The 128,851-nt window shown below is 39.5% G+C and overlaps 2 protein-coding genes across 3 annotated transcripts; one reads left to right on the plus strand and one right to left on the minus strand.

Moving 5' to 3' along the window:
- Nucleotides 1–3,405: 3,405 nt before the first annotated feature.
- On the minus strand, nucleotides 3,406–25,205 carry gabrd (gamma-aminobutyric acid type A receptor subunit delta). Of its 2 annotated transcripts, none has more exons than XM_079826378.1 (9): nucleotides 24,926–25,205; nucleotides 16,364–16,479; nucleotides 11,980–12,047; nucleotides 9,679–9,899; nucleotides 9,190–9,272; nucleotides 7,897–8,034; nucleotides 7,580–7,735; nucleotides 6,820–7,028; nucleotides 3,406–4,962 (listed from the first exon to the last, which is right to left on the minus strand). In XM_079826378.1, exons 1-9 carry the CDS (start codon nucleotides 24,991–24,993, stop codon nucleotides 4,651–4,653), a joined length of 1,371 nt encoding a protein of 456 aa, XP_079682504.1. In that variant the 5' UTR covers nucleotides 24,994–25,205; the 3' UTR covers nucleotides 3,406–4,650. The 2 variants fall into 2 exon arrangements, with proteins under 2 accessions (XP_079682504.1, XP_079682503.1); XM_079826377.1 differs by having other exon boundaries at nucleotides 11,950–12,047; nucleotides 24,926–25,192.
- A 3,615-nt stretch (nucleotides 25,206–28,820) lies between these two features.
- On the plus strand, nucleotides 28,821–109,359 carry cfap74 (cilia and flagella associated protein 74; the record flags this gene model as incomplete). Its single annotated transcript, XM_079827412.1, has 38 exons — nucleotides 28,821–28,893; nucleotides 29,053–29,131; nucleotides 31,753–31,906; nucleotides 35,330–35,424; nucleotides 35,507–35,611; nucleotides 36,388–36,561; nucleotides 38,906–39,016; nucleotides 39,164–39,266; nucleotides 42,473–42,630; nucleotides 43,248–43,419; nucleotides 43,672–43,872; nucleotides 44,256–44,414; nucleotides 45,121–45,239; nucleotides 48,615–48,681; nucleotides 51,693–51,782; nucleotides 51,889–52,047; nucleotides 53,549–53,651; nucleotides 54,130–54,245; nucleotides 55,924–56,046; nucleotides 56,145–56,266; nucleotides 60,039–60,167; nucleotides 69,747–69,834; nucleotides 74,812–74,985; nucleotides 77,373–77,506; nucleotides 81,596–81,827; nucleotides 84,488–84,604; nucleotides 84,682–84,788; nucleotides 84,874–84,993; nucleotides 87,757–87,860; nucleotides 87,939–87,994; nucleotides 90,113–90,232; nucleotides 90,618–90,770; nucleotides 97,364–97,475; nucleotides 101,544–101,698; nucleotides 104,661–104,790; nucleotides 106,239–106,381; nucleotides 106,485–106,619; nucleotides 109,252–109,359. 38 exons carry the CDS (start codon nucleotides 28,821–28,823, stop codon nucleotides 109,357–109,359), a joined length of 4,800 nt encoding a protein of 1,599 aa, XP_079683538.1.
- Between the last annotated feature and the right edge of the window lie 19,492 nt (nucleotides 109,360–128,851).

A 128,851-nucleotide genomic window follows, 5' to 3' on the forward strand; every position in this document is an offset into this window, starting at 1 on the left:
TGGTGGGTCAATGTCCAGAGTTTAGCTACGACCTGCTTAAACACACTTGCATGAAAGTTTCTAGTTATCTTAACACTGATTAGCTTGTTCGGATGTGTTTAATTAGGATTAGATAACCTCTTCAGGTGTGTTCACACCCGTCATAATTAACGTAAATACTAGACTTATACAAAACATTCAAGATCCTCGTAGAACTCGTAAAGCTCCAATTTGTACGACCTGATCGCTGCAGATTCGTTTTGAAATTTATATTGTTGCCATAGAAATGCATAATTCAGAGTTCAAGGATGTGAGTACTGAGTATGTGTTTAGGACGTCTTATGCCGAGTTCAGACTGCACGATTTTCAAACTCGTCGGATCACTGCTCTTTTCACACTGCATGACTATCTGGGCCAGCATTCAGTCGCTGCTGTTTTAACATTACACGATGGATCAGCGATAGGAGGTTTCACACTTCATGACTGTACAAGAAGAAGAGTCGCCGACAGCTCTGTCCCATCCGCAAACTGCGTTTCACATCTTACCACACACACGAGAGGTGAGAAGGAAACAACGCAAGATCACACGTGCGTCAGACTGGAGTTCACGCGCGAGACTGGAATTGTTATTTGCAGTAAAAAGGAGAAAAAGAAAAAAGATTATGGCGGAGGAAATGGTTGGGGATACACAAGGCGCAAGGGTTGTGTTCTGCAAAGAGAGTTTGAAGTAAATAAATACTTTTGCACCATGCAGCCGTTGCGGCTGGTCAAGCAAATGTTTGTACTTTGTTTCTGTTTGATATAATTGTAAATATATCTATTAAAATACTGATATTGTGGTCTATAACTCCTCCCCGAACTTCCCGCTGCCCTGTATCTTGCTCTCTCATTGGCTATCTCTCTATAGGTTTCCGGGTAGTTGGTCACATGTGTGTAGGTGGGTATTTACCTGTTTCCTGTTTTGTATAGACCGTGTATAGAGGGGGTGAGTAGCCAGGAATGCTCACTTTTGTTGATCATTTGTAACGTTTATATAGTTCTAGTGTTTTCTATCTGCATATGGACTATATATTACATAATGACAATAAACGTTCATGTTTTAAATGCACGGAAATGCGTCACGGATCTTTCCTGCTGCTTAGCCTCTCAGCGGCTGTAGGCTGCCACTATTTTAGTAATTCATCATTGTCATTAGGATATGTACGTTTAAGCTGGCTGATATTAAACCTCTCATTAAAAGACCACAACTTGATCCCAGAGAATTAGCTTATTACAGACCGCTCTTGAATCTCCCTTTTCTGTCAGAAGTACTAGAAAAGGCAATACCCTCACAACTATGTTCCTTCATAGAAAGAAATGGTTTTTGCAAGGATTTCCAGTCAGGGTAAAGACTGCATCATAGTACTGAGACTGCTCTCATTAGAGTTAAACAGTTTTTGCTATTATCATCCAATCGTGGTTGTACCTCTCTATCAGATCTTAGCTCTGCATTTGATACTATCGACCACAACATTCTTTTGAATAGACTCGAAAATTATGTAGGCATTAGCGGAGTTGCATTGGCATGGTTTAAATCATACCTATCTGACTGTTATCAGTTTGTAGCAGTAAATGAAGAGATGTCACACCGATCACAAGTTCAGTATGGAGTACCGCAGGGCTCAGTGCTAGGACCGTTGCTTTTCACCCTGTACATGCTACCACTGGGAGATATCATTATGAAGCATGGCGTTAGTTTTCATTGTTATGCTGACAATACTCAGCTCTATATTTCTTCACGCCCTGAAGAAACTTACCAATTCACAAGATTAACGGAATGCATAGCTGATATAAAAAATTGGATGACCAGTAATTTCCTGCAACTCAATTCAGAAAAATTATTGAACAAAAAAGCTACACAAGTAGTAACCTCGAATACTGTCTAACACTTGATGGCTGCTCTGTCAAGAGAAACCTGGGTGTGTTCTTTGATACCAATCTTTCGTTTGAAAGCCACTTTCTAGCATCTGTAAAACTGCATTCTACCATATGCCCTCAATGCAAAATGCTGAACAGTTAGTTCATGCGTTCATGACCTCAAGGCTAGATTATTGTAATGCTCTACTTGGTGGTTGCCCTGCTCGCTTAATAAACAAACTCTAAACTGTTCCAAAACGCAGCAGCTCGAGTTCTTACAAGAACCAGGAAGTATGACCATATTAGCCCAGTTCTGTCAACACTGCACTGGCTCCCTATTAAACATTGCATACATTTTAAAATCTTGCTTATTACTTACAAAGCACTAAATGGTTTAGCTCCCCAGTACTTGATCGAGCTCTTAACACATTATACTCCATCATGTCTACAGCGGTCTCAAAATTCTGGCCAGAATATCAAAATCAACTGCAGGCGGTCGATCCTTTTCCTATTTAGCACCTAAACTCTGGAACAGTCTTCCTAGCATTGTTCGGGAAGCAGACACACTCTGTCAGTGTAAATATAGACTAAAAACACATCTCTTTACTATGGCATACACATAAAACACTTTTTCAATTAAATGATTGCTAGGCTGCATTAACTAGGTCAGCCGGAACCGGGAACACTTCCCATAACACCTGATGTACTCGTTACATCATAAAAAAGGATGGCATCTACGCTAATGTAAGTCTCTCTGTTTTATCTCGAGGTTTACTGCAGCCAACGGTATCCAGGCCGTATCCAGATCAGACATGACCAACGCATGACCCTAAAGTGTCTGCAGAGACCGTGTCAATTAGACTCCCCCTGAAATGACCTCATCGACACGGCATCCTCAATAAACCCGTCTCCGGCGTGATGACTCCGATTGTTCGAATATTCCTATTTAATAATTGTTAAACCGATATGTCATCCGCAATAAACCCGTCTCCGGCCTGACGGCTCCAATCTTTCGAATATTGCACTTTAATAATTATTTAATCGACACATCATCCTCAATAAACCCGTCTCCGGCGTGTTGCCTCCGATCTTTCGAATATTCCGATCTATTATGACCTATGACTTGTTAAGTTGCCAGAATAATAATCATACGCTGTTTGTTAATTGGCCAGAGGAGAACTGGCACCCCGACTGAGCCTGGTTTCTCTCAAGGTTTATTTTTCTCCATTAGGTCACCTGATGGGGTTTTGGTTTCCTTGCCACTGTCGCCTTTGGCTTGGCTTGCTCAGTTGGGGACAATACATTTTTCAACTAAATATCCAAATAAATCTAATTATTAAACTAAATTAACCATATAAACTAAATTACTGATCTAATTACTCCTCCACAACTAACTGAAAAACAAAGACTTTATACTCAAAGATGGTGCACTTGTATACATTTTTTTGAGTCCTACATTTGTCTCATTCCAGAAGCCGTTTCACTCGGATATACATACCGTAACAATAGGGAAGAAAAGACGTTTCATGCAGACTTGAAGCGTTTTAGAATGCCCCACTGTTTTTATTGGTTGAAATACTGCGGCAGTAAATATTCATGGCTTGAAACATATGAAAAATTGACAGGCCTGTGCTGCAGATGTTTTGCCCTACAGGTCCTGGCGGTTTCGCCAGTCATGTGACTGAAAACTATAAATACTGCACTCTATGTTACTGGCAGTCCCAGGCAGGAAATTTGTAAAATATTGTTGAATTTTCATTTAAAACCTATCATATATGCATATCTTTATACAATCTCAAGACATTTGGTGGCAAGAACAGTTTTATTTATCAGCTTTGTCCCTGAGGACATTAATCATGTCATTACCCTACGGTACAGAGGCCTTAGTAATACCACAGTAGTGGAATTTATTTACAAAGAAATCAAAATGTCAAGAAACAAAAACTCACATGCTCTAATGATGTGTTTGTTTTCATGCACAAAAACAATGTGCTGATTGTCATGACAATGGAATATTTTGTAGCGGCGTAATTTCAGAAGAAAAACAGCTTTAGCGCTGCCCCTGACAAAAGAAAAGGCAAAATAAAGAGAAATGTTTCAAAAGAGGGATATATTGCCAGAATAACATCACTACCTTCATCAGCGATACTGATACAAACTCTCATGCATAACATTACTTGTGGGTTCCCATGAATCAAGTAATATTTTTTTTAACAACACATAGTATTTGCTCATATTTAAACCCCTATGCTGGGAGAATGATAAACACTTTATTTGCAAACCGAAAGATTACTGTTCATTTAGACTGCTCGGTCTACATCAGTCATTTTAACAGTAATGTCTGTCACTGCAACAACAACAACATTAAAAACCTTTTCAGCCAGGAAAGATTTAAAGATGGAGAAGGTATAGATTGAAGACAATAACAGAGTCATTCAATAAAGTTGTGCTTTAGTTCCTTCATACCAGAAGGCTATTCTGGTGCAAACATTATGAGAAAGCAAATAATGCAATGAGGAAATGTCATTGTAAAGCATCAAAGACTAATTGTAAAAACGCAGAGGTATGTATCAGTCTTCTCCTTCCATAGAATTGAATTCAACATAATGCATTTAACATATTCTAAAAGCCTACCCTATATCAATATATTGATACGCATTTAATAATTCAATAAATGATTCTTATTTTAATAATCCAGATTTTCTAATAATCTTATAATTATGTTGATCAGTTTATTGATTTATGTACATGCAGAACTCCAACTTTATGAATCATTTACATTGTGTATGCCACCCAGTAGATGACATTGACCACAGCGAAGGTGAAAGGGAAGACTGCGCGAGCGTAGATGTCGATGGTGTCAGCGTCAATGGGTTTGCACTTGCAGCATTTCTTCTCTTCACTGCTTTCCTTCTGTGCCCGACGGGATTGAGTGCCACGGACCTCGGTCTCTTCGTGCGGGTCTCCAGGAGCGTCAGTGGTCCGCTGGGTCCTGCTTTGCCTGTTCGAGATGAGGAGGCCCTGGTTCATGCCGGCCACAGAGAGTGAAAAGAGAACCATGGCCTGCTTTCCATTTTTCACCATGGACTACAAAAGAAGAAGAGGGGGAAAAGACATGTTTTGCACAATTTAGTCATAGATGGGAATAAGTTCTGAACTCTATTCGACTCTAAACTTGTAAAGTTGAATACGACTTTAGTCAATATTGTGGCTTTGGAATCTATTAAAATTAGGGCTGTCAATTTGAAGGGGACCTATTATGCAAAATTCACTTTTACATGGTGTTTGAACATAAATGTGTGTCAGCAGTGTGTGTACACAACCACCCTATAATGGTAAAAATCCACCCACTCCTTTATTTAATCCCCAAGAATCAAAAGCAGTGTCTCAGAAATAAGCCATTTGCAGTGTGATGTCACATTGCACATGCCCCGCCCGCGCTTGCTGACAGACTCCGCCCTATTAGCATAGACCCCGCCCTCCTTGAGATGTACACAGTCTGCCACGTTTATCTCCTCGCCAGAGCATTCAAGTCAGAAATGTGCTCTTAAAGCTTCTAAAGTTATTCAGTCAAGAGAAGTGAATGATTTTCTGTCTTTCTTCGTGTGTTTGATTCACATTAACAGCAGATATAGCAGTAGGTACTGTATATTGCACTGTTGTCGTTTTAATACACACATCCAATACACACATGTGATTTCTTTACGTTCACAGACATAAACGACTGTGTTTATGTGAACTGTATGTGCTTTTGACATAACCTTGTGTGCATTTGACAGTTTAGGCGCAATAAGACGTGAAAGAGAACTTGACAGCCCTAAATAAAATACTTGAGATTTAGAATAAATAAAATGCTCGAGACTTGGGGCCAGATTTACTAAACAAGGCAAATTAGCATGAGACTGCAATCCCATAAAAGCTCAGATGGGAATGGAAGGGGTTTTGTGAGTTAAAACAAGCTTTTTTGAGCATTAAATAAACACACCGACCTTTTGGGACTTTAGCTTATTCACCGTATCCCCAGAGTTAGATAAGTCCATACATACCATTCTCATCTCCGTGCGTGCCTTAACTCTGTTAGCCTAGCTTAGCACAAAGACTGGAGGTAAACGGCTCCAGCTAGCCTACTGCTCAATAAGTGACAAAATAACGCCAACATTTTCCTATTTACATGTTGTGATGTGTATAATTACATTGTGTACTAAGGCCGACGGAAAATGAAAAGTTTCGATTTTCTAGACTGATATGGCTAGGAACTACTCTCTCATTCTCACCTGAAAATAGCCCCCAGCACGCTCTCTGTGCAAGCAGGTTGTCACGTTGGTTATGTTGACGAAATGTAGCCTATTTTCAGGCGCTGCGTAATATCATTGCGCCGCTGCACCCAGGGTACGGCAGCAAAGTTCCTTGATTATTATGCAGGAATGAGAGTATAGTTATAAGTTGCCGTTATTTTGTCACTTATTTAGCAGTAGCCAGGCTAGCTGGAGCCATTTACCTCCAGTCTTTGTGCTAAGCTAGGCTAGCGGTGGGTGCTTCAGACAGAGTTATGGCACACACGGAGATGAGAATGGTATGTATGGACTTATCTAACTCTGGGGGATACGGTGAATAAGCTAAAGTCCCAAAAAAGTCGGCATGTTCCTTTTAATAATGCTGCGTATACCAGTAAATAAAACGCAAACCTTAGTAAATACGGTCCTTGCATAACTTTTGCATCTTAAAGGGAAACTCTTACAACTGCAATTGTGATATGGTCAGCCGAAAAAATGTCCACTTCTTTTCATCGCTAATTGTTCACTTCGTATCTTTGGTAATAGTTTTTTAACGGCAAAAGAGGGTTTTTGGTCAATCTGGCCCTTGTTGTTCTGAGATGGCTCAATTATAGCACACAGTTTGTACACAGTTTCACCCTTCTACACAAAATGAATCTTCTTATCGTACCTCTGAGCTCTTATGCGTCTTGACTTTGGCTTTCTCCTTCTTGCTGTAGTCTGCATTATAGTGAGCAAAAGCGTATTCGATCAAGGCAGCGAAGACAAAGACGTAGCAGATCCAGAAATACACATCCAGAGCTTTAATGGCAGAAGCGCGGGGCAATGATGAACGAGCACTGACCATCAACGTTGTCATGGTGAGCACTGTAGTGATTCCTAAATTGAATGGACACACAATATTCATTAAACTCGTCAGGTTAATTTCTGTGTGTGATTGTGTTAAATGTTCTCATTTAAGCTCTCTTTTAAAAATACTTTAGATGTGGAGAATATTTTTAAAATATATAGTGAAGTTACATTTTATAAACTGTAAATGTTATAAAATTAGCACTATTCCCGGCTAACAAAAAATACATTCTAAGAACATTTGGCTAATGTTCCCATTAAGTTCTGAAAATGTTATTTCTGCATGTTCTCTGAATGTTTAAACGTCCAGTTTTTTTAAATGTTAAGGGAACATTCCATTAGATCATTCTTCAAACATTATCACAACGTTACTTTAAACCCAAGTAGTAATGTTAGAGGAACACAACTTAGATGTTAAAAAAATGTGCCAATGTTTTGAGAACATTATTAAAGATCAGATATCGTCATTGAATGAACATTTTATTAATGTTATTGGAAGAATGTTTTTTTAACATTAAGAGAACCTTGCCAAAACATTATGAGAATGTTCCCGTTAGCTGGGTTAAAACTGAAACACAGACCTAATGACACTCTTGCTGGCACAGCTGATTGGCTGATCCAGAATGAAACCCATGACATGGCAACCAGTAGGATGGAGGGCATGTAGGACTGGATGATGTAAACTCCTCGGTTTCGCCTTAGTTCGAATCGTAAGCTGAGCCGTGGAAATCTCCCCGCTGTTTCAAAAATGACAAGATACTTGGCTTTAAAATATATGATATAGCTTTTGAGTTAATGACATTCAAAATGACAGCAGTTGCCACAGCATAAGCAATTCATGTTTTGGTAGCATTTAGTTAAATCAGATATATCAGACAATGTTGATGAAAAGCCTCACCGGATTTAAAGTTCAACAGCTCCGTGACAAAGCGATAATCTGTGATGGTGAACTGGGACAGCTCCAGTTTGTCCAGCCCGTGGATTTGTGTTTGACTCTCACACCAGTGATACACAATATCTTCTGAAGAGTAGCCGTCTGCAAACCCAACAACAGAAAAAAAAAACATCTCAGTTTGCCTACAGCTGCACATGACATTTCTATTTGTCTCTCAAACATGCTGTTCTTATAAGGTCATGTCAATTAATATGTAAGAAATCACAAATCACAAGCATCATTATCAAGGTTTGCTTTCTGTGCAGGGATGTTTTGCTGTTGTGGACACTTGCATGATCATTTTAAATGTAACTCATGTTTCATGAAGTTAAAATGTAACGTGTGGGAGAAGATAAGGCAAGTGGCGATGAGGATCTAAGTGCAGTTAAAGGGGCACTTCAGCGCTGGGAAGATGAATGTGTATTTAAACTGGGTCATTTATGAGAGAGAAGAGCTGAGGTAAGCGCAGCCGTCATTCACGACGCGTGTCCAGTTTGGCGCGTTTTCAGATCGCATATGGAAGCAAAAATTTCATAGGAATTCATTGAAAAGTTGAAACACTCACTTTGCTCTGCACCGCTCCGTTATGAATGCCTGAGCCGAGCCGAGCGGCAGCGGCCGTGCGCATTTACATTCTGTGAGTGAGATCCCTCCCCTGTGGGCGGGTTGAATACATGCGGAACTAGCTCCTGTAGTCTCTAGCCTCTGGCCAAAAATCCTCCGATGACGCAAAATGACGATATTTGCGTCATCTGAGGATTTTTTCCAGAAATAATCGCCGGATCTGCGTCATATTCTCGCGCATGCGTCGTGGAGGCACACACGGAAGACAATAACAAGTTGGATAAAGGTGGTATTTTGATTTTTTCTTGCGCACAAAAACTATTGTCGTCGCATCGTAAAATTATTGTAGAGTCACTGTGGTGAGATGGACTTTGTAACGACGTTTTAAGTGCCTTTTATGGGTCTTGGGAGTGTAAATGTACTGAATGCCAATGGAGGCCTATCTGAAGCCTTTCTCAGCCATCAGCTTTCAACTAAAATATCTTCATTTGTGTTCCGAAGATGAACGGAGGTCTTACGGGTGTCGAACGACATGAGGGTGAGTAATTAATGACAGAATTTTCATTTTTGGGTGAACTAACCCTTTAATATAGTAGCAGTGTTTATTCATTTTGCCACTGATCATAAACAAACATAAATAAACACTATAAATTAAGACAAGAGATGCCAGATACAAGTCTTCCCCTTACTCACAGCTTTCCAAGTCTAGCATGCATTCCTGTTCATCCATGGGGTATTTGGTGAGGTCCATGTCACATGCAACTGTAGATGTGATTCTGAAAGGGAAAACATCATGATAAACATTTCGAACATGGAGCATTCAAACACTGGAAAGATTGTAAAATATATGATCCTTTTAAGGTCTCTCTTCAAAGGAATACATTCGATTTGTTATCAATGTATTTTTACATATTTTGGAATTCTGTTGTTTGTAATTAGTTTCAGAAATACCTGATTGTGATTGGTCAGTGGTGGCCTTTATTTAAAATATTTATTTATTTGTTAATAAAACAGACCACTTTACACATGATGGCTGTAATTATAAACATTAGTCATGTGATTAGATTTTTTTACTTACATTTTCTTCCGCTTTACAGTAAACTGTCAACATGCTTTACTGTTCTGCCCATGATTGCCAAAGCACAAACTAATCTGAAACCCATTTAAAGCATGGCCACATACCGACTGCTGTAGAGAATGACTCCATCAGGCTGCAGACGTATGAGTTTGTTCTCCACAGTAACATCATGAAACCAGGCTGATTTGGCGTTCACAATGAATGTGTCTGGTACCCAGAGTTTGTCCACGAAGCGGCTGTCCAGGCCCAGAGTTTTGTTTGTGTGGTTGTAGGACAGGCGGTCATCTTTCCAACTCTGCCGCAGAAATATCGTCATGGTGTATTCCTGTCAACACAAATGCACACAAACTAAACATCTACGGTTTTATGTTTTTGTTAAGGCATTATGTGTGTATTATAATGCATTAAGAATACCCTTATGATGCATTATGAATGCATGCTTCATCTGGAGTTATAATGCATTGCACTCTTAAAAATTATAACTACAAATAGATAATAATTATTACTGTTGTTATGATTATTCATGAGATGATCCAACATATTATAAGGTTGTTTATAAGGCATAATACATATATTCTAATGCATTAAAGGAACACTTTTTTTTGAAAATAGGCTAATTTTCCAACTGTCCTAGAGTTAAGCAGTTGAGTTTTACCGTTTTCGACTCCATTCAGCCGATCTCTGGGTCTGGTGGTAGCACTTTTAGCATAGCTTAGCATAGATCATTGAATCTGATTAGACCGTTAGCATCTCGCTCAAAAATTACCAAAGAGTTTCGATATTTTTCCCATTTAAAACTTGACTCTTCTGTAGTTACATCGTGTACTAAGACCGACGGAAAATGAAAAGGTAAATAATCAAGGAACTTTGCTGCCATACCATGAGTGCAGCGGCGCAATGATATTACGCAGCGCCTAAAAATAGTCCCCAGCACTCTTCCTGTGCAAGCAGGTTGTCACGTTGGTTATGTTTACGGAAGTTAGAATATTTTAAGGCGCTGTGTAATATCATTGCGCCGCTCCACCCATGGTACGGCAGCAAAGTTCCTTGATTATTACACAGGAATGAGAGTATAGTTCCTAGTCATATCTAGTGATGCACCGATCATGATTTTACATGGCCGATTCCGATACCGATTTTTTTCAAGAAAACTGACCGATTCCGATACAGATTTCCAATTTTTTGTTACACAATAAAAGAATGAAAGTATACATGAACAAGATGTTTATTTGGTATTTAACAGGCTAAATTGGCTTTTGGCTAATGAAAACAAGTCCGCAATCTGAAATTAGCAGAAAATTGAATTGGAAATTAAAAGGCTGAAAGGTGAAATTAAAGGCAACAACTGCATATTGTGCAATCCAAAGATGTTACTTAAATCAGCATTTGTTTTTAAATTCAGTGTAAAGAAAAAAAGCCTTTACCAGTGAAATTAAATAAAACCAAAGTATATAATTGTTCCATGATGTTAAATCAAATATATTCAATGTATAAGTCAATGTAATTTTAAGGTAAAATAAAAAGGATCATCCTATAGGCTACAGAACTGATTTCATTTCAAAAGTGCATGCATGTTCTTCTTTAGGCTACAAAAAGAAGTATTTCGGCTTTGTCACAAGTTAGTCTGTTTCGTTCTCATCCGATCCAACACGTGAGAAGCTGAGCTAAACAAACGCTCATCTGCTCGTGCAGGGCGTGGAGAGGTAAGCTCGCGCAGGAAAGCGGCTCTTCATTCCCTTCAGCGTATCTCGTCTCTTCCCTCAGTTCTCCAGTTTCCGTTTGTAACACACAAGTGACATGTTCGCGAATGATTGCAATATAGGCGTATGTGCACGCGGGCGCACTTCCGGAAAAATCGGCAGAAAAATACAAAAGGAAACCTAGGAAAAACTAGGGATGCACCGGTTGACCGGCCAAATAACGGAACTATAAGCGCTATAAGCAAAAAACGGCCGGTTCCGATTTTTGGCCGGTCAACCGGTGCATCCCTAGTCATATCGGCCTAGAAAATCACAACTTTTCATTTTCCGTCAGTCTTAGTACACAATGTAACTACAGAAGAGTCAAGTTAACAGGAAAAATATAGAGATGCTAACGGTCTAATCAGATTCAATGATTTATGCTAAGCTATGCTAAAAGTGCTAACGCCAGACCCGGAGATCGGCTGAAAGGATTCGAAAACGGTAAAACTCAACTGTTTAACTAAAGGGGAGTTGGAAAATGAGCCTATTTTCAGTGTTCCTTTAAGAGTACCCTTATAATGCATTATAAATACAGGCTTCATAGAAAGTGTTACCGTTTTAGCAAATGCAAAACTTGAGATTAGTTACATAAATGCCAAAAATAAAATTGTTTTCCAATACAATAAAACATACATGCGAAATGAGGTGATATTCAATCATTACCATGTTGGCTTCTGAGATATGGTCAATACTGGCTACTTCAATAGCCATGGCGACATTCACTGGGGGTCCTGTGAAGAGACGTGTGAGAAAATAAAATAAATTATCTATCTTTAAACCTTCTTTAAAAAAAGCTCTCCTCTTCACCGTGTGTCTACCTGACGCGAGCGGAGCAAGAATAAATACAATAGAGGCCATTACCCATTATAAATATCAGTTATTCTGTTTACATTGGATGCAGTGTGACAGGACACAACAAATCCCCGACAGTAAACTCATTCCCAGATCTATTAATGGCATACTGCCTTTCTGACAAATGGACCTGCTACAATCGCTTTGTCGCGTCCAGTATAGACAGCTTATACAGTCAAACCAAAAATGATTCAGACAGCAGATATAATGTTTCACTAGTGTGTGCAGGACACTATAGTTCATTTATGTGAGTGAGGATAGTAAAATCAAGTAAACTGTGACATATTATACCCAAACATTCTTCATACAGTGACTACCGGTAAAATCTATGCAAATTTGGGACCAAAATTCAGACACTTTGACCAGACCATGTTTTGCTAAAGTGTTTTTTCTTTAATAGCTAATGCGACCTTTGACACCACAGACTGAACAAAATGAAGCGTTGCTTGGTCATTGGTTGGCCTAAATTGGTATTATTTAATTGTGTAGTTAAAGTTAACAGCTGATTGCTTGATTGTAATTCATTACATCCCTTTCTATCAAAGTTATCTGACATTATCAAGATGAATTTGTTCTGACATTCTGAGTTCTTGTCATATTTTATTACGCTTTTCTAAACTATAGTGAATTTAACTCTGATAATGTGAGAAAATGTTGACGGTGTATTAGTCGTTCCCTTGTCCCTGGACGAAACTGTGTGAGAGAAGAGAAGATGCACGAGGCGAACAGGGTCAGGACTCAAACTCAGATCACCTGAAGCGACATGGCTCTGCCTCGATGTAGAAATTGTAAAGTAGCTCCTAAAGCAACCTGAGGACCTTTAATGCCTGGTTTATGCTTGATACACATGGACATTTAACTACATGTTAATATTTCACATTTATTTCACATGTTCAATTTGAATGATATTACATAGGCAATATTAAGTGCATTGTTAGATGCTAATTCTAATCACAAATTCGTTCTAACAGCTATTAGGGGTGTAACGATACACTCATGTCATGATTCAATACATATCATACTGAACTACCAATACGATATTATTGTGATACTCCAAGACATATGGTAATAGATTAACCAAAAATGTACTGTTGATTAAAATGCTAAATTTGGTATTACATTGGGGGTGGAAATGAAAAGCCTTGGACGTGGTGCTGGTAACCCAATGCACTGGACAATGGTGACATATTCATGATTCTGAAGCTGAAACTATAAATTATTTCAGATGAATATGCTTGCAGATATTACTAGATATATTTAAAATAATGTAGGCCACTTTTTACTGATATTTTCAGTACCCACAAATATTCCCCCATTGCATTATTATACATTATCAAAAAATAGAAGAATTTCCAAGGCACTCGGGTAATGTAGAAAGAATTAAAAAGCATTTAATATATCATGGCAGTATTAATTTAAAAACAGGTGACAAATACACCTACGCGTTATGGCGTCAAGCCTTCATGTCTATAACATAACCCATGGAGAAGCTTGTTGTAGTCCCTACCAGCTGTTTGTTGTAGTCCTTAAAAAGTGATTTCTGTAAAATAAAAGATCCCCCTTTGCTTATGAAACTTGAGCATCGTAACTTTGCAGATGTTGTTCATGCTCAAACAGCAACATTACACACTAACTAAAGTTAAACAAGTCATAATCAACCACCTCTTTAATGAGCAGCAAGTAGGCAGTATTAGTCTGTGGATGAAGCACCATATGCCTCACACCAAACACGTCACATTCTCAAGTTCAAGGTGGCAATGCAAAACAGTCAATCTCATCAACATACAGGCAAAAAGTTTGAGAATGGAAAAAAGAGGCGTCGATGTGCGTTTTGCTGGGAAACCGGCACAAATGGAAACCGAAAGGACAATCTATATATTACATCTCTCCATAAGCACATAATTTAAAACTGTCACAATCACAAGTGAGAGTGCCCCTGATTACCACCTGAGGGCACTCCACCCTGGACTTTCTCTCCGTCACAAACTACATTACCCATAATCCTTTGCCCGGCCTCATCATCACTCATTGTTTGCACCTGTGTCACATTACCTCATTACCCCATTACCCCAGCCTATATAAACCATGTTCACTCTATCATTAACTGCGAAGAATTGTTTGTTGTAAACTACATTTCTGAGTGTTTCCCTGGTTTCATGTCTCTGGTTTTGGATTTCTTGCCTGTTCCGTGGATTACCCGTTTGCCTGTCTCTCCTGCCTTGTTTGCCTGTTTGGACTGCTTGCCTGTGTATGACCTGTTGCCTGTTTTTGACTACAATTGTGGATTACCCCTTACAAATAAAGCTGCATTTGGATTCTCAACCTCTGTCTCGGAGCAGTACGTTACAAAAACACACAGAAAGAAAAACATTGAAAAATGTCTACACTTTTCCAGCTAAGGGGGAAGTCATAATGTAGATACATTAACAACTAGGGGTGTAACAATTTATCGCAATATATAAAGGCAACAATATGTATGGTGGATTGTGACAATCTGTATTGTGTATAGTTCACCCAAAATGAAAACTTCTAGTTTTTAGTGTTAGTACTACATTAAACTACTATATAATGTTGACTATAATGTATAATAATGCAATGGGGGAATATATTTGTGGGTCCTGATAATGCCAAATGTCTTATGTTACCAGTAAAAAGTGGCCTACATATTTTATATAGACTATATCTAGTCAGTGTGTAACAGAGTCCACTGAAGAAGCAAGTTGAAGTTTATTTCAAATTATAAAACATAAAACAAGGACTTGGCAAAACAAACAATAAACGTGGCTTGATTAAACTTTACATGATACTTGACTTGACTACAGAAACTCACCATCAGTGGTTACACGATCATTATCAGACAAGGACACATGGCAAACATGAGGGTTTAAATACACATGGACTAATGACTGGACGAGGGACACCTGTGAACACTGAGGAGACAATGAACCAATGACATGACAAACGCATGAGGGCATGGAAATCACATGACAAGACCAGGAAACAAGACAGTGAACATGATAAACTAAAAACATGAAACATGAACCAATACCAAAACACCCTGTGACACAGTGACAGAGTGCAAGCACATTTGTCGAAAATAATTCTGTATTTTCAGCTTCATGAATATTTTTTTTCTGGTGTCACCATTGATCCTGTGCATTGGGTTTCCAGCACCAGTCCAAGTCCAAGCCTATTCATTTCCACCCCCAATGTAATGCCAGATTCAGCATTTTGATCAACAGTACATTATTTGTTAATCTTTTACCATAAGTCTTTTTGTATCGCAATAATATTGTATCGTGAGTTCAGTATCATGATATGTAAGGAATCGTGACATGAGTGTATCGTTACACCCCTATTAACAATGATTTGAGATTAATTATGTCATTTAATGGAAAATAATGTGAGTGGCGTTCTGTGGCACAGCAGGATTTTGAAGAGCTCTGCACTTGTGCGACTTATTCTTAATCGTATGTGTTTTGCAACTAACGCCAATATTCTCAGTTCAGTTCAAGGATCTCTCTTCCAGAGAGCTGATGATCTAAATCAGGTGTGAAGAGCGACGGGACACCAGGACTGCAGCTGAGAGACACTGATCTATTTAATATCACCGGTACGCCTTCTCACTAAAAATAGACTGTAGGAATTAGGGCGCTGTTTTGGCAGGAATGCTTAGCGTGAGGTGTTAGTTCACCCAAAAATGTAAATTCTGTCATTAATTCCTCACCCTCATGTGACTCCAGTGGTTCAACCTTAATGATATGAAGCCGTGAGAATACTTTTGTGTGCAAAAACAAACAAAAAGAACGACTTTATTTAACAATCTCTTCCGGGTCGCTCTCCTACGGGATTCACGCAAGCACCACAACGCATGCATGTGATCATGTGATCGTGCTCGGCCAATAGTGAGCTTAAATTAAGGTTGAACCACTGGACTATTTTAACAAGTTTTTACTTAATTTCTGGACCTTGAAAGTGTTAATTAAATTGCTGTCTATGGAGGGTCAGAGAGCTCTCGGATTTCATCAGAAATATCTTCATTTGTGTTCTGAAGATGAACGAAGGTCTTACAGGTTTGGAACGATGTGAGGGTGAGGAATTAATGACAGAATTTCATTTTGGGGTGAACTAACCCTTTAATATTGATGCTAAGAATGGGTTGAGCAGTGCAGTGATCTGTAGTTGTCAAACTCACCTCCGATCCCCGGACGAAAGTTTCGGGCATAACCTTTCATTAAATCATCCAGATTAGGCAACCAGGATATTTCAATGTCTGTGCCGACATAGTCACCAATATCACTTAGCATGGCCCTAAGGGGACAAAACATAAACATGTGTTCTTCACTTTCTCTTCAAAACAGATTCTTTGATGAATAGAAAGTTCAAAAGAACAGCATTTATCTGAAGTATTGTAGAAAGACATTATAAATAACGTGAAACCCTGTGAAGTGAAATAAAAAAGGCAATTACTCTTGTTGTATCTGTAAGCCTTCAGTTATTCATAGGGAAGCATTAACTTTATTGAATATTTAATTCATCCCCATTATTGGTGTATTTTATGGTATTTTTTTGAGTCACAGCATACTGACAAAATGCCTTTGTTTCCCATTGCAAATAAAATTGAAAAGGAAAAATGTATTCCTATTTTTACATACACTCACCTAAAGGATTATTAGGAACACCTGTTCAATTTCTCATTAATGCAATTATCTAATCAACCAATCACATGGCAGTTGCTTCAAAGCATTTAGGGGTGTGGTCCTGGTCAAGACAATCTCCTGAACTCCAAACTAAATGTCAGAATTGGAAAGAAAGGTGATTTAAGCAATTTTGAGCGTGGCATGGTTGTTGGTGCCAGACGGGCCGGTCTGAGTATTTCACAATCTGCTCAGTTACTGGGATTTTCACGCACAACCATTTCTAGGGTTTACAAAGAATGGTGTGAAAAGGGAAAAACATCCAGTATGCGGCAGTCCTGTGGGCGAAAATGCCTTGTTGATGCTAGAGGTCAGAGGAGAATGGGCCGACTGATTCATGCTGATAGAAGAGCAACTTTGACTGAAATAACCACTCGTTACAACCGAGGTATGCGGCAAAGCATTTGTGAAGCCACAACACGCACAACCTTGAGGCGGATGGGCTACAACAGCAGAAGACCCCACCGGGTACCACTCATCTCCACTACAAATAGGAAAAAGAGGCTACAATTTGCACAAGCTCACCAAAATTGGACAGTTGAAGACTGGATGCAAAGCATCTTTGGGATGTGGTGGAACGGGAGCTTCGTGCCCTGGATGTGCATCCCACAAATCTCCATCAACTGCAAGATGCTATCCTATCAATATGGGCCAACATTTCTAAAGAATGCTTTCAGCACCTTGTTGAATCAATGCCACGTAGAATTAAGGCAGTTCTGATGACGAAAGGGGGTCAAACACAGTATTAGTATGGTGTTCCTAATAATCCTTTAGGTGAGTGTATTAAGGCAAATCCCACGGGCTCAAAAACTCTACCAGGATGAACATGTTTCAATTAGTGCTGTCAAAATTAGCGTTAATGCATGCAATACATTGTTTTCAGTTTAACGCATTAAAAATAATTAATGCAACTAACGAGGCATTCGTTTTTTCAGTCATAATTTGGTTGGCGTTACAATATATGATCAAGCTCTTATTCAAAATGCTTTTAAACCATTCAAGCACAACAAGACAAAAGAGAACACGCTGTCTGTGAATATCCTGTCTAGGACACACACATGACGATCAGAAAGACAGTAGAGAACGCGCTGTCTATGAATATCCTGACTATGACACACATGACGATCAGAAAGACAGAAGAGAACGCGCTGTCTGTGAATATCCTGTCTAGGACACACACACGACGATCAGAAAGACAGAAGAGAACACGCTGTCTGTGAATGTCCTGACTATGACACACACATGACGATCAGAAAGACAGAAGAGAACGCGCTGTCTATGAATATCCTGACTATGACACACACACACGATGGTCAGAAAGACAGAAGAGAACACGCTGTCTATGAATATCCTGACTATGACACACACACAACGATCAGAAAGACAGAAGAGAACACGCTGTCTGTGAATGTCCTGACTATGACACACACACAACGATCAGAAAGACAGAAGAGAACGTGCTGTCTGTGAATGTCCTGACTATGACACACACACGATGCTCAGAAAGACAGTAGAGAACGCGCTGTCTGTGAATATCCTGACTATGACACACACACAACGATCAGAAAGACAGAAGAGAATGCGCTGTCTGTGAATATCCTGACTATGACACACACACAACGATCAGAAAGACAGAAGAGAACACGCTGTCTGTGAATGTCCTGACTATGACACTCACACAACGGTCAGAAAGACAGTAGAGAACACGCTGTCTGTGAATGTCCTGACTATGACACACACACAACGGTCAGAAAGACAGAAGAGAACACGCTGTCTGTGAATGTCCTGACTATGACACACACACAACGATCAGAAAGACAGAAGAGAACGCGCTGTCTGTGAATGTCCTGACTATGACACACACACAACGGTCAGAAAGACAGAAGAGAACGCGCTGTCTGTGAATGTCCTGACTATGACACACACACGACGATCAGAAAGACAATAGAGAATGCGCTGTCTGTGAATATCCTGACTATGACACACACACTACGATCAGAAAAACAGAAGAGAACGCGCTGTCTGTGAATGTCCTGACTATGACACACACACGACGATCAGAAAGACAGAAGAGAATGCGCTGTCTATGAATGTCCTGACTATGACACACACACGACGATCAGAAAGACAGTAGAGAATGCGCTGTCTATGAATGTCCTGACTATGACACACACACGACGATCAGAAAGACAGAAGAGAATGCGCTGTCTATGAATGTCCTGACTATGACACACACACGACGATCAGAAAGACAGTAGAGAACGCGCTGTCTGTGAATGTCCTGACTATGACACACACACGACGATCAGAAAGACAGTAGAGAACACGCTGTCTGTGAATGTCCTGACTATGACACACACAATGATCAGAAAGACAAAAGAGAACGCGCTGTCTGTGAATAGCCTGACTATGACACACACACGACGATCAGAAAGACAGAAGAGAATGCGCTGTCTATGAATGTCCTGACTATGACACACACACGACGATCAGAAAGACAGTAGAGAACGCGCTGTCTGTGAATGTCCTGACTATGACACACACAATGATCAGAAAGACAGAAGAGAACGCGCTGTCTGTGAATAGCCTGACTATGACACACACACTACGATCAGAAAGACAGAAGAGAACGCGCTGTCTGTGAATAGCCTGACTATGACACACACACTACGATCAGAAAGACAGAAGAGAACGCGCTGTCTGTGAATGTCCTGACTATGACACACACACTACGATCAGAAAGACAGAAGAGAACGCGCTGTCTGTGAATAGCCTGACTATGACACACACACAACGATCAGAAAGACAGAAGAGAATGCGCTGTCTGTGAATATCCTGACTATGACACACACACAACGATCAGAAAGACAGAAGAGAACACGCTGTCTGTGAATGTCCTGACTATGACACTCACACAACGGTCAGAAAGACAGTAGAGAACACGCTGTCTGTGAATGTCCTGACTATGACACACACACAACGGTCAGAAAGACAGAAGAGAACACGCTGTCTGTGAATGTCCTGACTATGACACACACACAACGATCAGAAAGACAGAAGAGAACGCGCTGTCTGTGAATGTCCTGACTATGACACACACACAACGGTCAGAAAGACAGAAGAGAACGCGCTGTCTGTGAATGTCCTGACTATGACACATACACTACGATCAGAAAGACAGAAGAGAACGCGCTGTCTATGAATGTCCTGACTATGACACACACACGACGATCAGAAAGACAGAAGAGAATGCGCTGTCTATGAATGTCCTGACTATGACACACACACGACGATCAGAAAGACAGTAGAGAACGCGCTGTCTGTGAATGTCCTGACTATGACACACACACGACGATCAGAAAGACAGTAGAGAACGCGCTGTCTGTGAATGTCCTGACTATGACACACACAATGATCAGAAAGACAAAAGAGAACGCGCTGTCTGTGAATAGCCTGACTATGACACACACACGACGATCAGAAAGACAGAAGAGAATGCGCTGTCTATGAATGTCCTGACTATGACACACACACGACGATCAGAAAGACAGTAGAGAACGCGCTGTCTGTGAATGTCCTGACTATGACACACACAATGATCAGAAAGACAGAAGAGAACGCGCTGTCTGTGAATAGCCTGACTATGACACACACACTACGATCAGAAAGACAGAAGAGAACGCGCTGTCTGTGAATGTCCTGACTATGACACACACACTACGATCAGAAAGACAGAAGAGAACGCGCTGTCTGTGAATAGCCTGACTATGACACACACACTACGATCAGAAAGACAGAAGAGAACGCGCTGTCTGTGAATGTCCTGACTATGACACACACACTACGATCAGAAAGACAGAAGAGAACGCGCTGTCTGTGAATAGCCTGACTATGACACACACACAACGATCAGAAAGACAGTAGAGAACGCGCTGTCTGTGAATATCCTGACTATGACACACACACTACGATCAGAAAGACAGAAGAGAATGCGCTGTCTATGAATGTCCTGACTATGACACACACACGATGCTCAGAAAGACAGAAGAGAACGCGCTGTCTGTGAATGTCCTGACTATGACACACACACGATGCTCAGAAAGACAGAAGAGAATGCGCTGTCTGTGAATATCCTGACTATGACACACACACGGCGATCAGAAAGACAGTAGAGAACGCGCTGTCTATGAATGTCCTGACTATGACACACACAATGATCAGAAAGACAGAAGAGAATGCGCTGTCTATGAATGTCCTGACTATGACACACACAATGATCAGAAAGACAGAAGAGAATGCGCTGTCTGTGAATATCCTGACTATGACACACACACTACGATCAGAAAGACAGAAGAGAATGCGCTGTCTATGAATGTCCTGACTATGACACATACACTACGATCAGAAAGACAGAAGAGAATGCGCTGTCTATGAATGTCCTGACTATGACACATACACGACGATCAGAAAGACAGTAGAGAACGCGCTGTCTGTGAATGTCCTGACTATGACACACACACGATGCTCAGAAAGACAGAAGAGAATGCGCTGTCTATGAATGTCCTGACTATGACACACACACGATGCTCAGAAAGACAGAAGAGAACGCGCTGTCTGTGAATGTCCTGACTATGACACACACTGGACGATCAGAAAGACAGAAGAGAACGCGCTGTCTGTGAATGTCCTGACTATGACACATACACGACGATCAGAAAGACAGAAGAGAACGCGCTGTCTGTGAATGTCCTGACTATGACACACACTGGACGATCAGAAAGACAGAAGAGAATGCGCTGTCTGTGAATGTCCTGACTATGACACACACACGATGCTCAGAAAGACAGAAGAGAACACGCTGTCTGTGAATGTCCTGACTATGACACATACACGACGATCAGAAAGACAGAAGAGAACGCGCTGTCTGTGAATGTCCTGACTATGACACACACACGATGCTCAGAAAGACAGAAGAGAACGCGCTGTCTGTGAATGTCCTGACTATGACACGCACTGGACGATCAGAAAGACAGAAGAGAACGCGCTGTCTGTGAATGTCCTGACTATGACACACACAACGATCAGAAAGACAGAAGAGAACACGCTGTCTGTGAATGTCCTGACTATGACACACACAACGATCAGAAAGACAGAAGAGAACACGCTTTCTGTGAATGTCCTGACTATGACACACACAACGATCAGAAAGACAGAAGAGAACACGCTGTCTGTGAATGTCCTGACTATGACACACACAACGATCAGAAAGACAGAAGAGAACGCGCTGTCTGTGAATGTCCTGACTATGACACACACACGATGCTCAGAAAGACAGAAGAGAATGCGCTGTCTATGAATGTCCTGACTATGACACACACACGATGCTCAGAAAGACAGAAGAGAACGCGCTGTCTGTGAATAGCCTGACTATGACACACACTGGACGATCAGAAAGACAGAAGAGAATGCGCTGTCTGTGAATGTCCTGACTATGACACACACACGATGCTCAGAAAGACAGAAGAGAACACGCTGTCTGTGAATGTCCTGACTATGACACATACACGACGATCAGAAAGACAGAAGAGAACGCGCTTTCTGTGAATGTCCTGACTATGACACACACACTATGCTCAGAAAGACAGAAGAGAACGCGCTGTCTGTGAATGTCCTGACTATGACACACACACGATGCTCAGAAAGACAGAAAAGAACGCGCTGTCTGTGAATGTCCTGACTATGACACGCACTGGACGATCAGAAAGACAGAAGAGAACGCGCTGTCTGTGAATGTCCTGACTATGACACACACAACGATCAGAAAGACAGAAGAGAACACGCTGTCTGTGAATGTCCTGACTATGACACACACAACGATCAGAAAGACAGAAGAGAACGCGCTGTCTGTGAATGTCCTGACTATGACACACACAACGATCAGAAAGACAGAAGAGAACACGCTGTCTGTGAATGTCCTGACTATGACACACACACGACAATCAGAAAGACAGAAGAGAACACGCTGTCTGTGAATGTCCTGACTATGACACACACACGACAATCAGAAAGACAGAAGAGAACACGCTGTCTGTGAATGTCCTGATTATCACACACACACGACAATCAGAAAGACAGAAGAGAACACGCTGTCTGTGAATGTCCTGATTATCACACACACACGACAATCAGAAAGACAGAAGAGAACACGCTGTCTGTGAATGTCCTGATTATCACACACACACGACAATCAGAAAGACAGAAGAGAACGAGCTGTCTGTGAATATCCTGACTATGACACACACACTATGGGAATTTGGAGGCCAAGTCGACACCTCAAACTCGTTGTTTTGCTCCTCAAACCATTCCAGAACCATTTCTGCTTTGTGTCAGGCGCATTATCTGCTGAAAGAGCCACAGCCACCAGGGAATACCGTTTCCAAGAAAGGGTGTACATGGTCTACAACAATGCTTAGGTAGGTGGTACGTGTCAAAGTAACATCCACATGGATGGCAGGACCCAAGGTTTCCCAGCAGAACATTGCCCAAAGCATCACACTGCCTCCGCCGGCTTGCCTTCTTCCCATAGTGCATCCTGGTGTCATGTGTTCCCCAGGTAAGCGACACACACGCACCCGGCCATGTAAAAGAAAATGTGATTCATCAGACCAGGCCACCTTCCTCCATTGCTCCGTGGTCCAGTTCTGATGCTCACAATCCCACTGTTGGTGCTTTCGGCGGTGGACAGGGGTCAGCATGGGCACCCTGACTGGTCTACGGCTATGCAGCCCCATACGCAATAAACTGTGATGCGCTGTGTATTCTGACACCTTTCTATCAGAACCAGCATTAACTTCTTGAGCAATTTGAGCTGCAGTGGCTCGTCGGTTTGATTGGACCACACGGGCCAGCCTTCGCTCCCCACGTGCATCAATGAGCCTTGGCCGCCCATGACCCTGTCCCGGGTCACCACTGTTCCTTCCTTGAAGCACTTTTGATAGATACTGACCACTGTAGACCGGGAACACCCCACAAGAGCTGCAGTTTTGGAAATGCTCTGACCCAGTCATCTAGCCTTCACAATTTGGCCCTTGTCAAACTCGCTCAAATCCTTACTCTTGCCCATTTTTCCTGCTTCTAACACATCAACTTTGAGAACAAAATGTTCACTTGCTGCCTAATATATCCCACCCACTAACAGGTGCCGTGATGAAGAGATAATCAGTGTTATTCACTTCACCTGTCAGTGCTCATAATGTTATGCCTGATCTGTGCATAAAATTATGCCTGTGTATTATTTTGGATTTTAAGACGTGAACTACAGTCATGACACCCCCCCCCCCCCCCCCCCCCCAAAAAAAAAAACAGAACAGCTCATAAGTAATAAGTGAACTGTACACAAGGGGGCAAAAGACCTATAATGTGTTGACTTGCATCCACAAGTGAGATAAACTGTGAACTGCACAACAGAGGCGAGTGCATGTGCATACAAATAAATGCATGCACATTTTAATCTCTAAGAAAAGTAGCAATATTTATGATAGCATGTTATTTATATCTCACAACCAGCGATACATAACAACAATCTATTAATAAAACAAAGACACGCACGTGAAAAACTGCCCCCATTTCCATGCAACAACGAGAATATGAGATATAGTTGGTTCTGTATGTGAATTCATATTAATATATAATGATAAGCATGCGCTTCACATATACAATATTTGAATTGATAAACCTATTACTCAATATTTAAAGATGTGCACGAGAATGAAGACTTTTGGCTAAAATTATCGGCTGATCTACATGTTTAACATTTAGCTTGTCATATAAGAAATGATGCTCAATTCTGTTTCATGTTGGAGGCATAATAAGATGCAGCTTAAAGCCTCACTGAAAATGTCAACTTAAGCCATTACTGAAAAGACGGATGTTCACAGATCACAGATTTATTCACTGCTTAAAATATGTTACTAAATGAGCTCAAATAAATTACTCAGTACTCAGATGTGTATGGAATGTCTCCATCCTCATCCTGAGGTGAAGGGCACGCGCATCCTCACCTGCTCATTCTGTTCTCACCGATGAGCACAAACCAGAAGATCGTCACGGCGAAACTCAACGCATCCATTATGCGTAAAAACGATTCGGGCTGAAAGACTGATAGATTCAAATATTCCGGCTTTCACAGCCTCTGTGAGGAATCGCAGAGAAATTGGCATAATGATCCATATTTTATCATGTGCCTTATCCCGACTGCGGAGAAAACGGCACACAAATCTAGCCCTCTGAAGTCTGAACCATCGCGAGGACCGTTTCTCCAACGAATCGTTCTTATGAGTCGGTTCGTTTGAGTGATTCTGTCGAATTGACCAATCGTACTACTTAATACTGAATGCTGTAGCTACTGGCTATGGAATTCCAAAGGTGGCATAATTATAAATAAATACATACATAAATAAATATACAAAAATAAAAATACAGTATTTACAGTATACTAGTGAGTATTTTTACTTTAATTTCCTTATATAGGCCTATGTATAATTGTATTTTTTCCCAAATTATTTATTTTCAATTTATTTATTTCCACTTTTATTTATTTCAACATTTGTTTATGTATATTTGAGTTTATGTCTACATTTATTTATTTCCACATAAATGTTTTTCTACATCTAGGCCTATTTATTGCATTTAAATGTGGGAAAAAATACAATCATACATACATGAGGAAATAAAAGTATAAATACTCTAATTTATTTATATATATATATATATATATATATATATATATATATATATATATATATATATATATAATTTTTTTTTTTTTTACATTTATTTGTATATTTATTTATTTATGATAATGTCAGCTTTGGAATTCCATAACTGGCTACTGTATAAAACATACTTTGGTAGACTGATCCAAGGAGTAAAAACAACATTTTATTGAAGAAATCCCATCATCTTTAATCAAAATAATTCCCTTACACATCGCAATGATCATCAAACGTTATTTCAAATACAATCAATACGATAGGTAGGCTATATCAAAAAATATTGTAGGTTTACATAAAATACAGGACAAAGACAAATGTCAATGTACCAGCAAAAAACAAAAAAAACAAAGTGGGAACAGAATCGGTTCAGCAAAACTAGCCGTTCGAACGAACCGATTCGTTGGAATGATTCGGATCCCTCCTCTTCGTTCACATCAGATTAGAATCCTCCGCTCGTGGAGGACACAAGCACTCGCACGATAAAACAATGTTCTTATGTAACATCAGCCCTGCTTTACTGTCATCTGTATTAATGCTTCTTATGAAGAGGTTTGTAAGGCATCAAACAAGCACACATTCTACCCACAGATTGGTCTTTGTTCACGCACTCTTACTCTAGTTTACTGTCTGATGTTTTTGTGATGTTGGCTGACATATATAATGGCCATGAGTTTATATGATGTAATGCTGCGTTCAGTGACATTGATTGCATAAGCTCTTGTTCTAGTAAATGACTTGCAGGACTAGCTGAATATTTAGTCGCATAAGAAAATGTGACTATTGAAATATTGAAAGGTATTTAATAATAAACACTGTTTGTGCTGTTGTTCTGGGAGTCTGTGGCTGCCGAAGGAGGAAATACAGAGAAGAAGAGAATATGAGAATATGTAGGCTATTCATTTCATCACAATAGAATATTACAGGACAGAAATGCTGAGCTCAATTATTCAGTTGTTATAACTTGTACAAAACACACACGCACACACACTCTCACACAGGTTTGTTTAGCTATCTAAGTAAGGACATTGCATAGACATAATGGTTTTTATACTGTACAAACTGTACACTGTAAAATCGAATTAGTTAGACTTGAAAAAAGCATGCAAACCGATTGCCTTAAAAAAACCAAGTAAAGTGAAATAGGAATATTATGTTGTGCTAACAAATGCTTAATTAGTATAGTTCACTTACACAAGAGTTCTAGTGGCTAAAAAAGAACTGTAGAGAGTACTTGATCTTTTAATTTAGGTTTACTCTTGACTTAGTTTAGCTACCATAGATGTTACCATTGTTGTGTTTTGCATGCTGAATGTTGAAGTCTGTGTGTGACTCAAGCATGATCAGCTGCAAGGTATTTTGTTACAAATATAGAGGGATTATATCAACTCATTTAAAAGTTCCACAGGTGTTTATGACGTAAGTGTTAGCAATACAATTGTAAATGATCATTATATGACAAAGGAAAATATTACATAGGTTAATTTTAAAAGATGATCTTAATTTCTGACTCATTAACTATAGTTAATTATTCAGTCAGAAGCTAGGTCAACTTTTAAAAGCAACCTATTTATTACTTCTCTTCCTTTGAAACCAAATAACTGTGATTTCTTGTTGCATCGCTGCATCAGAAAGAGAGTTTTAATAATATAAATGTTCCAAGTGCTCAACCAAAGTGAACACTTATCACCATAATGGTAATTTTTTTTTTTTTTTTTGCTTAACAAAATGGCACTCAAACCAATCAATTAATCTTAACTTGTTTTTTCTGAGTAAACAAGGAATAGTATGTGAATAGTACAGATTACTAGATTTTTTCAATTGAGTTAAGACACTAAGTAAAGTTAACTAAAAAGTGTTAGTTAGAATCACTGTTGGATTTTACAGTGTACATTCTATCCCCCATAGCCCTACCCCTAAACCTCCCCTTCACAGGAAACATTCTGCATTTTTACATTTTTAATAAAACATCGTTTAGTGTGTTTTTAAAGCTATTTTAAACATGAGGACATCTGCAATGTCCTCATATTTCATGTTTACGTCGTAATACCTGTCATTATACAAATTGCGTTCTCATAAATCACAAAACACACACACACACACACAGAGAGAGAGAGAGAGAGAGAGACTACACACATACACTCTCTCTCTCTCTCTCTCTCACACTCTCTCTCTCTCACACACACACACACACACACACACACACACACACACACACACACACACACACACACACACACATAAACTCACACGCGCACACTCTCTAGAAGAAGAGAAGATTTCTAATACTGCAATAGTCCTTAAAAAAAACAAGAATTGTCCATTTCGATTTCATATGATCAGCTCTTTGACTCACAAGACAACACACGCATGTTGTTTACTTACAGCCACTACATTTCCCAAGATACAGCTCGGCGCCAATCTGTTGCCATGGAAAACACAACAACAAAAGGCTTGCTCCCTCACGCTGTGACTCAAGACGCCAGAAGCTGACAGGGAAAAGTAGGTAATGTATGCAAATTCTGTCAAACGAATAGCTTTTAAAGTCTGTGGATATCACGCGTGTGCATGCGTTCCCTTTTTATAAGAGAACTAAGTTAGCCAGATAAATAATCGAGGATCTTTAGGCTGCTAAACACGACTTCATGGGAAAGTAACTAACGTTAGTATCAAATATGACGGCTAACGTTAATCCTGATACAGCCTGGCTGTTTTATATATTTATTACATTTTAGTTTAACCACGCGAGTGCCTTGGAATATTTAGTTTCATCATCAGATAAAACAGCTAGTACAAAGTACTTTTCCATTTAAAAAAAAATGTTGTTTGTTTTGTTTTTGTTATACTTGTTACTTTTGAATATTCTTCAAATATTCTGAAACGTTCCCATGATGTTGCATGATTCGCATAACCAAGAAAAAACTTTTTAAAACATTTAATAAACTGGATTTTCAGAGAACATTTAAAAAATAGTGTTGTTGTTTTTTTTACTTAAAGGGACAGTTCACCCCAAAATTAAAACTGTCATCATTAATTCACCCTCACGTTGTTCCAAACCTGTGTGAGTTTCTTTCTTCTGTTGAACACAAAAGACAATTTTTTTTGAAGAATGTTGGTAACCAGACAGTTGACGGCACCCATTGACTTCCATAGTAGGACAAAAAGGTCACGTGGAGACGAGGGTATGGCGAACAGTGCTGATCTCTCAACACCTACAACTGAACATGAGCCTCAGAGTATTGGCACACACACTGAAGGTAAAGACATGTAGGCTACACACTCACTCACACACACACTCACACACACACACACACACACACACACACACACACACACACACACACACACACACACACACACACACTCACTACACACACTCACTCACTTTTGTATGCCTCATGTTCTATTTCCTTTAGAGGAAGGCACTGAGGATGACATCTTCAGGTTTGAGGATGACTTCCCTGATTGGTCCACAGGGTTTGACAGCTCTGAGTGGTAGGTGTTACAGTTTTTTCCAATTATATAACCCATATAAACCAATTAATCAAACACAGCCATCAGGTGTGTAGACACTTAGGTGCTTAATTGTAAACTCAACAATCAGGAAGGCAATGTTGCAGCAAGAGGAAGAGTGAGGATGAGAGGGGGAGCCCATGGAGGAAGAGGGGTAGAGAGGGGAAGAGAGGGGAAGGGGGGGAGGAAGAGGTAGACTGGAGTAGGACGTGGACAAAGAAGATGGCATCAAATTTATCAGATGCGATTCGCTCAACCTTGGTTGACCATGAGTACTGTACCCATGGGTTGACATTGAGAGAGACTGGACAGAGAGTTCAGCCCAACATCAGCAGATATAAAAAAACAAACCTTTGAAAATGCATGAATGAATCGAATGATTTTACAATGTGGAAAGAAATAAATATTTTCTTCAATATGCAGTACTGGTCTTGTGTGTAGTGTTTGGTCAATATATTCATATACTTCACTCTAACAATATCTCTGAAAAAAAAATCGAACCCAGGTTATATCGTTAGAAAAGTAGACATTTTACAAGTGTTTAAGATTGAGAACAGCAGTGTGTAAATGAATCAAACAGAATCAGATTGTATGAACCATGTGTGCGCCATACAGTGTCAAAATTGGGTTTTGTTAAATTATTGTAAAATTTTGAAAGTGTTTCATTTTGCAAAAGAACTGAGGTGTTCAGCTACTTGTGTGTGTGGATGTGAGAATTGTGTGTAGTGTTTTGACCAAATGAGCCTTGTTTTTTATATTGTGCTTAAGCAATCTTAAAAAACTGTAATGCATGTTAATGATTCATTTTGATTTATTTTTCATCACAGAAGCTACAAACTGAGACTGGTGTCTTTATGGATGTGGAGAAATAAAAGAATGAATTGTTAAAAGATATCTGATGCATTCATCAACTTATTATTTATAAACATATTTGATTAAATTTTTTTACTTATTTGATTAATATTGATTTTTAAAAACATATTTTATCACGTTAATTTTCACCACAAAGTTGAATGACAATAATTGAACAAATAATGTTCAATAAAGTTCAAAGTATTGCAATATCAGGTTAAAGGGATAGTTCACCCAAAATGAAAATGACTCCATGATTTACTCCCCTTCAAGTCATCTTAGGTGTGTATGACTTTCTTCTTTCAGACGAATACAATCAGAGTTATATTAAAAAATGTTTTGGCTCCTCCAAGCTTCCAAGTCATATTCACCTAGGATGGCTTGAGGGGGAGTAAATCACTGTATTTGGTAAAAAAAAAAAATATATATATAATGTGAGATATTACCTCAATTTATAAAAACTGTTTTCTATGTATATTAATATACTGTAAGATGTAATTTATTCCTGTGATCAAAGCTGAATTTTCAGCATCAGTACTCCAGTCTTCAGTGTCACATGATCCTTCACACTGGAAAAAATGCTTTTCTTACTTAGTATTTTTGTCTTGTTTTCAGTCCAAATATCTAAAAAATCTTACATTAAGAAGCATTTACTAGACAAGCAAAAGTTTTTGTCTTGTTTTGGGGGGAAATAACTCAAAATTAAGGGAGTTTTTGCTTAAAATTAGCAAAATAATCTGCCAATGGGGTAAGAAAAATAATCTTAATTCAAACAGAAAACATTTGCTTACCCCATTGGCAGATTATTTTGCTTATTTTAAGCAAAAACTCCTTAAATTTGAGTTATTTTCCCCCAAAACAAGACAACAACTTTTGCTTGTCTAGTAAATGCTTCTTAATGTAAGATTTTTTAGATATTTGGACTGAAAACAAGACAAAAATACTAAGTAAGAAAAGCATTTTTGCAGTGCAGAAATCATTCTAATATGATGATTTGACGCTCAACAAACATTTATGATTATTATCAATGTTGAAAACGGTTGTAGTGCTTCAGATTTTTTGTGGAAACATTGTTTTATTCTTTGATAAATAGAAAGTTCAAAAGAACAGCATTTATTTAAAATTTACATTTACAAAAAAATGTAACAATGTAAAATTCTTTTTATTATGCTCTTTCAAAGTCTTGATGTTGTGTTTGTGCTCTGCTAGAGCAGGTTTTCCTGCTTTAATGTTGATAATGTCCTCATATTCTCCATTGTTGCGGCTCCTCTCTTCCCAGTCTGTCAGTAACGCTCTGTTTAGTTCCTGTCTCTATGAAGCCTCTCCTTCTGAAAAGCACACTGTGCTCTGATTGGTCGGCTGGAGCAGTATGTTTTGATTGGTGTTTGGGAAATGTCCCGGCCCTTATCATAACCGCCAGTTTCAACACACTACTAACTAACTCAACCAGGCCCCGCCCCTTTATTCTGTGTATGAATTATTATAATGAGGAATATTGTGATGTGTTGGTTCCTGGAAGAAAACTCAAGACTACAATGGAGGCGTTTCAGGGAGTTCAGAAACACTGACACTGATAGAGAAAATAACTCTTGTTCAAACAGCAACATCACACACTGAAGACAGATGGGAAAAAGCATCATAGGACCCTTTTAATGCTAATTTTGATCAATTGAATACATATTTCCTGAATGAATTTCTTTCTTACACTACATGTTTAAATGTTTGTAAATCTATTACTGGCTCTTGTCTAGGGAAGGGGAAGTGAGTGATGGTGAAGATGGAGCTGACACAGGTGGGGAGAAGCAATACACTGACAAGAACCGCATTTTCAAGCTGAAAAAGTTTCTGGCGCAACTGGACACCTTTTACCAGCAGAAGAAACTGAATTTGCTACAAGCCAGGTCTGTATCCTCATTTAATGTTATAACGTGACCCTTCCCATAAGATAAATCTGCCTCAACCTCTCAGGGTGGAAAGGTTTTCATACTCTGTGAATCTCTGCCTCCCACTATGTTTTCAACTGTACATCATGGTGTGTGAGCACATGCTGTAGAAAAGCTGTTAGGTAGGTGGACTGAGCAGTTCAGAGCATTCAAGCTGTAAACACACGCTGAACGCCTTCATTTAAAACTGTGCATGCACAGCATTTGGGTAAAGCAGAGAAAAACTGAATGAAACGTTGAGGTCATATTTCAGCTAAAACATAAGAAATCAATCTGTAATTCTATTTTGTATATAAAGAATGTTTGAGAGTTTGATGAAAGGATTAGTTCACTTCAAAATGAAAATGTCCTGATATTTTACTCACCCCCCATCTCATGTTCATGTCTTTCTTTCTTCAGTCGAAAATAAATTACGTTTTTAGAGGAAAACATTCCAGGATTTTTCTCCACACCATTGACTTCCATGGCAACCAAATTGTTGAAGGTCCAAATCAATGCAGTTTCAATGGAAGGGCAAAAAAAACTAATATTTGTATGCATTTAAATCTACCTTTTTTATTGGTAAAACTTTTTCCTCCTGCGTCCTATTCTTCCATTATCTAGAATGGCTGCACAGCTGAAAGGTTTGTTTGAGCTGCGCCCTCTACTGTACATGCGTGAATTTGCATTTTTACCTCAGTCTGAGGCTTATTATTTCAATTTTGGTATGAAGAGGTCTTTACATTTGCACAAAAATATAACTTTTTTGTTATAAAAAACAAAACAAAAAAACAAGCCCAGCCCAGCTGAGAAAAAGTAGCGCAAAAGTAACGTAATGCATTACTTTTCATAAAAAGTAACTAAGTAACGCAATTATAAATATAAAAAATTTCTATACTTTTTAACCTAAATTGCTCATCTTGCTCGCCAGTGATTGCGTAATCACATCAGAAAGGTCACGTTATACGTAGGCAGAAGTACCGCCCCCGTGTTTACAAAGCGCACATGTGAAGACTAATTAGCAAAAATGCAGTTTAGCAAAAAAAAGGTAAAAGAACGATGTTGGATGATTTTGAAGTTAAAGAACACGCCACTTTTTTGAAAATAGGCTCATTTTCCAACTCCCCTAAAGTTAAACAGTTGAGTTTTACCATTTTCGAATCCATTCAGCCGGTCTCCGGGTCTGGCGGTAGCTCTTTTAGCATAGCTTAGCATAGATCATTGAATCTGATTAGACCGTTAGCATCTCGTTAAAAAATGACCAAAGAGTTTCGATATTTAAAACTGGACTCTTCTGCAGTTACATCGTGTACTAAGACCGACGGAAAATCAATCGATATGGCTAGGAACTATATCTCATTCCTGCGTAATAATCAAGGAACTTTGCTGCCGTACCATGAGTGCAGCATACGCAATGATATTACGCAGTGCTGAAAATAGTCCCCAGCACGCTCCCTGTGCAAGCAGGTTGTCACGTTGGTTATGTTGACGGAAGTTAGCCTATTTTCAGGGCTGCGTAATATCATTGCACCGCTGCACTCATGGTACGGCAGCAAAGTTCCTTGATTATTACGCAGGAATGAGAGTATAGTTCCTAGCCATATCTGTCTAGAAAATCACAACTTTTCATGTTCCGTCGGTCTTAGTACACGATGTAACTACAGAAGAGTCAAGTTTTAAATAGGAAAAATATTGAAACTCTTTGTCATTTTTGAGTGAGATGCTAACGGTCTAATCAGATTCAATGATCTATGCTAAGCTATGCTAAAAGTGCTACCGCCAGACCCGGAGATCGGCTGAATGGATTCGAAAACAGTAATGTTGCGTTCACACCAAACGCGAATAGAGCGTCAAAATCGTGTCTACCGCGTCTAGTTGGATGCTTGAACATTTTGAATCCATTCAATAAATCGAGTGTTTGAAGCGAAATAGACGCGCGCTCAAGGTGCTCCAGGAGAAATATGTCATAAAAACACCACTCTGCCTCTTTTCATTTTCGTTAAAAATATATATTAAACATTAATAGCCACACAAATGTGGTCCAGGCAACGCACTACATTATCTTCACTGCATGTATATTTAAATATCCTTAAAATATAAAGTTATGAAACTTCTCTTTACCCTCAGTTAAAACGATTTGGCAGACAACAAATGATAGATTCATGAGACCAAAGATCGCCCGTTAGATCTACACAAGATGCACCACTACAGGACATCAGAGCCTGGCCCGAGGAAAGGCTGCTCTCGCCGGGGTTAATGAGCGCTGAGTGTCCGATGATCGCCTGGATCTCACAACTCCAAAAACGCAAGATAATTTTTTTAAATAGGCGCTCTCTTTATAAATAAACCACAGATTTGAGCTTTAAACAACTACATTAAAACTACATTTTGTGACACAATAGTAGTATTTTTAAAATATGCGGGGTTTCTCATCACGTCACTTTACCACGTGACAACAGCAAACAGGCTCCTGATTGGTTAACGCGCCGCGAATTGACGGCAAAGTTAAAAAAATTTCAACTCGAGTGTCAGACGCGAATTCGCTTCAAACGTGTGAATGCACAAAAAACGTCATTCGCGCAAATAAGGCGGAATCGCGTCCATCGCGCCGCACTAAAAACGTCTATCTATAGTGGAGTGTTATTTAAAGATGGAGTGTTTTTGGTAAAGGGTGTTTTGTATTAGTCCTCGTACGTTCGCTTGGGGCGGTACTTCCGCCTACGTATAGCGTGACCTTTACAACGAGATTGCGCAATCACTGGCGAGCCGCAGAGCAGCGCAAGATGAGCAATTAAAGTTAAAAAGTATATACATTTTTTATTTTATTTTAAAATGACCGATGGTTTGGCTAGATAAGACCCTATTCCTCGTCTGGGATCGTGCTGAGCCTCTGAAGCCCTTCCTTTGAAACTGCATTGATTTGGACCTTCAATATTTTGGTTGTCGTGGAAGTCTATGATGGGGAGAAAAATCCTGGAATGTTTTCCTCAAAAAAAGTATTTTCTTTTCGACCGAAGAAAGAAAGACACAAACATCTTGGATGAGACGGGGGTAAAATACCAGGAAATGTTCATTTTGAAGTGAACTAATCCTTTAAGCACCGCATCTTTCTGAAAAAGAAAAAATAGATTAAAACTCAAAATATAATCATGTATTGTTTAGATATTGTCCCTGAAAAACAAGACAATAAAAAACAATCAATGCTTATTAAGAAAATGTTTAGTCATTTTCAAATGAGAGTTTGAAATCAGTTGGCCGCAAGATCAAATACAACATTTTCAGTGACTTGTTAAATGAAGATCGCAATTATTTTTTAGCTTCTGAATAAATGTATTTGGAAATCTGAGTTTGTACGAAATGTATTTGGAAATCTGAGTTTGTACAAAATGTATTTTCATCAAGGGAGGAACTAAAAGCATTTCACCTTCATGTGGCTGAGCTGGAGGAAAACAGAGACCAGATTGAGCTGGATATAGAAAGAGAGAAACAAGCTGAGAACAGGTAAAAAAAACAATTACAATTTTGAGAAGGAATGTCCCTGAAGAAGAGATAGAAGTCTGTAATTCAGCTTTATTTTGTGTAGTGTGGCCGTGCTCCGGTTACGAGCTCAGCACAAGCGTATGTGTGCCGAGCTGACGGCGGAAGAAGATCTGGGTGCTCATTTAGTCATGATCCTGAGAGAGCATGAGTGAGTTTCATATCTACAATAATGCTACACTTAATACTTGTTGATTTTATTGTATTTAATTGATACTTGATATATGTTTTTATTGTGATTATTTCTTTTATTTTTATCTCAGCTTTAAACTTCTGGAATTATAATGGTTGTTTTGCTCGTCAGCAAGCAATGGAGGAAATTCTCCTGTTCATTTATTTAAAATGTTACATTCTCTTAAAGCTCCTTTTTATTATGCTATTTTAAAATTTCCTCGTTTTGTTTTGGAGTCTCCTACAAAAGGTTTACATGCATCCAATGTCAAAAAACACTTTCATTTTCTAGTCAAGTGGCTCTTTGAAAATTCACTTAATTCAAAAGTTACTCCAGCAACACTTTCAAAAAGTACTAGTGATGTGTAAAAATGTAGTGAAGTCAACAGAAAAAGTCATTACTCAAGTAAGGTAAAGATATTGCAAAACTCTACTAAAGTACCTCTGCCAGTATGGTGGTTCATGTTGTTCACCCTGACATCGAATATTGAATATTTGAGGTCATGGGTTTGATGTCATAAATGTTCTATTCTTTGCTGTTTTGTTTTTAGTAAATATTCTGTGGATTGGGCAGGAAGCCTTGAGTTGTGTATTTTTACAGTATTTCTACATAGTTCATCAAACTCTTATTTCATTCAAACCAGTAAAATCCAATTTGACATGGCATGATATAATCTACAAATCATGGTTGCCTAACAGAAAGCCTTTAATAAGTTGTTGTTGGGGATGTAGAGTTTAACTGGCCCTTCTTCTCAGGCTGGAGCTGTGTCAGGTGGAGGTCGAACTGGGGCACTTCTTGGCTCTGCGTCAGGAGCTTGAGCTGGAGGAGAAGAACGTCCAATCTCAGGACAAGAAGAAAGAGAAGCTCAGACTCCAGCGAGAGAAGAGCGTTATCAAACAACGTAGACACAAAGCACAACATGACAAAATGTAAGAGTTTCATATAAAATGCTTTTATCACATCCACTGCAGTTTTCTTGGAGCAAAGACAAATAACCCCCTATTTTTTTACGACCACTTAGACTTTTCAAATCCTGTCCCCAATTTTTTGGGGTGTTCATATACCAAGTACCAATAAAGTCACTAAGTTTCGGACCATTCCAAGGAAGCTACGATTTTTAACATTTAAAAAAAAATACATTTGGGTCAGAAATGATCGAAGAACCCCAGAGGGTTAAAGATGCAGTAAGCGATTTCTGAGAAATGCTGTTGAAAATTTAAATCAACATCCAAAATTTAAATTTTGGGAATATTTGTTAGATGTCTGTTTTGTGTGTGTGTGCTGGAAAAAATATTGTGTTTGCACATAGTCCTGGCTATCTACGGAAATAAGAGAAAAAACGAAGTGGATTGGTCCATTCTACCGAGCACCATAACACTCTTGTAGCCAATCAGTAACCTCTCATTATAGGGAGGAGAGAGAGTGAGCAAGCGGAACATTTACAGAAAGAGATGGCTGAGATAATATTAAGTTAATGGTCACATGAATATAATTGCGAGTCTGGGGGGTTAATAAAGGCCACCTTCTGTATTCAGCTTACATAAAAAGCGTAACTGGCGCGTCAATGACGTCGGACGTAGCGTATGCGTTTTGAACTGCGAGAGGCGTTACACTTTGTTCATAAGTTGAATACGGAAGGCGGTCTACCAGAAGCTAGATATTTTACTTAATAACATGTTAAATATGGATATTTTTCTTACACAAACGATTCGACCATCAATATGCTTCAGAAGGCCTTTATTAACCCCCGGAGCTGTGTGGAGTAATTTTATAATAGATGGATGCACTTTTTTGGGCTGCCATTTACTGCCATTATAAAGCTTGGAAGAGCCAGGACATTTTTTTAATATAATTCTGATTGTATTCGTCTGAAAGGAGAAAGTCATATACACCTAGGATGGCTTGAGGGGGAGTAAATCATAGGGTCATTTTCATTTTGGGAGAATTATCCCTTTAATACTGGAACAGCTTTCCAGCGCTGGAGAGACGTTAAAGAGCGGGAAGGCCTGCTCGATACGTGAGTAACATTGGTATTTGCTATATAACAAATATGCTGTTGTTGAATCACCGCTGATTCATCCATATTTGCACTATAGCTGTTTGTTAGTGTAGTGATTGCTTATGTTGCATAGCTTGTTCTTTATATTGGGGACGGGGCAATGAAAACAGGGGGGTGTTTGTTTGTGTATCGATTTCAACTATCAACATTATTTCTCAGGAATTAACTCTTTCCCCTCCAAACACTGAATTTTCCGTTATTTTTGAGAAAACGCTTCCCCACCAAACATGGATTTTCTATGTTTTCATTGTGCTATGACACATCTACTGAAAGAGTACAGAATCTCCTGATCAAAACGCAGGTGAAGAAAAGGCAGAAACAAGCGATCTCATATGTAATCATATGCATATGTAAAATAATGCGATCACCAACATTAAACAGCATATAAATCAAATGTCGACCCAGGACGAGCTCTAGGACTGTGCAAGCATTAGGGGTGTTGATGGACTCGATCTACTCCATCTGTGTTTGATCATCGTTCTGAATCAGATGTGGATGAAGTGTTTGACAAAAGCACGTTTTCTCAGCTTTTTGTAGAAAATGTTGTTTTTTTCTGAAACTTACATTAAAGTGTTGATAAAAAGAATGCATGAAGCTAGAATAAAACTTTTTTTGTTTAAAAGCAGAGGGTCTGTTCTTTCTATTAATATATTGCATGTTCAGATATTCATACAACAAAATATTCTGGGGGCCATGACATTTTTGTGAAAATTATCAAAAACGCTGGAGGTGGCTGGCAACTTTTAAAATAAAACGCTGGAGGGGAAAGAGTTAACACTCTAAATCATGTCACAATTAGACTTATTGCTGATTTTTCACCTGATGGATGGTAAAAATAGGCGGGGGGGAAAAATCACAGATATTCCAAAGGAGGCAATGCAACACATTTGAACATATTTAAATTTATTTGAAGGTTTATCCAAAGTGAGGAGTTTATTACAATGGAGTAGAAGCTATTTATTATTTTTCCTTGCCAAAAGAACAATTTAAGTAATTGTCTCATCATATCTGACTCTCCTGCCTCAAAATTATCTTAATAACTTGACACAAAGTAATGAGTATTTAACCTATTACCAGCACGAAGAATGGAAAAAGCTAGAACCCCAATAGTACAGCTGCGAGTTGTACGTGGGCGAGTACCGCTTGAAAATCTCTTAATGTTTGTTCAAATCTTTCAGGCAACAGTGTTATTTATGTAATCTTCTATTTGACAGTGAACGTGACAAGGTTTTACAAGAGCAGGCAGAAGTTCACAGGAAACAACAGGAACAGGCTCTCGCTAGCCATCTCAAAGCAGCTGTCTACCTCAAACAGACTCTACACAGGTCATACATGCTCATGCACATTTTGTAAAACTTTTTAGTTGAATTACAACTTTCAATTTTCTGCTTCCATGTTAGTTCCTAGTCTAATAAAGTGTATATTTAAAAGAAGATAATATAAAACTGATTCTTAGAGCACTTGTGTTGTAGGATGAAACAGAAAGAGGCTGAGGCTGAAGAGAGGAGGAAGGAGCTAATAAAGAAGAGGCAGACAGCAGCATTGACACTTAAAGCCAGTTTCGCTGCCAATCAGGTACAGTCAATCAGTCGTAAGCAGGCCCGGTTATAGGCACCTATAGAAAGGTGGGCTGGCAGATGTCCTAGCTGGGCTTTTTTTTTTTTTTTTTTTGGGTGTGTGTGTGGGGTGGGGGTTGGTTGGGTGGGTGGGAGGATACACTAGATAGATAGATAGATAGATAGATAGATAGATAGATAGATAGATAGATAGATAGATAGATAGATAGATAGATAGATAGATAGATAGATAGATAGATAGATAGATAGATAGATAGATAGATAGATAGATAGATAGATAGATAGATAGATAGATAGATAGATAGATAGATAGATAGATAGATAGATAGATAGATAGATAGATAGATAGATAGATAGATAGATAGATAGATAGATTTTAATGTAAACAGAACCCTAGACGTGTTTAACTGTAGCGCTCCCATCTCACGGCCATAGTTTTGCAGAGTATCGTGCATGACGTGGCTTTATAAACGGGGCGATCAAATTCGCGTTTTAACCGCAATAACACGTCCTGTGTGGCCCTAACCTGATTAAAAGTGAAATAGCGCATTGTTATTTAAGTGCTGTTATTTAAGTTTGCCACTTTCAGTTTAACAGCACAGCAAGCCAAAGAAGGCAAATGAAGTACTGAACTAAACACATACATTACGTTCTAGCTCTGTCCATGCAATAAATGCACGTTCTTAAATGAGCGTGTTTTAGTTTTTTTTAGCTAATTTCAACTTGGCATGAATTGAAAATCAATTCAGAGCTGTACATTTACATTTACAAGATACAAGATACATTTTCACGAATACAACTTATTACAATACAGAAACAAATATTTCTGCTTCAGACTGAAGCGTGCAAATAATGCGCCGTGCCGTTACTTTCTGTTGATATAGGAAAAAATACTGCAAATGTCTTATTTTTGTGATTGAGACATTTTACAGCCCTTTATCAAAACTATGAACACAGAGTCCACCTCAGATTGTTTTTAATCAATGCACAAATCGTAAAAACAGATTAACACTACCTGTTCCTAAATTCTGATTGGGTGGGCAAGGCAGACATTTGGGTGGACTCAGAAAATAGCCTATTCAGGGCTCCAGACTAACTTTTTTCACTAGGAGCTCAGTGGCCCCAAACTGAAAATTTTAGGGGCACAACCAGAAAATGTAGGGGCGCACACCGTAAATCAACATGCTAACCAAATCTACTAATTTCCACTGTATTACAAATAAATATTTTATTTAATACAGGGCTCCAGACTAATACAGGGCTCCAGACTGACATTTGAGAGCAGTGGCACCAGCGGAGGAAAATGTATCATTAGGTTAATTTAATCTTAAAATTACTATTGTTTTGCATTGTTTTGTTAATAAGTGCAGTTACTAATGATAGTACATGTTTGTTTATTGGAAATGTAACTGTGAAGCGCTGAGCTTGAATTGTTATGCAGAAAAAAAGAACTTTTATTAACAACAGTAATGTGCAAAAAACAAATTATTATAAGGAAAATTGTAATATTCCATTCTTATTAAATGTACTATTGTTCTTCTATAGTATCATACTGAACTAAAAGGAACACTCTTTACTTGTTTTCTGTGTAATCCAGTCACAATTTGAAGAAAAGTTTTGGTTTTTCATGAGACTTTGTGACTTCCTACTTTTTTCCATATATTAAGGAGTGGAAATGTCTAATAAGTCAAATAAGTGTTCCTATGCCACCACCTACTGGTTATAGTGGTTTCTTTTTTTTCAGCACCTTTACACTTTCAGTTTTAAAAATCATCACATTAAAAATAATATTAAAATTGGATAATATTTAGAGCTTTGAAGTGCTGGAAAAAGTGTGAAACACTTGAAAAGTAATTGACTTTCACTCTCAAAAGGTTGTACGAACCCTGAGATGAATAATGTAAAAAAAAAAACATTTGACCATTTCTTCCACAATACCATGGGGGTGTTACTACATTAAATCCATGGTGAATGTTTATGATTTGTGGACTGAAACCCCTGAATGTTTCAAAATGTTTCTCCTTTATAACAGAGAATTCTGCACCAAACGCTTCCCACTAGGTCTCACAGTAGCAATGTTATTAATACTGAGGTCAATTCAAGCGCTTTCTCACTGGATCTCCAGCACTGTTTAGTAACGGTGTTGCGTGATCGAGATTGGCCCATGTATGAGCATCGCGCTGCAATGTCTATTATTGCTCTGAGGTGATAAACGGTCCGCGCAGCACAGCTCAAACGTGTAGTGCGGTTCCGTTCCGCTTTCGTTTAGTTTGCCGTCCGATGTCTCTCATATGTAACCGAAATGGCAGCTCTTATCAGTTGGGCACCGTGGTTGTCACACCAGTGCGACCTCCAATCAAATTCAGTCGCACCAGCAGGAAAAAAGGTCGCAAAATGCGACCATTTAGTCGCAGTCTAGAGCCCTGCTATTACTTATTCATTACGTTTTTGAACCTCAGTCAACAACAGTATACATTTTTTTAAAAAGCCAGTTCATGACCCCTTTAAAAAGAATACATTTCTGACTTGAATGCTCTGGTGAGGAGATAAACATGGCGGACTGTGTAGAGCTCTCTGAGGGCGGGGTCTATGCTAATTGGGCGGAGTCTGTCAGCAAGCATGGGAGGGGCCTGTGCAATGTGACATCACTGCTATAAACTACAAACAGCTTATTCTGAGACAGTGCTTTTGATTTATGGGGATTAAAAAAAAGAAGAGTGGACTTGTACCATTATAGAGTGGTTGTGTACACACACTGCCGACACACACACATATATGCTCAAACACCATGTAAAAGTGAATTTTGCCTGATAGGTCTCTTTTAAATGAATTTACTTAGCCTCATATCATTGACAATTCAAATGATTTCTTTCTTCTGAAGAACAAAAAAAATATATAAATGATGTTTCAGCTGCTTGTGTTGTTCTCCAGAATATTTTCTTTTATGAAAGGAGAATAAGATGTAAATATTACTGTAGTGAAATAATGTTGATGGATCAAACTGATTCAGGTAAGTGTAAATATGTACAGAATAGAGGCAAAAGAATATTGATGGTGATAAATTGTATGTCTCAGACAGGGCAAACGTTTTAATGATATATGTATCCGCAGCAGCACTGGACAAGTGACCTGAAGAACTTTGCTGGGTGAATATTTGTGTCTGCATAGATCCATGATTGATAGATCTTCTCTCCATGTACTTAGGAAACTATGTATGCTAGAAAACAACGACAGAAAGCCTATGAACAGAAACAGAGAGAGCAAGAGCAACAGATGAAAGAGGCACTGGAGGCCAAAGGATTGAACAGCATTGAACACATCCAACGACTGAGACTGCAGGAGCGCGTCAACAAGAAACATGCGTGAGAATTTCCCATAAACATTTGATGTGAATGCTCAAAAGGTTTGAGGACAGATATTTTATATTTTTCATTAGCCTGACAAGCCAGACCCACTTCAAGATGTTGGGTCTGGGAACACGCCATTGGCAGGCCGGGATAAATGGTTGTCTTTCAAATTCCCTCTGCACGCAATAGGATAGCGCTACAACCAACCAGAGCAACGAAGAAGGTGAAGCAGAGCTAGATGATAGATTAAACTTTCGCCGTTTCCGGTCGGCAAAACTCCGAACACATCTTCCTTTTTTAAAGAATGATTTCAGTGCTGTTCTTTGTTCTTTTCTCAAAGAAAAGCTTAACTCCAAGTCTTCCTGAGTCGCGGCCAAAGCCGATTCGAAAGACCGCTGTTCGCCAGCTTCTTTGTTTTCAAGTAGCCCGCGGAACCACCGCAACTCTCCCGTCATTATGTTAAGCCCGCCCACCGACTCTATACACGATGTGATTGGCCTGACCAGAGTTTGGTTTTTCCAGCTCACAAGCCAACGGAGAGTTGCTAGACGCCCTGGCTGCAAATTATATTTGCTGCCGCTAGGGTGCATCTAGAATTCTAGTCTAATTTTTCATATCTTTTTTCATTGAAGGGAATTTGAAGATACACGGAGATTGGCGCAAATGGAGATTGTGGCTAAATTGCTCTCGGAAAGAAACATGAAGGAGAGGCGTAGAAAATCTCCTGTACTGAGCCATGAGAAAAAACGTGACGAGAAACTCTTGCAGAACATACTGCCTCCATCTGCACACACCAGGAGAGAGGTACCAGCGATTGCTTAGCGTGACGCTCACCATATATGTTTATCATTAGAACAATGAATGAAATGATTGTATGTTCTGCGCACAACACAAAGAGAAATAAGTCGAGATCACATTGCGTGTGCATAACATGGAATCATCCTGTGCGACAGTCATAGAGCCGTATTTTGTATAACTAAATATACAACTGACCCCAAATCAAAAGAGGTTGATGGAAGCAACTGGTTAACTAACAATCACTTGTGTTTAATTCAGGAAAAGCATTTAATGTCAAATCCCAGAGCACCTTGCGTCAGGTCCTACAGTGACAGCAACAGTGATGTCAGTTCCTCTCCAGAATCTGCAGAGCTGAAGTTTGGAGAGTGTGTAGAAATGGAGGATAAAGATAAAAGAGAGATGAGCCTGGCCCAGCCCGAGTTCACTGGCCTTTGGGAACACAGACACAAAGATGATATGGTAACAATTTCAATACATGAATACATAAGCATGTGCTTGGAAGAGCCAGGACATTTTTTAATATAACTCTGATTTTATGTCATATACACCTAGGATGACCTAATTTTCATTTTTGGGTGAACTAACCCTTTAAGAGGCTATTCACACAGAGCACCTTCCATTGCACTGCTTTTCCATTGTTTTTCCATTGCTTGAGTCTTTGATGTACTTAGCATAGTGGCTATGATTATGCAACTGGCCCCGAGTTTTACTATGCACAGTAATCAGTCATTTTTATATTACTCTTCCCTCAATGCTGCTTTTATTACACTATAATAAAATAAATATTATTCTTTCATTTGCAACTACAAAATCATTGTTTTTTGTCATATCTGTACCCCTAGGTCACATCAGATGAAAACATTCATCTTGAAACATCTTACACCACCATGAAGACGGACATTAACAAAGGTTTACTTTCAAAAGCAGCAAAAAAGTCTATAAAGGGACGAGAATCAAAAGGACCACCATTCATCAGCAAACCAGAGATTATTCTGTTTAAGGTACCGAATGCAGACTTTTTCATCAAAACTTAGTGTGCTGCCGACCTAGACATGACTCTCGGGAATTAAAGGTCCTCTCTCAATGAACGGAATTTGTCAAATTATAGGAACCAAAGTCATGATACCTGTTAAAATAATTCTTTGCATATTCTTTATTGATATATCATACAGTATCATAATGCATTGCAATGAGGGCGGCAGAGAATTTCCATTTAAGGTGGACTAAAATCCTATGGGAAATATTTATCATATTGTATATTAAATATGCAGTTTGCAGTTTGCATAGGGCATTTGCTCTCAATTCAGTCGTTTAAAGTATGGAGCCCCTAAAGGGATATTGTGGTGGAAAAAATATGAGATTATTTTTTTCAACTTTTGCGTTCGTTTGCAAAACTTTTGCATTTCCAGAGAAACTTTGTGTTCACTCACAGAGCTCAAAAGTTTTGCAGGCAAATGCAAAGTTTCACAGGGAACGCAAAACATTTGCTCTGTACTTAAAGTATTAAGATCTTTATTATATAGCAGCCTACCTAGGCTGTGCACACCATCAACTCACTAAACTAAGATACAGGCATCATCTGAGACCTCAGTGCATTTAAATCCACTCCTCTAAAGTACAAAACTTTGATACATTATATCACATTTAATATATTTACATCAGAAGAACTATAAAAATGAATAAATTGCATCTGAACTGTATTTGCAGGATTGCGATGTTGGGAAGGTCTACAAGAAGAAAGTCACACTCACAAATGTCACATACATGACTAATTACTGTAAGCTGTTGGGAGTGTCACAGAATCTGAAAGATCATGTGTCAGTGAGGTAGGCTGCTCTTTTAGCACATATCACATAAACATCTTACATTCAGGGGTTAGCTTATGAGTCTCATTTTATTGAAGGGGAGCAGTTTGGCACATCTGACATCCTTTGCTGACTCTCTCTGTTTCTATCATTATTTCCTAACCTGTATGGCTTTATTCTGTGGAACAGAAAATGTCTTGTGTTGTTTGGACTCTAAGGGCTCTATTTTAACAATCTGTGCGCATGGCGTAGGTGCACTTAGGGCGTGTCCGAATCCACTTGAATCCACCAAAATGACGGTTGGTGCACCAGACGCATGGTCCAAAAGTGTAGAACCTAGTCTCTTAATGAGTCATAGGTGTGTTTTGGGCGTAACGTGCAATAAACCAATCAGAGTCTCATCTTCCATTCCCTTTAAAAGCCAGTTGCACCATGGTGGATTCACTATTTACATGCGAGCGGAAAGACCGAACGCTTCTCCAGAGAGGAATCCTTTTATCTTTAATATTCAAAAATGTGTGTGTGCTGCTGCGCATCCCTGTGTGTGTAACAGAGATGTATAAAGTACTAAAGACACATACTTGAGTAAAAGTACAAGTTCCTTATCAAAAAAGTGACTTGAGTAGAAGTTGAAGTGCTCTTTAAGCACCACACTTAAGTAGAAGTACTAAAGTATTCAACATTTTTTGTACTTAAGTATTGCAAGTAGTTTATTTTAAAATGTACTACTCAAGTACTGAAAGTAAAAGTACAAGTATTGCGTTATGTAGTTATTAAAGAAAGTAGTCAAAAGTTTGAACATCATATTGTTTTTATTATTTCAAATGATTAACCTAAAGGACAATCACAATGTTGTTAGTTAATTTTTCTACATATTGTCATATAAATAACCTGAAAATACTGTAGTTCATTAAGATTAAATCTTACTATAACCACTCTTACTAAAAAAAAAAATGGGGTAAGCACACTTATATTCTCATTTCAAGAGGTGTTCTGGGTAAATGATTTGTTTGTAACACTTTACAATATGGTTTGATTTGTTAACATTACATTAGTTAATGTATTAGACTAATAACTAACATGAACTAACCATGATCAATACATTTGTTACTGTATTTATTAATCTTTGTTAATCTTAGTTAATAAAAATACAGCTGTTCATTGTTTGTATATGTTACTTCACAGTGCACATTAACTATGTAAACAAATAGAGAGCATTTTGAGCGCAAGACGCTCGTGTTGTTTTAAAGACAGTGAATGCGCGCTCGCGGGGCTCTCTCTCGCGCTCTCTCTCTCTCTCTCGCGCGCTCTGTCTCTCTCTCGCACTCTCGCGCGCGCTCTCTCTCATGCACGGTAATGTGGGCTTGGAATGGAATGATTCATAACATTTTTATATTTGTAACGAGTAACGATGCTGCACATACAAAAATATCGGAGTAAAAGTATTAAACTCATCGAAAATATGTACTGAAGTAAAAGTGGAAGTAGGAGAAAAAATTAATACTCTAGTAAAGTACAGATACTGCCTTTTAGTACTTAAGTACAGTAGTGAAGTAGTTCTACTTCGTTACTATACATCTCTGGTGTGTAATAAGCAGAGTGTACGCACGTTGTGCACCACCTATAGGTGCATATTAACACGCCCTTTAAATAACGCAAAAAATACTGCGATATTGACTTTAGACCAGGTTTGTGTTGGTCAATGGCGCAGTCGTTTTCAGTTCCTCAAAATAGTAACCCGCCAACAATGCGCCTGAACACACCTGGTTTTCAGACCAGCATACCCATGGGTGAACAGATGGCGCCAGTGCATTTGCTATTTAAACAACATGGAGCTGTCTGTGAAATTGAGAACTGTGTCGGGCTGAAACTAGCAGAAAACACTTGCATTGCGCCTGGCGTCGCATTGCGCCGGGTGTATGATAGGGCCCCAGTTGTTTGGACTCCAGTGTTCTTCAAAATAATTTATTTTGTGTTCCACAGAAAAAAGAAACACATACAGGTTTTGAATGACATGAGAGTGAATAAAAGATGACAGATTTTTAATTTTTGGCCAAATTATTCCCAAATATGACTAGCCGCAGTTCCACTGTCGGTTTCCACTAACCCTAACCCACAAACCCATAATTTCACCAACAAATGGAAGTTTGATCAGAAAAAAAATCAGAGAGAAATCGCTGGAAACTAGCGAGATTGCAAAGCGAAAAGTTGTTCGTTTGTTGGCATTTTTGTCGTTTACTTAAAGATTTAAAACCCAAGCATCAATGTTTTACTACAGCTTTACAATATTAACCTGTGCAAGCAGGTTGTCACGTTGGTTATGTTTACGAAAGTTTCAGGCACTGCATAATATCATTGCGCCGCTGCACCCATGGTACGGCAGCAAAGTTCCTTGATTATTACGCAGGAATGAGAGTATAGTTCCTAGCCATATCTGTCTAGAAAATCACAACTTTTAATTTTCAGTCTGTCTTAGTACACAATGTAACTACAGAAGAGTCAAGTTTTAAATAGGAAAAATATCGAAACTCTTTGGTCATTTTTGAGCGAGATGCTAACGGTCTAATCAGATTCAATGATCTATGCTAAGCTATGCTAAAAGTGCTACCGCCAGACCCGGAGATCGGCTGAATGGATTCAAAAACGGTTGGAAAGTTGGAAAATTGGCCTATTTTCAAAAAAAGTGTAGTGATCCTTTAAGTTTAGGTATTGGATAGGATTAAGGGATGTAGAATATGGTCATGCAGAATAAGGCATTATATGTGCTTTATAAGTACTAATAAACAGCCAATATCCTAGTAATATGCATGATAATAAGCAACTAGTTAATAGTAAAATTGCACCCTAAACTAAAATGTTTATATTCCATTTCAATTATTTGTAAATGTCATTTAATAATCTTAAATGTCTTGCTGAATTTTTTTTGTTCTTGTTATGGTGGAGCCGTTGCTTACACATTAGATCTGCACTTTACTTGAGAAACCTCACTCATTTCAGATGCTCAGTGATTTGATTCTTAATTGTCTATCATACAGTAAAATTAAAATGTGAATTTTTAATACACTTTAATCTAAGGTTCAGGTAAATGTTTAATTGTCCATCTGACTCGTAAAATTAAAATGTATGACTCTGCAAATCAATTAAAATCAGTTACAACAACTGTGAATAACTAATTGTGATTTCTAGTGCAACATGTATGCTTGTTATGATGTATAAATCTCTTTTTAAGAGGGAAAAGTAATACAGACGATGATGCATGTGCAACAACAATAATGTGTACAATTCTAATGTACTGTGTCTTTAAACGAACAAACTAGGAATATATTAAACAGTCGCCTATCAAGCTGTTTGCTGTTATTTACTAATTTAATAAGTGTGTGACCTGTTTTCTTGCAGTTTCGAGCCACCAGGGCCCATGTCTGCAGGCATGGCTTGTGAACTGGAGGCTATATTTAGACCTTTGGTAAGGTTTTTCCGCACTCCACATCTGGTGTTTGTCACAGGAAAATATATCTTTGCTTCACTCTGTAGGTCTCATGAGATGCTTTGGCGGAGAAATTATTATATCCCTGCATCTGGGTAGAGATAAATCATAGAGAACAGGGCAATTACTCACAGTAACATGGGATGGATCACGTGAGCTCCGCTGATTTTACTTCTCATTGGAAGTTGCTTTTAGCCTGACGTCGTCATACTCTAGTCGGAATATGAGTCTGATACTGCTCCATTGGGCTGTGATTATGGGGCGAAAATGCCTCTGCACTCAGTTGGATAGACCTACAACCAATCAGAGCAACGGAGTAAAGGCCATTACACACTCCGCAAGAACAGAGAAAAAAGTTTTCGCTCCCAGGGCTGAATGACATCATTTTGTTCTCGCAGCCCTGGTTTGGGATTTGTGGCATCTGAGCAGAACTTTTTTCTTGTGGGTGTCTGAGAACTATTGTGTGATTGGTCAGAAATTTAAAGTGAACCAAGCTTTAGTGACGTATGTTGAGCGACGCATAGTTGTCAACAGAACTAAACTGCACGCACGCTGGAAGAAGTAGAAGAAGAAGATGAGTGTAAACGATTTTTGCCGGTGTTGTAAAAAATAATAGAAGGATACACAGAATACTTACCAACACGATCATCATTTTTGAGAGAAATAGTAAAGGTGAATGCATATACGAACAAGTGTATTGCACTTTTCACAATACACGTAATTTCAGAAAATCTGTCTATAGTGTGTTAATGCTTAACACTGAGCAGCTTTAGGACTATTTTAGGGAAATTCAATTAGGGCGCTGATCAGTCCCTTCATAATGAATCCTACTCATGTGTCACTGCTAATTTGCATAAGTAAAACTATGCTGAGTGGCATGGAAACACCCACATTACATAGCCTACAGTCACCAGAAATCCCCAACTCCCGCTGAACATTATTGGCTTTCAGTGGTTTAATCATTGTCAGTGTGAGTGGCCCTTTAGAAGACTTTCTTATGATAGAAATGATGTGCATAAATTGGCATAAATGAGATCTAGACAAGACAAGTGCTAATTTAAGAGCCGCCGGTGATGAACCAAACACACTTTTCTTTTGACACTTACATAAAAATCATTGTCATTTTCATTCTCAGGACAAATTTTTACATCTCGTAAACCAAGAAATTATGGTAACACTTTAGAATAATGGTCATTAGTTAACATTAGTTAATGTATTAACTAACATGAACTAACCATGAGCAGTACATTTGTTACTGTATTTGTTCATCTTTTTTTAACGTTAGTTAATATAAATCTAGCTGTTCATGGTTTGTTCATGTTAGTTCACAGTGCATTAACTAATGTTAACAAGATTTTAATAATGCATTAGTAAATGTTGAAATTAACATTAACAAAGATTAATAAACGCTTTATAAGTGCAGTACATTATTAGTTAATGTTAACTAATGTAGTTAACTAATGTTAACTAATGACCATTATTCCAAAGTGTTACCGAAATTATGACAAGCCGTTTTGACTTTTATTCATTCCCAGTATATGAATTCTTGATATCAACAATTCAATTTCCACTAGCGAAAATTTTTTGTCTGGCTATCACCAGACCAAGCTCAATCTTTTAAGCAATCAGACCAATGATCCATCGCTTCTCTATCCGTCATTGTGTTAAACCCGCCAATAGTGCGCTAGGTGGATAAGCCGGTTTGTGATTGGTCCCTGCAAAATTGTAACAGAAGACGGATAGAAAAATGTACAGGTTTCCAGCCTGAGAAATCATATCGCCGGCAGACTGGGTTTACCCTGTCTAAAAAACTATATCAATGTATATAATAAATATATCAACTATATACATTTTTGATATCTGTAATTGTATTTCACTAGTTAAACATCACCATAGGCTGCCATTCAAATTCAATTGTTAATATCAGTAATTCATTTCTTACTAGTTGAAACTCCAATTTCACAAGAAATCAAAATTCTTACTAGTAAAAATCGTATTTTTTAAATAAAAAATGTTTTGTTACTAGTAGGGCTGTCAAAAGATTAATCGCGATTAATCACATACAAAATAAAAGTTATGTGTTTACATAATATATTTGTGTGTACTCTGTATAATTAATATGTATATATAAATACAAACACATTCATGTATATATTTAAGAAATATTTGCATGTATATACTGTATATACATTTATATAATTTATATTATATATAAATATAAATATTTTATATATAAATATAATACATTTTTCTTAAATATATACATGCTTGTGTGTGTTTTTATATATAAATAATAATTATACACAGCACACACACATATATTATGTAAACACAAACTTTTATTTTGGATGAGATTAATCGCGATTAATCTTTTGACACCCCTAGTTACTAGTAAAAATATAAATTCTTGATATCAACATCTCAATTTTCACTAGTTGAAATGTTAATTCTTGATATCTGTACATTTATTTCTGATATCAATAATTAGGAGAGTAATTTCAGATATCTATTACTAGTAACAATCACATTCATGATATCAAAAATAAAAAATTTAGCTGGTAGCAAATCAATTGTTAATACTAATACAATATCAATTGTTAATACTAACAGACATTTGCCGTTCATTTTGCTCAAGTTCTACAATGTTTAGTAAGACACTTTATTTGTATGGTCCCTTTTGAACATGCAGTTGACTATAAGTAACTTTGCACCTATGTGTCAACTAGCAGTCATTAGAGTATTAGTAGACTATATGCTTAATATCTGCTAACACTTTATTGTGACGGTCTTCCAACAGACATTCTACTGATTATAAGTAACTGTGCTACTACATGTCAACTTATTCTAATGAGAGTTAAAGACGTTACCTATAGTGAACAGAATGTATCAAAATAAAGTGAAACCCAATGGTTTTTGTTTAAATCTTTTGTATATATAATAAAATTGCTCCACAATGCTCCACAATAATAAATCTTCTATATTTGTTGTAGCTCGATGTGGATTTGGATGGTGTGATTCACTTCCAGTCGGCTACTGGCGCGTTTTCTGTGGCCATCAAGTGCTCCAAGAAAAAGTGTGAGGTAAATGACACGTTTCACGTGATTAAAAACAGTTATGCATTTTTGAGGTCATGGTGGGTTGTTAATGTATTTTCTTAAAAATCTCATTATTTACCATTTTTTCCAGATGGTTGTTGATCACTGTCTTGTGGACTTTGGCACTCATGTGGTCGGACAGACAGTTTCACGAGTAATCACCTTGACCAACAGAGGGGCTCTAGGCACTCGTTACACGCTGACACCCGTCTCCACCGGACCGCTTCAGCAAACCTTCACGAGCACACTGGTGAATAACACTGACAACCTCATGTTGTCAAACTGAGTGAGGGAGATAGTCCTGTTATTTGGGATCTAGTTATTCTGGTTGCTAACTCTTCTAAAAGGGTGAATCTCACAAAAAATATGTTCAGGTAGGGTTGCCAACTTTATACCCCAAAAATATGATACAGGAGGTGGAATAATGTGGCAGTACGCTTTCAGCTTGATTTCAGCCTAAGGGCCAGATTTACTAAACGGGGCAAATTAAAAGATGGAAGTGGAAATTTCAGTGAAATTTCTACTGACGACGCGCAATTTAAAGAACAGACACAACCAGATAATTTTCATAATGACCAATGCAATCTACCAAGAGCAGCGCAAATTAGCGTCTGGTTTAAGACATACTTTTTGGGGGGGCATTAAATAATGGGGCAAACACCAGTAAATTGACAAACCTAAGAAAATCAAACTTGATTCATTTAAATACTCTCTTCCCATAAAGTTTGCGTCTGAAAGGGAAACCTCTACAAATGCATATGCAATACGATCAGCCACAAAAATAACCCTGTCCACGCCTTCTCATTGGTAATTTATCACTTGCGTGTCTTTAGTAAATCCAGACAGTAGTTTTAACACCAAAAGAGGTTTTGTGCTAGCGCAAGCTGTTAATAAATCTGGCCCTTAATCTAATGTTTCCCCATGATGCATAATGTGAGTTAATCTAAAAACTAGCATCTGTAACTGTGGCTTATCTGATTGCAATTTAGTTGTTTTCATTGAACAAGAGATGAATCACAAGAGACAGCGGCCCATGCCTTCATGTAACAAACTGTAATCAGTGATATGCATGAGATGGCTTTTTTAGCAAACATAAGGAGAAATTTTGGGGGTGTTGAGATGAAATATAGAGGGACTGATGCCCAGCTAAATAGGGTCAAACAATGCGTATGCTTGGCATTAACTATTAGAACTGGGAAGAACCACTGAAGTACCAAAATTGGTGCTAAATAGCATTAAAAAAGGTTCCCCTATGATTACGAGCCAATAACCATTTTTTGTGCCATATAGAACCTTTTTTTTTTTTGAGTGTACACATGAAAATGCAAGGGTGTCGGTCTCAGATTTATCCACTCTGGGACCCTGTTTCAAAAAATACCGGTTTCAGGCTCCTAAAACACCGGATCGGAGACAAATTTTGAGACTAATAAACAAGACACAGGTAACAGGGATGACACAATCAACTGAGGGTGATAGAGCCAATTAATTTACGCCAATGGCCGACAGGAGTAACACACTGATCCGACAAAACCCGACCAAGTGTCTGTTGTCTGTCGGTGCCGTGTGAGTTGGGCTTTAGACAAAAAAATACTTTCTTGTAATGTCATATCATCGGATAACAGTGTAACTTGTGTGTTATTCAGTTTCATTGATGAAAGTCTTAGATAAACAGAGAAACACTGGTACTTAACACTGATTAACAGTTGTGCAAAGAGATTTCTGTCAAGATTTCGGTCATTCTCTCTGCCCAGGATTCTGGTCAAAGCGGTAGTTTAGAGATGGCCAGTCTGAACGCAGAGAACACAGCAGAAATCCCATCAGGCATAGAGAACACTCACATTGACCTCGGACCAGGTAACAATGCTTTTCTCCTGTGGTACAGTGATTTTTCAATAATACATTTAAAAGTTGTAATATTAGTTGCAAACATGTAAAATCATTAACTATGCAACATGACCTCAGTGTTGACATGACTAGGACCTGGAATCTTACTTAGGCTCTTTGAACACTTCTAAGACACCGTTTTGACAGAGAAGACAATTCCAGAATGCATTGCGAAAACTGGGCAAGTCAATAGAAATGGCGAATATAAAATATACGTATATTTTATTACATTTGAAAAGCACTGATAGAAATAGTTTAGTCTAATGAAAAGTAAAGATATACCACTTTTTCATGCTTCTTATCTTTGACAACTGACTTGTTTCTATAAAAAGGAACAGAATGTGTCTTAATTGGACATAATTGTGTGTATGTATGTGTTTATGTAACATACACGTATACATTTTGTACATCTTTTCTATGAGTAAATTGTCCTTGCCTGTGATGTCAGGTGTGTCTCCTGTAAGCAGTCACAGTCCTGATGAGGTTTTGACGGCTGATCCAGGATCAGTGGATGCTAAAGTGGAGCAGAGCACCCAGGAGCCTACTGAGTTTAGCATCGAGGAGGTATGAACACACTGACCTGCTTACACACATTTAAGAAAACAAATCAAGAAAGGCAAAAATCGAGTCTGGTTCTCAAAGTTTGAATTTATTTATTTTGCTGACACATTTATCCAAAGTGACTTAATGTAACGTTCAGGTCCAGTAGAGAGGGAAGTTAATGTAAGGATCCAATTACAAGAACTTCATTATTAACTCAATGAAGAATCAAACGCAAACAGCTTTGCTAGTGTAACAAACTCAGTCTGTTTAGTTTCATTGTGTTTTGGTTTAGTTTTATTAGTTCTGTTTGCTACTTAGTTCCCTTAGTCACTGATTATGTTCACCTGTTGTTCACTTGGTTATATCTGTATCATTTAGGCCACATCCACACAAAGCCAGAGCTTTCCCTATCCAATCCTTTTTTTCTCTCGTCTCAAGAAATATCTGCGTACACACGAAACCACTGAAACCGACTCAAAACGATGTAGTTTACATGCCAGGCCAGTATGTGGCGCTGTAATTCTCCCACAGAAATGAAGAAGAAGAGTTGTGGCTCTTGTGGAAGTGAGGGAAAATCTCACAATAAAATAACAATAAATAAATTTGCTACTTACCAGATTGTGTTTTATCTTTAAGCCTACACCACCTAGTAGTTGCTGTGCGAGTAAACCTCACTCCTCTGATCTCAAGAGACACTCTAGCGACTGACACTAGAGGTTGCAGCCTTTAGCCTCCTTGTGACACTCATGCCGGCGGACCCGGGTTCGAGTCCTGCTTGGAGTGGGCGGTTCGAACAGGAGGGGTTACATTGGTGCCGTGACCCGGATGGGAGTGAGGTTTAGGGGGGTGAGTGTAACGGAGGCTAGCTAGTATTCGCTGTGTGAGTAAACCTCACTCCTCTGATTTCAAGAGACGCTCTAGCGACTGACGCTAGAGGTTGCAGCCTTTAGCCTCCTTGTTAGAACGTCTGACTCTCATGCCGGTGGACCCGGGTTCAAGTCCTGCTTGGAGCGGGCAGTTCGAACAGGGGGGGTTACACAGGACATGGTGTGATGACATCACCGTTTCACAGAATATACGGATTGGCTGTACACACGAAAACAACACAAGGGTGTCAGTTTCAGATTTATCCCCTCCGGTATCCACATACTGGTTTCAGGATCTTAAAACGCCGGATCCGTCTGGACTAAATGCTGATATGATACAAAATTGTTACATATACAGCTAAAAGCGTCTCTGTGTGGACAGGGCCTTAGTTATCTCTGTATTATCTCTGTATATGTTTCCTCTGTTCTGGGTTCGGTGTCGTATGAGTTGTGTGGTTCAAAGGGTCAATGAACAGCAAATGTTGTATTTATAGTAATATATGCCTCTAAATATAACATGTATCTTATTATATACATGTTGAAGTCTTCAATGTGTTAGTGTCACCAAATGCTCTCATATTGCACTGCAGTGCTGTTGGAAACTTGATCGAAATCTTATGTTACTCACTGAAGAAAAAATCCTTACTTTGTGAGCGGACAAATGTTTATCCATGTTGCAAATAGGCATCCTGTAGGTCTCCATTGTTACCATTCTAAATCATCTCTGTGGTGGACATTGGTGTTTGGGAAACACCACTATCAATTCATTCATAGTGGATCTCACATTGGTGTGAACATTAAATGGAAAAGTGACACAGGTCTTCTCTTTGCAGGCTTATGAAGGTGAAGTCGGCCCATTTATGAGCGTCAAAATACCCATCATCTTCACACCAACCATTCCGGGAGAGGCAAAACTGGATTTCCAAATCATGTTTTCTCAACCTAGTTGTGAACCGGTAGAGTTTTCCCATAATTATGAACAATGTTTTATATTTACATACTTCATATGTGCTTGAAATAAACTTAACTTTTCTCCTTGTTTCTGAATGCATAGATTGTGGTTTCCGTTTGTGGCGTGGCAGAGAGCGCACCTGTGTGGGTGACCAAGCCAAATATTGACCTGAAAATCTGCATGTATGATCGCCTTTATCAGGACAGCATCGAAGTTCAAAGCAGGTGAATTGCACCAGTTAGATTTTTATCAAGACAAGATCCACATTTGTCATTGAATTATAACTCACCTAAAGGATTATTAGGAACACCTGTTCAATTTCTCTAATTTAACTAATGCAATTATCTAATCAACCAATCACATTGCAGTTGCTTCAATGCATTTAGGGGTGTGGTCCTGGTCAAGACAATCTCCTGAACTCCAAACTGAATGTCAGAATGGGAAAGAAAGGTGATTGAAGCAATTTTGAGTATTTCACAATCTGCTCAGTTACTGGGATTTTCACGCACAACCATTTCTAGGGTTTACAAAGAATGGTGTGAAAAGGGGAAAACATCCAGTATGCGGCAGTCCTGTGGGCGAAAATGCCTTGTTGATGCTAGAGGTCAGAGGAGAATGGGCCGACTGATTCAAGCTGATAGAAGAGCAACTTTGACTGAAATAACCACTCGTTACAATCAAGGTATGCGGCAAAGAATTTGTAAAGCCACAACACGCACAACCTTGAGGCGGATGGGCTACAACAGCAGAAGACGCCACCAGCTACCACTCATCGCCACTACAAATAGGAAAAAGAGGCTACAATTTGCCCGAGCTCACCAAAATTGGACAGTTGAAGACCGGAAAAATGTTGTCTGGTCTGATGAGTCTCAATTTCTGTTGAGACATTCAGATGGTAGAGTCAGAATTTGGTGTAAAGAGAATGAGAACATGGATCCATCATGCCTTGTTACCACTGTGCAGGCTGGTGGTGGTGGTGTAATGGTGTGGGGGATGTTTTCTTGGCACACTTTAGGCCCCTTAGTGCCAATTGGGCATCGTTTAAATGCCACGGCCTACCTGAGCATTGTTTATGACCATGTCCATCCCTTTATGACCACCATGTACCCATCCTCTGATGGCTACTTCCAGCAGGATAATGCACCATGTCACAAAGCTCGAATCATTTCTAATTGGTTTCTTGAACATGACAATGAGTTCACTGTACTAAAATGGCCTCCACAGTCACCAGATCTCAACCCAATAGAGCATCTTTGGGATGTGGTGGAAAGGGATCTTCGTGCCCTGGATGTGCATCCCACAAATCTCCATCAACTGCAAAATGCTATCCTATCAATATGGGCCAACATTTCTAAAGAATGCTTTCAGCACCTTGTTGAATCAATGCCACGTAGAATTAAGGCAGTTCTGAAGGCGAAAGGGGGTCAAACACAGTATTAGTATGGTCCTCCAGTGGGAGGTGGAGTCACAGAGTAGCCGTATTCTATAGGTATTCCCAACCACCAGGGCGTCACAGACTGACAGATAAAACCTTGACCTGTTGTGCTGCCTATCAGTAGGATGACATTAATTTGCAGGACATAATGCCAGTAAAGTAATTGTTACTGCGGATGTCAGTAATATTTATCGTCAATTCAAGCAGGATAAGTGATAAAAAGCCAGAGTTTCTGTTTGGACCACTACCGTCAAAGATGATTCACAATTAGCATACAGTTTGGATTGGCGGTATGGTTCTGTTCTGGCCAATACTCTAATACCTAGCATGGATAAAAGCAGGGAGAGCACCCCCCTTAGGGTAAACATAACAGAACCAACATAAATGTATTACCAAATTCATAGAGTACGTTGTACGTTACTGTGTAACTCAGAGTCTTTCTCGAGCTTTGCTCTACTTCAGTTGAAAGATTCTCAGGCAATGCTGTTTATCAACGCCTTATATATCGAATGAGCCAGCCTATATTTTACTCTACACTGGTGTGATTCACTAAAGGCCTGTTCACACCGGGACGATTTTTGCACGCGTTTATCGCCGACGTTTAACGCCTCGGGACTAAACAATGGGCGCCAATATGAGTGTTCACACCGACGCGCAAAACGCCAGACGTAAAAGCGTCATTTTTAAAAAAACGCCTCGGGTTGGTTTTTTTATTTTGACGCGGCGCATAAAAAACTGTCCGACCAATGAGATCGCCGCTTTTGTTCACGTGCCTGGAGCTGCTGAAGTGACAGTAAAACACGACTTGGTGGCGCTCAAGCACAAAACGGTCTTGCCGAGCACACATTGATACGACGAAGAAGTAGTAAGTAGACAAAGAAGAAGATGAACTGCTAATGCTGCTTGCCAGTTAGCAAAAAGTGTGTGAATGGTTTTGTCCATATACATAATATGTCTATGGTTTTGGCAAGCACGTAAATACTGTCTCTCTTCTCCTTCTGTGTGACAAGCGAGTGTCAGAGGCTTAAAGTGCTGCAGCACCATCTTGTGTACCGGGAGCGCATCGACTGAATGTGCACGTTCACTCGGCGCAGCGCCAGTGAAAATCGCTTGGGTGTGAACACTCAAGACACGCCGAAAAACGGCACGAAAAACGCTGGCGATAAGCGCGCGCGATATTCGTCCCGGTGTGTACAGGCCTTAAGGCTTCAGTATTTCAGGAGAAATGTGGTTTCCCCATAGCTTCAGCTACTGATGCAATGTCCCATTCCCTCATCTCCTCCTAGCTTCTAATTCTGGCGCTCTTAGCACTGTGTTAGACCTCAGCTCAGCTTTTGACACTGTTAGTCATGAGAAACTCCTGTTGCAGCTGTCAGCAATAGGACTAACTTGTACAGCCTTTGTCTGGTTTATTTGACAGGGAGGCAACAATTTGTTGTTTGCCAGAAGCACAAATAATCCTCCAAATCAATCAGTTCTTGTGTACCTCAAGGTTCTGTCTTGGGCCCTCTTCTTTTCACTAATTATATGTTACCAATTGGACAAATATTCAAACTCCAAGGGTTTAAAGGGATAGTTCACCCAAAAATGAAAATTATCCCACGATTTACTCACCCTCAAGCCATCCTAGGTGTTTATGACTTTCTTCTTTCAGACGAACACAATCAGAGTTATATAAAAAAAAATGTCCTAGCTCTTCCAAGCTTTATAATGGCAGTGAATGTTGCTCTGTTTTTGAAGTCCATAAAAGTGCATCTATATCCATCATAACTGCTCCACACAGCTCCGGGGGGTTAATAAAGGCCTCTGTTAACCTGGAAATTAGGAAGGTCTGTCTGGTCTTAGGAAAACAAAGCTGAGTACCATGTCTGCTTACTTAGTGTAACCTTAGTTCTTTGAAGGAATCACTGGCGTGATTCAATAAGGATTCTGTATTTCCAGAGAAAGGTGGTTTCCCCATAGTGTCAGCTACTGATGCAATTTCCCATTCCCTCATCTCATGGAAACGAGGTTACATGAGTAACCGGACCATCATTATAGAACAACATAAATATTTATTTGATGGCTTGGGCATTTATTCATTGACCAATTGATCTGAAGCTGCTTCACTAAATGTGAGTAGAACCTTCTCAAAACAGTGAGTTGAATGATCTGATGCTCTCAGTGTAGCTCTGCATAGTCTGATTATTTAAAGAATTCCCAGAATGAACTTCCATTATATCTGCTGTTCTGGAAGCTTCTTGCTGCAGGCAACATTGGGGAAAATGGGTCATCTATTCTAGATCCATATAGATAGTGGGGTACAGCATACCTTTAATTTAAATGAGTGGCATACACAGATTCTCGTTGTGCTTTTATGCTCTCTGTTGCTGAGAATGTTTGGTTGGGATTGCACATACACTGTGGATGTTACATTTTACAATGCAGTGTAATTGTGTTTAAACTGAGTCATCTTACAGATATGAATATATTGGTTCTTTCTGTTTACCCAATGCCTTCTCTTTCAGTCTGTTTTCCTGACAATTGTGAATGTGAATATTTGGTGGTGTTTTTTTTTTCAGGGCCAGCTCAGCTCTCAGATTGACATTCAAGGTGTGTAAAGAGATGAGGAACCACATGTCTATCCTACCTAAAACAGGATTTATCCAGGCCAAATCCACCTTCAGTGCTCAGCTGAAATTTCTGCCCAGGTAGACAGCAACACTTACAGCTGCAATATGTAAAATTTTTGCAGTAAAATATCCAAAAACCACTAGGCCAGTGTTATATATTTTGTTCAGTTGAGTACTCAATATCCCAAATATTTCCAACTATTTGTAAAATGTGAGAAAATTGCTATTTTAACCAAGGTGTGTGAGGGAGTCGCCTGTCGATGGCGTCATATCTCCGTTTCCCTCGGTTTCTGGTTTTATTTTGAAGAAACGCTTTACTCTCACTGCAGTGTGCCACAATAGCAGCCGCCGAGAGAACGCACAGAGTAACGTCATAACATCATTTTCAACACACTCAGATGTATCTAATATGATAAACAGAGCTGCGTTACCTCATACTCATGACCGGAAAAGCGGAAATGGCGCCAGCGACTGTGGCATAATAAAAGTCCCGCTGCTCGCGAGGCGAGTGTTGCGTTCATCTTATTAACAATCGCTCCAGCGGCCTTGCTCAGCTCCACAACACTCGGTCCTGCTCTGCTTCATACTACAGTAACGTTAATAATCGCATCCATGAACATGATTTCTACCCGAGTCCTATCCCGATTATTTTCCACCGGCTGTGAGGTGAAGACCACATGTCCCAAGATTCTGCGCTCAAACTTGGTGTCATCAAACTACGCCTTTGTTTTGAATAGGCGACCTCTAGCGGACGGAAAAGTTACATAGAGCACCTTTAATTAGATAAATAATACTAGACTTAAATCTTTGCTTGATGGGGTGGCTTTCAGATTTTTTCTGTTCATTTCTCATTGTTATTTAAACAAAGTCTGGTGTGTTCACACTTGTAGTTCTGTCCACTTGGTTCGTTTGAACATTTAGGGCCTGAGCGCATGGTCTGAAGCGCATCAGAGTCTCATCTCCCATTCCCTTTAAAAGCCAGTTGCGCTCGCACCATGGCGGATTCGCTATTTACATGGAGGAATTTGCGAGCGAATCCTTTATTTTTAATGTTTCAAAATGTGTGTGTGCTGCTGCTGTTTTTTCACTGCATTCACGCTGAAAACCAATGTTGCCGCTCTGTGATTTTTCCACTCAGTGGGCGTAAGCGCAGGCATACCCTTTATAGACAGCAAACGAGAGGGGCTAATTGACGGTTTGCAATACCCGCCCCCTTTAGTTACTGTTGCTATGTCCGACAAGCCATAGCACTCTCACACCACACACATGTTCTCACGTAGAGAAAATACATCGCGGAGCAAAGAGGACACTGACAACACGCCGACAGACAGGACAGAGCAAGTTACTTTTGATATGTAACAAAGTCTCAACTTTGAAATTGTAATTGTTTAAAGAAATTTAAACAATACATTTTGTGCCGTGATCGCTGTAGCACCTCAGTTAAAGCTGCTCCGATTATCTCTTCCTTCTAGTTCATTGATAAGCATGATATAAACATGAACGAACACTATTAGAAATGTTGTTTCAACCGCGGAAAGATGTCAATACACACCAAGTTCAAGTCCACCGACGTTAATCTACTAACTCTCCTGACTGCTTTGTCCGACAAAACGGCAGATTCGGCGATGTGATTGGTCAGATCGCCTGTCAATCAAACTTGCGGCGAAAGGTGAATTAACTAAACACACCTGAACAGAACTAAACCAATCAGTAACCATAGGAACAGAACTGGAGGAGAACTGAACTAATTAACAGACTAGAAACACAGACATGAACAGAACAGATAAAAAACATGACAATTACTAGGAGGTACTAGCAAAAACAAACAAACATAAAACATGACGGTTGTGTAAAATTAACAATTCCCTTCCTTGAAATTTACCATGTAACTTGTATCATAGGAACATCTCGCAACACCAAACCCTCAAACCATCAATAAAATCTCTCCCGAGAGAAGCATGCGGACATTTAGGAGGAGCTGAATTTGAATGAGGCTGCTGAGATATTTTTAACTGTAACGCGCTGTGCTGCAGTGCCGTCGGATCCCGAGAGCGAGGCTGAGAGTGTGTGTGTTTGGTGCCCTTCTCCTCGCCCACATTTTTCATCTGACAGAGCGGAATATTGATAGCTAAGCTGATTTGAGGTCAGATGAAGCCGCATTACATGATAAAAGTTAAAGGAACATTTTGTGGGCCTGACGTGCTGTTGTGGGGGAAGTGAAACTGCTTTAATCTGCTTTAGAGGGTTTAAAATGCAGATTAAAACTGCATTAATAGCGTCTGCACCATTTCACTCATCTCTCTCGCTCTCTCTCTCTCTCTCCTGTGATCCAAACCCACAGATCTGTCTTGACTCCTGCTTATGTAATGCTCTTCACACGGCTCATTCTCTCTGGAGCCTTTTGGGAACCGTGTTTATGGGATATCATGGCACGGCTCTCTGGAATACGATTGTGGTTGTGATTGATTGGCCGGATCCTGTGGTCAAATAATACTGTTATTCAGCCTGCCATTTTTGCTGTAATTAAAACAGTAATTTGGATCTTTGATTTCTCTGAAGAGGTTTATTTTGTGATAACATCTGGATGACTGTATACCGCATCTCTATTATTATATGTAAAAATAACTTATATAATAATATATATATATATAATAATTATATATTTTTTCATGAGACTGCAGTATATATTAAAATTAATAATGTCTTGCAAATAGTAATGTCAACAATGATGCAAGAGTGATATAAGAAAATAATACTGTTATGTTGCCATGGACACTGGTAAAATTTTCTAAAATATTTGACAGTTCAAGACGACGACTGACCAATCAAAACCAAGTGGAGATGTGTAATAATAATAATAATAATAATAATAATAATAATAATAATAATAATAATAATAATAATAATAATAATAATAATGTAAAACTAGAAAGTAAAGTTTGGTTGGTTGGGACAAACTTTGATGTTGGCTTGACAAAGCCATAAGAAATTTTAAGAGTTTTATAAGCTATACATTTAGTGAAGTGGAAAAGAAAGACATTGTTTGCATGAGTTAACATGTTGCTACCATGAATTAGCATTTTGCTAGCATGAATTGGCATGTTTCTAGATGTTTTAGCACATTGTTATCACAAATGTACGTGTTGTTAACATGAATTAGCATTTTGCTAGTATGACATAGCACATTACTAACATGAATTTGCATGATGCTAGCATGTTTAATACATTGCCAGCATGAATTAGCATGTTGCTATCATGGTTGCTATCATATGGCATTTTGCTATCATGGTTTAACATTGCTTGCATTAATTAGCATGTTGCTAGCTTCTTTTACCACATTGTTAGCATGAATTGACATTTCGATAGCATGAATTAGCAGTTTAGTAGAAATGAATTAGCAGGTTTTAGTACATATTTTTATACTAATGTTAATTAGCATGATTTAACATGTTTGCATGATTTAACACTTTGCTAGCATGAATTAGCATTCTGCTAGCATGTTTCAATATGTTGCTAGCTTAATTTAATTATATAGTAAAGTGTAATTTATTCCTATGATCAAAGCTGTATTTATCATCATTACTCCAGTCTTCAGTGTCATATGATCCTTCACAAATCATTATAATATGATGATTTGATGATCAACAAACATCTATGATTATCAGTGTTGAGCAATTTAGGATTTTTTTGGAATTTTAGGATTTAAAAAAAAAAAAGCTTTCTATTTCAGAGAAATGCTGTTCTTTTGAACCTTCTATTCATCAAAGAATCCTGGGGAAAAGTGAGCATATTCAGCATAAGAGACTACTTAAAAAAGTACATATCCCAGTATGAACTATACTGTAAGACTTTGAATATTAACGCCTGATCACTCTTGCTACTGTTACAATTAAAAACCATATACGGGTAAAAACATGACAGGCAGACATGATGTAAGCAACACAGATACAACTAATAAAATGTATACTGGGTGTGCGAATTATCAAGAATTGACAATAGTCAATCGTATTGGTGGCACCGAGGGGCCCCCAAATAAAATTCTGCTTAGGGCCCCATCAGGGCTTGGGCCGGCCCTGATTCTAATTCTTAATGATTTGAAAATAGTCCCCCCCTCCTTTTCTCAAAATATAATTTCTTGGTTCCTTCTTTTGTTTTTGAGTGTAAATAAGAGCCAAATGTGTTTTAACATTGCATCATCATAGATGATGATTTATCCCCCAAAATCTTTAGAAAATACGTTTGTGCCAATGTGCTCGCTTTGCTGAGCGCTCTACTCGTGCCTCTCATCTGCAGTGTAAACACTGTGATAGATAGCATGTAAATCGCTAGACTGTGTTTCTACACACTTGTGTTTGTGGATGGTTAATCCTTGTGATGTTGCACAAATTATGTGTAAAAGAATACAAACAGTTCATTGACAGATGTCATTTGTCCATTTCCACCCTTTGAGATGAGAATGGTAAATCCTCTTTATTTTTGTAGTAATCCTTCACACACAAACATAGGTTTGATACAAGAGCTTTATGATATTTCAATGTACAACATAGCCACAGTTTCAACAAGCAACAGAATAACCAAATAAAACACATCAGAACTTCGGTACTTCCCAATAACAAGAGATCTGAGCTCTTAAGAGCATCCTCTTTGTGCAAGATTACAAAACTTTTTTTTACATGCATTACCCAAAAATACACTTAAAGGGTTACTTCAGCGATTTAGCATTAAGCTTTGTATCAGTAGAAACCCGGTACTATATTCAAATTACGGTACTCTGTAGTGTACTGTAGTGTGTATTCTCTAACTGATCGAAATTATTTTATTACTATGAATATCAAAACGACGTTGGGGCGGTGCCGCGATGGGCAAGTGATAACCAATAGCCGTGACTTTGGGAGTGGCCTCGTTGGGCAGCGAAGCAAGTGCATTCTGGGAGTTGAGTCAGTCTAGAAGGCACCAAATTCAAAAATAATTTCACATTTCTACTACATAAATGACACAGTTTAAATACACATTCATCTTTCCAGCGGTGAAGTTCCCCTTTAATGATTAAGCCACTTTTCAACATGATGAACAATGTTTACTCTTTCTCCGTCTTACCTGCACTAAGAAATTCATGTTCATTTTCAGAAAAATTCTGCCAGATGATGCAAAACAGACTTTTGAAAGATCCAGATTTCATGAAACTACAGATTGTACTTGCACATTTTTATCCCCGCCCACGAACAGTCAGATCGTCAGAGGGTTATTAATAGAACAGTTATTGTAAGAGTAGGTTTATCACTAAATTGTATTGTGCTTTGTCTACTCTTTAAACAGCATTATGGTTTTCTCACCTGTATGCAACAGCGTTTTCCTTCGGACGGAACTGACGGAACGGCAATTTCTTTCAGCTTTTCCCCCTCCGTTTGGCCTGAAATACTGTGTTTATGGTCCCATGTTCTCTCTGTATTTTCGATTCTTTGCCGCCTTTAGTCGCTGCCTAAAACGTGCAGAATCCTTCACTGGAAACCGAAACATTTAACCTACTCTTCGACTTCTTCTTGCAACTTGGGAACAATAAAAAGACATTATTGTGAGTAAAAGTTTGCTAAGAAGTATTTATTATACTCAAGCAAGGCAGTATTTGACTCTGGTCAAGCCTATCCAATAGGAGCAGACTGGGAGTGGCCTTCGACGGCAACATGTTGAGTGCATTATGGGTGTTGAAGTTTTCATGCCTATTTGGCAAAAGGGTTTTCTTCAGTATAGCACAGATTTATTTTTTTTCTCCACCTTTCTACTACAGAGGGAGATCATGATCAACCTAATTTTCTATGTAAATGTGTCTATTATTTTATTATTTTGTGCAGTTTGATCTATCTCTTATATAAAATTACTGCTTTATGCATCTAATTGCAATGTGCAACGTTTCATTTTTGCATATTCACCTGTGGAAGGAGGTACAAGCTTTCAGGATCAGTGAAGACAGTGCTTCACTGAGCGATTGCCCTGTGGCTGATCTTGGCAATGACAAGAATACTGAGTAATGAGGTTCACACACAGTGCTGCCAGTATTGCAGAAAGCAAACGTGGAATCTGCGCATTAGTGACATTTAACAGTAAACCGGTGGTCTACTCTCGAAGTCATTATGGTGAGCCACAGTGTACAATATATGGCCTGTTTTCGTGCGTGGCAGAAAGTAATTCACATTTCACCCAGTTTTGTTTCGTTTTTTGTTTGTTTTTATCAGCATGCAAAGCCATTAGAACATTTCGCCATTAAACCATCTCCATTCCCAGTAAATTTGTACAATTGTCTGCAACTATAATACCTTGAATTTGTTTGTACCCTGAGTCTTATTCTTTTGTCTATTCATATATAATATATATAATATTTTTTAAGTAAATTGAATATTACAAAATCAGGCATAACATTGAAGGTGAAGTGAATAACACTGATTATCTCTTCATCACGGCACCTGTTAGTGGGTGGGATATATTAGGCAGCAAGTGAACATTTTGTCCTCAAAGTTGATGTGTTAGAAGCAGGAAAAATGGGCAAGCGTAAGGATTTGAGCGAGTTTGACAAGCGCCAAATTGTGATGGCTAGACGACTGGGTCAGAGCATCTCCAAAACTGCAGCTCTTGTGGGGTGTTCCCGGACTGCAGTGGTCAGTATCTATCAAAAGTGCTCCAAGGGAGGAACAGTGGTGAACCTGGACAGGGTCATGGGCGGCAAAGGCTCATTGATGCTCGTGGGGAGCGAAGGCTGGCCCGTGTGGTCCAATCAAACAGACGAGCTTAAATTGCTCAAGAAGTTAATGCTGGTTCTGATAGAAAGGTGTCAGAATACACAGTGCATCACAGTTTGTTGCGTATGGGGCTGCATAGCCGTAGACCAGTCAGGGTGCCCATGCTGACCCCTGTCCACTGCCGAAAGCACCAACAGTGGGCACATGAGCATCAGAACTGGACCACGGACGCTGGAAGAAGGTGGCCTGGTCTGATGAATCACGTTTTCCTTTACATCACGTGGATGGCCGGGTGCATGTGCGTTGCTTACCTGTGGAACACATGGCACCAGGATGCACTATGGGAAGAAGGCAAGCCGTCGGAGGCAGTGATGCTTTGGGCAATGTTCTGCTGGGAAACCTTGGGTTCTGCCATCCATGTGGATGTTACTTTGACACGCACCACCTACCTAAGCATTGTTGCAGACCATGTACACCCTTTCATGGAAACGGTATTCCCTGGTGGCTGTGGCTCTTTCAGCAGATAATGCGCCCTGACACAAAGCAAAAGTGGTTCAGGAATGGTTTGAGGAGCACAACAACGAGTTTGAGGTGTTGACTTGGCCTCCAAAACTCCCCAGATCTCAATTCAATCGAGCATCTGTGGGATGTGTTGAACAAACAAGTCCGATCCATGGAGACCCCACCTCGCAACTTGTAGGACTTAAATGATCTGCTGCTAATATCTTGGTGCCAGATACCACAGCACACCTTCAGGGGTTTGGTGGAGTCCATGCCTCAAGGGTCAGGGCTGTTTTGGCAGCAAAAGGGGACCAACACAATATTATAATGTTATAATGTCATAATGTTATTGCATGGCACAATAGGGAAGAAAAGACTAGCGAAACTTCAATTTCATGCCGACTTTAATATGTAATTAATTACATTAACAATCAAGTATCTTTGTACTTTTACTCAAATAAAATGGAAAAGAAGTAGTCTTTCACTAGAGTTGTATATTATTTGGGCATCTGTACTTTTACTCAAGTGCTGATTTGTGTACTTCGCCTACCACTGTGTGTAGAAGTGTGTTTTAGTGTGGCTTAAGTCAGCTAAAAATAGCTTTTTAGAGCAGAGGATGTGTCAGGATGCATTCACAAGCAGGATCCAATCAGATTCCCGTTAGGAGTGTTTGTTCCATCGACAGATGGGCCGTGTGGCATCCTGCAAAGCTGTTCCACAGTGCTGTGCCAAACCAATTCAAGAGCACCGCTCCCACTGATTCCATTAACTCGGAAGGAGCCATTCCTAAAAACTCTCTGCTGGAATGAGATAAAACTGTCTTAATTGCATAGATCAGAACATTTACATTGAAATTGAAAAGATGGAGATGGTAAGAAATGACAGTATCCTGCCCTTAAATATGAATCCATCTGATTTTATTATAAGCTCATCAGCCCATAGACCTTAATTTATCATAGAAAAGAACACATTTCCTGCACATTTTAGGGTGATCACATACTGAGCGAATGACCATCAGGTATAGCCAAAACAGAACATTACTGAATATAACTGTTACATTAATCTGCATCCGTCATATTTATTTTATAAGCATGCACATGTTCAGATTCACTATAGTGTCTATGACAATAAACTTCTCACATACAGATGTGGAAGCGCTTTATCAGCTGTTTCAACTTGAGTGAGTAAAAGGCTCAATGATCAAGAGTGTCCACTGTAAAGAAAATAAGTTTTTATGACATTTTCAAGAAAGTTTTAATTTAATAACTCTGAAATATCAAAATAAATGTTAATAGAAATCAAAAATATGCTCATAGGAGAGTTGAATTCAGGTCACTATGCGCCCTATCATACACCCGGTTGTTATCATTTTCACGTCCAGCTCCATGTTGTTTAAATGTCAAATGCACTGGCACCATCTGTTTCCCCATGGGTGTGCTGGTCTGAAAACCAGGTGTGTTCAGGCGCATTGTTGGCGTGTTGCTCTTTTGAGGAACTGTAAACGACTGCGCCATTGACCAACACAAACTGCTCTAAAGTCAATAGTGCAGTATTTTTTGTTATTTAAAGGGCGTGTTAATATGCGCCTATAGGTGGGTTTACAACGTGCGTACACTGATTTTTACACACACAGAGACGCGCAGCAGCACACACACATTTTTAAATATTAAAAATAAAAGGATTCCTCTCTGGAGAAGCGTTCAGTCTTTCCTCCTTGTAAATAGTGAATCCACCATGGTGCGAGCACAGCTGGCTTTTAAAGGGAATGGGAGATGAGACTCTTATTGGTTTATTGTACGTTACTCCCAAAACACACCCATGACTCATTAAGAGACTAGGTTCAACCCTTTTAGACCATGCGCCTGGTCCGCCGACCGTTTTTCCGTCATTAAACTAGCAAAAATGGATTCGGACTCGCCCTAAGTGCACCTGCGCCATGAGCTTCATCGTTAAAATCCTGTGTGTGTAAAATGCATTTGAATGTATTTTTAAAATAAATTAATAGATTAGAAAAAAATGATTGGCTGAAGTGTATGTTCTGCACTTAGAAAATTATTGTTTAATAAGTACAACATTTTTGAGGTCTTGAAAAGATCATGACATTATATAATGTTCATTTCCTACTGTAAATATATCAAAAATGTATTATTAGTAGTAATATGCGTTGCTAAGGACTTCATTTGGACAACTTTAAAAGATTTTCTCAATATTTCGTTTTTTTTGCACCCTCAGATTCCAGATTTTCAAATAGTTGTATCTCGGCCAAATCATACATCAATGGATCAGCTCATTTATTCAGCTTCCAGATGATGTATAAATCTCAATTTAAAAAAAAGACCCTTATGATTGGTTTTGTGGTCCAATGTCACTTATATGTATATATATATATATTAAAAATATTATTTTTTCCCCCTTATCTTTATAGACAGAGCTTGTATGCGGATGCCAGAAGCTTCTTCAATAAGGACACAGGAGTTCTGGAGGTTCCTCTGACTGTACAGGTGGCAGATCAGGTTTGAAGCCTCAGTCTAGTGGCTCATTGTCAGTCAGCATTCTTAATGCTTGTATCCTAATTAAGGCTGGATGCACATGTAATAACTCACTCTTCGAAATGTTATAAAAAAAGTTATTTTGAGAGAGTGTTATATATAAACAAGATGTTGAAAGGCATTTCGGGAATGGTCTGATATTGTGTATATGGATTGTTGGTAACACATTAGTTTAGGGTCCAATTCTCACTATTAACTAGTTGCTTATTATTAGCATGCATGCATATTACTATGATATTGGCTGCACTGTAAAAAAGTGCCTGGAATTTACAGGGTTAAAGAGTATTAATTTTACAATAAATTACTGTAGTCAGAAATGTACTGTGAAATTAATGCATGCTGGGTCATTTACTTAATCAACAGCTGAATGATTCTGACTTCACAGTAATTTACTGCTTTTATTTTACTGTGAATTAATATGTTAAAGCTGTCTTGAACCATGCCATGATGCCTTGTAAGAAATTATATTGTTTAGTACTGTAATTGTTTTACTTACATTGTTTTACATGTGTTACTATGGTAATCCAGGTTGAATGTTCAATGAAAAAGTCACCCCTTACATCCCAAAAACACAAACACAGTTTTCATGAACAACTTGATAGCACGAGCATGGCAGTCCAACTAAGGAACATATTACAAATATGACCAGATTAGAGGGTTATGTTGATCACGATAAGAGGAACCAAAGGAAACAAACATATATTAGGAGTATATTGTCTTCGGTCTTCGATCGCAAATGGACAAACAAGCAAACATGACACATGAGCATATTCAAGCAAAAGCCAGCAAATATTAGTTCTGTGAAACAAAACAAAATCAATGTTACTCGCCTATCGAGAAGAAATAAAGCAACCTTGGCCTTCGCTCCTTGCATTCTCTCCAGCGCTGGAAAGCTGATACTTCTGATCGTAAGCCTTCTTTTGTTCCACAGACATCTTCCACGTGTGTTTTTTATCTGCCATCTCTCTCTTTCTGTCGTCGCTCGGCTAATGTCCGTCCTGTGTCGTGTCTTTTGAATAATGACGTGCACTGAGCGCTCTCTTCTCCCCCGTCATTAGTAGACACGCCCCTTACTGCTGATTGGCTATACGTTTGTTTTGGTACTCGGCCCGAGACAGTTTTTTCAAGCAGTTTTGAAATACCACTTACCCCTCCTTTAATAAGCAGTAATTAGGAGTTTATTGAGGCAAAAGTTGTAGTTAATAATGATAATTGGGCCCTAAACTAAAGTGTGACCAGATACATTTATGGTGAAAATGTGAGTTGCCTTTGCACATGCATAAGTCGCTGCCGTGATGCAAATGTATTGTGTGTGGGTGTGAGGGCATTGCTATGCGGTTGCTAGTGTAGATACAAAAGAAATGTTTCAGTTAATTAACCTCCTATGCTCGGAATTTCGTTTAACATTTTTCATTTTTTGCATTTTCTTTCTTTTACGAACCCGTCAGTAAAGGATGTTGCTAGGAAATGGAAGTGAAAAGGGGAGATAATGTTTTATCAAGTGAAATAATTCCATCAATTATGGGATATTGTTGATTAACTTCAGTGAGGAAAGAACACAGTGTGTGTTGTCTTTTTTACATTGTGAGAGCAGAATAAAAAGAAAAAGGCATGAACCCACAACAAATATGATCATTTACAGCATAACTCAACACGTCATGGAGCATGATCCTATCGTCAAAAGCACATTAATGCCAGGTGTAAATGAGGCCTGTGGTATTCTGGTCTTTAGATATGGCTCGGCCCCTCCTTTAACGTATGATTTATTTCACACATTTGATCAAATCTGTGCTATTTGAAATACATGCAAAGCAACATGCTCAACTGAACACAAGCTCACTACACGTTCGCCTGAACAACAGCGCTGTGTGCGGACAACACTGGTTAAACTCCCATAATCCTCAGAGCTGGACACTGGTTATCATCCCTCTATCTCTGCATGCTAAAGCAGAAAGCAGGATCTGATCTCGTCCTCTCTTCCTCTTCCTCAGCCAGACTCACTCACGCCAGGACTCTTACTGATCTCAAACCTGTGCCCGGTCCAGAGCGCAGGCACATATCCACGCCCCAGCAGCCTCACCTCACTATCACATGCTTCAAAAATAACTCTAGTCATATCTGTAACTAATTATAATCATTGCATGCTAATCAACATGCAGAGTTTTTGAGAAATTGGTGATCAATTAGCTCTATTATTAATCTACAGTTGAATCAGTCCTATAATGAATTTTACAAAACATAGTTCAGGCAAGTTATATATATAATCTAACAAAATGGCCAGTTATTTCACAAATATTTCCTCCTCCAACAATATCATACCCAAGTGTCATAGCTAACAAAAATATAATCTAAGAAAATGTTTCTAACGTTCATTTTCAGTTATGTAAACGTTATTTCTGAATATTCTCTGAATGTTCAAAACTGCTTACTCGAATTAAAGGAAGCATTCCATTTCATCATTTTGCAAACATCATAGGAACGTTACTTTTGAATCTTCTTGAACATTCTGAAACAAATTAACATTTAAAAACGTTAAATGTGACATCACAGGCTGAAAGAAATGTAAATTAGCCCTTGCTACAAAAGTCTACAAAAAAATTTTTTTTTCCTTTAAATGGTTACATTTATCGTGTTTGTTATATGATTTTTGGTTAGAGTGGAATTCCACTAATTATTCATCTATATTTTTCGTCTGAGTGGTCCAAGACCTCAGGACTTTTGTCGCACTTGAACTACACTTGACTGGATCCGAGGAGTTTATGTGGTTGTAATAAAATAAGTAACATTTCCTTCCCTCAAGGATCAATTTGACCCCCATAGGAATAACTGGAATGTGAGGAATGCTTCAGTAGCTACACAGAAAACCTAACAAATGCTCAAAAAAAATATAAATGCTAAAGTTTTAAGCTTTACCAAAAAATTATTTTATAAAGTCTATATGTGTATCTGTGTAACATACTGCTCCGAAAGACTTTATTGAAAGGGTAATCCACAATCGTAGTCAAGTGTTCAGGCAAGGTCCAAACAAACAAAGAGTAATCCAAAAACCGACAGATAAGAAACCAGGGAGAACGCTCAGAATTGCAGTTGTTACACTAAACAAGACTTCTCAGTGAATGGCAGAGTTAACATAGGATGGCTAATGAGGTTAATGAGAAAACAATCATGGCAAAGGATTATGGGAAATGTAGTCTGAGATGTTATGGCAATAGTCCAGGCTGATGTGCCCTCTGGTGGTGGTGATCACGGGCACTCTCACTGGTGACCGTAACAATCTGAATGCATTCTGAAGAGATAAACTCGAGAACCGACTTTAGGACCCAGCGGAACATCTCATCCAGTTCATATAGAGCTATAAGGCCATCTAGAGTCATGAAATACCATTTTATATTATAAGAGGTCAAATTGGCCTAATGTGAGATATTTTGAGCTGGTTATGAATGTAATGGAGAGCTATTTTGAATTTAAGTTTAAATAATGTTGAAAGACTGTGAAAATTTGCATAACTCCAGATTGTCTGGCGAAAGACAATTACTTACTGAGAAGACACTTTTCGCGGCCGACGTCCCACTGAGTCAATCAACTGAGAATGGCTCTAATTTACATGTATTCCTTTTTACCGGAAACTTCCCCCAAACTCCTGATTTTCTCTCCTGGGAGATCACCGAAATATACCCAAAATCTATTGGATTTAATGTCAATTCTCACTATACAGTATTATATGTGTTTGATATTGATTGAAATGTCTTGAATAACAAAATAAGAATACAAGAAGTTAATAAGAGTTTTTAGAGCTTAGAGATATTTTACTTATGATGGTGGGTGTGGCTTTTGGAGCCATTTGCCATTTGAATAGAAAAACTATAATAGAAATTCAATGATATAAGCTTTCTGGACATAAAAAAAAGGTATAATTTTAGGGCATCAGGTCATTTTGACCAGCAAGGGAAGGATTTGTTAGAGGTTGCGAGTGAGGGATGAATATTACAAAGCAAAGCAGTTGAGAATGTTTTAAAATCACAACATAAAAAAGAACTGACAACTTGTCGGATGTCTTGAATGTAATAGAGCTATTTCTGTGTCGGTGCAAACACAGCCTGTCAGGGAACAGTGCCAGAAGACCCAAATTCAGACACTTTCTTTAGAGAATAACATTTAGAGGATAAACAAAGGGGAACAGCCGGCTGTTCACTGAATCACAGGACAAACTCCCACCAGTAGGGCAGCTGGCCGAGAGAGAGAGAGAGAGAGAGAGAGGTCAGATCCAGTCTGTCCGGAGGGCAAACACAAGGGCGAAGTCAGAGCCTGGAAGAAGATCAGAAACTGGGAATCAATCCAGACTAGTGACAAATATGGAAGGTTAGGGACTGATTACCAGTGACCAGAGATATGTGAAGACTAGTGATCCAACTTTAGTTTTGGGCGGATAATGCAGGACGCACATGTGAAGTAGCTCACACACTCCTTGCTCTGCACCGAATGAGCCAATGAGCATGTCCAGATTATTAAACCAAAGAACCGGTTAATTCGGTTCTTTTTGAATCAGACATGACCGAAAAGCTGACTTTCAACTCTGCCTGTAGGTTTGATTTGTTCATTTTGAACCGGTTCTTTGGTTCGAAATTGGCCCCTATAGACTTGGTCAGCATTACTGGAGGACAAGACGAGGGCTAAATGACGGGGCTTGGTAAAAGGGGGAAAAAAAGGTGGGCACATGGTAGACGCAAAGAAAGAGAGCCGTGTGCATGCTGACAGGATCAGAACCAGGCAGCCAGGCGTCCTACATGTGAGACTCACACGTTACGCCCATCTGCCCTCAAAGAGGAGGACGTGTTTGAATACTGGAGATATGATGATTATGTCAGGCTTCATCACTGCACAGTCATGTTTAGAATGGAGACACGGGTTGATTGAATTACACCGATATTGTGCTTTAACTAGGTGAGGCCTGTCCTGTTTACGGCCCATGCTGTCGTCACCAGCTCCGACCTGCTGTTTGACTGCACTGAGCTGGACTTTGGACACTGCTCCGTTTATGAGTCCAGACGGATTTCAGTGCGTCTCACTAACTGCTCCTTACTGCCTCAGGAGTTTGGCTTTATGGGTATTCCCAAGGTGAGCACACTATCCAGTGAACACACTTCACACATGCCACTCATTTGATACTCTATAACAGCGCTGAATCAAATCCAAAACAATACAAACACACAGCTGAACGTGCAAGTGTTTTGCCCAAATGAAAAAAGAAAAAAAAAAACGCATTTAGACTTTTGCTCACATTTTGTGTATTTGAAGTGTGATGTTTCATTGTACCAATATCAAGTGAATCAAAATGTGGAAAATCTGGTCTCTGTGATCTGTCCTGTGACAGATGGGCTCACATTCAGACAAATCTGCAGAAATTATTTAAAATCAAAGTTCAGTCAAAACACTTTAAAGCAGTTACTGAGAGAGATGCAATAACGTACTTACAAATCATTACTATTAGTTTGTAGTTAATTAATATTTTATAAACTGTAGTTAATATATTAATAGGCAGAGTTCTTCATTCATTGTCATTATAATTAACAAATTATTATTTTTTATTTGGCTCATATGTAAAGAATTAGATAATGCTTTAACAATAAAATTTGTAAATATTTGTAACTTGTGCAGTAGAAAATGTGAAAATGACATGAATTAAGTGTTTTAAATCAACCTTTATTAGACATTAATTGCATTATTATTAAGCTGTCGCCCCCCTTTTTGCGAATAGATGTAAAAATGCACTAATCAAACTTAAATTGTTGTAATTCAAGAATCTATTTTTGGTCTTGTTTTAAAGAAGACACTCAGTAGGTTATTGAAGAAGAAAAAATTAATTAGTCAAAATAAATTTTGTAACATGAAACCCGACACCGCCCACTAGGGGAGGAGCCCGCTAAAAGAATTGAGTATTTACTGTTTCCATGGTAACGCAATGTCCAATTTCAAAATGGTTTTCACAGGATGAATTTGGATTTGAATGATACCTAATTCATGATGATTACTCAAATATGTGATAGTAAATAAAAAGTGACCTGCTAAACACACACACATTCACATACACATATTGTGTTTCCATGTTTTATAGGGACTTTCCATAGAAATAATGAGTTTTTTACTGTACAAACTGTATATTCTCTCCCCTAACCCTTACTGATGTATTTTAACAACGTGATCTTATGAGTATTTGTATGTAATTCATATTGACAGCATTATTTATTTATTTATTTTAAAGTGGTTATGTTTAGCTTTGGGGATTTTAACGAACTCTTAAAGGAACACTAATTTTTTTTTTTTGGAAATGGGTAACTCTCCTAGAGTTAAACAGTTGAGTTTTACCGTTTTCAAATCCATTCAGCCGATCTCCGGGTCTGGCAGTAGCACTTTTAGCATAGCTTAGCATAGATCATTGAATCTGATTAGACCGTTAGCATCTCGCTCAAAAAAATTACCAAAGAGTTTAGATATTTTTCCTATTTAAAACTTGACTCTTCTGTAGTTACATCGTGTACTAAGACCGACGGAAAATGAAAAGTTATGGCTAGGAACTATACTCTCATTCCTGCGTAATAATCGAGGAACTTTGCTGCTGTACAATGGGTGCAGCGCCGCAATGATATTACGCAGCGCCTGAAAATAAGCTAACTTCCGTCAACATAGCCAACGTGACAACCTGCTTGCACAGGGAGCGTGCTGGGGACTATTTTCAGGCGCTGTGTTATATGATTGCGCCTCTGCACCCATGGTACGGCAGCAAAGTTCCTTGATTATTACGCAGGAATGAGAGTATAGTTCCTAGCCATATTGGTCTAGAAAATCGCAACTTATCATTTTCCGTCGGTCTTAGTACACAATGTAACTACAGAAGAGTCAAGTTTTAAATAGGAAAAATATAGAAACTCTTTGGAAACTAATTTTTGAGCGAGATGCTAAAGGTCTTATCAGAATTAATGATCTATGCTAAGCTATGCTAAAAGTGCTACCGCCAGACCCAGATTTCGGCTGAATGGATTCGAAAACGGTAAAACTCAACTGTTTAACTCTAGGGGAGTTGGAAATTGAGCCTATTATCCAAAAATAGTGGCGTGTTCCTTTAAGAATAATGCTCTTAATGCCCAATAAAGGTTGGTTTAAAGCACTTAATTAATTTCCCCATTTTCCGTGACTTAATCTAAAATGAGAACTATTTACTGTCAATATGTTGTTAACAAAGCATTATTTAACTCTTTACATATGAGCTAATTAACCAATTACACTTTTAATTACAGTGACAATGAATGAATAACTCACTATTTGAATACAGTCTATTAATGTATAACTGCCGTTTATAAACTATTAATTCACTATTTGCAAATTATTCGTAAAATACTTTATTACACTATACTTATTATAACGTGTTACCAAAAATTGTATTTATGAGACCAGAGGCCTTGGAGATATAAACACACATGTACAAATATATGTTTCTTTCTCTCTAGTTTATTGATGTCCAGCCTAATGACGGTTTTGGCACTTTGCTGCCTTCTCAAAGCCTGGACATTCACTTGATCTTCAGCGCGTCAAAAGCAGGGGAATACAACTTCACACTCACCTGCAAAACAAGCATTAACAGGTAGGGGAAATGTCACTTAACACATACAGATATCCATAAAGAGCACAAAAGCTCACTGTAGGATGTGTAATTCAGTGAAATGAGATCATATATACACAAAGTTGACAATATATAACAGCAGCTTACCATAAAAAGTTGTCCATTGCTGTCTGGCTTTAACTCAGATGGCCCCATCTAGTGGCCAACAGTCCAAATTAGTATGTATCTATAATACCTGGAGTTTTCTATCTGTTTCTATTCATTTCTGTGTTGAGCAGCCAATGGCCTTCTCATTTGCTTTGGTGATGCAATAAAGCAATACCCTGCACCCGTAACCAGTCATGTCACACGGTATATTTGTGGAAATACATTGTATGGGTCAAAATGATTGATTTTTCTTTTATGCCAAAAATCATTAGGATATTAGGTAAAGATCATGTTCCATGAAGATATTTTGTACATTTCCTACCATAAATGTATCAAAAATGTATTATTAATACTAATGTGCATTGCTAAGGGCTTCATTTGGACAACTTTAAAGGAGATTTTCTCAATATTTAGATTTTTTTGCACCCTCAGATTCCAGATTTTTTAATAGTTGTATCTCGGACAAATATTGTCCTATCCTAACAAACTTTACATCAATGGAAAGCTTATTTATTCAGTTTAAATCTTTCAAACAATTGACCCTTATGACTGGTTTTGTGGTCCAGGGTCACATATGTGCCGATGATATAGAGCCATAACACACTCTTGATTGTGCGATGTTGCTTTTATACAACAGTTTAAAGGAGTATGTATTCTGTGGATGAAACACGATTTTGTCATCACTTTTATACAACCAATCGATAAACAAGAAGTTAATATTGATAGTTTTCACATGACGTCACACCCTTAGGAACGCCCACCTGGAGGGCAAAACAAGGCTTTCCTCCATTGCCCGCCACTGCCAGTCATTTTTACCAGGTTTGAAGTCAGTATTAATGCAGTAAGACAGTGATATTAAAATACCAAATTCAATATACACCTTTTTGATGATGCATAACTTTGTACAGGAAAGCAGATGAACACAGAATATTAATGCAACACAAGATTCTTTAACCTGGCGTCGGTTCACCCTCCGTCTGCTGCTTGATCAGCTCTATAATTCTAATGGTTTTACTGCGTGATTAATCTGTGTTTAAAATTAAGTGGTGCAACAACTCGATTTAAAATAAAACTCATATCAACAAATCCCAGATTAGCGATAAACTTTGCTTAATTGAATCCTTATTGGTGCAACTAGCCCTACAGTGAAGCGTTTTAAAAACGTCCCGCTGTTTTTAGTGACTGAAATACCGCAGCAGGAGCTGTATATGGATCACAAGTGCCCAAAACGTGCATCTTGTTCACATATTTTTGTTTTAAAGGGATAGTTCACCCAAAAACGAAAATGTGATGTTTTTCTGCTTACCCCCAAGGCATCCAAGATGTAGGTGTCTTCGTTTCTTCAGTAGAACACAAATGAAGATTTTTAACTCCAATAGTTGCTGTGTGTCACTCATATAATGCTTGTCAATGGAGTCTAATTCTATTAGAGTAAAAAAAACATGGACAGACAACTTCAAATTAAACCCCGCGGCTCGTGATGACACATTGATGTCTTAACTCTCTACTGCATAGCGTTGCTCTCAGGCAACGGAAAGTGTTTTTAAGTTTAATTTCCAGTACATGTTTCTTTAAATAATTGCAACCAATCAAAATGGTCAAATGATTGCTATAGAATGGTCCAATAAGGTGTGGGAGTCACTATCAAGCATCATTTGAAGGCGGGGCTTCCTTTTCTGACATGTGGTCACATGAGCACATGGTGTGAGAAGAAGGTAAGATTATTTGCTTCAGTAATCTTATTTACAATGACATGAACTGTAAATAAAAAATATATGTATGTGCATGAAGGTGTAGAGAAGTTGTTTGTCAAGTTTTATTAACTTTTTTTTAATTTAGCATGTTTAGAAATTCAGTTTTTCTTCTTGTTGCCTCAGGGCAACGTTATGCGATAAGGGGTACTTTTTATGGAGGTCTTTGCTGACAATGTGTTTGGATGTTATCACACATCATTACATGTTATTTGTGCACAATATGGTAAAATAATAATAATAACTTCATAGCCACGCCCTAGCAACCAGTTACAGCACCCTAGCAACCATATATCAACATTAACGAGCCATATCTCAGTACCAGAGCATTGTAGAAATACAGAGTTGGGCTCTTTTGACTCAGACTGGCCAATAGTCTTTCAATATCACCCCATTAACTGTATAGCCACACCCTAGCAACCATTTAGAGCACCCTAGCAACCGTATTGCAACATAAAGAAGCCATATCTCAGCCCCAGAACATCGTACAGTCATGAGGGTGGGCTCTTTTGACTCAGATTGGCCAATAGTCTTTAAATATCACCCCCAGAACTGTATAGACACATCGTAGCAACCATGTACAGTACCCTAGCAACAGTACAAACACATTAATAAGCCATATCTCAGCCCCAGAACAACCTACAGACATGTTGCTTGGCTTTTTTGCATCCCAGTAGCATCCGAGAGGATTGTTTTTGCCATGGCAAGCACCACTCACATTTTCTTCATGAAATGTACATTCTAGAGTGAGAAAGTGAACTGTTCGAACAGGTTCTACAGTGTTTGAAAAAAGAAAACTACCTCTGTTTGATGGATTGACAAATAAGTTTTAGTCAGATTAAATACTTTTTACTTGCTAAGACATATTTGAAGTGTTTTTAAAAGGAAAATTGCCACTGTTTGATGCGTGTAAATGGACCAAATGCTACAATTAAATATTTGAAACCCATTATTAATTGAAAAGAGTGACAGTTCCCTCTTGATTTTCCTAATAAACATTGAGACAATATTACATTTTTCTCTGTGATTTACTACCTATACTGCATAGCGTTGCCCTGAGGCAACAAAATAAAATCTGCTAAGGGGGTGGGTTTTAAAAAAAAAAAAAATTTTGTTTGTTAATCTGTTATCTTAAATCTTCAAGAAAATAAGATTACATTTTTTTTTTATGCAAAAACAGAATTCATGCATTAGAGGGACACGAAACGATCGGTTTCTGAGAGAAACCGAACGGTATTTATGCAAATATTCTCATATCAGACGAACGCTTCAGCTCTCCAGACTGCCATCACTTCCCGTAGGTGAGGTCAAAATTCCGGCCGGGTCATAGATATGTATACGTAGATTCCTCATTCGAGCGATCCACGCCATGATCCACGCAGGCACTAATGAGGAATCTATGTATATGTAACCGATCTCAAAAACCGATCGTTTCATGTCTTAAGACATCGATGCGTCGTCACGAGCCGCTGGGTTTAATTTGAAGTTGTCTGTCCATGTTTTTTTTACTCTAATAGAATTCAACTCCATTGACAAGCATTATATGAGTGACACACAGCAACGGTTGGAGTTAAAAATCTTCATTTGTGTTCTACTGAAGAAACGAAGACACCTACATATTGGATGCCTTAGGGGTAAGCAGAAAAACATCAAATTTTCGTTTTTGGGTGAACTATCCCTTTAAGATGGAAATTTGACAGGCTTGTGCTGCAGTCACATGACTGAAAACTATGAATTGAGGAATGTAACAGAAATTTAAGGACAATACTTTCCAGTTCCAGTTCTTCTCTCTATCAGTGTCAGTGTTTCTAAACTCCCTGAAACGCCTCCATTGTAGTCTTGAGTTTCTTCCGGGAACCAACACGTCACAATATTCCCCATTATAATAATTCATATGCAGAATAAAGGGGCGGGGCCTGGTTGAGTTAGTTAGTAGTGTGCTGAAACTGCCGGTTATGGTAAAGGGCGGGACATTTCCCAAACACCAATCACAACACACTGCTCCAGCCGACCAATCGGAGCATGTTGTGCTTTTCAGAAGGAGGGGCTTCATAGAGACAGGAACTAAACAGAGCGTTACTGACAGACTGGGAAGGGGGGAACTGCAACAATGGAGAATGTGAGGAAATGATCAACATTCAAGCAGGAAAACCTGCTCTAGTTGTTCTTAATTCTTCTAACTCATATGCCTCTCTCTCTGTTCTTGACTCAGAGACTTCCTGTTATCTTGTCACGCGACTGGCGTCCAGCCTTCTCTGAAACTCTCTGATTGTTTGGTTGAGTTTGGAGGGACGGCGCTGGGCGACTGGAGCACTGCAGTACTCTATGTGGAGAACCGTATCAGCACCGGTCCTGGGGCCGCGGCCCGGCTCTTCGCCTTCTCTGTCCCTGAAAACTCTGACCTCACCATCACTCCTGCCTCAGGACGTGTGCTGCCTGGACAGGTACTGCTAAACACTGGAGCAAAATCATTCACATTTGTTCTGTTTTATTATCCTGTTTCATTACTACAGTTTTGCTTTTGTCCATTTTCAGTTGCTTCATGCCTTTGATTCATCAATGAGGGGAGATTGTGGCTAGTTGTCACATTTTTACTATTGTGAATATTTCTAATAAAATGTTTATTTTTGATAATCAAATTATATATAGACACATACCTTTAAATCTGGGCCACAAAAAGACTATTGAATACTTCTACCCTTATTGGGGTAGAAATTCACGACACAATAACAATAGTATTTTTAAATTCCGCTATTGGTGCTTGCTGGCGCGAGATGCATTCTGTGATATCTGTCTGTCTCAAGTCCACTCAAGTCACCTCCTGAAGCATCCTCGATTAAAGGGGCGGATCAAGGACACATCAGAGGATTTGAACTGTACTTGGCTAGAAGTGAACTTTGAATTGGGACAGTACCTGGGCAGCGACTGATGACGTTTCACAAGAACGCATGTTGAGAAACGCCCTGGGTCTCTTATTGTAAAATGTCTATGCTTTATGCTTTTTTATTAGCACACATGCTCCTAAATACATTTTACAGTTTGCACACATCTATTTTTTTAATATTTAGAAATTGTATCCAACCTGACATTAATGAAAAATATCTAAAAACTCTAGTTAACTTTATTGGCTCTATTTAAACAATCTGATCATGGTCTGAAGCTCATGGCGCAGGTGCACTTAGGATATGTCCGAATCCACTTTTGCTAGTTTAATGACAGAAAAAACACTCAGCGCACCAGCGCACCAAAAGGGTTGTCCCTAGTCTCTTAATGAGTCATGGGTGTGTTTTGGACGTAACGTGCAATAAACCAATCAGAGTCTCATCTCCCTTTCCCTTTAAAAGCCAGTTGCGCTCGCACCATGGCGGATTCACTATTTACATGGAGCAATATAGACACCTCCGTCAACCTGACGAGTCAGTTTAAATATATGTGTGTATTGCCGCCATTGGTTAAATAAGTAGCAAATAGGTAATTCTGATACACGCAATGACTATCCATTATGACATGTAGTTATTTTTATCTTTATGTACACAATAATAATCTTTTACATTTGTACATCTTTTATTTTTCATATTTAAACGTGTGTGTGCTGCTGCGCGTCCCTGTGTGTGTAATAAGCAGAGTGTACGCGCGTTGTGCACCGCCTATAGGCTCATATTACTAACACCCCCTTTAAATAACACAAAAAATACTGCGCTATTGACTTTAGAGCAGGTTTTTGTTGGTCAATGTCGTTTTCAGTTCCTCAAAATAGCAACCCGCCAACAATGCGCCTGAACACAACTGGTTTTCAGACCAGCACGCCCATGGGTGAACAGATGGCGCCAGTGCATATGCTATTTAAACAACGTGGAGCTAGATGTGAAAATGAGAACTGCGTCGGGCTGAAACTAGCAAAAAACACTTGCGTCATGCCTAGCGTCACATTGTGCTGGGTGTATGATAGGACCCTAAAATGGTGAATAAAACATCTTCATTTACTAGATCAGATGAGAGTAGGGGTGCCGTGTAAAAGTCCTTCAAATATATATATATTTTTTCTAATAATTCTCTCTTTGTAAACTTTGTTCAATGCCTGTGAGTGCTGGCGTATGTTCGAATATGACCAGTCATTTTCGCCGTCATCACCCGGGTGTAGTGCCAGAAGACGCGAATGAGAAGTTGTGCGCGCAGTGAGAAAATGTGTCTCTGTGCACTCATCCGAAAGCGCGCACACGTCTCACAGCCCGCAAATATTGAGTTCTCTTTCAAGTCTTGCTCTTGAACGGACAAACTCACACAAAAAGTATGTCAACATGTCCATCTTGATGAGTATTCTAGCAGACATAGTCTGTATATGCCTTAAGTAAACTTTATACAGTCCAGAAAGATGACGCATTTCCGTGCATTAGGTCTTAAAGGGGCAGTAGCCTTTACTGCTGTCTGTTTAATGTCAAACAACAAAAGACAAGGACATCACTCACTGCTCTTGATTGAATAGCTTTTGTAAGTTTAATAGGATTAATCTTTAATTTATACAGTCAAATATGAAATGTTATTTTACATTTGATCAATTTCTGTACCTGAAAACTAATGTTAGACGTACCTGAAAAACCTGAAAAGCATAGTTTATTTTATTAGTAGGCCTATCTTTGCTCAATAGTATTTATTTGTGCTGCTGCTTGTATTTAAATGATTTGTTCTTATTATTTTCTTTATTTTTATTTGACAGTAGTCCTTTTTTCCCTGAACATAGCAAATACTGAACCGTACCGAAACGGTGAACCTAAAACCGAGATACAAACCGAACCGTGTGCAATCTGTACCGTTACACCCCTAGCGTAACGTATGCGAGGGGGTGCCACAAAATGGAGAACATTTTCAAAGGGTGCCATGACTGAAAAAAGGTTGGGAAACACTGTACTAGATGTTTGAAACAACTTGAAAATGATTATTTCTGTACATGGATATGCTATGGAAAAAGTAAACTTACACAAATAAGCATTTTTGACTCAAATACTTGTAGTTAGTGAGATTTAGGCCTTGTGACAACCTCCTCGTCTCCCTTATTTGTTTGCCCTGAAGTTTTTGTGCCTCTGTCTGTTTGTGTGTGTCTCCACAGAGGCGTCTGGTCCAGGTGACGTTCAGCCCAACACTGTCTGATGATGTCATCAAAGCAGAGGCTCTTCGCCGGAGGAACGTCACCAGCAGCAGCCAGCATACACGACCTGACAGCAAAGTAAGGAGCGTCAGTCATATCACTTCTCACACACAGTCCTGCCCACTGTTGTAACTTCCCTGCTCTCTTATTTACAGAGCAAAATGGAAAGTCAGGTGTGTTTGGGAAAAGATCAAGGCAGCAAAGCGACGCCCACAGACGGCAGCCCCTCCCGATCCCCGAGCCCAGTAGACGCTCAAGCAGGGTAAAAACTTGGTCTGCTTATGACGTTGCCATAATTTACAGGGGACAATTGAAAATATAAATATATTTATATCATTTCTCCACAGCTCTGTTGAATATTCGGCTGCGAAGGCCTCACTTCTGCGCTCTTTCACTGAGCGCCGCGTTCGCCATGTCATATCCTGCTTCACTTCGACATCAGACACGTCAGAGGAGCCCCGATACAGGTGATGATGAGAGAATGAGGAGACGTAAAACTGTTGAAAATGTTTCCTTCAAAACATCTTTCAAATGTTCAAACAGAAGTTTAAGGTTCACCAGGTAATTTTTGTTTAACATGAACAAAGCTTTGACAGTATTTATTAATCTTAGATCATGTTAATTTCAACATTTACTATTACATTATTAAAAATAAGTTGTAAAAGTTGTATTTCTTAACATTAGTTAAACTAAAATGAACAAACAATGAACAACTGTATTTTTATTAATTAATGAAGATTATGTATTGCACTTTTGGTAACACTTTATTTTACAGTGTCCTTGTTGCATGTTACATGCGCTTACCATAGTAATAGTAGTAAATTATGCATAATTACATGCAACTAACCCTCAATACAAACCCTAACCCTATAGTAAGTGCATGTAGTTAAATAATATTACTCAGTTCTTAAATATATAATTACACTGTAACAATGACACCTTCAAATAAAGTGTAACCGCTCTTTGTTAGTTAAAGTGCCCCTATTATGGATTTTTTAAAATGACCTTTCATGTAGTGTGTAACTGTCACGATTCACAAGTGAGAGTGCCCCTGATTACCACCAGAGGGCACTCCACCCTGGATTGTCATTCCATCAAAGACTACATTACCCATAATCCTTTGCCCAGACTCATCAGCACTCATTGTTTACACCTGTGTCTCATTTACCTCATTACCTTGCCTATATAAACCATGTTCACTCTGTCATCACTGCAAAGTCTTATTTAGTGTTTGCCCCGACTGCATTTCTGAGCGTATAACTGGTGGTCACATTGCAAGACTGTATGGACCTGTTGGATAAAACAATGAGTGCTGATGAGTCCGGGCAACAGGATTATGGTTAATGTAGTCTTTGATGGAATGACAGTCCGGGGTGGAGTGCCCTCTGGTGGTAATCAGGGGCACTCTCACTGGTGAATCGTGACAGTAACATAGTTCTAAGTGAATGAAAACATCCTGCAAAGTTTTAAATCTGAAAGTGCACCGTTTATAAAGTTATTGTCTCTCAAGAGTCGACTCTGAGTCAATTAAACGAATCGTTTTTCAAACGAATCACTAGCTGCTTCGTTGTGACGTCAAGACGAAACATTAGCATATTGCCCGTCCACTTATTGTGCTATTACAGTTGAAACATCTCATAATGTACCTCAGACTGAGTAGCATCACTGAGAAACGTTTTGGTTGAATAACTAGTTCTTCCAATGTTTCATCATCGATTCAGACTCGTGCTGGGATTGGTGTAAAATCGACGTCATCGCTACTGTCTTTACAGTCTGTACTATTGCTGAGCTTAAGCCTACAGATGCCAGACAGAGCTGGAGTTCAGTTATGGTAATGGGCGTTTAGCTTCCGAAATACACACTGTATGCGGTAGACCAATCACAAAAGACTGGGTCATCTGACCAATCAGAGCAGAGTAGGCTCGTGGAAAGGAGGGATTTAGAGAGACTGATTCCTCCATCGAATCTTTTGAGAATCATTGAACATTGTGGTGATGTGCAGTGTATAATATGAGAAAATTTATTCATGTAAACCTGTTGTTGGAGACCACCAAAACTAAATTAATGGCACTTTAAAGGTGTCATGTACTGGCTTTTTTTTTATACTGTTGTCTGAGGTAAACTTATGACGTTCGCTTATGATGTTCGGTTTTTACATTCAGAAACATCATAATGAATAAGTAATAGGCTATTTTCTGCCATGGTTTTGAGGCTTTCTGAAAAACGCTCGGTTTTGATGGGCGTACCGCATTGAAGACTTGGAAGTAAACGCCCACGGCTAGGATTGGATAAGATTTGCATATTTAATGAGCTTCAGATCCCTCAGTACATGTGAGGATTGTTTTGAAAGCGTCTGCGGAAATGTTCACAGGGCTCGCAAAATGTCTTTACCAAACAAACACAATGATTCATCTCTCATCCACCCGCGATTGATTGGAATGTTATTTCTGTATTACTTGGCCTGTCCGATCGGTTAATAACCGCGACCTGCACACACACGTGCGCGCAAGAAAGGAATGTTATTTCACTATTTAAGAGAGCCCGTCGGCAGGCCGGTGATACGTTTTGGAAGCCCGTCTAAAAAACACATAGCCCCGGGACGTTGGGCTTTGCGAGCACTGCCGTTACAAGTCCGACTCTGATCACGAATGAACCAATAGCACCTTCTCCAGCCTGTTACAGTGTGCTAAGGTATGTAATCAATAGATATCAAACGATCTGTAACAATGCAATACTAACACATATAAAAAAACATGTTTTACTCACATAAGTGTGTTGCACCGTTCCTGTCGGATCCAAAATAGAAGGCACATTTTGTTTTAATCTCAATATGCCTGCAAATCCAGTCTCGACCTGTATCTTGTTTACAAACGATTCTGCGGTGAAATGAAGGCAACAAACGCGCAATGTCTTACACACGTGAGCTGGAACCGGCATGTTTATTGCTCGGTAGCGTGACTGCATTCTATGACGTCAGTGGTCGACATATTGTGAGAGCTCTCGTTTTCTGGGCCTGGTGTCAATAAAAGCTTTTCTTTGATTAATAAGGACGTTTTCAGCTCTGAAACTTACAGGATATTCTTATATCACGATGAACATTTATATATCAAAGGCTCAAGGGAAAGTTGATTTCTCAATTCATCACCCCTTTAACACATTAACTTTGCTAACTATATTTATTGTAAAGTGTTACCATAAAAATGTAAAGTAAATCTGACTGATCTGAACAGCCCACATGAGACGCTGTATCTGGAGTTACACTGTCCCGCCGTCAGACCGGCTCTCCTGCTCGTCTCGGACAGACACACCGTCCACTTCGGTCAGGTGGCAGTGGGTGAGACACGTTTGACTATCAGCTCAACTCTTTCTGCTTGTGTTTCACCTGTTCACTGTTATGGTTTTAACCTTGTAGGTCAGAAGGTGTTGAAAAAGGTGATCATCCAGAACATTTCCTCAGAGTTTGTAAAGGTATCTTTTTCAATCCTTTCTTAAAGGGTTACTTCAGCGATTTAGCATTAAGCTTTGTATCAGTAGAAACCCGGTAGTATATTCAAATTATGGTACTTTCCCCCCTCATATCCCCCTGAGATGAGAGAATTATGCATTTTATTTCTGGAAAAAAATCCTCTGATGACGTAAATATTGTCATTTTGCGTCATCTGAGGATTTTTTGTCCAGAGGCTAAAAACTACAGCCAGTAGAGGGAGCTGTTCAGCATGTTTTCAACTCGCCCATAGTGGAGAGATCTCACTCACAGAATGTAAATGCGCACGCCTGCTGCCACTCGGATCGGGCATTAATAACTGAGCGGTGCGGAGCAAAGTGAGTGTTTCAACTTTTCAATGAATTCCTATGAAAATTTAGCTTACATATGCGATCTGAAAGCACGTCAGACTGGACACGTGCTGAGAATGACTGCCGCGCTTACCTCAGCTCTGTTCAGCTCTTCTCTCGTGATGAATGAAATCGGACTCCTGCTGCATTTGAAAAGACACGTTCAGTTTTTAATTGTAGTGTTTATTCTCTGACTGAACGAAATTATTGTTTTATTATGAAGATCAAAACGACGGTGTAGGGAGTTTCCTCGTAGGGCAGCGAAGCAAGTGCATTCTGGGAGTTGTTGTCTTTCATCCACATGAGACAAAAATACATTTTCTGTCTTTTCTCAGTCTAGAAGGCACCGAATTCAAAAATAATTTCACATTTCTACTACATTAATGACCCAGTTTAAATACACATTTATCTGCCCAGCGCTGAAGTACCCCTTTAATAACTTTAATTAATAATTCAATATACAGAAATATTATAAAATGTGTAACTTACACTAACAGTTTGGAATAATTACGAATGTATTTATTTTGAAAGAAGTCTCTTCTGCTCACCAAGGCTACGTTTATTTGATTAAAAATACAGTAAAACAGTGAAATATTATTCCAGTGTTAAACAGCTGTTTTCTATGTGAATATATAGTAAAGTGTAATTTATTCCTTTGATTAAAGCTCAATTTTCAGCATCATTACTCCAGTCTTCAGTGTCACATGATCCTCTGATATAATTCTGATATGATGATTTGATGCTCATGAAACATTTCTGATTTCTGAACTCTGGAATTACATCACAAATTCTGGTCATTATGGAAAGATCCAGCTGAGTCTGTTGTTCTTTAAAGTGTGTGTCATCAGTAGATCACGCACAGAACTTTAAAATCCCATCTGCGCTTTTATGGGATTTGCCCTGTTTAGTAAATCTGTCCCAAAGTGTTATTTTCTGAAAGAACGATCAATTTAGTGAGTTTTTGCTTAAAACAAGAAAAAAATATCTGCCAATATAGTAAGAAAAATCTACTTTCTGGGTTAAAAACAACCATTTCTGGGTTATTTGGCGGCGCTGGGTGAATATTGGACAGAACACATGCTGAGTGTTTTTTTTCACACAGTAAATATTAAACATGAACTTTAAAGTGTCATGAAACCCTCCAGTTTTAGCCTGGTCGTTCACACCTCAGAGTTGCAAAAAGTCTCTGAAAATGGCCGTATAAAGCTGTGTGTGGAGGGGGGAAGAGGGCAGACAACAACCAATAAAACACAGACCTCCAGAACACTCATTATACAGACACATGAATATTAAAATATGACCACAGAGAGAAAAAAATACTATACTGTCACTATAATGTCAAAGAGCACTGTCCTTCGGATGAGACATTAAACCAAGGTCCTGACTCTCTGTGGTCATAAAAAATCCCAGGATGTCCTTCAGAAAAAAAAAGAGTAGGGGTGTAACCCCCGGCATCCTGGCCAAATTTGCCCATTGGCCTCTGTCCATCATGGCCTCCTAATCATCCCCATACACCAATTGGCTTCATCACTCAGTCTCCTCTCCACCAATCAGCTGGTGTGTGGTGGGCGTAATATGGCTGCCGTCGCATCATCCAGGTGGTGCTCCACATTGGTGGTGGTTGAGGAGATTCCCCCCTTCCATGTAAAGCGCTTTGAGCACACAGAAAAGTGCTATATAAATGTAACAAATTATTATTATTATTGTCTAGTTATGTATTGAGTTTGATATCAGTGTTAACTTGACTTTCAGCTGACCTCATCACTGCTGGATGTGAGCGGGCCATTTTCTGTGCTGAACGCCATGCGGTCCATCGGTCCTGAAGACACACACACGCTCCTGATCGCATTTACACCCTCTGTGGCCAAGAAGGTGAGCGCCGCTGCCACACATATACAAATCATAGCAAAACGTGTTTCATATTCTCAGTATTGGGGTCGAGCGACACCAGCTGATTGAGATCATTAAATGTAGATGCTCGATAGATGCTTTAATATTAAACAGTGTATTAATAGCTACAGAGACAAGAGTGATTCAATTACCCCTGTTATGCTACTTTAAAGGCTCCTAATTTTGTTTTGGAGTCTCCTCATTTTTGAGGCTAATCATTATCTTGGTAATGCAAAAACATCTCTCATTACTGTAATGCATACTGTCTGTGACACAGGCATTTTTTCCACAGGTTTCGTGAGATTCACTCTAGCCATTGAGCCGATGCTGGTGTTCATAATGTGAAATATGTTTTTTCTTTTGTCAGTATTATGAAACTCTGGAGGTGCGCTGCAGTCAGATGTCCCTGGAGATCGCACTGTGTGCTGAAGCTGTCAATCCCATCATCACCTGCTCACACGAAGGACACATTAACTTTGACTACGTTCCTGAAAACGAGAGCGCCTCACAAGTGTTCAGGGTATCCACTCTACTTTGCTCTTTGGCCACTGATGTCGCATTCTTAACATTAACAGATGCCTTCACTTTTGACTGCAAAAACTGATGTTCATCCTCAGTGTTTCTGTCTTGATTTCCAATGAAATTATCGAAACATTCTTAAATCAAGTGCAAACCCTTTTTTGGTGTTAAAAAACTACTCTCAGGACTTACTAAAGACACAGTGAAACATTAGCTCTGAAAAGGCGTGGACAGGGTTATTTCTGCAGCTGATCTTATTGCATATGCATTTGTAGGAGTTTCCCTTTCAGACGCAGTATAAATGGGAGGAGAGTATTTAAATGAATCACACAAGGTGATTTACTAAGGTACTTTGCGCTCGTCAATTTACTGGTGTTTCCGCCATTATTTACTGCACAAAAAAGCGTGTCTTAAACCAGACGCTAACTGGTAGATTGCGCTGGTCATTATGGAAAGATCCGAGTCTGTGTTCCTTAAAGTGTGTGTCATCAGTAGATCACGCACAGAACTTTACAATCCGATCGGCGCTTTTATGGGATTTGCCCTGTTTAGTAAATCTGGCCCAAAGTGTTGTTTTCTGAAAGAATGATCAATTTAGTGAGTTTATGCTTAAAACAAGAACAAAAATATCTGCCAATATAGAAAGAAAAATCAACTTAATTCAAAGGGAAAACAAGATTATTTTTCTGACCCCACTGACAGATATTTTTTCTTGTTTTAAGCAAAAACTCACTTAATTTGGATACATATTTCATTATCTTAAATAATTCTGCTTCTTGAGTAGCCTAAATGTATCTTGATTTAAGAATTTTTTGATACCTGTAATGAAAAACAAGACAAAATACTAAATAATAAAAGATTTTTTTGCAGTGTATGTAATGCATGTACAGTTATCAAATTATACTAAAATGTCAAAAAACGTCTCGGTTACGGATGTAACCCTCGTTCCCTGGGGAGGGAACGGAGACGTAACGTTAGTGACTAACGAATGGGGGTTTCGCTTATAAGCCTATCATCTTCGAGATCTTAGAAAACGCCCAATGGCAGTGCCAATGCCATGGGCATGCGGAATTTGCATACGTAACTCCGCCCCACTGCGTGGGTATAAATGGGAAGTACGTGGCAATATCGCATTACGTTACCTGCTGAGGAGCCAAGACTTAACCGTTCCAGCAGCACAGCGGATGTGGCAAAGGAACGTTACGTCTCCGTTCCCTCCTCAGGGAACGAGAGTTACATCCGTAACCGAGACGTTCCCTTTCGTTCAGTCACTACGACGTAACGTTAGTGACTAAAGAATGGGGGTCCCAATATAATCACGCCACTCAGCTGTCTTCCAGTGCCCTGTGTAAGTGCGAGTGCCCTGTCGTAAGGCTAGTACGGACGAAGGAATACCAAGGTACACTGGGAAGCATATTCCAGTGAGGATATGCCAAAATGCCTACCCGTAGGGAGGACTTGGAGAGTACACATATGAGAACTCTGGGGTACCAGCCGAAGGTGGATTTTTAACCCCAGGAGAGGCAGGGACTTGCCAAGGGAAAGACACCTGCTCACTGAGGAGGCTTACGGTGGAAATACACATGTGGGGGTCGCCAGAGGGGAACCATGCACACGGGGCACCTGGCCGAACACGAGGGTCTGGGCTCAAGAGAGGGCAGACTGAACTGGCGTCGGCGTAGACAGTGCTGGTGGAACTCAGGGCTTTCGGGAAGCTCACCTGAGGAGAATAATCGCACGTATCCAGTCCGTGGAGTGGAATGGCGAGCAAGCAAAGACATCTGAGCCTGGTCCATTACCGGCCACTAGTAGAGACGAGTACATAGTCGGACACGGGCTCCACTCGGAGATTGTAGAATCTGGCGAATGTGTTGGGTGTCGCCCAGCCTGCAGCTCTGCAGATGTCTGTTAGCGAGGAGGCCTACCCTCTTGATGGAGGCCAATGCAGTCAGTAGCGCTGTCTTCATAGACACAAACTTAATATCGACCGACTGCAAAGGCTCAAAGGGGGACCTCTGCAGAGCATCCAAAACTACTGAGAGGTCCCAAGAGGGTACGAGGGGAGAGCGAGGAGGATTTAGTCTCCTGGCTCCCCTCAGGAACTGGATGACCAGGTCGTGCTGACTTACCTTTTTGTTCTCCAAGAGGTCGTGGTAGGCAGATATTGCGGCCACGTAAACTTTAAGGGTGGAGGGAGACAGCCTTCGCTCCAACCCTTCTTGGAGGAAACGAGAGCACAGACCCGATCGGGCATTTCCAGGGGTCTTCTTGGCGGGAAGAACACCAGGTGATGAAGAGGTTCCACTTCAACGCATAGGCATGCCGAGTGGACTCTGCCCTAGCAGAAGTGATGGTAGCCACCACCGTAGGTGGTAGGGTACTCAAACCTGCCGCGTCCCGTCCAGGAGCCACAACTGGAGGTTCCAAAGATCAGGACGCGGGTACCAAAGGGTGCCCCGTCTCTGAGTAAGGAGGTCGCTTCTCAGAGGAATAGGCCAGGGAGGGGCTGTCGCAAGGAGTAAGAGTTAGGGGAACCAGGTCCGGCCGTGCCAGGGAGGGGCGACCAGAAGGACCTGCTCCTTGTCCTCCCTGATCTTGCACAAGAGCTGTGCGAGAAGGCTCACTGGGGGGAACGCATATTTGCGTAGGCTCTGCGGCCAGCTGTGCGCCAGTGCATCCGTGCCGAGCGTGCCCTCGGTCAGGGAATAAAACGGGCTGCAATGGGAAGAGTCGTGGGAGGCAAACAGATCTACCTGTGGGTCGCCGAACTGTTCCCAAATCAGCTGGACCGTCTGGGGATGGAGTCTCCATTCTCCCGGAAGTTGCTGAAGCCGTGAGAGCTCGTCGGCTGCACAGTTCAGGACTCCCAGAATATGGACAGCACGAAGGGACCTCAGGTGCTTCTGACTCCATAGAACGAGATGGCGGGCGAGTTGAGACATACGGCGGGAGCGTAGACCGCCCTGGTGGTTGATGGTTGACGCTACAACGGCCGTGTTGTCTGTCCTGACCAGTACATGTTAACCCTTGGGCAACGCCCGGAAGCGGTGCAGGGCGAACCGTACTGCCAGCAACTCGAGGCAATTGACATGCAGAAGGCACTGGGGTCCTGTCCAGGAGCCTGCGGCTGCTTGTCCATTGCACATGGCACCCCAACCTGTAGCAGAGGCATCCGTCGATACGACAACATGCCTAGAAATTCGCTCTAAGGGCACACCGGCCCGTAGAAAGTTGAGGTTCGACCACGGGGTGAGTGTCTGAAGGCAGGCCCGAGTCACTTGAACAGAGCGTTCGACTGGGGGGACCCCAGTGTACCCTTTGACCGGCTCCATCGAGGGCGGAGAAGGCGGAGGAGATCGCCGAGCGGTCACGGGAAGACAACGGGTTCTTCCAGGGCCGCGCAACCCCCTCATGCACCTCAGGGAAGAAAGGTATTGGAGGGGTGCCCAGACGGGTGTCCGGACACGCTGCCCCCAAAAACCAAACGTCCAACCGCGAGCGCTCAGGTCGGGGCGGAGGGTTCCACTCCAACCCAAGCGTTGCGGCTGCCCGAGATAGCATGGCTGTCAATTCTGGGTCCGACTCGGGCAATGCTGGCACACCCAAAGGCAGCAGCACAGCCGAATCATCATCCTCAGATGACTCCAGCCCACCTTGCGATGCGGCGATCGACACTTCCTCGTCCTCCGCGGCGCCAAACGCGACAGTCGGGACAGCAGGAGCCGGCCCCGATGTACACGCCTGAACGCTCGGCTGGTTCGGTGCATTAGAGGGGGGTGTGGGCCGAGGCGGAGATTCCATACCGTCACCCTCAGGTCACCCTGGCCACCAGCCAAAGTGCCGCCTCTTGTGGAGACCGCAGATTGGGGTGTGGCAGAGGGGACTCTCGCTCCGGCATCAGCACAGAGGTCACGGAGTATCGACCGTAACACTGAGATGATCATGTTCCCGCAGAGGGAACATGAATCATCCACGAGCGCTGCCTGAGCGTGCTGAAAGCCCAAACACGTCACACAGCGCTTGTGCCTATCAGAAGGCTGAAGAGACCGACCACACCCAGAAGTGCACGGGCGAGACATCCTGAAAAGGACGTGCCACGTGCAAGCTCTTTTTGTGAGAGGAAACTTCGCAGTCGATGCCGAAGTGCCCAGGGAAACACAGACCAGCTGGATGCAGACCACTGCACAGATCAGCAGGCAGGAAGTATGCGATCACTGGAACGCGCCGTCACACCAACACCGCCTGGAAAGCTGCTCGTCTCGAAGAAGCTGACAGAGTCTCAGAAGGCTGTAGGAGTGAAGAGGTAGGTACTCTTGGCTCCGAAGCAGAAACGTAATGCGATATTGCCACGTACTTCCTATTTATACCCACGCAGTGGGGCGGAGTTACGTATGCAAATTCTGCATGCCCATGGAATTGGCACTGCCATTGGGCATTTTCTAAGATCTCGAAGATGATTGGCTTCTAAGCGAAACCCCCATTTGTTAGTCACTAACGTTACGTCGTAGTGACTGAACGAAAGGGAACAAATGTACCTTTAAGGGTACAAAAGCTTGTCACTATACATTTAAACAGACATCTTTGTCCCTTATTTACCCCTTAAAGTCTAAGGGTGCATTCACACTTGTAGTTTGGTTTGTTTGGTCCGGACCAAAAAACAAAAACAAAACATATAGTCCTGGTCCGCTTAGCATTCACACTGGCATTTTTAACAGCAAACTTAAAGTTACCGAATCAAAGGCATAGGGATACGGTCACAACCTGATTGGTCAGCTTTTATGATGTATATATTTCGGGACGGAGCTTGCTTACCGAACATTCAAAACAATGCTGTGCTTTACCTCCTCGTTGCTCCGCGTTTGCCCTCTACTCATTTTGGACACACCGATCTTTCCGCATCGTCAAATCAGCTGACTAGTAGCGTCGCATCTTGTGACATCCCGTCCTGTTTTTGGTTTGTTTACATGTCTTTGGTCCGTGTTGCGTTCATATATCAATCAAACCGCACCAGAGTTAGTTTGGAAGCAGACCGAGACCCATCTTTTTAGCTGTCTTGGTCTGCTTGTTTGGTGGCACCAGGGTTCGGAAGGCAGCATTCACATATGTTCAAATGAACCGCAGTAACTGAGCAATCGCACCAGGGTTCGCTTTAATCGAACCAAACATGACAAGTGTGAGTACACCCTAAGGGTGCTTTCACACTTGGTTCAATTGCCTGGACCGAACCTGAGTCTGATTGCTACCCCCTCCTCCTGCCCCTGCTGGACTGTGTTCATATTATATTATTTGGGTCCGTACCGGGGTGCGTTTGCGTCATCAAAGCGTCATCTGTTTACCCCGTTGCTTGGTAACAATGGTGAGCGAGAAGGGAAAATGCATAGCGTTGCACACCTCACTTTTATATTTTTGTTTTTGAACCGTTGGTTTTGTTACCAAAGCTTCAGTACGTAATGGCCCTTGCATCTATCTGCCGTGAATGTACTGCAATGCTCTAAAGAACACTGAAGACGAGCAGAAATTAGATTTACAGGTCTGCTTGCAATACATAAGTAATGCTCGTCAGCAAAATGAGTGAAAGTCACACAAACACACATTTTTATCAAATCATACGTCATTAATAGCAGTTCACTTCCGTGATTTAGTACGATTGCGTTCACATCAGAGCGAACCGTACAGGAGTTTACATGAACCAAACCCCAGACCACCTACGGTTTGTGGGTGCGCACCCGAGTTCAGAAGACAGCGTTCACATCATCCAAACGAACTGAACTCTGACGTCAATCGAACCCAGGTGTGCACCAAAAGTGCTAGTGTGCTAGCACCCTAATAGTAGTGCCTTAAAGGGATAGTTCACCCAAAAATGAGATTAAAGCTTGGTATACATACTCCATAAGAACAAAGAAATTAGTTTGTTTTCTCAAGGTGGCAAGAACAAGAACAAAGTTCGTTCTGGCCAGGACATTCCATGCTTCACGTGAAAAGCTAATTTTCATTTTTGGGTGAAATAACCCTTTAAGGGCATATATTACTAAACTAAGGTACTAATATGCACCTTTTTGGGTTAGATAAGGTTCGAAATGTGGTCCTTTAAAGGTACTGCCCTGCCTAAGGTACTATTTTATAGTGTCACGTCATGCTGCAGTTGAACACTAGAGGTCACTCTCACTATAGATTCAGTTCTGATGATTGTGTTTGTGTGGTTTCACATGGCCTTTCTTGTATATTGTGATGGGTTCCTGGTTTTATTCCCTATGGAGTATATATTACTGCTTGTGTAGTGATTGAGAGATTAAACTTGTAAAATCTCCAGTCACCACTGTGACCTTGAGCGAACCCTAGGACTGTAATGTACTGTAAGTCACACTACACACAATCATCTGCTAAATGTATGAGCGCGTAAGCTAACCAAAGTCTTGTGTCTTTACTGTATCTGTTATTGGACTTATTGCTATACACTACCGTTCAAACGTTAGTCAAAAAATTCAAGAAATGAATAGCTAAGCTGAGTTTTCAGCATCATCACTCCAGTCTTCAGTGTCCCATGATCCTTCAGAAATCACTGTGTGTGTGTTAATGAGCTGATGGTGTGTTTAGCTGCAGAACGCCTCCTCACTGGATGTGCGGTTCAGTGTGCTGTTAGAAAGCCAGCGTCTCCCGGAGCCGGGCGAGCGGATTCTGCCTGTCATGGACTCCACAGCACATGTGGGTGAGTTACTTCCTGTGGAAAATAAGCATGTGACCAGAGATTCTGCCCATAAAAAACATGTTTTTTAGAGAGAGGTTCACCCAAAACTGTGGATTTTGTCATCATTTAATCCCGTGAGTTCTAAACTTTCTGTCTTCTGTGCAACACAAAAGGGAATGTTTAGCAGAATGTTGATGCTTCTCTGTTTAATTCAAGCAAAATATTAGGGGCCGTTAAGCTCCCAAAAAGCCAAAAAAATAACCTCCATGAAAGTGTCACCCAGCGAACAGAAAACGTTCTGGCACGGTTCTCTCAAAGTTATGAACAAACGTTCTTCCAGTAACATTGATAGAACGTTCATTCAACGTTATCTGGTCTTTAATAATGTTCTCAAAACACTAATTTCATTCGTATAACCAAGACGTTTTAAAAAAACTGGATGTTTTGAATGTTCATGGAACATGCAGAAATAATGTTTTCATAACTTAATGGGAACGTTGTTAGAATGTATTTTTATCAGCTGGGATAACAGTTGTCCGTATGACTCATACCCTGTATTATGTGTCTTCTAAAGGCACACCTTAAGAAAAAATTTGCTTTTCATTACTCGCATAGTGTATGAATGCAGAAAAAAAAAAAATATGTTTATTGAACATTAATGGAGCATTAATGAATGTTAATAAATGTACAGTATGAGGTGGCGAGTGGGGGCCTTTACCCCACAGACACACAAATACTTCAGCTAAAAGGTTTCTAATAATGTTAAAGTTAATACTTGATCAAAACAATCGCTTTAGCAAACTATTTCATTTTTATTTTGATAAATAAAATAACTCACTTTTGTTCAGTAAATTTATTTTACAGTATGCTGTCATTAAAGGGATAGTTCACCCAAAAATGAAAATTAGCCCATGATTTACACACCCTCAAGTCATCCGAGGTGTATATGACATTCTTCTTTCAGACGAATACAATCAGAGTTATATTACAAAAATCCAGGCTAATCCAAGCATTATAATAGCAGTAATCGTTGCTCTGTTTTTGAAGTCCAAAAAAAATGCATCTGTCCGTCAAATAACTGCTCCACACGGCTCTGGGGTGTTAATTAAGGCCTTCTGAAGCGAATCGATGCATTTGTGAAAGAAAAATATCCATATTTAAAACTTTATAAAGTAAAGTTTCGGCCGACCGCCTTCCATATTCAAATTATGAAAAAGTGTTGAAAGTGCCTCTGCCGATCGAAAGACAAACGTGACCAGGGGCACGTTCAAAGCTCAAACCGGTGCGCAACGTTTTGCTACGGTTTCCGGTTGAACGTCATGTTTCCTGCAAACGGTGTGTAACGGTGTGCAACATGTTTGAGATGCGTTTTTTCTCGTTTGGTGGGTGTGTCAAATATGTCAGCCCAATCAGCAGCAACATGTATATAAAGCACGCGGTATTAAAGAGACAGCTCACACAATGGGTCAAAGTAAAGATGTTTACAAATGTGTCCGCTGCAGCTCAGTATGTATACGCAACAATTGAAGATATTAGAAGACATGATTGTCGTAAGAGTTTTATAGTAATATATATATATATATATATATATGTGTGTTATATGTGGCAGTGATTGCATGTATTTTGCATTATTAAACACGTATTTATATCGATTTCATCAGGCTCCGAAAATTCCTAAAAAAAAACACAAAGAATGGCCTTCTCAGCTGCCATAGTTACAACTCTTGCGTCAACAGAACAGGGTGTTCAACGCTGCACCGTTTCCGTTTAAAAAACATTTTGCAGCGTTTTGTCGGGGCTGAACGCAGCCCAGGTATGCTCGTCATGACGTCATGTACGCATCTTGAATTGTGAGAAGGCACTTTCAACACTTTTCCATGGAAGGCGATCGGCTGGAACTTTACTTTATAAAGTTTTAAATATGGATATTTTTCATACACAAACGCATCAATTCGCTTCAGAAGGCCTTTATTAACACCCCGGAACCGTGTGGAGCACGTTATTCGACGGAGACAGGTGCATTTTTTATGGACTTCAAAAACAGAGCAACAATCACTGCTATTATAAAGTTGGATTAGCCAGAACTTTTGTAATATAACTCTGATTAATATAACTCTGAGTATTCGTCTGAAAGAAGAATGTAATATACACCTAGGATAACTTGAGGGTGAGTAAACCATGGGCTAATTGTAATTTTTGGGTAAACTATACCTTTAAATGGAGTGGAAAACTCTTTTTTTTTTTTTTTAATAGGCTCATTTTCAAGTCCTCTAGAGTTAAACAGTTGATTTTTTACTTTTTTCCGAATCCATTCAGCCGATCTCCGGGTCTGGCAGTAGCACTTTTAGCATAGCTTAGCATAGATCATTGAATCTGATTAGACTGTTAGCATCTTGCTCAAAAAAATTTATATTTAAAAAAGTTTCGATATTTTTCCTATTTAAAACTTGACTCTTCTGTAGTTACATCGTGTAATAAGACCGACGGAAAATGAAAAGTTGCGATTTTGGGTGCAGCAGGCGCAATGATATTACGCAGCGCCGGAAAATATTCTAACTTCCGTCAACATAACCAATGTGACAACCTGCTTGCACAGGCAGCTGCTGGGGACTATTTTCAGGCGCTGCGTAATATCATTGCGCCGCTGCACCCATGGTACGGCAGCAAAGTTCCTTGATAATCGCAACGTTTCATTTTCTGTCGGTCTTAGTACACAATGTAACTACAGAAGAGTCAAGTTTTAAATAGGAAAAATATCGAAACTCTGGTCATTTTTTGGAGCGAGACGTCTAATCAGATTCAATGATCCATGCTAAGCTATGCTAAAAGTGCTACCGCCAGACCCGGAGATCGGCTGAATGGATTCGAAAACGGTAAAACTCAACTGTTTAACTCTAGGAGAGTTGGAAAACGAGCCTATTTTCAAAAAAAGTGGAGTGTTCCTTTAAAATATGTTAATATAGAAATATAGAAACAAAATATTTTTAAAAAGCAAAGATTTTGAAAGCATTGAATGAGATCCCATAATAATTGAATACAGATTTACAGTAGTAATAATAAATTATAGTTTATTATATGAAATTATTAATGTCATAGTTTTAAATATGATGGTTTCATTATAAATATGGTGATTATCTCTAAGGTGGATACCCAACTTAATATATAATATTTGCCACCTGAATCTAACCATGTCAACAAATGGAAATGTCAGCGGCTGTTTATTGTCATGTTAATTATAGTATAATTATATATACACTCACCTAAAGGATTATTAGGAACACCTGTTCAATTTCTCATTATATGCAATTATCTAATCAACCAATCACATGGCAGTTGCTTCAATGCATTTAGGGGTGTGGTCCTGGTCAAGACAATCTCCTGAACTCCAAACTGAATGTCAGAATGGGAAAGAAAGGGGATTTAAGCAATTTTGAGCGTGGCATGGTTGTTGGTGCCAGACGGGCCGGTCTGAGTATTTCACAATCTGCTCAGTTACTGGGATTTTCACGCACAACCATTTCTAGGGTTTACAAAGAATGGTGTGAAAAGGGAAAAACATCCAGTATGCGGCAGTCCTGTGGGCGAAAATGGACATCTTCACCCTTTATTTAAATATTATTAAACAAGATTTTAAGCATATTGCATAGTTGAACTTGGAGTCAATTGTTTTTTGTTTTTTTGTGAAAATGCAAAGAAACATGCCAAATTGTGCTGACAATTCATCCAGGCGGAAGTTACGAACACATGCAAAAAACAAGAGAGAATTAATTGTAGTCAATGAATGTTTTTTCCTGTCAGCTTTTTGTTTTTCTATGCATTTTGTTTGCATAGTAAAATAAAAACCTGTAATAAAAGCTGTAGTTTGCCATTTTCTGTATTGTTCTTAACTTATATTTAAAATATTTAAAAAATATAAAAAATGTTCCTCATATTTTGATGGTTAAATCGAACTTGTAGGGTCATTAAAAACGAAACCCCAAACCAACGCCTCCGCAGTCCTGACATCACTTTTGTCGGCTATTGTACATGACAGTTCTGCCCAAATGTGTGAAATGATCCGTTAATATCCTCATGTGTCCATCCTCTCAGGTGCTCAGAACCACAGCGGGCTGAGTGTGTTCCGCGTGTGTCCATCAGGAGGAGCTGTTCCTGCGGCTGCCGCTGTTGACATCACTGTGTCCTTCCATCCTGATCATGAGAGTCTCAATTACAGGGACCTTCTCACAGTGCAGCTCATCAACAGAGTTAGGGCCTTCATCTCCACATCAATACAAACTACAATCAGGATGGGGCATTCACTTTTCGCAAAAATGCAAAAAGTTGCATATATACGTTTGCATCTTATATATACATACACTGTAAAAAAAAAAAATGAAACTTTTTCAAGTAACCGAATTACATTTCTGTGAATTGATGCAATTTAATTCACATTCATTCAATTTGGCCATCTAATAAATTTAGATGTGATCAGTCACTAGAACATTTTCAATTGGAGACAAGATTTTTTTTTTTACAGTGTATATATTCTGTTGATTTTCTGCATTATTTAAATATGCAACAAACAAAAAAAAAAACATGCATAAAACAAGATAAATTTGTCTCTTTTAATTTATTCAATTGGCAATTTTAATGGCTCAAAGAAAAATCTTTACATTTTATTAGATTGATGCAAGAAATTTTGCTAATATTGTTACTATATAGCATTTCTTGTCAAGGGCCGATCGGAGAAAAATCGTCACCTCATTCGTTAACATTAATGCATTAGCTAACATGAACTAACAATGAACAATATAATCTTACAGCATTTATTTATCTTTGTTAACATTGTTCATTGTTTGTTCATGTTAGTTCACAGTGCATTAACAATTGTTGACAAATACAACTTTTAGATTTAAAAAATGCATTAGTAAATGTTGAAATTACCATTGACTAAGATTAACAGATGCTGTAGAAGTATTGCTCATTGTTAGCTCATGATAACTAAGGTAGTTAGCTAATATTAATAAATTAGACTTTATTGTAAAGCGTTGTCAATTATGCACATTTGGCTAGTGTTCATTTCCCTCCCTCTTGACAATATAATTATGAAATATGATTCTTAACACTCTGGTGTTGTTTGGTCATTTTAGGAAAAACATTTTTTTATGTTATTTTTTAAAACCGCCACTTCATTAGAATGGTAGAAAACTGTGTGACTTTTGAGGCAGTCGCTATGTGACCACACACACAAAAAAAAAGTGGACTTGATTCTACACACTTGTGTTGTTCGCTATCAGAAATGACCACCATAGAAAATATGAAAAAAGAGAGCAATTTTGGGAGGAGGTACGAACAACAAATCAGCAACGATGCTGAAAAAAGCACACCGCAGTGAAGGGGCGACAGTCTAAAATAGACACACACCACACAATATGGCAAAACTGAGCCAGAAGACTCTAATAAGAGGATGAAATCAGATCAGACACAGAATGATTAAGCTCTGATAAAGAATTCCTTTTCAATTTGTATGTAACAAAATGTATTTCTCTACAAAATATCTAAACTTGATAAAAAAGTAGTGTCTAAATATATATCTAAATACACAACCTAATAAAAGTAATGTCTAGAATTGACAAGCCTCTTTTAATATAGCTATACAGGAATCTACATCACGGCATTACAGATGTTTTTATGTTTATGTTTTATGTTATGTTTATGTTTTTACTTCCACCAGATGACACTAATCTGCCTTCAAAAATTGGATAGGGTCCTATCACACACCGGGCGCAATGTGACGCTAGGCGTGACACAAGTGTTTTCTGCTAGTTACAGCCCGACACAGTTCTCATTTTCACGTCCAGCTCCACGTTGTTTAAATAGTAAATGGACTGGCGCATCTGTTCGCCCATGGGTGTGCTGGTCTGAAAACCAGGGCTGCGTCCGAAAACCTAGGCAGCTGACCGTTGCCTCGCTGCCTTATTCGACAATGACTTGTAAGGCAGAGTTTGTGCAGGAAGGCACCTCACAAAACTAATTTCAGACAGACTTCTTAGGCAGTGTAATGATCTACAGCAAAATAGAGAGAGCTTTGGTGAGAACTAAACAAATATTGAATTACTACATTAGTAATTTCTCGCTAGAAATGACATCAGAAGTGGAAAATGTTGGTCAAAAACGTACATTTACACACAAACTGACCAGCAAACGCAACTTTCGGACGCCATCTTTTTTGGAACGCACAGGATTGTGGGATATCAAAGGCAGCGAAGAATACAAATATGCTGCCTTCAAAAATCGATCAGATTAAGGTCTCTCAGGAGACAGGAAGTGAAGCTAACATTAGATTTGGACGTGCCTTGATGCCTTCCTACCTTGAAATCCAGGTTTCGGACGCAGACCAGGTGTGTTCAGGCGCATTGTTATATTGAGGAACTGAAAACGACTGCGCCATTGACCAACACAAACCTGCTCTAAAGTCAACAGCGCAGTGTTATTTAAAGGGCGTGTTAGTAATATGAGCCTATAGGCGGTGCATATCGCGCGTACACTCTGCTTATTACACACACAGGGATGCGCAGCTGCACACACACATTTAAATTTTAAAATAAAAGGATTCCTCTCTGGAGAAGCGTTCAGTCTTTCCTCCATGTAAATAGTGATTCCGCCATGGTGCGAGCACAACTGGCTTTTAAAGGGAAAGGGAGATGAGACTCTTATTGCACGTTACGCCCAAAACACACCCATGACTCATTAAGAGACTAGAGACAACCCTTTTGGACCGTGTGCCTGGCGCGCCGACCATTTTTTCCGTCGATAACCAGCAAAAGTGGATTCGGACATGACCTAAGTGTACCTGCGCCATTAACTCAGATCGGTAAGATAGGGCCCCTTGTCTCTATTTTAACATGAAATAGAGCTTTTAATTGAAAGATTTTTTAAATTATTTTCAATTGGGAATTTTTTTTATTATTGCATAGACATTAATTAGTAACATACATTTTTTTCAAAATAAAAAAGTATTGAAAAAAAAAATATATGACATTGATTTTACTGAAAATAAAATAAGTTACATTTCAGGTGTTTGGTCACTTTTGACCGCGATCAACACAAGTGTGACTCCCAAATGAACAACACCAGAGGGTTAAAGCCCGTTTAGTTTTGTATTGTGCATCATACACAGCAGTTCTGATGTTTTGACTAAAATAATTGTGTGTTTGTGAATGTTAGCAAACGGTGTGTGTGCTGGAGCTCAGGGGCTCTTCCTGTCAACACAATATGTTTGTCTGTGGTGGGGATCCAGTGGACGCCTGCTCTGAGTCTGTCATCCCATCACATATATACACATCAGGACATCAAGGTACTTTCTTCTCTTGTTGTTGTTTTAATGTAGTCATCTAACTATATTTATTACACTATATTGCCAAAAGTATTGGGACACCCCTCCAAATCATTGAATTCAGGTGTTCAATCACTTCCATGGCCACAGGTGTATAAAATCAAGCACTAGGCATGCAGACGCTTCTAAAAACGTTTGTGAAAGAATGTGTCGCTCTCAGGAGCTCAGTGAATTCAAGCGTGATACTGTGATAGGTTGCCACCTGTGCAATAAGTCCATTCCTGATATTTCCTCATTACTAAATATTCCACTGTCAACTGTTAGTGGTATTATAACAAAGGGGAAGCAATTGGGAACAACAGCAACTCAGCCACGAAGGGCTAGGCCACGTAAAATCACAGAGCGGGGTCAGCGCATGCTGAGGAGAAAAGTGCTCAAAAGTTGCCGCCTTTCTGCAGAGTCAATAGCTACAGACCTCCAAACTTCGTGTAGCCTTCAGATTAGCTCAAGAACAGTGTGTAGAGCTTCATGGAATGGGTTTCCATGGCCGAGCAGCTGCATCCAAGCCTTACATCACCAAGTGCAATGCAAAGCGTAGGATGCAGTGGGGTAAAGCACGCCGCCACTGGACTCTAGAGCAGTGGAGATGTGTTCTCTGAAGTGACCAATCACGCTTCTCTGTCACGCTTCCCATGGACGAGTCTGGGTTTGGTGGTTGCCAGGAGAACGGTACTTGCCTGACTGCATTGGGCTAAGTGTAAAGTTTGGTGGAGGGGGATTATGGTATGGGGGTTGTTTTTCAGGGGTTGGGCTTGACCCTTAAGTTCCAGTGAAAGGAACTCTTAATGCTTCAGCATAACAAGACCACCAGCAAGGTCCATAAAGACATGGATGAGCGAGTTTGGTGTGGAGGAATTTGACTGGCCTGCACAGAGTCCTGACCTCAACCCGATAGAACAGCTTTGGGATGAATTAGAGCAGAGACTGCGAGCCAGGCCTTCTCGTCCAACATCAGTGCCTGACCTCACAAATGCACTTCTAGAAGAATGGTCAAAAATTCCCATAAACACACTCCTAAACATTTTTGGAAAACCTTCCCAGAAGAGTTGAAGCTGTTATAGCTGCAAAGGCTGGGCCAACTCCATATGAAACCCTACGGATTAAGAATGGGATGTCACTAAAGTTCATGGGCATGTAAAAGCAGGCGTCCCAAAACTTTTGGTAATATAGTGTATGTGTAACTTATGTAAAGCCTAAAGGTGATGTGCGTACTTTCTGCGCAGTGTTATGTAGCCAGACGAATGTTAACAAATGAGAAGTCTTATGTCTCTTAATTATTATCTCAATCACTCTCCCCTTCTCTCATTGGTTAGATATTCATGTGATCATTGCCCAGACTCACATCACTGGTAGAATGCATTGAAAGCACTTTTTTGAGCTGTTATCCCTGATTTTCATATCTTTGCCAGCGTTTCACAAACCTACACATTATGTAGACAACAAGAGTTTGCTGGTGACTTTTAGCAGTGAATATCAAGAGGGCAAAGCGATCGCAGCCACACGCAAACTCCATGTGGGATGTGTCCTCGGCTCAAAACCGGCCACAAAAAAAGTAAGTAAACAGCTCAGCACGGTATCATCCGATGACATAATCTGATCGGTCAGTGACATGTTTGAGGTGGTTCATGCTGAGAAACCCTCTCTTCTGCTCTCAGACGCTCGAGTATATCTGGGAGAATCTGACTCCTGTCGAGCAGCAGGGCTTCAGAGTGACACCCATGCAGGGAAGTGTGGATGCAGGACATAGACGTCCTATCACCATCACCTGGATGCCATCTAGTGGTCTCGCTGTGAGTGTTCAAATCAGAACTCTTTTGTATAATCGCGATTTACATTCTTAGTGCATAACCTAACACTTTTATTCGTGCTATACTTCAGTGACGTAAAACATTGATATAATATTGTGTGTAATATGAGCTGTCATGCCCATGTAGGAGGGGACGTTCTCGCAACCTTGCGCAACGTTCCCTAAAAGTTATCTAAAGGTGACGAAAATCCCAAACCTTTACAGAACATTAGGGACATTCCTAAAACTTCCTCTTTTAGTTATGAAAGTGCTGCAGTTCAAGGTTCCTGATATGACTTTAGGGGGACGTTCCATTTTTATTATTTTATGATCACACAGCAACATTACAAAGAGGACATTTGAGACACTAACAGAAAGCAACTTTTGTGAAACTCTGTGTTTTACTGACCCTCATTTGCAAAGCACTGTACATAGATTCACACAAACATGTTCTGAAAGCATTCAGTAAATGTGATGGAAGGACCTAAATAGGACCAAAAAATAACATTCTAGGTTGGTCCCCTAAAGGTCCTGCAAACATTATGGGAATGTAGTGTAGATACCTAGAGGGAACATCCTATAGTAATGGTCCAATAAACATTCCCAGAACGTTCTGAATGTTCCCTGAATATCCGCCAAATAATGTCCCCCAACCCTTAAAATAACTTGACCGTAACATCATGACCGTCTCAGAACGTTCTGAGAACATTAACATGCGACGTCCTTGACACCAGCGGGACGTTCTGAGAACGTTCTGGGAACATCAAATTTCCAAATAAAATATGATCCCCTAAACATTCTGAGAACGTCCTGAATGTTCCCTGAAGGTCCGCCAAATGACGTCCCCCAACCCTTAAAAGAACTCCACATGGTGATTGTCTCAGAACGTTCTGGGAACCTTACCAGGCGACGTTCCTTGACACCAGCGGGACGTTCTGGGAACATTATATTTCCAAATAAAATATGGTCCCCTAAACGTACTGAGAACGTCCTGAATATTTCCTGAAGGTCCGCCAAATGACGTCCCCCAACCCTTAAAAGAACCCCTCATCATGACTGTCTCAGAACATTCTGGGAAAGTTACCAGGCAACGTCCTTGACACCAGCGGGACGTTCTGGGAACATCAAATTTCCAAATAAAATATGGTCCCCTAAACCTGGCAAGGACCCCCAAATATGATGAACCTTGTATGAGGGACCCCCTTCCTAAAATCCATCTATATATCAAACAGAGATAATTAGTAAGTGTGACATTATAAATACAACATATTGTTTCCAAACTTAAATTGGCTATACTTAATGTTGGTTGTATAAACTCGAAGAAGAAATTTTCAATTAAAACTTATTTTTATAAGCAACTTTCACAATAAATGTATGTAAGTAGCTTACGAACTGCGTTAAGAATACTGCCTTACAACCCCAGTGCGCAAGATAAAGGAGACTATAGTGAGAAAAACTCGCTTGAAAGATACAAAGCAAACATATACAGTTCTGGAAAGTAGGTTTACGGCAAGAAAGGAGAGAAACGTTTAGATTTAACATGAGATTTAACATTTAACATGAAACAGGTAGAATGTTCGGTAGACTTGATCCATTTTTGCTTCGTCTTTGTATTCTCTGAAATGTTCTGGGGACCCCTTAGAACCTTCTGGAGGACCCCTGGGGGTCCCCGGACCCCAGTTTGAAAACCCCTGCCCTAAACATTCCGAGAACGTCCTGAATGTTCCCTGAAGGTCCCCTTAAAAGAACTCAACATCATGACCGTCTCGGAACGTTACCCATGACGCCCTTGCTTGACCTAGAGGGAATGTCCTATAGTAATGGTCCCCTAAACATTCCGAGAACGTCCTGAATGTTCCCTGAAGTTCCGCCAAATAACGTCCCCCAACCCTTTAAAGAACTCCTCATCATGACCGTCTCAAAACGTTCTGGGAACGTTATCAGGCGACGTCCTTGACACCAGTGGGGAAGATCTGAGAACTTTCTGTGAACATCAAATTTCCAAATAAAATATGGTCGCCTAAACGTTCTAAGGACATCCTGAATGTTCCCTGAAGGTCCGCCAAATGACGTCCCCCAACCCTTAAAAGAACTCAACATCGTGACCGTCTCGGAACGTTCTGGGAACGTTATCAGGTGACGTCCTTGACACCAGTGGGGAAGATCTGAGAACTTTCTGTGAACATCAAATTTCCAAATAAAATATGGTCGCCTAAACGTTCTAAGGACATCCTGAATGTTCCGTGAAGGTCCGCCAAATAATGTCCCCGAACCCTTAAAAGAACTCCTCATCATGACTGTCTCAGAATGTTCTGGGAACATAACATTTCTAGCTGGGTGCCCACTGGAGCCTCCTATAGACGTAGAGGGTGGCACTACAGTAACAACGCAAAGTTATGGGTTTGATTAGCAGGGAATGCGTGAACTGTATACCTTATGTGCAATGTAAGTCGCTTTGGATAAACGTATCTGCCAAATGTATAAATGTAAATGCATTCACCAAATGCTTCAAACTAACCCTGGAACAAAGGGTAACTCAAAAACTGGAATTGCACTGTAGTTTACAATGTAACTGGTGTAGTTTGTGTGTTTTACCCAAGGGTTATCAGTCAGAAGTGTGTGTTTCTGTCTTCCAGCCGAACGCAGTGGTTCAAGCGTGTGCTCTGCTGACCCTCAGAGGAGACGAGACCGCCGTTTACCGCGTCACTCTGATGGCCCATACAGGGAGAAACACAGCCACTTAGAGTTTCATTCAAAAATCTGTGCCATTATTTATTACTATATAACTCACTGTTACTGAACCCTGATATTTGAATCTAGTTGAAGACATCGTTATTGATCTGATATGGTGTTTTTATGCTCCGTGTATATGGTTTCTGAATTGCAATACGCTGTGCAACAATAAATAATGATGTACAAAACATTTGCAAGGATGCCTTTTCTGTCAAAGGAGGAAAGGAGACACTTCTAAAACAAAAAAAAGCAAGAGAACATACTGCATCTGACGTATTCCTTTACAGATATAGCCTATAAAAAGCACTCTCCATCAACATTAGGGCACCAATAACACAGATTAAATGAGGTCTGTACGACTCTAGCACACATGATGTGTGAGTAACAGCCTCAATTTTCTCTGAAGATATCACAATCTCATTCACACTTGAACATGGCACATCAGTTTAAATATTCAGAATGGACCATTTGGGTTCAAATGGCTGACCGTCCCAGCAAATTCAGCCAATGAGCAGATGATCTAATGAAAAAACAAGTCTTCTGTTTAGTTATAAGAGAGAAAAATGTTGAGGAATCAGGTTCAGCTGGGATGGCCCGTCCTCCTCTGGCAACACTCTCATGAGAAGTAAATCCAACTGATGCTCCATGTTTCATGATTGGCTGATTGTTTGTTGCTGATGTTACACTTTCAGATTTTTGTTAATGCTTTCATCAGATTTATACTGTACTAGTACAACATAAAATGCATTTCCCACATTTATTTAACATGGGGAGCACCATATGTCAAACAAAAAGAGAGAGAAAGTATGTTTTACATGTGATTATGTGGAGTGCAGGTGCGAGGTTGTGTTGATGCACAGAGATGCTTAATAGATACTACTTATGCAGAAACGCTTTTTTGTAATATTCTGACATAAATGATAGTGTAACACTGGTGTTTCAGAGAGATCCAATGGCAACATAAACATTTATTTAAACAAAGAAAACAAGAGTAGCAAAGCATTTGTGAAGCCACAACACAAACAACCTTGAGGCGGATGGGCTACAACAGCAGAAGACCCCACCGGGTACCACTCATCTCCACTACAAATAGGAAAAAGAGGCTACAATTTGCACGAGCTCACCAAAATTGGACAGTTGAAGACTGGAAAAATGTTGCCTGGTCTGTTGAGTCTCGATTTCTGTTGAGACATTCAGATGGTAGAGTCAGAATTTGGCGTAAACAGAATGAGAACATGGATCCATCATGCCTTGTTACCACTGTGCAGGCTGGTGGTGGTGGTTTAATGGTGTGGGGGATGTTTTCTTGGCACACTTTAGGCTCCTTAGTGCCAATTGGGCATCGTTTAAATGCCACGGCCTACCTGAGCATTGTTTCTGACCATGTCCATCCCTGCCTTCAGATCAGGAGATGCACAAGCCTACAGTACGTCCAGAGTAAACCTGAAGAGGGGGATCAAAAAGGCCAAGCACTGCTACAAGCTAAAGATAGAGGGTCACTTTTCCAACTCTGACCCTCGACGCATGTGGCAGGGCATTCAGGCCATCAGTGACTACAAACCCCCCCACTCCACCCCCGCAGCCACTGATGTCAACTTCCTGAACGAGCTAAATCACTTTTATGCTCGCTTTGAAAGAGACAACAGAGAAACTGCCACCAAGCTCAAACCCTCAGCTGATCCACCAATCACACTCTCCTCCACAGATTTCTGCAAGTCACTGAGCCGGATCAGCGCGCACAAGGCTGCTGGACCAGACAACATCCCTGGTCGTGTTCTCAGGGCATGTGCGGAGCAGCTCGCTGAGGTTTTTACAGACATTTTCAACCTGTCTCTTGCCCAAGCAGTTGTACCTTCATGCTTTAAACGCACTTCCATTGTGCCAGTGCCAAAACACTCTAACCCGAGGTGCCCTAATGACTACCGCCCTGTAGCACTCACACCCATCGTCATGAAGTGCTTTGAGCGGCTGGTCCTGGAACACCTAAAAGACTCTCTACCATCCACATTGGACTCACACCAGTTTGCCTACCGCAGCAATAGGAGCACAGAGGATGCCGTTTCCATGGCACTGCACTCTGTGCTCACTCACCTGGACAATAAAAACACTTACGCATGCATGCTGTTCAGCTCAGCATTCAACACTGTCATCCCAACCAAGTTAATAGCCAAACTTGGAGACCTGGGCATCAACACTTCAATGTGTAACTGGATTTTGGACTTCCTAACTGACAGACCCCAGAATGTTCGTTCAGGATTCACCTGCTCCACATCCATCACTCTTAACACTGGTGTACCACAGGGCTGTGTGCTAAGCCCGTTTCTCTACTCCCTCTTCACCGCCGACTGCAAGCCTGTGTATGGATCTAATTCCATCGTCAAGTTTGCGGACGACACAACGGTGATTGGTCTCATCAGCAACAACGATGAGACTGCCTATAGGGAGGAGATCCAGCACCTGGCCACATGGTGTACCGAAAATAACCTGCTCCTCAACACCACCAAAACGAAGGAGCTCATCGTGGACTTCAGGAAGGAGTCAAGAGGCACACACGACACCATCCACATCAATGGAATGGCTGTTGAACGTGTCTCCAGTTTCAAGTTCCTGGGGATCCACATCTTGGCAGACATGTCGTGGACGACCAACACCTCCAGCTTGGTCAAGAAGGCTCACCAGCGCCTCTTCTTCCTGAGGACACTGAGGAAGAATCAGCTCTCCTCGGATATCCTGGTGAACTTCTATCACTGCGCAATAGAAAGCATCCTGACCAACTGTGTGACAGTGTGGTATGGGAACTGCTCTGTTGCGGAGCGCAAGGCACTGCAGCGGGTGGTGAAAACTGCCCAGCGCATCACAGGGACTCCACTACCTGCCATCGAGCACATCCAGAGGAAACGCTGTCTGCATCGAGCTCGCAGCATCCTCAAGGACTCCTCTCACCCAGCCCACAGACTGTTTTCTCTCCTGCCCTCCGGCAGGCGTTTCAGGATCCACCGGACCAGGACCAGCAGACTAAAGAACAGTTTTTTCCCCAGAGCTGTCTCTTTACTGAACTCAAACCCCCGTTGATCCACTTCCCTCATATACTGATAACTCTCCTACCTCACATCTGCCTTCACTTTGTTATTTGCACTACCGACTGTTTATCACAGTAACAACTGTTTACTTATGCATCTTGCACTACCATACCGTAACTGGATGATGCTCATTTGCACTGCCGGCTGTTATTTACAGTACCAACTGTTTACATCTGTATTTTTCACCGTACTTCTAACTGTAATATGCAATCACTTTCCACTGCACTTTTACACTTTTTTCGGATAGCTTCTGTCCATAATTTATTGCACTACCTTAATCCACTGCTATATTCCTCATTTTAGCCTAACATATCATTGTATACCTCTATCTGTAAAATTCTGTTTATAGTAATAGCCATCTGTATATTATATTATATTCATAGTACATATCCACCTGTAAATTCTGTTTATAGTAATAACCATCTGTATATTATTCACTGTACATATTCACCTGTAAATTCTGTTTATAGTAATAACCATCTTTCTATTTATAGATATATTTATATATATTCAGTACATATCCATGTCCTGCACTTATGCAAACGTTGTATATCCTGCACTTGCTGCTATTGCACTTCTGGTTAGACCTAAACTGCATTTCGTTGCCTTGTACTTGTACTTGTGTAATGACAATAAAGTTGAATCTAATCTAATCTAATTTATGACCACCATGTACCCATCCTCTGATGGCTACTTCCAGCAGGATAATACACCATGTCACAAAGTTCGAATAATTTCAAATTGGTTTCTTGAACATGACAATGAGTTCACTGTACTAAAATGGCCCCCACAGTCACCAGATCTCAACCCAATAGAGCATCTTTGGGATGTGGTGGAACGGGAGCTTCGTGCCCTGGATGTGCATCCCACAAATCTCCATCAACTGCAAGATGCTATCCTATTAATATGGGCCAACATTTCTAAAGAATGCTTTCAGCACCTTGTTGAATCAATGCCACGTAGAATTAAGGCAGTTCTGAAGGCGAAAGGGGGTCAAACACAGTATTAGTATGGTGTTCCTATAATAATCCTTTTGGTGAGTATATATAACGATCAGGCATAACATTATGAAAGGTGAAGTGAATAACACTGATTATCTCTTCATCACGGCACCTGTTAGTGGGTGGGATATATTAGGCAGCAAGTGAACATTTTGTCCTCAAAGTTGATGTGTTAGAAGCAGGAAAAATGGGCAAGCGTAAGGATTTGAGCGAGTTTGACAAGGGACAAATTTGTGATTTCTAGACGACTGGGTCAGAGCATCTCCAAAACTGCAGCTCTTGTGGGATGTTCCCGGTCTGCAGTGGTCAGTATCTATCAAAAGTGCTCCAAAGAAGGAACAGTGGTGAACCGGCGACAGGGTCATGGGCGGCCAAGGCTCATTGATGCACGTGGGGAGCGAAGGCTGGCCCGTGGGGTCTGATCAAACAGACGAGCTACTGTAGCTTAAAACCTTGGGTCCTGCCATCCATGTGGATGTTACTTTGACACGCACCACCTACCTAAGCATTGTTGCAGACCATGTACACCCTTTCATGGAAACGGTATTCCCTGGTGGCTGTGGCTCTTTCAGCAGATAATGCGCCTGACACAAAGCAAAAATGGTTCAGGAATGTTTTGAGGAGCACAACAACGAGTTTGAGGTGTTGACTTGGCCTCCAAATTCCCCAGATCATAATCCGATCGAGCATCTGTGGGATGTGCTGAACAAACAAGTCCGATCCATGTAGGCCCCCCCTCGCAACTTACAGGACTTAAAGCATCTGCTGCTAACATCTTGGTGCCAGATACCACAGCACACCTTCAGGGGTCTAGTGGAGTTGATGCCTCGACGGGTCAGGGCTGTTTTTGCAGCAAAAGGGGGACCAACACAATTTTAGGATAATAACGGTTTGATTTTGCGTCAATACCATTTTGTTTAGATCAGACAAAAATATAGTTTCAATTTCACAATACCCATTCACATTCAAAGTATAGAGGAAATTAGATGAATTTAAACTGAACTTTGACACGAAAAACAACGTGCCTTGTTCTCATGATTTTAAATAGTTTATTCTATGTCTTCTTTATGGTCAGACTTGACTGTATGTGTAATTCTGGCATCATTGCACATCCAAACTACAAATGCTAAACTTTTGCCAAATAATACTCTTTAATAATACCTAAATGTACACTCTGAAGCAACTGTGTGATGCGATCATGACAATGTGGAGCAAAATCTGGGTTTTCCAGCACCTTGTTGAATTTATATCAATGAAGAAGGCAGTTCTGAAGGTCAAAAGGGGGTCAAACCCGTTAGTACGGTGTGATCATATGTGAATAAAATGTTTTGAAGCTTGGAAATTTAGGTTGCATGGACTTTGAATGGATGGACAAAAATAATGTGGTGATATTAAAAATATTTTCAATTGTGTTCAGAAATTAACGCAAATCCTGGGTTTGTAACGACATGAGAGTGAGTACACCACAAGACTATCCCTTTTCCCGTTTCACAGTTTGTTATTTGTAACATTAGTAGTTGAAGAAGAGCTGACATACTGTAAATCCAGGGTAAAATATGTCTATGTTCCCATAAATAGGTCTTAAACCTGTGCATATCAGACGGTGGAGCTATAGCTGGGATATTGCCCTGAGACTGATCTAATACTGAATGTCAGTATGACATGTTCCAATTTCACAGTACATAAGAGTAATGATGCGGCTCAGCCAATAGGAGCGGTCCATTTGGACAGAGGCATACGGTCAGCATTTATGGCAGATTTGAGCAGATTACTCCAAATCAGATTACTGCATCCCAACCCTGCTATAAAAAGCAAGGTTATTAAAAGCTTAGCTGCATATAATGCCGTTCTCTTTTATGAAATGCAGTATGTTAGATTTGTAGTTCTACAGTGTTTCCCTTCCTGATAAAGCACTAATCTTATCTCTTCCCTTAAATGCCAAATGATACTACCACTCAATGACATGTATATGGAAAATCGTGTATTAGTAACTTGCCGTGTCTCTGTGTATGTTGGAAGAGATTGAATAACTTTTAAATAAATGGCATGATATGATATTCTAAATGTTCTATGTGATATACACTATATTGCCAAAAGTATTCGGACACCCCTCCAAATCATTGAATTCAGGTGTTCCAATCACTTCCAAGGCTACAGGTGTATAAATCAAGCACTAGGCATGCAGATTCTTCTACAAACATTTGTGAAAGAATGTGTGTGGGATGCAGTGGGGTAAAGCACGCCGCCACTGGACTCAATAGCAGTGAGACGTGTTCTCTAGAGTGACCAATCACACTTCTCTGTCTGGCAATCCCATGGACGAGTCTGGGTTTGGCGGTTGCCAGGAGAACGGTACTTGCCTGACTGCATTGTGCCAAGTGTAAAGTTTGGTGGAGGGGGGGTTATGGTGTGGGGGTTGTTTTTCAGGGGTTGGGCTTGGCCCCTTAGTTCCAGTGAAAGGAACTCTTAATGCTTCAGCATACCAAGACATTTTGGACAATTTCATGCTCCCAAATTTTCGGGAACAGTTTGTGGATGGCCCCTTCCTGTTCCAACATGACTGCGCACCAGCGCAAAAAAGAAAGGCCCATAAAGACATGGATGAGCGAGTTTGGTGTGGAGGAACTTGACTGGCCTTCACACAGTCTTGACTTCAACCCTATAGAACACCTTTGGGATGAATTAGAGCAGAGACTGCGAGCCAGGCCTTCTCGTCCAACATCAGTGCCTGACCTCACAAATGCGCTTCTAGAAGAATGGTCAAAAATTCCCATAAACACACTCCTAAACCTTGTGGAAAGCCTTCCCAGAAGAGTTGAAGCTGTTATAGCTGTAAAGGGTGGGCCAACTCCATATGAAACCCTACAGATTAAGAATGGGATGTCATTAAAGTTCATATGCCTGTAAAGGCAGGCGTCCCAAAACTTTTGCCAATATAGTGTATGTGTGATTACTAATTGAAAGTTAAGTTTATAACTAATTTTCCTCACAGTTATCAGTGTAGATTCATTATTGGAATCCGGTTTTAACAATTGAACTCAAATGTTCCTGCCATGCATTAATAATCACAAACACTACATGAGGATCTGTACTACTTTAACTTATAGAAATACAGCTTCATTAGTGAGCAGAAGCTAATCAGCACTGAGTCGGTGTGTGTGTGTGTGTGTGTGTGTGTGTGTGTGTGTGTGTGTGTGTGTGTGTGTGTGTGTGTGTGTGTGTGTGTGTGTGTGTGTGTGTGTGTGTGTGTGTGTGTGTGTGTGATGGTAATAGCTGGTAAAAGTGCTGCACCTGTGTGATGCAGTGCAACAGCTCTCACGGGATGTTTTATGTAGCGGCACAACACATGCAGAACAGAACGTATCCAGGACAACAGATTCTCCAAAGGATCGACATCCACCGTGGGCAATTTCACACCTGCAGCACCTGAGCCCAAATCACAACAGTAAGAAAGTTGTCATAGCCCTCCGCGAATGGGGTCAAATGCATTATAGTCTTTTTCTTGTTACAATCTATAGAGAAAAAGCACCGTGTTGGTTCATCTACAAAGACTATAGACCGAACATGAATAGTTGCACTATTGTTCTTACAGAAAATATACAGTAAACATAATCACAGAACAGCCTGTACATTTTGCATTTGAAAATGTTTACCACAAAGAAAAACGGTAAATCCAGCCCTTTTCTGGCTGCGCTTCTACTAAAATCTGTTTTGTACCTTTAACACATACAGATGTTCTCCATAAAAACACAAGCCGAGGTAAATACTAATATATAGCACTGTAAAAAAATGATATGATCAATAAGTTATGACAACGTATGTTTTTACATTGCTTTAACTCATCGAAATAAGTTAAGCAGTTTTCAACTTCTTTATGTTATACAAGATTCAACTCGATTTTTAAAGTGATTTTATTGTGTTTTTTAAATTGATATGGATTAAACATCCAAGTCGATTGTAGGGCAGCCACTTTTGCACAGTCATACATGCACATAAATACAAAACACCAATGTGTGACAATAAAATAATACAATAAACAGTCATTTAACAACATGTAGCATAAAACCCTAATGTACATAACTAAAATCAAACAAAAAAAACTAAGAAGAAACATAATTATTCAAATTAAAAACAGGGAATTTAACAAAATTGTACATTTAACAATATTTTACTGTAAAATGACATCACATGAAATTTAAGTATAGATCTATTACAGTTATATATATAATAGATCTAAACTTAAATTTAATGTAAGAAAAAGTTGCTTTTTAAGTACAACCAACTTGGATGTTTAAGCCAATTCAACTTAAATTACATTAAATTGACTTAAAGCTACACTGTGTGATATTTTCCCCCATCTAGTGGTGAAAAGGTATATGACCATCCAGTGAATTTTAGTTTCTGTTCCTCTCAATTCCGATTTCGTTTCAACTCCTATGGTGGCCGATTTAGTCCAAGATTAACATGACTTCCAGTTCGACCTCGTCCACATTCGACACGGTGCCTGTGGGATATTCTGTGCGCAGTGGGATGGTTGGAACTCAACTGGCCTAATTATACCCCTTTTCCACCAAGGCAGTGCTAGAGCTAATTCAGAGCCAGAGCTAGTCCCAGTTCATAGTTGGTTCGACTGAGGAGCCTTCTAAGAACCGGTTTGCTTTTCCACGGGCTGAGAGCCACAACAGAGCCAGGTCTTACGTCACTGTTTACGTCTCCTCTCTCTCAGCAACGCTAGCGAGGCAGCGGCAATGTTGCCAAGTCTGTGGTTTTGCCGTGGGCTGTTTTTTTTTTATGTCCGCGGGATGAAGCGACCCCAATTGTGTGATATTTAGCCCCATATTGCGAATTTTAGTAGGTAATCATGCCAAAAAACACATATTTTACCCCCAAATGTGATTTTTACTGGGGAATCCCCCCCCTGGAACGCGATTGGGCTTGTTTTGAGTAGCAATTGGGCGGGTTTGTTGTGAAAACCTGCTGGCAACCCTGGGCAGCGGGAAACACACACACCAGGCTTGTGCGAGATGCATCGTCACTGCGCAGACCGATCCACGTATGATATAAAAAAAACGTATGAGTGAATCAAAAGCATAAGGAGTCATATGCTCTCGCTGGACTCGTTATCATACGGCGATCGGTCTCTGCACAGCACCGCTGCGAACAAGCCTTCCATCAACAATGCAAACGTTGCGTTACTATTCATTCACATGGCTTTACGATCCTACATCGGCATCAAAACACAACGCAAACACAGCGAATCCAACGCATTCTTGTAGTTCGCCGTAATTTGTATAGACGGAGATTACAAACGAACAGCAGCTGTTAGCTCCATTAGCTGCTATTTCAAACATGGCGGATCTCAAGTTTGTGTTGGTCTTGTTGACCCCGCCCCCAGCGCCTGACGTAATCGGTTCTTACTTCTAGCCCTGTTCTAGCCCAGCAATGTTTTGGTGCTACTTAAGAACCACTTTTCCTGTGGAAAAGCTTTGGGTGTGGAAACACAAAGAACCGATTTGAAACTAGGCTCTGGCTCCGATCTAGCTCTGGCTCTGCTTTGGTGGAAAAGGGGTATCATTCGGCTAGAAAGAACTGCAGCTAATCCAGAGTGAACTTTGATGATAGTAATGTTTATTCAGTCATCCAATTGCAAGGCATAAACAGGTTTGCGTGGATATGTACACAAATGTGGTTTCCGTGAGAGAACAAATAAGGATGGTAAATATACATACACAGTTAAGAACTGTATAACTATACTTATAAGTTACATTTGTATAATGTAACCGTAAACCAGAGCTTATTGTACCATATATAGGCGCTAAATGCAGCTGCATTAAAAGGAGCGGAGCTGCCGCTGCTGCTGCTAACAAGCGGTGTCCGGTTACAAAAGTGTGTGCGCCGCTTTAACGTTAGCACTGCCGTGCACTCTGTATAACAATTGTTAATATGCCGATCACACCTGATACATATTTCCATCAACATACATTACAAGCAAATATTTTCTATAAACGAATAAACATTTAAAATAAACAATAAACAATTTGTTGATAACAAAATAACTGAATGATTATTAAAATAGGTGAGCATTACGCTATTGTATGTTGACACAAAAATACTTCTGAGGTGACATCAACTGAATTACGCGATGACTCTCTCTGAAACACATCTACAATGACAATAACTATTATTACTTACGGAGTTATTAACGCACAGAAATACCACACAACGAAAAACAGACTTTTGAGGAATAAACAAGACAGGAAAACTCCGTATAACTCTGTTACTGGACGCTGCTGAGATGAAAACTCTCTGCACATGCACCAGACAAGTCTGAACAAGTTGATGCGCACATGCGCAAGGCAGAGAATTTTGTACAGTGCCATCGAGTATTAAAACCGGTTAAAACGCGAAAGGCGAAGCTTGAATTTACGGGTATGTCCCTCTTTGGCTAATGTACTTTCAAGATGGAGGGGCAACATGGCGACCACCGTTAGATCCCATTACCTTATGTATTTTCAATGGCATATTATAAACTTACGAGAATACTTTATTACTTGAATGAAGTAAATATACATTAATGAGCACATATATTTTTGAAAGAACTAAGTGTTTTTAGCTAAGAATAGACTAAAAAAGTTACACAGTGTAGCTTTAAAAAATTAGCTGAATCTTGTATAACTTAAAAATTGCTCATAAAAACTTATTTTGATGAGTTAAAGCAATGTAAAATCATATGTTGCCATAACTTATTGATCATAGAATTTTTACAGTGATAAGGTGAAAAAGTTTATAGACATAAATGCACATTTCATGTGATGTCATTCTATAGTAAAATACTGTTAAATGCTAGCCTGAGAAGCCAGACCCACATCAAGATGTTGGGTCTGGAAATTCGCCATTGACAGGGCTCAATCCGAGGGGCGGGATAAACGGTTGTCTTTCAAATTCCCTCTGCACGCAATTGGATAGCGCCATGAGCGTCACAGCCAACCAAAGCAAAGAAGAAGGTGAAGCCGAGCTTATGTTAGCTGATAGACTTTCGCCGTATCCGGTCGGGAAAACTTTTAACATGTCTTCTTTTCTTAAGAATGACTTCAGTGCCGTTCTTTGTTGTTTTCTCAAAGAAAAGCTTAACTCCAAGTCTTCAAAAGACCGTTGTTCGTCAGCTTCTTTGTTTACGAGTAGCACGCGGAACCTCCGCAACTCTGCCGTGACGTGCCGTCATTATGTTAAGCCCGCCCACCGACTCTACACACGCTGTGATTGGCCTGACCAGAGTTTGGTTTCTCCAGCTCTCAGGTCTACCGAGAGTTGCTAGACTACACTCGCGGCAAAATACATTTTCTGCCACTAGGGTGCGTCTAGATTTCTAGGCTAGTTTAATGTACCGTTCGGTAAAAAAAAAAAAAAAAAGATTTATTATAAAATTATGAAAAAATATGTTTGTTTAACTTAAAAAAGTAAGTTACTGTCACAATCACCAGTGAGAGTGCCCCTGATTACCACCTGAGGGTACTCCACCCCAGACTGTCACTCCATCAAGGACTACATCTCCCATAATCCTTTGCCCGGACTCATCAGTACTCATTGATTACATCCACCTGCACCCCTTTACCTTGTTAGCTCACACTATAATGCTGCGTCCCAATTCGCATACTATCCGTACTAAATAGTATTCGAAAAAAGAATTAGTATGTCCCAAATCTTAGTATGTTGAAAAAAGTATTCCAAAGATTCCCGGATGGTTTACTATTTCCGGTCAGAATCCGAAGTGCAGATCGATGTGCACTCTAACGGCTGATATTGCCCACAACCCATTGCGAGATGGACGAGGATTCGATTAGAACTACAAACGCGGATAAAAAGTGTTTAAAAACTACAAACATGACGGTTACGCGAGTCTGACGGTTAAGTGGAGAGGATTAGATCAAGTGGTTTGAGTGAGCAATTATCAGTATTTAACCGGACGAAAAGATATTTATTCAATATTATCCACATTATATTTCTCCTTCAGCAGCATTGAGAACTTTTGTAATGATGCGTTTGGCCATTAACTTTGCTAACACTTGAGAGGAGTCTCTGCATTAAAGACCCACGAAAGGCAGATCAACGAGCGACTACATTTCTCTCCGATACGGTAGGAAATTAAATTGAAAGTGGGGGATTTGAACTGTGATGATGATTGACAGGGCAGTTTAAACGGTGACGGGACGCACGTAACAGAGTCCGTTAAAGATGATGAAGTAGTATGTCCCAAAGCTTGCATACTCTTCTGCTACACACTCAAAAGTATGTACTTTTTCTTCACAAAAAGAGTACATACTTTTAGGACGTAGTATAAGTAGGCGAATTGGGACGCAGCCTAAGCCTGGTCATATCTGTCATTCATTGCGAAGTCTTGTATGTTTGTCGTAACACTGCATTTCTGAGCGTTTTCCCTGGTTTCATGTCTCTGGTCTTGGATTTCTTGCCTGTTCCGTGAATTACCCATTTGCCTGTCTCTCCTGTCTTGTTTGCCTGATTACCTGTTATGACCTCTTGCCTGTTTGTTGACTACGAGTGTGGATTACCCTTTAAATAAAGCTGCGTTTGGATCCTCAACCTGTTAAGTCTCAGAGCAGTACGTTACAGTTACTTGGTTGCCTTACAATTTTAAGTTCATTGAAATGAAAACATTGAGTTAATATTTTTAATATTTTCATTGTATTATGTTATCTGAACCAACTAAAATGATTAGACAAAAGAAAAAAAGTTTAAAAATATTGAAAATATTTGGTAATACTTTCTTTTACAGTGTCCTTGTTACACGTTACATGTACTTACCATTGTAATAACAGTAAATTATGCATAATTACATGCAACTAACCCTCAACCAATCCCTAACCCTATAGTAAGTACATGTAGTTAATTAATTTTACTCTGTAATTTTTTTACAGTGTAAGGGAACTTGCTGTCTATTGTAGCATTTGTATGGTTAAAATTACAATACATTTTTACAGTGTGGCTATTCTAATTTGAGGCAGATTATTGATTCAACAAAGACATTGAGTTAACTCCACATTCAGCTTCTGTTAGTTAATCTTGATCCTCATTTCAGAACACAGGGTCCACACCCGGCGCAGTGTAACGCCAGACGCGCTAGTTTCAGCCTGACACAGTTCTCATTTTCACGTCCAGCTCCATGTTGTTTAAATGCACTGGCGCCATCTTTTCACCCATGGGCGTGCTGGTCTGAAAATCAGGTGTGTTCAGGCGCATTGTTGGTGCGTTGCTATTTTGAGGAACTGAAAACTACTGCACCATTGACCAACACAAACCTGCTCTAAAGTCAATATCGCAGTATTTTTTTATTTTTATTTAAAGGGTGTGTTAGTAATATGAGCCTATGGCGGGAGCACAACGCGCGCACACTCTGCCTATTACACACACAGGGACGCACAGCAGCACACACACATTTTTAAATATTAAAAATAAAAGGATTCCTCTTTGGAGAAGCGTTCTGTCTTTCCGCTCGCATGTAAATAGTGAATCCGCCATGGTGCGAGTGCAACTGGCTTTTAAAGGGAATGGGGGATGAGACTCTGATTGGTTTATTGCACGTTACGCCCAAAACACACCTATGACTCATTAAGAGACTTCGCACAACCATTTTAGACCATGCGCCTAACGCGCCGACCGTTTTTTCCGTTGTTAAACTAGCAAAAGTGGATTCGGACACGACCTAAGTGCATCTAGGTCCCTAAGCTTCATGCACACAAAAGAGCAAGCATAACACAGTCTACAACATCCAGTATCTGTCCTTGACAAAAAAACTATTCTTGTTAAAGCTGAAACTGGACTCCTCAAATGCACATTAAAATAAAGGTTTCACAGAAGAACCCCTGTTTTATTGAGAAGACCATCTAAAGAACCTTTTGAGTAAATGAAAAGTTCATGAACCACAGATGCAGATAAATATCCTTTATTTTTTGAATCTCTGAATCTCTTGGGTTAGTTGCCCCACCCTGATTGGGACGGGTTGGTAGTACTTGTGGGATCCCTCCTGGAGATGGATCTGTTGAGGTCTCCTTGGTACAATCTGAGTTAGGGATGCAAGGGCCCAGTAAAGCCTGTGGGTAATTGATCAGGGTTTATTGTGTTCCCAGTCTCTAAGTAACAGCGCTACCCAGTGTGCCTCTGAATCTCCACGGAGTAACATCTCAGTCGGGCTGCCGGTGATAATTAGCTGTGGGTTTGAGGCTGCCTCCCTTTACCCCTCCCTCAGATGTTTTGTTGGTCCCTCGTCTGCTTGCCTTTCATTTGTTCCCCCTTTTTTCTTTGCGACAGGCCTCGCATAGCCTTGCTAGACTCCGTCCGGAGGGATTCCTCTCAGTGAGTGTTGTTGAGAGTACATGTAGTAAACGAAAACAAGTGCTGCTTTATGAGACAAAGTGTGTGATGCAACTAACATGCTGAGATATGAGTCACTGCCAGTTCTTTTAGCTTAAATATTCATATGGAAATCAATGACACCCAATGATTTGTGAAGCATTTTCACACTAAACATTAAGCCAATCAATTGTAAGAAAAACTAATATTGTAGTTTTACATTACAGTACATCAAGCTAAATAATTTTATCCCAGCCATTTTATATTTGTCTTACCATGCTTTCGTCATTTATTTGACTACTTTATCTATAGATTTTAACGTTTGTCCCCAAACTTTTGTTTTACCAAACCATACAAGTATTATTTATTAAATGTTTAACAGTGTCAGTGAAGAACGTGAGATGCAAAGTAGACATATAAAGTAAATGTACAAAAATCGAGGTAAATATATAATCACGCTGAAATTTGGTCAAATTTTGCAAAGAAGTTTGAAACTATTTTAATTGTGTGAGGATACACTCTCAATGCTGGGTTGTTTCACGCCATGTTTGGGACAAATAAAAATTATTTTGTGGTGAAGTAAATACTACAGAAAAATGTATGTAATTTCTACATGAAAAAGTTAGTTCAGGCAAGAATTTAAAAAAGCAAGTTAATTCTTTATTAGTGGTAACACTTTACAATAAGGTTCCATTGGTTAACATTAGTTAACTAATACTTATTGTACTTAATGTAATACTGGTTGTATTAGGTAAAAAAAAAAAACACCTAGTATTGATATTTTTTATTTGAGTACCGATACTTTTCGATGCTCACATTCGTATCGATATATAGATAATTCATATCTATACGCTCCCATCCCTATCCTGCATTACTTCTAAAATGTTGATATGGTATTTACACAATATCTATTGTGTTATTTAGTTATATATTTCTAAGTAAAGCATACACTTTAAAAGTGTGGTTTAATTCAATGTTATATTTTTTTGAGTAAAGTGTATTGCAAAGGAAACTTCAACTGAGCACAAATCACTCAACCTTTTACTGGCCAAGTTAAAATTACTTACTTTCTTTGTAAATTTTACTTAAGTAGAGTTTACTTAATTCAATATGTGAAATTTACTTAAAAAATATGTGTGCAAAAACTCGCCAAAGAAAAATTAAGTAAATCTTACTTATTGTTTTTTTCAGTGTGGGAAAACCCAACCATTGGGTTTAAAAATTTAATTAAAAGATTTAAACCAACGGTTGGGTTTGCCCATATCCATATTTGTCCCAAACATGGCTTGAAACAACCCAGCATTTTTTAGAGTGTACATAATATTCTCGCAGTGAAATCAGCCTTAGCAAGAGAACGGAGGAAATGTCACTTCCACAATCACAAACTGCTATTAAAAACAACAGATATCCTTTGATACATGGTGATTCGATATTTCACTACTATTAGGAAAAAGAAAATGGTCAAATGCAGGTTATGCAGTGTTAGTGGATAAATTAGTTGTAGTTAATAGTTAGAGTGTGAAAGTGTTTTAAAAGTGTCCATGAATGTCCAATTATGAAACAATGTGTGGTTAAAGGGATGTTTATCACTTTTTAAACGCGAAATAATATGGTATAAAGAATGCAGGGTACAGACAACTCTTGGTTTGCTTAAGTGAATTATTCATTGAATGCGATGTCGTGAGAGCAGGAGTTCTGTGATCCTTCAGAGATGAGAAACAGGTAAATCTGGTAGGGTTCGTCCGCCAAATGAGTCGTTGCCATCAAACAAGGCGTGTTCATTAATCATTCTGTGTAAGGAGATCCTTTAGTAATGTTTTGAGGACAGTGCCGGGCCACTTATGGCCTCGGGTAAGAACTCAAATTGAAGCTTATCCCTTGGACGTTTTATCAATGCGACCTGAAAAGAGGAATATAGTACACTCTAAAAACGTTTACTATGATTTACTCAAATTTTTTTGGTGAAACATTTTTACACTAATAAAATTGAGTCAATTTTAAAGCAGTGAAATCAATTACATACACCATATGAGCTGAGCAAATGCAAGTAAAAAAATTAAGTAGCCTAGATCTGTGTAACTACATTTGGTACATTTACAAATAAAATTGAGTAGAAAAAATTGGAGGAAAAACATTTAAAAAACAATATTTGATAGTAAAATTAACTGTTTTTATTTATGAGTAATATTAACTCTTATAGTATAACTTTAATTTCCTCTAAACCTTTGTAAAATACTCCACACAACCACACTTATACATGACAATGGCCTTAATTGTAGATGAGTAAAGCAATACAGCATAGGCCTATATTACAGTTTTGACATGTATAGGCCTACAATATTTTACAACATTTAAACTCATGTAACAAACATTTTAGAAGTAAAAATTAAACATTTAAAAGTAATTCAAGTATAATAAACCAGTCTGTTATCCAATTTCCACCGTATTAGCGCCGTTTCTCGAGCCTGAGATGGACTGCGCTCAGCGGGTGGACTTTGAACTTGAGACCGCCGTCCTGCGTTTCACTCGTAGCTCAACGATGCTGCAACGCGCCTGACTCCATAACCTGCCAATAAACAAACAGCATTTTATCATCCAAATTAATTATATTCATTATCTTAAGGAATAAAGTCGTGTGTTTTGAGCAAGGCTGCAACGTTAGCACCAGGGGCTTCAAAGACAGATGCAGCACTCGTTTACTCACATTGCGTCCCTGTAACTTGTTGTTTTGCATTAAATAAAAACTTTTTTAAGCTCAGTAATGATTTTATAGATAAAATAAAACACACAAACCTGAATTTCACAGAGGAAATGTTCCAATTCTGCGACGCTGAGAAGAAGGAACTCCTGAGAAGAAAACAGCAGCGCTCAATCAGCCGTCGTCACGTCAAGGGTTAAATATGTTAAATATGTGTTAAATATTAATAATCTTGATTTGAATTAAGTAATATTTGTGGTTCTTGAAACAGATCGATTTAATTCTCCTTTCTCAAATATTTTGATAGAAATTTCACAAATATATTAAGTAGGCCTATATTTGAAATATATAATTGGTTATTCGAACACTAAATTCTTTTAGTGAAATAAAAACTTCAAAACATCAAATAAAAGATATTTAGAAATTGTATTAAGTTAATAAAGTTAATTATTACTGTGATATTTACTAAGCCTCTGAATACTTTTTTAGAGTGTACTTGCGAGTACCCATTACTGGGCTATTCTTTGGTTACTGATGTCAAGGGCCTCTGTATCCTTTGGTCAAGTCACTGGGCCATACGATCTATAACCTCATCTTCTTTAGATAGGCCAACCACTGGAACCATCACAAGAAAGAGGCTCTTGAACTGTTGTCACTCTCATCCTCAACATCCGGCCTGTGCGATTCAGGCTCTTGGCCGATGAAGACTCCAAGTTGTTTGAGCATCTCATGTTTGTTGTTGATGTTGTGCTCAGGATCATCACCACTTCTTTGTTGATCCTCCATTCTCCTGGAGGATCAACAAAGTTGGGACTAAATGTCCGTCTTTTTGCATATTAAAGGATTAGTTCACTTCAAAATGAAAATGTACTGATATTTTACTCACCCCCATCTCATCCAAGGTGTTTTGTGTCTTTCTTTCTTCAGTCGAAAAAAGAAATGAAGTAAAAAGAAAAAATCCACAACGTTTTCACAACTTTCAAAAAGAGTAAAAATTCAGAGAGATTGATAACAAGCAGTCAAAGATGTCAACTCATCACTGTAAAAAGAATACTGTGAAAAATACAGTTACTTGCTGGCAGCAATTAGCTAGTAAGTTGCTGTATTTCATTTCACAGTATTCTTACTGTAAATGTAATCGCAGTAACTTTAAAATTACTGTACATTTTTTTACAGTAATAATCACAATACTGTATTTCATAACTACTACTGTAATGGGGATTACTGCATTAATTTTGTGTACTGTAAAATAAAGACACTGTCACAAATGCCAATTATTTTCTCACTTTTAATTAAAAAAATTCATAAAAGAAAAATAGTATAGCATCATTTTTTTCAATGTTACAATTTTTCTGTGAACATTTAATTTCATCACTTTTCTGAACATACAAAAAACACTTTTCCGAACAAACAAAACAATCAATATTTATTAAAATGTTTGAATAAAATTACTAATGTATAAAAATTTTATGATTTAAAAACAGCAGGATTTCAAACCTATATATTTTCTGAACATATAAATTTTTTTCAATAAGTTAACATTTCTCTGTGAACAATTCATTTCATTTCAACACTTTTCTGAGCAAACAAAACAATCAATATGTATTCAAATGTTTGGGTAAAATTACAAATCTATAAAAATTAAATAATTTAAAGAGATAGTCCACCCAAAAATGTAAATTGTGTCATCATTTACTCACCCTCAACCTGTATGAGTTTCTTTCTTCTGCTGAACACAAAGAAAGATATTTTGAAGAATGTCGGTAACCAGGCAGTTGATGGGTCCCATTGACTTCCATAGTAGGAAAAAAAATACTATGGAAGTCAATGGGACCCATCAACTGTCTGGTTACCGACATTCTTCAAAATATCTTTCTTTGTGTTCAGCAGAAGAAAGAAATTCATACAGGTTGAGGGTGAGTAAATGATGTCACAATTTTCATTTTTGGGTATCTATCCCTTTAAAAACAGCAGGATTTCAAACCTGAATATTGTTTTTCTCCAAGAAGTTTTTTTTTTTCATAACTTTTATTCTTTTAAAACTTGACCTGGACTTCCTGGGCTGGAGTCTTCTACCCTGTAGAGGAAGAAATTAATTATTAATGTAAAAGTTTAAAAGCAAGACAGATGGGTTGATGACATATACATAAAAGTTTTAAATAAATATTAGTATTTTTTATATGCTTTGTTGGTGGTTTGTGGAGTAGCATCCCCTGGTATGAAGTAAAAAGAAAAAATCCACAACGTTTTCACAACTTTCAAAAAGAGTAAAATACAGAGAGATTGCTAACAGGCAAAGATATCAACTCATGTATTAGAAACTCCCTCACAGCGTTAACTTGTTTCTTCTAATTTGATG

This window comes from Gobio gobio (genome assembly GCF_949357685.1).
Source record: "Gobio gobio genome assembly, chromosome: 10".
Classification (NCBI taxonomy): Eukaryota; Metazoa; Chordata; class Actinopteri; order Cypriniformes; family Gobionidae; genus Gobio; species Gobio gobio.

Bases quoted from the DNA above. Each gene is read 5' to 3' on its own strand.
- gabrd (XM_079826377.1), bottom strand. From the start codon at position 24,993: ATGGATGCGTTGAGTTTCGCCGTGACGATCTTCTGGTTTGTGCTCATC. The intron at 9,900-11,949 runs GTATGTTTTATT...TTGTGTTGACAG, and splicing joins AATATCACCTCATTTCGCAT to GAATACACCATGACGATATT. The intron at 8,035-9,189 runs GTGAGTAAGGGG...TTGGGTTTGCAG, and splicing joins CATGCTAGACTTGGAAAGCT to ACGGCTACTCTTCAGAAGAT.